The following is a 144,179-nucleotide window of genomic DNA, read 5'->3' on the forward strand; positions in this document are numbered from 1 at the left end:
TACACGTTTGCGTTTGTCTACGTGAATGTCTTATTGTGTGTTGAACTACGTGGAGCAGGCTGATGATCTAGCCTAGAAAGAAAATACAAGATTGTGTCCGTCTTGGCATATCCTGCATAATCAAGAGCAGCCCCACATTTAGGGACAATCGTAATTCGTTAACTCGATTCCCAGGAATCCCTTTCTAGTCATGGGGAGCATATGTTCATGCATCAGCCTGACCTTTGGGTCTGAGTCCCATCTGCCCACCTCCTCAGTCAAAGGTACAATGGTTACATTTCAATGGTTCCGCAGAGAAAATATGTGAATTTATTATTACAATCGGTGGTGAGATTCATATTCAATGGTTTAAGGGACTCGGTGTGTTGTGGTGTCTCCCCTCTAGGTAACCACAAGTTACATCACTACTGCTGTGTATTTATCGCAGTATCTTTAAGATGTTTGTGCAGCGACTGCTTTATCCAACAAAACTTACCTTCTGTAGATGATTCTAAATGTCCTTGTTAATTCTAAACCATAGTCCAGGAGCAGCCCGTGCAGGTAAGAGTGGTGGGGCAGGGTGGGGTGGGGAAGTGATAGATGACAAGGGAAAATAAAATAAAAAAAAAGTGAAACACTAACCTTGTGCACACCACATCGCTGAATCGGTGATACGGCAAGCCAAGGTAAGTGTTTTCCATTTTTTTCATTTAATTTTCCCTTGTCACCGTCTGTCGACTCCCTCCCCACCCCGCCCCACTGCTCTTACCTGTACGGGACGCTTCTGCCATTGTCTCATATGTGCCGGCATACTGGGATACTTGATACTTTAAATACCAAATTCCTGTTTTACTGATAAATTCTCAGTGAATGAATGTGTCAATGAGTGAGTGAGCGTGCGAGTCAGAGAGTGAATGAGTGAGTCAGTCAGTCAATGAAGCTATATATACAGCATAAATTACTACAGAGTGACCATCTCAGATCGCTCTCCCCCTGGACACTGAGTAACCACCAAGAAGACAACTAAGACATGAGTGAACGTGGAGAAAGGAGGATCCTTCAGACCATCGCTGAAGAAGAGTCGGTGGCTTTGCCTTAGTGTTCCCCTATTCACCACTGGTGTTGAGGATCTTCAGCTATCATCTTGTCGGCTCTTTGAAGATCTTCAGCTATCATCTTGTCGGCTCTTTGAAGATCTTCAGCTATCATCTTGTCGGCTCTTTGAAGATCTTCAGCTATCGTCTTGTGGGCTCTTTGAAAATCTTCAGCTATCATCTTATCGGCTCTTTGAAGATCTTCAGCTATCATCTTATCGGCTCTTTGAAGATCTTCAGCTATCGTCTTGTGGGCTCTTTGAAAATCTTCAGCTATCATCTTATCGGCTCTTTGAAGATCTTCAGCTATCATCTTGTCGGCTCTTTTAAGATCTTCAGCTATCATCTTGTCAGCTCTTTGAAGATCTTCAGCTATCATCTTATCGGCTCTTTGAAGATCTTCAGCTTTCATCTTGTCGGCTCTATTGTATAAGTAAGAAGAAGAGAGGCCCTGGCCGGAATGCACAGAGTAGGGGTTGTGGCTGGTGCTTGCTAAAAAAGGAACTCTTGGATTCTGAAGTTCAGCTGTGGCACCATTATTTTGGGATTTGCTTCTGTAATTGGACTATCAGTTTATAAAATCTCCTTTTCTCATGGGGACCATGAGGTGCTGGATTCTGCTGCTGCTGTTGTTTGTGCACATTTCAAAGCATGCATACAGAAGGTGGAGGGGCGAATGTGTTTTATTACAAAGTGAATTGTTTTCTCTAAATTAAAGTCCTGATTTAGATGCTGGCAGATGGGTTACTTTGACAGTGAAGGATATTCCGTCCGCTGAAATATAAATCCCATAGGATATAATGGAATTTATATTTCGGCGGACGGGACCGTTCTGACGGAGTAACCTGTACGCCGAGATCTAAATCAGGCCCTAAGTCATTATCACTTTGGATATTATCTGTCTTGTGTCACATTAAAAATATTTCTTGCATTTTGTTTACAGACAGATCTTCTCCTAACAGGAGGAGGTAGACAAGAATAAAGATGAGAATATTTTTTTGTTTTTCATCCATCCATTCCATATTGTTCTGGGTCAAGATGTTGCTTCATTATGGGATTTACTTTCTATGACTATTGGGGGCAACCATCACAATGTCGCCTGCCACATATCAAACACTTACCATAACAAAAAGTCGGCCTATTGGCTTTGCCAAAGATAGTTTTCACATTAGAATCAAAGTTCGGCCCTGTAGTCAGTGCGAGAAACAACACGTGCCTTTCGATTATTCCCATTTTCACCTTTGGCTTTTTGTGGCTAAACATATGAATCTCTTTTAAACGTTATTCATGTTTAATATGTGTTTTATAATCAATCATTGTGATGGTATGTTATAATCATTATTGGTAGGTTATCATCACAGTGGCTTGAACCATTGATACAGCAACAAAGTCCTCTTTTACTTTGGGCGCCTTTTTCCTATGGTTCTGGCACTGCCCCTCGTGGGTTGTGTATGGATGGTTGGTGCAGGTTTAGTATAAACCAGTTTTTTGTCTGGGTTATTAATTGTTTATGTTGGGTAATCAATGAGTTTGTGCCTACTGGAGATCTTTGTTACCTGTGATCTGTATGCTAACCAATCCTTAATTTGAAAACAAATAAGTGTCAGGCCCTCGTCAGGAGGCCACTGCAGCTTGCACCACTCATTGCCCCTACCAACGCTGCCAGTGACAGCAGAAACACACCTACTAACCATCACACTCCAATAAGTGTGACAATTCAGACTATTCCAGGCTCCTAAAGCTATGAGAATGGCCTAGGTGGCATATATTAGTATTTTTTAATGTACATTGAGTTAATAAACAAGTGTTGTTGTCCTCATCTCTAAATATGAGAAACAGCACCACCATGTGGTAGACTGTCATAAGTGCCAGTTCTGGCAATTCAGGGCTGGTGCTGAGCACCGGAAAATTCCTGCTCAAATTAAGCATTGATGTTAACAAAAATTAACAGACTGGACGTGGTCTAAGTAAAGCTGACCATGAGTATGTCTTTGCGAGTCTTTTTGAAGATACAATACCCAGCACTGTGGAATCACTGCTAAGTCTGAACATGAAACTGTGCCTTGAGAAAAGAGAGCCCTGAGAGGTGCAATGAGGTCAGAAGAATGTTTCCCAATTAAATAAAGACTTCCATCATAAGCAAGAGCGACAGCGAAGAAAGCAGCCCAGGGTTCATTCCCATGCCTCATTCTTCTTTTGAAACAGTTGTACACTGCATGCCATAGACGGATGTATCTTAGCCACGTCCAAACTAGCAGTTTGCGGTGTTGGAAGACACCCTCTGAGGGTAGATCAGAAGAGATGGAAAGTGGGTGAGTTTAAGGGCCTGATTTGGAACTGATCATATGAGGCTGAACCAAATCTGTAGTGGGAGGAGTGAACATGGGGACATGTTGAGTCACCGGCATCTGAAAGATCGCTTCAGGGCTGGGTGCATCTACTCCTGCGTTGGTGTCAATAGGTTCCAGATGAACACCAGAACACAACAGGGCGAGTAACTTTCAGAGTGAGATGAGGGAGCTCAAGGACAAAATGAGTGAGCTCTCAAGCTCAGTGAGAAAATGTCTGGCTGTGGCTTTAGCAGTTACTAGGCAGGCTCAAGATGTAGCATGAGTCAAAGGGGGTGTTGGAAGTGAAGACATTTCTATTGAATATTCACCCAAGACACTGAATTTCAATTGTGACGTCCATTCTGTTCCTCTACATGACACTCAGGGGGATATTCTCAAAAACGTCAAATAATCATTGCCAACCTAGGCTAACGCTATTTTACATAACGACGTCTATCGCGGGAAACTAACGCCGTATTCTCAACACGCTGGCAACAGGCGATAGTTCCCCGATAAAGCGTCAAATGTCCGTGTCAAAATTACCGGGACGCCGATAAAAAAGAAAACCGGAACGTGAAAAAAGTTGCGATGAGCCCAACAGTGTTAAAAATATCAATGATAAGCAGCGCCAGGCTTGCTATTCCCACTTCAGGTGGGAAAATTCACCATAAAAGCTGCAAAAAATAAATAAAACCCAAAAAACTGAGAAACACCATGGAGGAAGCTGCAGCAACTAGTTTCCCAGCACGTAACTTGCTGTAGCAATGTCCTTTTCCCTCCCTGCAAGGGAGTTTAGATTCTACACTTTGGCCTTCCATTCCGACTTTGAAAGCAGGCACAAAGTCCTTTTATTCCAACAGGAGGTGGCCCTCACTTACGCCAGAGAAACATTCAGGGAGTGCAGGTGGCTCCGACTGAGATACAGTCGCTTCTTAACACTGACCTCCCACTTCATTTTGGGCAACTAATTCACCAAATATTTAATGCATCTGATACGGCAGACCGTGCACATTTTTTTAAATGTGTGGGATCTGGCCTGGTCTCCTCCTTTCAGACTATATTCGGGGTAATACCGGCTTTTATTCACTCTACATTTTCCAGCGTTTTCGGAGGGATCCCCTTAATGTTGGCGCTGGCAGCTGGTGTCCTACTTCTCCTCATTTTGCTCCGTGATGGCTGCTCACTTTGTGGCTATGCACAGGCCGGCCCGTCTCCAGTTGTACCGCAATCGCCTGTATGAGGCTTTTGGATGCTTGCCCTTAGCAACGATTGGCATAAGTTACGACTTGACCTTTCGCTTTGCATATTATACTTGCGTGCAACCTGTGCTACATTGCAAAAGATGTCATTTCTCCTGGATGATGGAACTTTGCTTATCGAACACGTGGTGTCCAATCCCGGATTTCAGCCGGTTGATGGGTCCCTTAGAGGCGCATGAGGAGACTTGTTCTCTGGATGGTCAAATGACGCGTGCAGCTTTACTTGGAATCTTGGGTCAATGGAACATCTATGCGGCTGCGTAGACTTTCCTACAACGTAGTTTCATTGAATATCACGCAAGTTTCCCATTTCTGGTTTTGGATGCTCCTGCTTAAAAGGAACATGATTGTTCCTTCGACTTACTTAATTGGATGTCATCGCTTTTTGCTACCAATGACAAGGATGAACTGTTAGAGGTAATTGCATTTCTTTGCACACGTACCTTCATGGATTAACTGCTTAGGTCGTCACAACTCCGCTGTCTGCATTATTGACTCTTTTTTCAAAAGCTTAATGTGCCTTTAGCTTTTTCTACGTACTTTCAATTTTTTCTCCGAATTTGACTTTTATTTTTGGGGGGAAGTTCCTCACTGATATTTTGAACACTGCCTGCCTTTTGAACTCTGTTTTTGGTCATCTGTCTATGTCTTACTGACTAACCAGGGGGAGGGTGTTATATGAGGTTATGAGGCCCTTTGGATACATTGTCGACATTGCTAAGTTAGCATGAGTTTGCTTGGCCTATGCTGCTGCTTTTGCGCACGCCTCTGCTAGAGTTTGTTTTTCGCGACACTTTGCCTCTGCCCTGTACATAATAACAGATTGTTTTTCACGTTCTCAGCTTGCCCTTAAAATTCTGTCTGAACATAATGTGCAAAGTCGATCAGCAATGTCTCTTGTTCTTCTGTTCTGGTCAGTCTCTATTACCTAGACCATGGGTACTCACAAACCTTCTCTCGGGGGCCAAATTTAGAGTGTGGTTTGTGGCCGAGGGCCACACCGGTGGGGGCGGGGTCAGTGGGGGAGGGGGCGGGGCTAGAAAAAAACTGTGACCATGAACTTGAACACAGGCCCCTGCAGCGGATGCCTTCGTCCACTGAGCCACCAGACCCGGCATGCACATCCATCTCTCTCTCTCTCTCTTTCTCTCTCTCTGTCTGTCCCTGCCTCTATCTGTCCCTGCCTCTATCTGTCTGTCCCTGCCTCTATCTATCCCTGCCTCTATCTGTCTGTCCCTGTCTGTCCCTGCCTCTATCTGTCTGTCCCTGTCTGTCCCTGAACCTATCTGTCCCTGCCTCTATCTGTCTGTCCCTGTCTGTCCCTGCCTGTCCCTGCCTCTCTCTCTCTCTATCTGTGTCTCTCTGTATCTGTCTCTGCCTCTATCTGTCTGTCTCTGCCTCTATCTGTCTCTGCCTCTATCTGTCCCTGCCTCTATCTGTCCCTGCCTCTATCTGTCCCTGCCTCTCTGTCTCTATCTGTGTCTCTCTGTCTCTGCCTCTATCTGTCCCTGCCTCTCTGTCTCTATCTGTCCCTGCCTCTCTGTCTCTATCTGTCTCTGCCTCTATCTGTCTGTCTCTGCCTCTATCTGTCTCTGCCTCTATCTGTCCCTGCCTCTATCTGTCCCTGCCTCTATCTGTCCCTGCCTCTCTGTCTCTATCTGTGTCTCTCTGTCTCTGCCTCTATCTGTCCCTGCCTCTCTGTCTCTATCTGTCCCTGCCTCTCTGTCTCTATCTGTCTCTGCCTCTATCTGTCCCTGCCTCTATCTGTCCCTGCCTCTATCTGTCCCTGCCTCTATCTGTCTCTGCCTCTATCTGTCTCTGCCTCTATCTGTCTCTGCGGCTATCTGTCTCTGTCTGTCAGTCTGTCTCTCCCTCTGTCTGTCTCTATCTCTGTGCCTCGGGCAGTGCACACGTACTGTGTCTAAACGTCCCCGTCACCAGACCAGAGACAGCCCCCCACTGCCCCCGCTCCCTGTGTAATGTAAAAGCCAGCTCGTTTTCTCTCTGAATTTGCTGCTTCGCGGGGTTTGTGTCCCACCACTGGGCCTGGGGTCACATCTGTCGCTGGCTTTAATTCTGACTCTCACCCCCGAGCTGTCGGATCAAAGCCCCCTTTTGGCGCCAGTCACCCATCCGTGTAGGTATGCATGCATCAATTATATATAGAGCCAACCTGGCGGTGAGCATTTGTGCGCTGTGCTGCGAGAGCGGAGACCAGGCCTGAGCTCCCTGGCCTTGGCTCAACCGTCTGACTACAGGCTGGCGGGAAACATCACATCACAGGCTCTTAATGCACATCTCACCCGGCTCTCACTCCCTACTGCCCTCTATCACCTCACCCGGCTCTCACTCCCTACTGCCCTCTATCACCTCACCCGGCTCTCACTCCCTGCAACCCTCTGTCACCTCACCTGGCTCTCACTCCCTGGAACCCTCTGTCACCTCACCTGGCTCTCACTCCCTGGAACCCTCTGTCACCTCACCTGGCTCTCACTCCCTGCTGCCCTTGGTGCAGATTGAGGTGTACAAATTCTCCCTACTTCCACGGATAGAGTAAATTCACAGATACACGCACATGCACTCATCATACACTTGGGCCCATTTTACTAACATATACTCAATTACACTATCAACACTGAACCCATGGAAAGAAAACTCCTAAACACCCTATATCTACACTGAGGCCAATAGGATCAGTTTGATGTCATCCTGAGTCATGATCTAAACAGTAACCTAAACACCAATAATCAAAATAGAGTACTCAATAATTGACAAGAAATAACCACCAACACCGTATTTAAAATTATGGTACTTTATCTAAAATTAGTCAAAGAAAATCAATCAAAGTAAAATCATTATTCTCATAATTACCTATTCTAGCTAAATGTCATGAATAGGTCAGGACAGGTCTCTCGATAGAAGTCTCTCAAGTCGCCGTCCTCACAGCATCGATCCTCACCAACGCAGGTTTGGGAAGAAGTGGCCACCAAATTCAAAACGCAAAGACACAGACCCTCTCTAGTCTAGTATATTTATAATAAATTTAACAAAAGAAAGCAACATAAAATGTTTTAGATATCCGCTGAACCGCTGAGCAGAGCGAACAGGAAAGGATGTAGCATCGCTACATTTGGAAAAATCTCCGCTCAGAAAAAATCACAAAAATAAAAAGACGGAAGAAGGAAACTCGGATTTGCAAATGTTTCTTTTTACGTTCACATTTCCTCGGAACCAGCATTGTGATCACAAAGTTCATTGTGGCTCCTTTGTCCTCCAAGGACACTTGGATGCTCTTGGATGTTCGCCCAGAGCTGCTGTCCTCACGGAAAATTTTAAACCAGGCGAAGACTGTGGTCAGATGACTCTCGACCAGGTTCAGCAAGGCCTTCTCATCACAAATCGACTACTTAAAGGCAGGCTTTAAACGGCAGCCATTTTCTACTAGGCCAAAGCGTATCATCTTAATTAAAAGAGACAAAAACAACGTTACCACAGCATAGTGATTAAACATTGTTAACCCCACTAATACCCTTATGTGTATGTAATTATCTAGCCTTTGCAACACAAGAAAAGCATTAGTACACGACATTTTAAAAACGTTTTGTGCTTTAAAATAAACAGCACTCAGCAACATTTATTTAATAAACATGCACATTATTAGTAAGCACATGAATGCATCCCCACATATAGTTTTCTCTTATTAGTACGTATTGATTAATCAGAAAATTTACACAAAACAAATAATTAGTAATTACAAATTAATAATTTAAATTTTCTCGACAATAGACAAACCAGAGCTTTTAAAACCCAATAGATTTTCAACAGAAAACTCTGCTCCAGCACCCTCTGTCACCTCACCTGGCTCTCAGTCCCTGCTGCCCTCTGTCACCTCACCCGGCTCTCAGTCCCTGCTGCCCTCTGCCACCTCACCCGGCTCTCACACCCTACTCCCCTCTGTCACCTCACCCGTCTCTCAGTCCCTACTGCCCTCTGTCACCCTCTGTCACCTCACCTGGCTCTCAGTCCCTGCTGCCCTCTGTCACCTCACCCGGCTCTCAGTCCCTGCTGCCCTCTGCCACCTCACCCGGCTCTCACACCCTACTCCCCTCTGTCACCTCACCCGTCTCTCAGTCCCTACTGCCCTCTGTCACCCTCTGTCTCCTCATCTGGCTCTCAGTCCTTGCTGCCCTCTGTCACCTCAACCGGCTGTCACTCCCTGCTGCCCTCTGTCACCTCACTCTCACACCCTGCTGCCCTCTGTCACCTCACTCTCACACCCTGCTGCCCTCCATCACCTCACCCGGTTCTCACTCCCTGCGTCCCTCTGTCACCTCACCCGGCTGTCACTCCCTGCTGCCCTCTGTCACCTCACTCTCACACCCTGCTGTCCTCTGTCACCTCACCGCCACAACACTTGGAATAGGGCCACGACACTCGCAGCATGAGGAATCCATAGCTTGCGGAAGAAACTGATGTCGCGGAGGAACGTTGTCTCGCTACCTTTATAATTGAATTGTAGCCTAATCTTTCTATTAAGGCCTTTATTACTGTATTGGATGCGTAGTCTGTTGGTGCAGGTGGTTCCTGTTGCGCTTATTTATTAATCACTGTATTACCATACATGCCAACATTTCAGAAGAGCAAAGTGGGAGATTATTTTTAAAAAATTGGGAGAATGGGGCCTTGAATCGGGTTACTGTCATGTATGGGCTTTGCAAGTGTGCTGCTGCAGGATCGGACATTTGAAACGCAAATGCACGTTTTTTTCTTACCTTTCAGAAGCATGGAGCGCAATGGCAGGCAGAGAGAAGGTGATGCAAGTGTTGTGCACTGGCCTGGCAGGTTGCTGGCAGTGCATATATACCAACCACCCCCCTCCTGTGTGGCAGCCCAGGCACACACACAGCCGACCCCAGTACTTCACAGGTCTTTAAAAGACCATTCGCTTGTTAATGGGGCTATGTTGGTTTTTCACCCCTTCTAGAGCCCCTGCATCACCACTATTGCTGGAAGAATTAGCATGTTACACAATACCAAACCCCCTGTCTGCTGAAACCCCGAGGAATCGGGTTTTTGCTTGCAGGAATCGGGAGGCGGGAGACAAGCCTTGAAATCGGTAGTCTCCCGCCTGAATCGGGAGGGTTGGAATGTCTGCTGTATAAATTGCTCCGTACGTCATGAACATGTACACTAATGAGGAATGTAAATGAGAGATTTGGGAATTGCTAATTGTTTTGAATCCATATGGCCTGAGTGAAATGTGATACACCTTGCTGGTGCCTCGGTCATAAGAATGCTGGGCGGGGGTGTTTGTTATTTTGTAGGACAAATCTGATGTTAGGCCCTTAATAAATGTCTTCTACAAAGGTTCTAAATGTGAACATGTAATCTTTATCACTGGCACTAGAAACTGCATATGTTGCTTGAAAGAAGTAGAATCATTTCCGACCCTGCTATGACAGCCTCCCGGGCACACACACACAGCCGCCCCCGAGTACTTCACAGGTCTTTAAAAGACCATTCACTTGCTAACAAGCCTTTGTTGTATATCACCTCTTAGAGCCCCCACAGCTCCACTCTTACTATCGCTGGAATTGCCCGGCCCCCTCTCGGAGTCCGGGCTGCTGCAACGGCGGTGTTTGCTGACACTTTAAAAAAAAAGAAAAGAACACAGGTATATTGTCTGCAAGCTCCGCGGGCCGCCAAGGAAGGCTTGCCGGACCACTGGCGGCCCGCGGGCCGTACTATGAGTACCCGTGAACTAGACAAAACATGTTGACAACAGCTGCAATATGGAAGAATCGTGCTTTGATATAACGTGGTTGCATGTTTTTTAAACACACTCGATGAAAGCCGTTCCATGGAGCTGAGCTCTGCTGTTCCTATGATATAAACCTCTTTGTGTTTAGGCTTTCAGGTCGGGGTCTGCTAATAACGCCTAGAGATCTTCTGTTATGTAAATAACTTCTTACAGCCAAGGGGATGGTGATTAGGCTTAGTTATTTTGCCTTTTTCACAGTCTTTATAAAATGACGACTCCTTTTGTTTTCAATGGTATTGCGACAATGCTGATATGCATTTTGATGCTGGTCGTGGTTCACATACTGTTTTACAAATCACTATAGTCAAAATAAACATTTTGAACTTATTTAGTGATTATTCTTATTGTGGACAAGTACGAGAGAGCGAAAGATTGTCTTGTTCTGCGCTGCCTGCCCGGGGGGGCTGGTCCTGGGGTGGGGGTGGTCCTGGGGGTGGTGGCGGTGGGTGTTGTGGCCCTCTTGGGTCTCCAAGCTGCATGATTAGTAGCTCCATGGCATCTGTTGGTCTTCAGATGTGGCTCTGGGCTGGGCTCCCTTTCTACTGCAGGTTTTTGTCCTACTTAAGACCAGAAAAAAGCAGGTCTTAAGTCCCTGCTGCTAACGTGCCGTATCGCCTGTTTTTGGCCCGCATCGCCGATCGCCTGTTTTTGGCCCGCATCGCCGATCTGGCTGGTCGTAGAGAATAACGCAAAGTGGTGTTATCGTGTGTTTTTGGACGGGAACACCTACACTGCATATGATTAGCGGTAGTTGTTGCTGTCAGCCTTGGCGATGTTTTTAGAGGCAGCTATCGCAGGTTAACTGGAGATGTCGGCTGTTAGCGCAGGCTTATGAATAGGGCGATAAGTCTATCACCACTTTCGTGGCGGAAAAGTGCCGCTAAATCGGCGATGTGTCCTTGAGAACATGCCTCTCAGTGCTTCGCCTTTAAGACGTTGAATGCTAATTGGTACAGGTACCATCAACACATCCAAAAGAGATCATATTCAAAGGGTTTCTTTGGAATAAGTTTCTTGATTTCCAAGCTCAGGTTAAGAGGGCCAGAGAGTTCATCATTATTAGGACTAGAGAAGGAAATGCGTCAGAAGCAGTGGAAGCGGGCACTGGGCGAGAACTCAAAAATAGTCCTGAAAATACATGTAACCCCAGCATTCCACACCTAATCTAAAACCCTAAATGTAGCAGAGCAGACAAGTCCCCTTGGAATCCTTTCGAACTGTCTTCCTGGTCACTAATTCCGAGGAATCATGGCTTCCAGCAAGAGTCGCAGTAGCGCCTGTTCTTCGGGTCCTGCTGCACTGTTTTCTGGCTCAAGTGTTTGCCACCTCCGCCCTGCGAGGCGACTACAGCCGGACCATAGAGTGCTGTGAACAAGTGGATGTCTTGCTCTACAGTCTCTTTCAAACACCTTCTAACTTGATTGACAATATCCCTTTTAAGCATTGACAACCTCTGTGAGAAGACTGACATTGACAACCTCTGTGAGAAGACTGACATTGATGCACAGTCAGTATAATAGAACTTTCTTTCTTTTTATTTCGCTGCAGCACTGAGGGGATCTTTTCATGGCATCCTTTGCACAGCGCAATCAGTGTCCTGGAGCACGACTGTACAAAGCAGGGCTCTCAGGAAAGGGTTTACAGCATGTCAGACAAATGCATTTACATCTTCATTTTTAAAAAGTGGAATGGACGCATTGACGTTCAAAATGGCATAATGTTTATTATTATGTGAACACGTTCATAGCAGATATATTTTATTAACAGGTATCACGCTTACATATTAAAGTGCACTTTATATTGAGGGTCAGACGCATATTCTATTTCTCGTATGCCATCTGAAGAGACCTGTCTTCACAGGGAAGTGCAGAGAGTTCCAAGACAGGCGAGAGCCGGTGTGTTCATTGCCCCCTCAATGCATGTTGCTGGAAAGCACACGGTGGAAACCCCTCCATGGATTCCAGGTGCACAGTGGTGACAGCAAAGCTGTTTACTGGGTGCAGTCCATAAATTCTGCAGTGATGCTTCTGGGCTGTGGAGGGCCCTGGGCCTGGAGCAGTTCACTGACATCCTTGTACAGGTAGAACCATGCCCCTTCAAACACATGCACCCCTTGGCTGTTGCACATCGCACTGTCCACGTGTTGGTGGATTATGGTGTGCTCCTTACCCGGCACTCGAGGGGTCTGCTTCAGGTCCACCAAAGAAAGGGTATTACCTGGAAGAGAAACGTATATTACATTTATGTACAATGGATTCCAGGCTGTCACTGCACAACTAAACCGTCCGAACGGGGCCATCCACCCTCAGTCCAACACCACCCTTTCTATTGGGCTCCGTCAGCCCACCTAAAGCGATGCCAATGTCTGCATGATGATGCAATGCTAAAACAGAGGGATCGCCCACTGCTTGTAGCATGTAAGTGGCCTAACTCACCCACTGTCTCATTTCATTCAAACATGCTGACATCCTTAGAATACATGCCTGGGGTTTAAGGACCCACAAGCAATGTTTGACCCTTGATTCGGGGCGGGATCCCCACCTTCAATTGCCACAGGGATGGAAGGAATAGCAGGAGCTTTGCGGTGTGTAGGTTAACGTAGGAGATACACCTTTGCCACTGCGAAGTAGACTTTAGAATGGCAAGGGCACTATGCTTAGTGTTAACGTTTGCCCATTCGGTTAACCAATCTCTCGCCCACATACACACTCACGGGCACTTTGTACAGTTCTCCCCCTTGATATCCTTATTTAAGAATGTCTGATGTTAGGACCTGAAGAATGCTTTATCCATCTGGGTCATCGTACGCATGCGCACTCCACTCCATTGCTAAACTGCACTGCTAAGCTCATGGCACACCTTACCACTCCTTCCTTAACCGCCCGAAGGAAAGGCCATTCACAGGCGCCCCGCTTCAACCCGCTACACCTTCCCCCCTGCCAAGGGAAGGACTCCTATGATACCCGCCTACTGTTGTGTCAACCCATGTCCAAAGTCTGCTCCTTGTCTTCATGGGCTACGGGGGGCATCGGCTAGGTTGGTTTTTCTACTTGTATGTAGCATGCTCAAAGCCTGTTGTTTTGGGAATTTCTCCCGCTGCAACTGCAGTGTCATCAGATGCCCCATGACATGGGAGTGGTCTACTTTACAACCTTCGGTTAATGAGGTCAGAATATACGGCGCGACAATGTGGAGACATAGTCTTCTTAAGGACTTATCAAAGCCCCAAACAATCTTTAGTGCAGTTCTTTTTTTTCCATCATTTAACGTGTAGAAATGGCAACCGTTACTTATGAACTAAGTATATTCGCGCCGGATCGCAAAAGAATGGGACGCACGTACTACCCAGCTTTGCTGTCTAGCTCATCTTATTATATAAGGTCGAGATTTTCAAGACGTTTGTTCTACATCGGTATACCAAGAAGGATAATACATCTCTGCACCATAATTTATCTTTTAAAACAAAAACCAGATAGAGCCTTGAAAAAGTCCCAAGTATGGACGAAACACGTGTGTCGGCTCAAAACGCCTATGAAGAATCATCATCAATACATCTTTAGTTACTGTTGAATGGCTTGAGTTTTACAACAATCATTAGTATTATAGCAACAACATTGTTTGCATTTTGTGGTACTAAGAATAAGTAAAAACATAATTAACCTGAATATACGGAGCTCTGAATGTTTTTCTGCTTGAACAATAGTGTGTGCTTATGACATTGAGGTATATGAATAGTCAAATCGGTGGACTTGGAGTAAACAGTACATGTTTTATATTTAGGAGTGCTCTGCCATCTTTTGGGTAACGTGCTGGCTCACATGACAACGGGAGTGGCCAATGAGCTGCTAACACTCACCTTTTATGATGTACACATCAGACGAGTGAGGACAGGTGAAGGCGGCGTCCACCTGCTGGACTCCGAGCTCCTCTTGAAGGGGCCTGGGGTATCCCTGCACCAAGGTGTAGAGCTGGTCCGAGCGGAAGATTGTTACCTGGGATCCCTACGAAGGCAAGAGCCACAGTTAACTCAGCGAAGCCCAAGGCGACAGACCAAGGCACTACACAGGATGATGAAACAAATGAGAGCTTCAGTGTAAATTTTAATTACAATCTTTGTCATCCACTACTTCATTCTCCGGTCATCGTATGAAAAAAATAAATCTTAGACGCGGCCTCACGGGAACGGAATCTGGCACATTTTGGAGCAAAATCATATACACAAAAGCACCCCTGGATTTCCAACTGCAAGTTTTCTCTAGTAGAGTATTTTATTAAAAATAAATATGCTTACACCTTAATACAGGCCAGAGAGGCAGTCACAGTGTGCAACTTTGGATTATTTTTTTAACAAAATAAAATGTATTATTTTGCCATAAAACAACATGTTAACATGAATACAATCAGTGACCAAACAGACCAGCGAAATGCAGAACTGACACATTTCAAAGGATATATGTAGACTGGATTGTTTTGTAATTCGAAAAATACAGACTTTTCCCCAGACCTAGTAAAGATCCCTCAGTCAACAGCCTGCTAGCAAAGAAAGTTCAAAACATGACTGTCCTTCTAATGCAAATACAATCACTTAATAGCCATATGATTTTTCAGTCACTACTAAGTCTTCACCCACAATAAGATCCTTCAGGACACACAAATCCCCTATAAAATGTCTAGAATATGAGGTCCCTTCATAAGATGCCCAATTGAACTGTTGTCTTCTGATTCATCTATAGAAGAAGGCGTCTCCGTCAATGGCTGCCCGGAGGCGCCACCTTTACGATTATGGTGCATTGTGACAAAGGATTTTCTCAAGGTGTTGGGGTGTTTGGAGTGTGGAAAGAAGGATAAGGTCTGTACCTGGATGAAATACATCTTATTTTCCCAGTTGAAGGCTGCATCGACTATTCCAGTCAGCTCCTTCCAGGTGCTGATGAGTGGCCAAGCATGCCAGCCGTCGCGCTTGGAGTCTATGCGGAAGTACCAGCCACCTGTACCCAGAAGAAACCAGAAGAAGTGCGCATCTTTAGTCACTGCAGTAACCCCATATTGTACATGACAGGTAAGTTCAGAGAGTATAACTGAATATCGACCCCCAGAATATGATGGTACAAGAATATAGAGGTCAGAATATTGAGGAAAAATCATCGAAAGGTAAGTGCATATAGGGAGGTATGGATCTAATATTCCTAGCTGCACATCTGTGTATCATCAAGACGTGTGTAGGACATAAGTGCATACAAGTGCGGCTAGGTACAGGAAATCTAGACTTACTTACCTGTCGATATTTCATTTTCAATATTGTGCCCCACGGGGACTCTGGTGGTGATATTCAGGGAGCACCCCGGAAGTCCAGGATCTGAGCCCTCTAACGCCGGTCATGGGGTGTGTATTCAAGGTGTTGGGTAAACTGGCTTGAGGGGTAATCTTTCAGCTTGGCAGCCTCAAACCTACGGAAATGCCATGGACCCAGGCTCCATACAGGAACCTCCCCAGGGCCAAGACAAGGGCAGTGCACCGCGCCAGCAAAGAAAGCAAGAGGGGGTAAGTAAAATAGTCCCTCAAAACCCAGGGCAGCTCATAGATGTTTTTATCTGCCCTAAAGAAGACGGTGCTGCTTGGGGTGTCATAGCCCAGTCACACTGTGCCCCCAACACTTAGCTCTTCTTTTTCCACCCTCTTCACTTGAGTCAGCACGGTGTAGGGATCTGGCCTCCCTAGACATCAAATGGGAAGAGTTTCTTCCACCAAAGATTGTCGAAGGCAAGGACTAGTAAGGACCACTCGTGGTCTATATATTTTAGGATTTTAACCCGTTTGTGATGGGTGCACAGAATCACAGTGGCATCTCCTTTCCATACCATGCGTTACATCTGATGTAATTTTGTGCCAACTGAGCAAGACCTGTAAGCTATGGAAGTATTTTCTAAGTTATGGGAAGTTGATGATGGAAGGGGCAGTCTACCTGGCATGAGATCATCCTATTCACCTAGCCAGGTGTGATGTACTTCTTGGCATGGTGAGCAAAACAACGATGGATTTAGGCCCAGATCTCTGTACTGGGGTGAATGTATGACATTGTTCTGCATTCTGTCCATCAATTCTTCTCTTTGCGTGATGTACTGCTCCAACATGTTGGTGCCAACGCTCTACTGTCCCTGAAGAAGACAGGATGCGTCCTACAAACTTGACCTTCACTCACCCAAGCTACGCTGTCGCTTTTGAATTGTCCACTAGGGTCAGGCAGAGGGTGAGTGCTTTAGTGAGGATGTGCTACCAGGGTTAGGGGCCCGACAGCTGCACCATCTGAAGGAGGTGGCTTGTGGCATTGAGTCCACACTCGAGTATTAACCAACTTGTCCATTTCTAATGCGGAGGGGATTCTTGTTTGGGTTTTAGCAGGAAAGAGGCCAGAATCGATTCAAAGCCCCTTTTTGACTGCCAAAAAACCTGAATGTGAGAGGGTGAGGTGCCGAAGGTCTGACGTATGGAAGTAAAGACGGACCATGGAAATGAGCAGGTGGAAAGGGAACACCTTACAGAGGGGAGAGTTAAAAGGGTTCCACTGGAAGAGAGCATGGCGGGACAAAGTCATGTGCTGAAGTAAGCTGGGGAAGAGGTGATGAGCTGGTGCAAGAAAGGCAAAGTCCAAGGCTGTCAGAAGGAAAGTGAATGTCCCTAGAGAGAAAGAGAGACCCTAGTCTACACATGTCAGAGAGACATGTCAGCATGGCGGGAGGGTAAGGCTCACATATGATTCTGGTGAATCACAGCTCTGCTTGTCGACGCGCGCCTGAAATAACATATATTCTCTATTAACAAGTTACACAGTCATGTTAGGTGCTTTCTGCCTCCTATAGAAGGGACAGCAGCTCAAGCATCCACCCTGCTAGGATCTGCAGGGCAAGAAGGAGGGCTGGGTTAATGCACGGGTCCGAATGCCTCATGAGCAGCGTAACAAGGGACTAGCGTGTAGAGCCAACACGCTGTGGATATATTGAGGCCGCTGTCGGTTGCTACAGGGCTCCTGAGATGAGGCTGGTTGTTGCTAGCCTGTTTCTCCTGACACTGGAACTCATGAGAAAGGGGCAGGTGGCCCACCAGACACCACAAATGGCTGGCTTTGCCTCACCGCAAGGTGTGGCGAGAGACCGCTCTGGGCTGGAGGAGTGCTAGAGCTGGTGAAAGAGAAGTCCTTTTCATGACATGTGCGTCCTCTTACATCACACCTTCGGCTCAGGCATCAACACCCACGTGATACTGGTGTTCCACAATCTTCTATCGTCAACAGCTTAGCTTTCACTGGGTTTATTTCATTGCATGGAAACTTTTAAAGAGAAAACTTTGTGGCAAAAATTAACACAGAGGAATGTTGTAATGATGAACTAGCCTGTGGAAGGAATTAGGGTTAGAGTTACTTTTGGGCGAGAATTGTTAATAGCTTTCTTTATTATAAAGGAGTTTCTTGTAGTAGTTTCACTGCTCAGGATAGATAAAAGTAATTGTAAGGGTTTCTCAGCAGTACATTTATTTTCATTGGTGTTCCCTGCAGTGGCATAAATCCAATGTCTCCACTTCACATTCTTTCCTCTTTGTGTTACTTAACCCCAACAAAGCTCACCTTAAACCACATTCATTTATCTCCCATCTCATCTCCTTTCCTCCACACCCCCAGCCCCACCCCTATCACTTCCTCTCCCCACTTCCCCTACCCTTCTCTCCCCACTCCTCACCTTCCTTCCCCTTTTGTTTTCTCTTCCTCCACTCCTCACCTCTCCTCTACTTCTCCCCTCCTCTCCTTTCTCTTCTTTCCCTTCCTCCACTCCACCCCTCTCCACCCCACTCTTCACCTCTCCTGGTCACTTCTCTCCCTCCACTTCCTCCACTCCACTCCTCACGTCTCCAATCCTCTCCTTTCCCTTCTCTCCTTTTCCTTCCCACATTCCTCTCCTCTCCACTCCTGTTCACTCTCTCCTCCACTCCCGTCTCTTGTTCAACTTGTTCCCCTCCCCTCTGTCCTGGAACGGCGGTGCCAGAGGTGACAGAAATCCCTGGGGTTTGAGTTTTATATCTAGGCAGGTCTGCACGTCCGCCATCTTTGTTCGCAGCCGCGTGCACTTCCGGACTCACCTCTGAACCCGTAGATCCTTCCGGAGTCGTCGGAGGTGAAAGCCTCAAAGGACCTGTTGCTGCAGCGGTCCTTGATTGACATGAGGGTGGCATTTTTACGGGTTTCATGTCCGTGACCTAGGAAGCAGAAATACCTGTTACGTGTGTTTTTTAGGAAGGCAAGGAGGGCCACTAGAGAAGTAAAAAGAACAATGAATCCAAAGAGGACAGAACGAAACTGAAAATACATTGAAAGACGAATCCAGGAGAGGAAAACGAAACTGAGTATAAATTGGCCGATTAATTCAGAGTGGACACAATCTAGAATGGATAAATCAACCAATTGGTCAACAATCAAACACAAAAATAAAGTCAAAGTAAAGTAAAATGTAGGAACAAAAAAAGATTGTATAGAGCCTGCAAAGGGGGCGAGAGTAACACACAAGGATACAACCATATACTAGACGCATAAGAAAGGGTATCCTATGGAAGGGAAGGGCGTGGCTGAATGTGGACTAACGTGAACTACCATCTACTAGTTGGCGAAAGGGTTCCCTTGAGGGAGGAGGGAGTAATCAATGACCACTCGGGAGAGGCCCTTAGAAAGCACTGATTAGACCGGCTCACCTGTAACAGGGAAGGAGGTCATTCTGTGCAGGGCCGGCTTTAGCGCTGGTGGCGCCCCGTGCGACAATGTTTGTTTGCGCCCCCCCCCAAAGACCACCTCCACCACGGACTCTCTCACTAGCACCCTTTAACAGTGACCAAGTCTCAAAACCACTCGCCATCAGATGCATTAGTTATATAGCGCCACTCATATCAGTGTATGGTGTCAGTACACTTTTCATCACACACACATTGCACAGAGATAATCAATCATACGTGTGTAAATTAGTGTATAGGAAATGTTACATAAGCCAAAGGACTAAGGACCACATGCATCAAACTCAGGATTTGCAAATCCTAAATAGCGAATTTTAAGAAATCGCTATTTAGGACTTGCAAATCCCTATGCACGTAGGAATTGGAAAAAAAAATGCGATTCCTACATATTCTTTAATTGCGACTCGCAAATTGCGAGTCGTAATTAAGGAATAGCTACTCATTCATTCCTATGGGCCTAATTTCGTGCGCAATTTGTGAGTACCAAATAGGTACTCGCAAATTGCGCATGCAATTTCAAGGGTGCAAGGGTGCGAAAAGGACACCCTGTTGCACCCCTGAAATTGAGATGTTACCACATGTTGCGCACTTACATGCCCCAAGGGCACATGTGTGTGTAACATGAAACTTTGCCAAATTCACTTTAGGGCATTTTTCAAAGTTTTTGCAAATTACCATCATGTTCAAATTGATGGTAATTTGCGATCCCTAATTGAGAATTCACAATTTAGAATTGCGTCATGCATTGCATTCCCTAAATGTATTCGCAATTTAAGTAATGGAGAATTTGCATTTTTTTTTTTTTTTTTTTTTTTTTTTTTTTAAACTGTTTTTATTGAGTTTTGAAAAACAGAACAATGCAAGAATATCGGCTGTACAGATCTGTAGGCACAAGTGCGGAGATACATCATTACACTCTTCCCTCATATATAAGCAGCAGTTCGATTGTATGACAGCAGACCATAGATAGACCCCCCATCCAGAGCCCACCCCTCTCCTCCGCCCGTGCCCATCGAAGGGAAATGATTCAGTCAGGACTCCCCAACCATCTGCAGTGGGCACCCCCATGGTCGGCACATCTCCACCTATGCAGCCCGCGCAGCGTGCACTCATTCCCCCCAATTCCCCACAGGGAGGACCATCAGAGCTACCCCACCCCTGTGGGTACTATTCCAGAGCTGGCACGCGGTGGGGAAGCGCTCGGGAGGTTAGCGATATAGGTCTTGTAGGGGCCCCAGATATCCTTGGGACGCGCAACTGCAGGGAGGAGACTAGCATATATCTCGCTGTTTGTGCTGCAATAAGCCATTGACGTGAGCCACGTCTCGGCAGTGGGGGCCGACCTACCGCCCCAATGCTTTGCCACCTCCCTCTTGGCGAGCAGCAGGCCCAGGGAGGCAAGCCTGCGGACGCCCTTGGGGAAGTTCACTGTATAGCCCAGTAATGCAACCTCAGGAGTGGGAACCAGCGTGAGTTCCAACATAGCGCCAAGGATCTCGTGGACCCGCGTCCAGTATGGTTGCAGTCTGGGGCACGTCCAGGACAGGTGTGCAAAGTCAGCGTGTGGTGCAGCGCATTTCCAACATGTGTGCGGGCGCGCCGGGTCAATGGCGTGGAGCCTAGCTGGGGTCATGTAGCAGCGGCGAAGAAATTTATAATGGAGGAGCTTATGCCGACTATTTAGCGAGATCGCATTAGTGACTCTGCAGCAAGCGGTCCATTGTTCATCTGTGATCGGCCTACCCAAGTCCGCCTCCCAGGCCGCTCTCAACCGGCCATCCTCACATGGAATCAGCGCCGCGCATGCCCTGTACAGCTTAGATACCATATGGGCACCCGAGTCGTCGTCAATGAGGAGAGTCAGAGGCTCGAAGGATGTTGGCTCGAGAGGGAATCCCGCAATGTCTGAACGAGCCGCACAGTAAAGCCGGCGCAGGACAAATTTGTCCATGAACGTGGCCTCACTGAAGCGCTCCTCCTCCGAGACCGAAAATATGTGGCCCCCCGGGTAGAGGTCCCCGGTCGTAGCAAGGTGAAACTTGGTCAGTGTACGCTGAACCAGCGCCTCCCCCGTGCCAGACAGCAATCCGGGATTAGGAAGTGGAAGAGAAGAGGAGTAAAGGAGGGGCTGGGCTAGATAACGAGTAAGACGGTGCCACGCCCAACTTGTGGTGGACACCGTTTGGATATCAACTGGGTCTCTGGGGACCCCCTTCGGCAACACCGCCGCTAAACGGCCCGGGAGAACGAAATCCGCCTCGGGACGCAGGAACGGAATGCGAGCGTCAGGGTGGTACCAGGCATAGGCATGTGCACATTGCGCCACCAGATAATACAAATACAGATCCGGTACCCCGAGGCCGCCCCTATCAGGAGGGAGCATGAGGGTCTTCCAACCAATCCGGGGGTGCTTCCCGCCCCATACCAGCCTGATCAGCTGGGATCGCAACGCGGTGAAAAAGGCACGGGTGATGGGGACGGGGATATTATTGAAGAGGTATAAAAATCTAGGGAGAACTATCATTTTTATGATTGCAATTCTGGCCGACATAGACAGCGGGAGTCTCAACCATCCCTCCACCTGTGTCTCCAGCCTGTCCAAAGCGCGGCCATAGTTGAGACGAATAAGTTCGTCCGTGTTGAGATGGATCTGCACACCCAGGTACCTAACCGAGTCAGAGCACCACTCCAACGGGTACTCGCACTGCCATGGGGAGGTGCCGCTGGTCAAGGGGAAGATGACGGACTTATGCCAGTTGATGCCCAGCCCGGAGTGTGCGCCAAAGCGGAGGATCTCCCGTATCAGGGGGGCAAGGTTGACCTGCGGTTCTCTTACATACAGTATGGTGTCGTCTGCGTAGAGGGACGCTAGCAGTGGGCCCGTCCGGAACTGGAGACCCCTGTGGAGGTGGCGCTCCTGAAAATGTCGGATCAAGGGGTCCATGGCCAAAATGAACAGTAGTGGTGAGAGCGGGCAGCCCTGCCGCGTACCACGCGTTAAAGAGAAGGGACAGGACAGCGTGCCATTGATACGCAATCGGGCCGTGGGGCGGCTATACAAAAGCCTCGTAGTGGCAAGGAAGGTCTCCGGCATGCCCATACGTTGCATGACGGCGAGAAAAAAGGGCCATTCTAGAGTGTCGAAGGCCTTTTCGGTATCCAGGAGGACCGCCGCCGCCGGCGTGGCAGGGTTAATTCTATGGAGGACCGTAAAAAGCGTTCGCAGATTTAAAGACGTAGAGCGACGCGGGACAAAGCCCGATTGGACGGGCGAAATGATAAATTCCATCAATTGCGAGAGCCTGTTGGCCACAATCTTTGCCAGGATCTTGTAGTCGAAGTTTAAAAGGGAGAGGGGGCGATAGGAACTACACAACGTCGGGTCCTTGTTTGGTTTAGGAAGGAGAACTATCACCGCTTCGCTGAGGGTGGCCGGTAGGGAGCCGCGCTCCAGGGCCTCCGCATATACCTCTATCAGTTGTGGCGCCAGCTGATCAGTGAACGCCTTATAAAAATCCCCAGAGAAGCCATCTAGGCCGGGGGCCGTGGACCCGCGAAGCACCTTAATCGCCCCGCGCACCTCCGCCACAGTAATAGGCTCAGCCATGAACTCCTGCATACCCTTATCGAGAAACACAAGTGCGATTTCGGACAAGTAGGCCGCACGAGAGGCTGGGGATTCCCCCAACTTGGTCTTGTATAGGTCGGAGAAGTAGGACAGGAATTCGTCTCTGATCGCCGTGGGAGTTGTGCGGAGCGAGCCATCCACGCCCCTCACCTCAACTATCAAGGACCTACCATACGGAGGCCTCAAAGCCTGAGCCAGTGTGCGTCCCGGTCTATCTCCCTCGCCATATCTACGCGCCGTCTGGTACTTCCCAAGGTACAGAATCTCTCTGTCTGCAGCCTCCCTGAAGTCAGTCAGGAGGCGAAGACGCCTCGCGGACACGTCCCCGTCCAGCCCGCGCTGCGCCTCAGCGTCAATCAACTCAAGCTGTGCCTCCAGCTGCTTAATGGTTGCGCGTAGTGCCTTAAGGACCCCAGAGTGCTTGGCTATGCAAACCCCCCTGATGTAGGCCTTAAACCCCTCCCAGAGCGCAGCCTGTGAGTCTACAGACCCTGTGTTAATCGTGAAGTAGTCTTCTATTGCTTCGGAAATCTCGTGGACAAATAAGTCATCCAGCAGAGCTCTCCCAGGGAATCGCCACTGCCGCTCAAAACCCTCGGGGCGTGGGACATCCAAGCGGAGCAAGACCGGGGAATGGTCAGAGTACGTCCTAGGGAGAGTAAGGAGCCCACCAAACCATGGGGACAGGCCCGGGGACAGCAGCCAATAGTCAAGTCTGGTCCAAGTGTTGTGTTGCCCCGAGAAATGTGTATAGTCAGTGGTGTTTGGGTTGCGCCTGCGCCAAATGTCCACTAGGGAGAACTGTTGACAGAGGTCCGCAAGAGCGCGCCGCGCCCTGGGCTTGGAAGGAGCAGCCCCAGATGTACTATCCAAAGCTGCATCGAGCAATAAGTTAAAGTCGCCGCCAAGAAGGAGGCCCGCAGGCTCAAGCGTCGCAAGCTGGGCAGACAGTGCGTGGAAAAATTCCGGGGAATCAGTGTTGGGGGCATACACACATACCAGGATGATCGCATGACCCATCAACACCCCCCGTACTATGCAGAAGCGACCCTCAGGATCCCCCCGGAACAGTTGGCAGTGAAACGGGACTCTCCTGTGAATCAGCACCGCGGTGCCTCGGGCGTAATTGCTAAAGTTGGAGAAGTATCTGTGGGCGCCCCAGGAAGCTGCAAAGCGAGCGGGAACAGAGGTGTGTAAATGCGTTTCCTGCAGGAAGGCAATGTCGACCCTGTGCCGATTCAAATAGTGTAGCACCTGCTTGCATTTCCGTTGATTGTTCAGGCCTCCGACGTTCCATGACATGAGTGAAAGACCCTGGGGGGCTTCATGTAAGCCTATGTGTACTGTTGCCGCCATATCCCTAACAATGAGAGCAGGAAAGCAGAAGTGTCTCCGTGTATTCGCAAAGTTACAATCTGATCAGCCATGTCAAGAGTGTCCAAACTACCCATCCCATCCCCCCACCCCCCACCCAGCCACATCACGCAAACGTGAGGCAATCCCCAACCTGTGGAAGAAAAGCGAAGTTTCAAATAGCAAAACCATTGATAAACAAGTAAACAAAAAATAGGCATTGTAGGTCAAAAAATGCTCCCGGCGGTGTCAACCAAAGGGGAATGGCAACGACCCGCCGCCGACCCAGCGCCACAGAAAAAACAAAGGCATAGCAAAGTGTCTCAAACGTTCCCATTGCAAACAGGCAGAAAAAGAAGTCCAAGCTGCGTCGCGGGCACCGACTCAGCCAGGCCCAGAGCCGGAGAACAGGTCTTGGCTAAGTGCAGCACCACTGTGCGGTGGAGTGTGTCCATCCTCATCGCCCCCCGAAGGGCCCCTGCGTGGTTTATATGTTCGGCAGAACTCCTGCACCGCAGTAGGATTGTCAAAGATTCGCGGTCGGCCATCGATGTCAACCCTCAACCGGGCCGGATACAGCATACCGTACTTGAGGCCCAGATTGCGGAGCGCAGCTTTCGCCCCAACATATTTGCGCCTAGCCTCCTGTACCATGGCGGTGAAATCAGGGTAGAACGAGAGTCTCGAGCCCTGCCAGGTGATCTCGCCCTTCTCCCTGGCCAGCCTCAGGGCCGTGTCTCGGTCTCGGAAGTTCATGATCCGGGCGATCAGAGGGCGGGGAGGGAGCCCCGGGTTAGGTCGCGGCCCAAGGGAGCGGTGCGCCCTCTCAACCACAAAGCCAGGTGTGAAGGAGTCTCTCCCAAAAATGTCCGATAACAGTTGCTCAACAAAAACATCCAGCCTGCCGGTAGCCGTGGATTCAGGAAGCCCAGTGATTCGGACGTTATTGCGCCTACTGCGCGATTCCAAGTCCTCGTTCTTGATGGCCACGTCCTTTAGTATGCGCTCCAGCCGGTCTAGGCGTTTAGTGTCCTGCGCTGCGCCGTCTTCCACCGCAGATATCCGGGTCTCGGCCTCCCCCAAACGCTTATCGTGGGCCTGAACCTTCGCCCCCATCGTTTCTAGCGTTTTGTTCAGGGCATCAAAGCGCCCATCGAGGGCCCTGAATCCAGCACGCATCTCTTGAAGCCATTCAGGGGGTGGAGCGGTAGCCGCCGGGCCAGAGGACTGGCCTCCAGCAGGGTCCGACATGTCTGGGCGTTGGTCCGCAGGCTGATCGTGGAGCCTCTCAAAGGGCAAGGTCTTTTGCTTAGGGTCCTTTCGCCCCATGCCCCCACCAGGAACGACTGCCAGATGTGGGCAGGGTGCCAACAGGCGGTGCCAGGGTACTGGGACGAGGACTCGGAAGGAGAAACGGCTCCGCAACCTCTTCGGCCCGCAGCGCGGGCGACGTAGCGGTCCCCCGCCAGCACCGGCCACGCGTCCAACCGGGCCCGGGCACCAGCACAGGCCGCACCGCCACCAGGTGTCCTCTCCGCGCCAAAGACCAGGGGGCGCCTCTCAGGGGGTCCGAGACACGGACCAATCCGGGCGGCAGTAGAGTCGGCTAGGCGACTCAGGACCGGGGAGGGGGCACACGGACGGCGCAGGCCAAGAACCCCAGGGGCAGCCGAGCGAGGTCCCAGGGAAGGGGGGCAGAGGCGGCCCGGGCGCCGAGGTCCGCGCAGATCCCCTCCAACCCACCCTCACCACCAGTCAGCCGTGTCGACGCTCCCCCAGGCCCCCCAGACCGCTACCGCGCGGGGAACCCGAGCGGGGCCGGCAATGGAGGAGGCGGCCGCGGCGCCGAGCAACGGCCCAACGCCCGACCCGCCTCAGGCCAACGGCGGCGAAGGGGGTGAAGCTGGACCACACCAGACCCCGCCCCAGTGCTCAGACCCCCCCCCAGTTACCCCCCGGCCACCCGCATCACCGTCGGCCGCCACCGCCGCACTAACCTCTCCGGCCACCGAGCCAGGCCGCCATCTTGTGCATCGGGTCCGCTAGGCCCCGGCGTTCTTTGGTCGTTCCGGGCGCTGTCGGGGCCGGATCACCCCTCCGGGCTGTTGCGGGAGAGCAGGGGAGTCAGCGCTGGGTCCGGGCAGCCCTCGCCCGCATCAGGATGTCGGGAAAAACAGGTTTGGCGCCGAGTCGACCACGGAGCTTCAACACCGCGCGGCCATCTCAGCCCGCGGCTTGGCCACGCCCCCCATGGAGAATTTGCATTTGGGTTGATGCATCCCAAATGCGAAAATACTGGTCGCAAAGGGGCAGATTCTGCGAATCTGCCTGTTTGCGATCGCTATTTTCGTTGATGCATGTGCCCCTAAAACTGGTAGGCAGTATATTTTGAGAGTGCTTGGTCAGGAGAAGCACAAACTCAGAGTCGAAAAAGAAACACCACAGTTAGGAGTTTTCTCTAAAAATAAGAATCTATTTCAAGCCAAATTAACGCTTTTTGCAACATTAATCAATGTTTTAATGTATACTTCGTAGTGTGTATGAAGTTGTTAAAAGTTAATAGATCACTGTTCTTTATGAGGACTTAGGTATAAATTGCAAGTAACAAAAGGATGTCTCTTTTAAAACCAGTAACCTGCTGATCTGTTTACATTATATGGACTCTGTAATCTACTTTGTACAGGTTCTTTGCAGCAGGCATATTAACCCTCTGCACTAACTTCACATAAGTCAAAACCTCAACTGTACAAAACTCTGATCTCTCTCCCAGAAGGACATTAATCACAGAAGCTATCTTGGCAGTTTTGTGAGGCCTGGTAATTGCTGAGGAAAGGAACACTGCAGCAGGCGCTTACAAAACATAATAAACTTGCGAACACGGCGCCCCCAGGAGGCCAGCACCCGGTGCGGTGGCACCGGTCGCACCGCCCTAAAGCCGGCCCTGATTCTGTGAGTGAAGGAGTCTCGAGGAATGAGATGAAATTATTTTTCTTCTTGCAGGATGCCTCGGAGACTCTAGGAGAGCACTCCAGGTCATATGAGAGCTCTTAGTCCACGTTAAAGTACTCCAGCCAATGGAATCAGCGCCAAATATAGAAGGGGAAGACCCATGAATCCGGGTACCCCTGTTCAAGCGTGATTTCACGTGGGTTATTAGCACTCTCCAAACGGGATGGAGTGATTCAACATTAAAATTAATAGCGACATATAAAGGAGCAGCTACCTGCCCTTTTTGAAATTGTATAGGGTAATTTCCTGTTCTTTTCCCTCCAGGGGGGGACACAGCCCTGAAGAAAGTCCAGCACCAATTCCTTTTGGGCACGCAAGGACTGTAACATGTTGGCCTTAGGGTCCTAGGACCATAATATTCCATATGACCCTATTGTTCATTAATTTTAATATTCCTGCCAGAACCAAGAATAAAGGGATACTGGGGTCTAACAGTGGATTTTTAATCTTTATCCCCCTGTCCAGATACACTATCCAAGTGCTCCCTGAAATACCGGTTGTGCCCACCACGACTTATAGGGGTCATGGTGTCCCGATGATGAAGCATGACACCACTAGGGTGTGTGAGGGAAAATAAATAAAAGAAAAGCCTTTTCCTACACCACTTCAGGAGTGGTTGCTTCACTTAGGGACATCCCATCATTCTTCCCTCCGTAACTAACCATTTCTTACAATTAATATCTATGTTAAGATCAATAGTGGAGTACTTTAACGTGGGCTAATACTTTGAATCAGGAGGGTGTACTCCCTCTTTCTCCTCTTGGCCCTTCAAATATTAAGAACCTTTTGGGTCTAAATATGTAGTGTGTAATACATATGAGAGCTCACCGGTACCGTAGAGCAGAGCTGCTCACCTGAACCACAGAACTGAGCATCTCACCTGTATCGCAGAGCAGCTCACCTGTATCACAGAGCAGCTCACCTGTACCGCAGAGCAGCTCACCTGTACCGCAGAGCAGCTCACCTGTACCATAGAGCAGCTCGCCAGTACTGCAGTGCAGCTCACCTGTACCGCAGAGCAGCTCACCTGAACCACAGAGCAGAGCAGCTCACCTGTACCGCAGAGCAACTCACCTGTCCTGCAGAGAAGAGCAGTTCACGTGTACCACAGAGCAGAGCAGCTCACCAGTTCCGCAGAGCAGCTCACCTGTACCACAGAGCAGCTCACCTGTACAGCAGAGCAGCTCACCAGTACCGCAGAGCAGCTCACCTGTACCGCAGAGCAGCTCACCTGAACCACAGAGCAGAGCAGCTCACCTGTACCGCAGAGCAACTCACCTGTCCTACAGAGAAGAGCAGCTCACCTGTACCACAGAGCAGAGCAGCTCACCAGTACCACAGAGCAGCTCACCTGTACCGCAGAGCAGCTCACCTGTACCACAGAGCAGAGCAGCTCACCTGTAACACAGGGAAGAGCAGCTCATCTGTACCACAGAGAAGAGCAGCTCATCTGTATAGCAGAGCAGCTCACTTGTAACACAGAGCAGAACAGCTCACTTGTACCCCAGAGTAGCTCACCTATACCACAGAGCAGCTCACCTGTACCACAGAGCAGAGCAGCTCACCTGTAACGCAGAACAGAGCAGCTCACCTGTACCACAAAGCAGATCAGCTCATCTGTACCACAGAGCAGCTCACCTGTACCGTAGAGAAGAGCAGCTCACCTGTACCGCAGAGAAGAGCAGCTCACCTGTACCGCAGAGAAGAGCAGCTCATCTGTACCTCAGAGAAGAGCAGTTCATCTGTACCGCAGAGAAGAGCAGCTCATCTGTACCTCAGAGAAGAGCAGTTCATCTGTACCGCAGAGAAGAGCAGCTCATCTGTACTGTAGAGAAGAGCAGCTCACCTGTACCGCACAGCAGCTCACCTGTACCACAGAGCAGGTCATCTGTACCGCAGAGAAGAGCAGCTCATCTGTACCACAGGGCAGAGCAGCTCACCTGTACAGCAGAGCAGCTCACCTGTACCACAAAGTAGATCAGCTCACCTGTACAGCAGAGCAGCTCACCTGTACCACAAAGTAGATCAGCTCATCTGTACCACAGAGAAGCTCACCTGTACCGTAGAGAAGATCAGCTCATCTGTACCTCAGAGAAGAGCAGATCATCTGTACCTCAGAGAAGAGCAGTTCATCTGTACCGCAGAGAAGAGCAGCTCATCTGTACTGTAGAGAAGAGCAGCTCACCTGTACCACAGAGAAGAGCAGCTCATCTGTACTATGGAGAAGAGCAGCTCACCTGTACCGCACAGCAGCTCACCTGTACCACAGAGCAGGTCATCTGTACCGCAGAGAAGAGCAGCTCATCTGTACCGCAGAGAAGAGCAGCTCATCTGTACCATAGAGTAGAGCGGCTCACCTGTACTGCAGAGTAGCTCACATGTACCACAGAGCAGCTCACCTGTACCACAGAGCAGCTCACCTGTACCGCAGAGAAGAGCAGCTCATCTGTACCACAGAGAAGAGCAGCTCATCTGTACCACAGAGCAGAGCAGCTGACCTGTACCGCAGAGCAGCTCACCTGTACCACAGAGCAGCTCACCTGTACCACAGAGCATCTCACCTGTACCGCAGAGAAGAGCAGCTCATCTGTACTGCAGAGAAGAGCTGCTCACCTGTACCACAGAGCAGAGCAGCTCACCTGTACCGCAGAGCAGAGCAGCTCACCTGTACCGCAGAGCAGCTCACCTGTAACACAGAGAAGAGCAGCTCACCTGTACCGCAGATCAGCTCACCTGTACCACACAGCAGCTCACCTGTAACACAGAGAAGAGCGGCTCACCTGTACAGCAGAGCAGCTCACCTGTACCACAGAGCAGCTCACCTGTACCACAGAGCAGCTCACCTGTACCGCAGAGAAGAGCAGCTCATCTGTACTGCAGAGAAGAGCAGCTCACCTGTACCACAGAGCAGAGCAGCTGACCTGTAACATAGAGAAGAGCAGCTCACCTGTACCACAGAGAAGAGCAGCTCATCTGTACCACAGAGAAGAGCAGCTCATCTGTACCACAGAGAAGAGCAGCTCATCTGTACCACAGAGCAGAGCAGCTGACCTGTACCGCAGAGCAGCTCACCTGTACCACAGAGCAGCTCATCTGTACCGCAGAGAAGAGCAGCTCACCTGTACCGCAGAGCAGCTCACCTGTACCGCAGAGCAGCTCACCTGTACCGCAGAGAAGAGCAGCTCATCTGTACCACAGAGCAGAGCAGCTCACCTGTACCGCACAGCAGCTTACCTGTAACACAGAGAAGAGCAGCTCACCTGTACCGCAGATCAGCTCACCTGTACCACAGAGCAACTCACCTGTAACACAGAGAAGAGCGGCTCACCTGTACAGCAGAGCAGCTCACCTGTACCACAGAGCAGCTCACCTGTACCACAGAGCAGCGCAGCTCACCTGTACCGCAGAGCAGCTCACCTGTACCGCATAGCAGCTCACCTGTACCGCAGAGAAGAGCAGCTCATCTGTACCGCAGAGCAGAGCAGCTCACCTGTACCACATAGCAGAGCAGCTCACCTGTACCACAGAGAAGAGCAGTGCATGTGTACCACAGAGCAGCTCACCTGTACCACAGAGAAGAGCAGCTCACCTGTACCACAGAGCAGCTCATCTATACCACAGAGAAGAGCAGCTCACCTGTATCACAGAGCAGAACAGCTCACCTGTACCACAGAGCAACTCACCAGTACCACAGAGCAGAGCAGCTCACCTGTACCACAGAGAAGAGCAGCTCACCTGTACCGCAGAACAGCTCACCTGTACCACAGAGAAGAGCAGCTCACCTGTACCGCAGAGCAGCTCAACTGTACCACAGAGAAGGGCAGCTCACCTGTACCACAGAGCAGCTCACCTGACCCACAGAAGAGCTCCCCTGCACCACAGAAGAGCTCACCTAGGTCACACAGGAGAGCTCACTTGGGCTCCCGGATAGCACACAAGGCCATATGAGAGCTCACCTGTACTACACAGCAGCTCACCTGAGCCGCAGAAGACCTCACCTGGGCTGTATGAGATCTCACCCAGGTTCCCGAAGGACGAACATGGGCCACAGAAGAGATCACCCAGCCACCGAAGAGCTCACCAGGGCCACACAGAAGAGCTCACTAGGGCCCAGGAAAGCTCACCTGGTCCACATAAGCACTCATATGGGCACATGAGAGCAGGGCACGAGTCGGGGGTACACAGCATCCATTCACTGTTTTCACAGGGTAGAAGCCGTCCACCCTGCCAAAAAGTAGGGCCCCACAGTAATATGTTGAACTTGTCCCAGTGTCATTTTCAGACACCGGGACATGTTCAGCAGCTCCTGTATCTTGTCTGCTTTCATTCCCAGCAGCAACGTGCAGGCAGCGATGGGGCTTTTTTTTCACCTCCAGCTGTGCCAAAGATAAAGGCAGACATTAAGGGGCCATCCATCAGGTGTCCTTTGGATCAAGTATCCTGACTGGAGGCGGCCTGGAACCTCACACTTAAATGCAAATGCATCGGAAACAAAAGCACACAGGTTCTCTCTTCACAGGTACTTAAGAGAGGCATGCTTTTGACTTTGTTCAGCCCGTGTATATGAGACATGCATGCACTGTATGAATGTCAGATGTGTTGGTCTGTCCCAGTATTGACACAAATAACAATGAAATAGCACTATTTTATTTCCTTTGTAACATGATGTGCTTTGCAGGAGACACCTTAACCTTCTATACTACTTTGATTCGAATATGGGACTACACAAAACATAAATCTCTCCAACAAATGCGTTAACCTCCAGAGTTATCTCACCATTATTATTTCCCTAAGATTTACCGGACACCTCTGCAGCAGATGCCTTAACCCCATAAAATATTTTAAAATCCAGACTTTGCAATCAATTAAGCAAAGCAGATCTACTCCCATGCTGCTCCTTGTTACCAATTTCGTTGTGGCAGGGTTTAAAAAAATCTTAGGGGCTTATTTTCAAACCTCTTGCGCCACCGGTACATCAATTCTTCCCACATTAAAAGTAACGCACCAGTGGCACAAGGGGCTTGCAAATAAGCCCTTTGATAGGCCCAGAGTTTGCATCGGGATTGCGCCTCTTTTTTGGCACAACCCTGACGTCAAATCTCATTTGTTAAATTTCCTAATGCGCTAACTAATGATATACCTGATAAACATGTGTGAGGTCTTAATATCTGATGTCACTTCTTGTAATGTCACTTTCAGTGAGTTCACTTCCTGTGATGCCACGTGCAATGACACGAGTCGTGACGTCATGCGCTGTGATGACATGCGTCATGATGCCACTTGCATACTGCCTAACTTGGTTAGTCCCCCCAGTTCTTTTTATAGGACTTGTGCCCTGCATGAGAAGTGATCTGGGCTGCAGCAAAGCACATTGAAGACTCCTGGAGAGCAGACCCAGACTCCAAACACGCTTCAAGAGAGCGTGCCAGGCCCACATGAGGACTCTTCTTGTCTCAGGAATAGCTCACTAGGACCACAGGCAAGCTCACATAGGCCACAGAAGAGCTCACTAAGGCCTCCCGAGAGCTTACCTGGGCTTACTGAAGGAGAGGGTAAAGGCAGCCATTTTCCCTATTGTTTATGTTATCTTGGATCCTAGTAAGAAGGACTTTCTGATGTTGCTGGTTCCTAGAGACAACGAGCAAACAGCAGATCATCCCTAAATCCTGACGTCTCTTCTTTCTACCAATCTCCCACTTATGGATAGACAGCAAGGGCACAGAGAGCAGGGTCTTGGAAAGCTGCAGTCAAGTGAGCTGTGGTTTACTGAAAACCCCAGAGAACCAAGTGTGGAGCGTTCCTTGAGAAGAATCACCCATGACGTGAGTGTACAGGGAAACCAAAAGTGAAACTGAAAGCGATAAAATATCAGGTACATGAGGACCATTGCACACAGGAAAGTCAAGTAGGGGAAGAGAAAGGGGTGTGATGTGAGCTTCTGAAAGGCACCTGCAGAGAAGAACAGGGAGTGAGCCATTCTAGGCAGAGATACAATGGACATAGACATGCACACTTAGGACTTAGAAAGAGTCGTGTGATGGAGCCTGTTACGAGTCTGAGCTTGGAGACCCACGATGACGTCATCGAAGCGTGGTAGGGATTGGAAGTGTGTGCTGACAAGACAAAGTCAAGGAATGGTGGAAGGTAGACACCACATATGTAGAAATGACCATTTATGACAAACAGGTCACAGACCTGAGCAGCTGGAAGACCCCAGACAACGATAGCCTTCACAGACGAAAGGGACAGACAAACCACAGGACAGGAGACCACAGCAGGACAGGACATCCCAGCAGGACAGGAGACCACAGCAGGACAGGAGACCACAGAACGACAGGAGACCACAGCAGGACAGGAGACCACAGAACGACAGGAGACCACAGCAGGACAGGAGACCACAGCAGGACAGGAGACCACAGCAGGACAGGAGACCACAGAACGACAGGAGACCACAGAACGACAGGAGACCACAGAACGATATGAGACCACAGCAGGACAGGAGATCACAGCAGGACAGGAGACCACAGCAGGACAGGAGACCACAGAAGGACAGGAGACCACAGAACGATAGGAGACCACAGCAGGACAGGAGATCACAGCAGGACAGGAGACCACAGAAGGACAGGAGACCACAGCAGGACAGGAGACCACAGCAGGACAGGAGACCACAGCAGGACAGGAAACCACAGCAGGACAGGGGACCACAGCAGGACAGGGGACCACAGCAGGACAAGAGACCACAGCAGGACAAGAGACAACAGCAGGACAAGAGACGACAGCAGGACAAGAGACGACAGCAGGACATCAGTCCTGAAAGGGCATCTTACCTCTGCCAGGGCAGCTGATGAAGTAGTCCCGTGAGTCCAGCGGGTACCCTCGGTGCACATCGCCCGTCACGGGGTTGAAGCGGGTGAAGTTCACTCCCTGGAAGCAGTAGTGCTTCTCCAGCCAGTGCACAGCAGCTGTGCAGTTCTGGACAGACGGCCAGTATCGCACCTTGAGGGCGGAGGGCTGGCCCAAGTCATAGGTGTAAACAGCGTCTCCTACACAGAAGAACATGAGAGAGTTCTAGCTCACAAGACACAGCACTATGATTGACAAACACCCTCATCACCCTCATCCAGGTTCAGAAGACACAGACCCATGATTGACAGTTAATCACCTTGATCTAAGTTCACAAGACACAGCGCTATGAGTAACAATCACCCTGATCCTGGTTCACAAGACACAGCGCTACGATTGACAATCAATCACCCTGATCCTAGCTCACAAGACACAGCGCTATGATTGACGTCACCTTGATCCTAGCTCACAAGACACAGCGCTATGATTGACATCACCCTCATCACCCTGATCCTGGTTCACAAGACACAGGGCTGTGATTGATGTCACCCTGATCCTGGTTCACAAGACACAGCACTGTGATTGACGTCACCCTCATCACCCTGATCCTAGTTCCTAAGGCACAGCACTGTGATTGACAATCAATCACCCTGATCCTGGTTCACAAGACACAGCGCTATGATTGACAATCAATCACCCTGATCCTGGTTCACAAGACACTGCACTGTGATTGACGTCACCCTCATCACCCTGATCCTAGTTCCTAAGGCACAGCGCTGTGATTGACAATCAATCACCCTGATCCTGGTTCACAAGACACAGCGCTGTGATTGACAATCAATCACCCTGATCCTGGTTCACAAGACAGAGCGCTCTGACTGACAAACACCATGATCACTATGATCCTGGTTCAGAAGACATAGACCCATGAGGCCAACAGATTAGTAGCGTTTGGGCACATTAGGAAGGGCACTTCTCCAAGACTGGCATCGCTGCACCACCAGCTCTACTCCAGCCATGGTCCAAGTCAACTGGCAGTGTCCACATCCTATGGCCATCAGAACTCTCGTCGCTGGTGCTCGGGCTGTCTCGGCAAGCCATGTCCAGTAATATTTAGAGTGCAAAGCACTGAGGTGAACATAGTTTGCAGGGCAAAGAGACCACGTTTGAAATGAAAGAACTGCTATTGTAGAGTCTTCTGGGGTTCTCGGAGCCTGCCCTGCCCTGGGGGACACCTGTGAGGGCTGACATTAGACACACGTTGTGAGAAAGTGGCTCTGTATATACTGTTCCCAAATAGGTACAGTGTGTACAGAGTCCACAGTCCCCAGAGGTTTGGCAGAGATTAAAGTTAGATATAACCTTACTCTCTAAAGTGGTAGCTTGGTCGAGCAGTAAGACAGTATCAGAGGACAGTGTAAAGCATTTGTTGTACACACTCAGTCAGCAAATGGTCTCACACACTCAAGAACTGAACTCTAGGCCAATGGTTTATATAAAAAATATATGGTTGTTTTATTTTAGAACCCACAATAGGTATAAAAATATACTTTCTCATAATGAGATGCTTTAGTTATATACTTTTGCAATATGCAATTGACTTTTGCAGGTAATAGTTACAGGTTGTTGCAATAGGCAACACAATTTCAAACACAATAGTACATTGAGCTCAATGGGGGTTTTAAGTTATTTGCAATAGATTACTTTCAGGATTACTTTTCTAACTCCAGGACTGGATCCTAGATTCAGTCCTGGGACAGTTCTTGGAAACAAGTGAGTAAAGCCGACTTAGTTAATTCTGTGATTTTTAGGCAATATTTAGCTATTTTAAAAGATGACACTTAGAAGACATTTCATAGAAAATAGTCAATGATTCCCTATGGGAGAAAATTCAAGTTACAGGTATAGTATGTTCTTGTTACTTTTGTAATCCAGTACTGGGCACATAGGCTCAGTACACGGACCTCTATCTAAAACAGGTAAGCAATTAAGTTTTCACAGTTGGTACGATTTTTAAAGAATATTTGTATACATTGCAAAAATCGACAGAAGAAATTTCACAGAAAAACAGTCAATGATTTCCTATGGAAGAAAATTGGGTTAATGGTAAGTACGGTTGTGAGTACTTTTCAGGGTCAGTGCTGGGCACCAAGATCCAGCACTGGGATCTCTCCTAATAGCAGGTGAGTATTTTCGTTTTCGTTACTCGGTTGATTTTAGGTGAATATTTTAAGTTTTAGAAACTCCACACAGAAGAAATTTAAGAGAAAATCAGTCAATGTTACCCAATGGAAGAAAAGTGAGTTATCGGCTTTTGGGTAAGTACTCGACTGGCAGAGTTAAGGTTCTGGGCATAGACTCAGGGGTCTCCCAGGGTCAGGTAGGTATAGTTGGTACACCCTAAGCGGCACAGGGGCAGCCGGGTGCAGAGGTAGTTTGGCCCAATGTTATCCTATGGGAGGCAGGGGGGCCTTGGTTGGTGGCTGCTGACTAGAAGGCCACGCGGCTGTGGGAGCTGGGCTCCTGGTCACTTGCTCAGGTCAAATGGGGAAGTAGGTAGGAGTAGAAGTTACACTGCCAGGGCCACTCGGGCGGCTGGGTGGAGGGTGCTTTTGAGCCTTCGGGCGCTCAATGGTTTTCAATGGGAAAGCTCCAGGATGAACAAAGGCTGCAAACTCGGGGACGAAGATTCTTCAGGTGCCACCACCACTTCGAGAGGTAAGTTGGGTAGTTGGAGGATAGGTAGGTACCCAGGAGTTGGGCACAGGGGGCCGCAGGGTGCCAGGGTGCCTTTTGATGTCGGGAAATCTTACCCTCTGTTGATCGCAGTTTGGGGGGTACCTGGTTCTGAGGCTGCAGGTGTCGTCAGGAGCGTTGAGGTGAGTCCTTGGGTGCGGAATTTGGGGTCACAGTCACCGGGGGGACGTCCTCAGGGTCTTTGTTCACTCCAGCACAGGCCAGGCTTGGCGGGTGCAGAGTTCGCGGTTCCGGGCTGATGCCAGGGGTTAGAACTTGCTTTGAGCAGAGCCACTTCTCATGGGAGTCCCAGATGCTCAGAGTCACAAGGTAGCCAGGTCCTCCGGGGTTTGTGAGGTTGTTGGCCACAAGAGGTGCCGGGATGTAGCAGGAGCAGGTTCGAGGGTGTCTTCCTCTTCTCAGCAGCTGCACGGCAGGTCTTCTTTCTTCTTGCTCTTCTTTGCTTTTTCGGAATCTGGAATCTGGGCCAGAAGGTTCAGGGTGCCTCTAAATACTAGATTTAGGGGTGTTACAGGTAGGTAAAGGGCAGGGACCAATGGGTCCCTGCCCTGGGGTGGGTACACCCCCTATCCTGCCACTCTCCTGTGGGAGGGGGGCAGTAGCCTAGTCCTGATTGGACAGGGCCTCCCATCTTCAAGATGGCAAGCGCCCTGAGATGTGCTTCACCTCACCTCCCCCACCTGAGGGGTGGGGTTGGCAGGCTGACTCATCCCCTGTCCTTATTTGGGGTTTCCGGCCAGTCTTCCCGCCAGAGTGGGGGTTAGAACCGGTGGGGGCCAGTTTGCTGGGTACCGCAAGTGGCCTGGAGAAGCTTCCCCCTGCCCATCCTGGGGGAGGAGGCCTAGCACCTCGCCCAGGATGTGCATTGTTGCAGGCCCAGGAGAGCGGGGGCTCTCCACCCAGAGGTCCAGCAACATGTCTGCTGTGTGGCAGCCTAGGCAGCCTCTCAGACAAGACGTGGATTGTAGGTTTAGGTTTCAGGGGGCATCTCTAAGATGCCCTCTGTAGTGCATTTTACATTAAATCCCACACTGGCATCAGTGTGGGCTTAATGTGCTGAGAAGTTTGATATCAAACTTGTCAGCCTTCAGTGTAGCCATTATGGTGCTGTGGAGATCGTAATGACAACCTCCCAGCACCATATACTCTTAATAGCATCACTGCACTTACAGTGCACAGGAATGGCCCTGGGTACTGTAGGGGCACAGGGCTCATGCACCTGTGTCCTCACCACTGGCATAGGGCACCCAGCTAGAGGGGTGGCTGATGTGTGCCGGGGCAGTGGGTTTGTGGGCATGGCACACAGGGATGTGTGCCATGTCGACTCTGTGTTTAGTTCTGCACCAGGACACTCAGCCTGCAAAGGCAGTGAGTGTGTGTCAGGGTACAGGGCCCCTAAGGGTTGCACAATAAGTCCTGCAGCCCTTAGGGGTCTTCTCTGGTCACAATGCCCTGGGTACCTAGGGTACCATTTACCAGGGGCTGACATGTGGCCAGAGATGCCAATTGGGTTTAGGCTTTAGTACAGTTTTTAGGGAAGGAACACAGGCCCTGGGTACCTGATTGGTAGGGACCAGGGGCACACCAAGGAAAAGTGCATTAGGTATCAGGCAAAAAGTGTGGGGGTGACTGCAACAGAAACCCACTTCCTTACACACGTGGACAGTATTTGAAGAGCGAAGGCACAGAACCCCTCGTGCAAACCTAGTATTTGTAAAAGTCACTCTTGCAATCTTCTTCTGAACGCTTTGATTGGATCCATTGCGATGGCCTTTGCGCGGTGAGGGACCAGGGTCTTCCACTTCACTTTCCTTCAGAGACGTCCAGAATCTTCTGCAGCAACTACAGCGGACACTCTGAGATGCTCACTGGGTGGGCTGATCTTCAATGAAGCGCTACGCCCCGACCATCAGAGATCCCTCGATACAGCCATAGATGCTGCCGCTTCTCCAGGCCTAGGGTATGGCGCAGAGTGGTGGACTTCCACGGTGTCAGGGAACCATGCTGGAATCCAGAGTCCGGCCCATCTCATCTCTTCTGTCCCTTCCTTGGGCCGCTATTGAATACCAATCACTGGAATACTGACTTCAGATCAGCCAATCAGGTTGCTCAGAATGCAGATGTGTTTTGTTTGTATAGGCTTTTTTTACCACAAAGTGAGCTCTTGCCCTTCAGGGCGCACGCCTGCATGTTTGAGGCTTCTAAGTAAAACAAGGGCTGATAACCAGCGTTATTGGCTGGCTCTGTGGTCACTAATGCTGCTGGAAGCCTACACTTGGAAAGTCATCCCCAGGTCGCCGAAAGCATTGAAATAATAAGGGATGCAACTGGCATACTGGGCCCTAAAGAAATAATAATTAGCATTAACCATCACTTCACCTGGCTCCCTCTTCTTCTGTGGAGCTGCTCATCTGTTGTGCCTCAGAGAGGGGGCTGAGGGTCTGTGTGAAAGCACAGACCGAGAAAAGGCAGAGTAAAAAAAGTCAGACTCAAACATCTCAGCTCAGGGACATCTTAAGGATTTTGGGTGCCCTGAGCCAAACGCATTTTGGGGGCCCCTGTTTGGAACAGCTTTGAATTTATGGTCCAATTTCATCTCTTTTATGTTCTCTTTGGCCAGGTCACTGACAGTGCACAGGCACACTGGCCCAAATTCTAAATGTGTTTACATGTAATATTCAGGGATAGTGTTGTGTGTTTTCGATATTGTAACACAGCAGCAGCTCACTAATATCATTGCAAATAACCTCTGTGACCCCCTTTCCATTACTCATATGTGAGGCCCTGTTTTGATCTGAAAGAATCTTTTTTGTGGATGTTGCAAGAAACTTAATTCCCCTGCACATCAGGTACACTTCTTGTTGGCAGCATTTTTATCAACCTATGAGTATATATAAATGATGGAATTTATATAAAATGACTTAGTACTCATCATACAACATTGCCCTGGTGTTACTTTCTTTGTGAGTTCCGTATCATTTGAATTGCCCTAAGATTGAAAGCTGTGAATACTTAACCTTTCAAGAATTGTAATTTGTAAATAACTTATCAGGATAAGAAATAGTTGTTCGCACCCGACAGAACCATTGTTTTGTTTATATTTAACTTAATGAAAGGCGAGGCCTATTGCATTTTTAGGTCTCGCCTGAGCAAGCGCTTTAGCGCTGCTCAGGCGAGAGCTTTAGTAAACGGGGGATTTGGAAGTGCAAACTATTGCTTTTCAAGCCTCCAAATACAGTGCATGTGCGCCGGGCGCGCGCACCATTTGTCAGCCTGCCGATTCACTTTCGCGGCCGCTTTGATGTTCTCAGTGAGCCGCGCGGCCACTGAGAACATCAATGCGGCCGCGAAAGTGCTCACCATTTGCCACCCCCTCCCTTGGCGGCTTAGTAACAAACCAAACAAGCATTGGCATAGCCAATAGGTCTCGCCTTTGGGACCTTATAAGTGTTTAGCCATGCAACAGTTGCATAACTAAACACTGATAAGGTCCCAAAAGCGAGACCTATTGGCTATGCCAATGCTTGTTATTAATGCGTGTTGTTCCTCCGGTGGCAATGGCGGAAAGGTTACTCTGCGCCTCATCCCAGCGTCCTCTGAAAACGGCTTCTCGCAGAGCTCGGCTCAGTGAGTGTTCAGTCCCTCAGGCGCATGCGCTGCTCTTCAGCAGTCGGGAGCACAACTTATGCTGAACGGAGCTAGCAGCGGCCTTTCATGTCAGCAAAGATCAGTAGATGCAACACAGGGAGGGGGTCTTCTGGGTTAAGAGGTCTGTGGATCGTATGTCAGTCACTCTGTGCTGCCGAGGAGGTCTCGTGGCCCAACCCGACCAGGAGAGGAGAGCTTTGCAATCCACCGGTGCGATGTGAAGGAACTGTTTACTCTGGGCTTCCCCTCTGAACTTCGCAGGGCACTGCAAACCCTGGCGTAGAAGTGAGCGAGGACAGTCAGTGAAAGCAGGATGCTTTAGTCTTCAAGTCTGTAAGGCGCCACAGCCAAACGTCTGAACATGAATAGCGCTACAAAGTGTCCCCATGACAAGTCAGCGCCTTACAACATAAATAAGGAAAATGCTAGTGGTCAGGAGAAGTGCAGCCGGGCCCCCTTTCCGCGGCCCCTCCCTACCCAACACAACACTCGCTGAAACGTAATAAAAAAATATAGTGCTCGCGGTCCCGAAAATGAAAGCGGACCGCGCATGTAACTTACCAAAAATAACAAATATAGTGCTTACTTTAAAAAAATAACAAATATAGTGCTCGCGGTCCCGAAAATGAAAGCGGACCGCGCATGTGACTTCCAAAAAATAACAAATATAGTGCTTACCGAGTAATTGAAGGAGGCCGTGTCCCTCTGCAAGTAAGAGATCCAATCCCGGTGGGCATGGCCTAAAGCGGACAGGGTGGTAACCAGGTGGGAATAAAAACCCTCTATTGCAATCACCGAAGTATGTTTAGCATAATTAATGACGAGAAACTACGCACACCAATGAAACTTGCAGGCGGAGCGGACACACGACTTCGGGAACCGTATTGATTCCAAGAAGCCCTCGCATGGCGAGGGCAGCGCATGTGCGCTGCTAACGCTAAGCGAGACCTAAAAATGTGAAGCCCCTTTGAATGCAGCCTGGCTCCCCTCCACCTCTGTCAGAACCGGGTTTATTCACGTTCCCATCTCCAGTGCTGGCGTATCTGAGAACAAGCGCTTGGAAGTTTCTGAAGGCGCACGCTTATTTAGTGAAACATTCATCCTTAATAAATATTCTGGCAGTCGATGTCCTTAAGTGCACACTTCTGCAACCTATAGCCTGTTTTGAGGTGCTGGTGTGTGAACACGAATCCATCACTTTGTGGTGCACCAGATGTGCATAGTAACATAACACATCGGTAGGGACGCACCGCACCATGAACGTGTCAGCCTCGTGCTCAATGTGACTCTCCTCCCCTTGAGCCCACAGTCTCTGGACTGAAGTGGGGTACCCCAGCATAGCCACTGGAATGAAGCCTAGGTCTGCTCTGTGCTGACCTTGAGGTGACTGACCTGTGGTTAGCGTCTCCCTCCTGACCCCCCTCCCACACCAGCCCAAGCCCCCCCCTACCTTTGAAGAAGAGGACACTGTCAGCTTTGCACTCTCCGGCGGGGCACTCCACCACCGAGTCCAGGTGGGTGGGCACCCCCGGGAACTCTTCACTGATGGGCTTCGGGTAGCCGGGCACCAGCTGGTTGTCACGATAGGCCCAAGTCTTGTCACCCTGGAAGTGCATTAAAGAAGGATTAAACACATGAACCTAGGATTAAACATGGCTACTACAGTTCTTTCCTGCTTAAAAAACGCCCCCCTACCTCCCCGATGAGGCCCTGGTGTGGGAAGATGTTCTTGCTGTTACCACTATTTTTTGTTTGTTGACAAAAAGGCGAATGACCGCTAGAGGATGGTTAATGTGGCCCGAGAGCACACTGAGTGTCAGGGGTGAGCAGGGAAACAAGGGGTTTGAGCTGTTTTTCTTTGGATTACTTGGGTTGTCAGACAGAATGCCTCTGTTTCAGCCTCTTGCTAGATGCAGATGAACACGGAGTTCACCCTGAGCTGTCCTGCAGTAGGAAGGATCTTGGCGCCTGTGGTGAGAAGCGCGCAGAGGGTGTAATATATGGCGCATCCAACGCTTTAAATGGTCCGGTACTGTCCGGTACGGAGTACCGGCACTTTTTTATGTTTTTTATTTTGGGAGGGAGAGTACCGGCACTTCGCGAGAGAAATGTAATATTTTTAATTGGAGAGGACCGGCACTTCTCAGTAACAAGTAGGTACTCTTGTGCAGAGTACCTGCACTTCTATTTTTCAATTTCAAGCACTGGGCACATCATGTCACTGGTCTGCCACGTACCTTGAACAGGAACATTCTCTCGTGCGCCTCCGGCTTGTTCTTGTGGTGAATTCGGAAAGCGGCGTCGATGGGGGCCTCGATTTCAGGCCACGTGTTGTTGATGAGCTCCGCGGGGCCCCTGTATCCCTTCCACACAAACTCATCTGTAAGAGAACGGAAGTCAGAGGAACGCCGGAGGATATAGGTACCCAATGAACACAGGTGAGCGAGACCACCGGGTAATGCGCGGAGGCACCCCCCGAACTCAGATGTCTAGATCACAACAACCTCAGTACGATGTACCAAGCACCCCTGATGATTGTCAAATGAGATTTATTCGAGAATTATTCCGCTTTTCTATCAAAGAGTTGTAACACACACCGACAGCTTCATTCTGAGTACTGTGATATCAAGTGTAGCCTCTTTCATTAAAATTACAAGTACTCACTGTGCCGTGAGGTTAGTCTATGTCACAGAATCTTACTTTGGCAGTCATAAGCGGGGCATAATGTTCCAAAATGTTTTTGTGACCATTGTCATACACTCTGTTACACCCAGCACACTATTCTGCCCACACACATTCCCACAGGTAGGGGCCGGAGAAAGGGTTTTCCTGCAAAAACTGGGAATTAGCATTAGCAGCAACCTCCTGAGGCGGAAAGCCGGGAGTTTTATCTAGAATCATTTTAAAAATTGTTTGTTTGTTTCGAGCTTGCCTGAACCTCTCTCCCCCTCTGGGCCTACCTGCAGTTCCCGCACAGCGTCTCCATCGCTGCCTCGGGTCTGCATTCGCTCCTGACATCACTTCCTGGAACTCCCCGGGAACTCCCCAGGACACACCCACGAGCGCTGGGCACGCCCTCTCCCTTCCTCCTTCTGCCTATAAACAATGTGCCTCCAGCGGACGCGCAGCGGACGAGCGCAGCGGGCGCGCCGATGGCGCGCCAAAGGCGCGCCTAAGGCAAGCCCGTCTGCGCCCGTCCGCGTCCGACTGGGGCTCGGGGCTAGTCACTCTGCCCTTCCTATCCTTGCAACTCAATATTCCTCTGCGGATATTCTCAAACTGCACGCCGCCTGGCCGCTGGCCCCCGCTACATGTTCACAGCTCAACCTCTTGGGGTTAGCTTGTACTCGTCGCTCCTTTCCCGAGTTAGCTGCTCGTTCACACGCCATCGTCCCTTCTATCTCTCCTCACCCTCCCTCCCGGCGTCCGCTTCGTAATCTGGAACTCAAAGTATGTTACCTCAATACTCGCTCATTAGCAAAGCATCAGATTGAAATTTTCCACCTTCTCGACACCGACAGCCCCGACATTTTATTTCTCACCGAAACCTGGTTGCATGACGGCTCCTCCCCTGACGTTCTGGCCGCCATCCCTCTTGGCTACTATATCATTCAAAGCAATCGGGCCTCCGGCAAACCTGGAGGTGGCGTAGCTGCCATCATTAAACATCCTCTCAGGTTTTCTGTCATTACCACCTCTTGCATCCCCCAGGTTGACTGTCTTGTCGTTAGACTAGATTCTTCTGCACCCCCCCTCATTTGCGTCTTAGTTTACCGTCCCCCACAACCTATGCCAGACTTTCCATCCCTGTTTGGAGATCTTCTCTCCCAGATAACTATTAATAACTCCAAAATTCTTGTCCTCGGGGACTTCAACTATTGGCCCCTGGACGAGAAGGAAAGCGCCTGTTCGGCAGCCTTCTCTGAGCTATTGCACAGCCTTAATTGCTGCCAACATGTTAATGCTGCCACTCATACCAGTGGACATATCCTTGACCAGGTCTGGTCCTCCAATCTTGTGATATCGGCCCTTCTCATCTCGCCATGTGCCTGGTCCGACCATTTCTCTATTGTTTTTTCCCTCAAAATCCTTTCTCCCCCTAGTAATTCCCTTGATTCTAACCACTCAGCCCGTAACTGGAACAAAGCGGACATCGACCACTTCTTTCATTTACTTAGGACCTCCATCCCCTTGGAATCCGACTCTGTGGACACCCATGCTCAGAACCTAAACCTCTGGCTCGAGTCGGCCAGTGACGTGGTCGCTCCCCTCAAACGGATCAAACTTAGACGTCTCCACGACGCACAAAAATGGTTCTCTGAGGACCTAAAAGCCCTAAAACTCGGCCTTAGGCAAGCCGAGCGCCAGTGGCGTAAAAATTACTCCCCCGTAGCAAGGGCAGAGTTCTTGTCCCTTCTTAAAGGCTATAAAGCCGCCATTGCGTCCGCAAAAACTTCACACTTCTCCAATAAAATCATGGAGTCAGCCAATAAAGCTAAAAACATCTTTGCGATCGTCGAGGAACTATCCCATCCTGACAGAGTGTCCATTAAACCCTTCCCTTCCCAGACGCTCTGCGATTCCCTCAACCACTTCTTCATTGAGAAGGTTGCAAAAATTAAAAACGGTATCCAGGCACCGCCCATCCCGTTCCCCTGCCTGTCTCCAGCTCCCCCCTGTGTAGACCCCTCTCTTTCTCCGCACCTTTCACGGATCCCTGTCATCACGGAATTGGAGTTTCCTGCCCTCCTCAGCAAAGTCTCCTCTGGATCCCCCACTGACTGCTGCCCCCCCAAGATCTTATGCAAGGCCTTCTTGGCCTGCCCCGCTCCCCCTTTGGCTCTCCTGAATTCCTCCCTCACCTCTGGCCAAGTTCCCTGCATCTTCAAGACAGCAGAAGTGGTACCTATTTTGAAAAAACCGACTGCGGACCCAACAGTTATGAGTAATTTTCGCCCCATCTCCCTCCTCCCCTATCTTGGAAAGGTTCTCGAGACCCACGTCACTAACATTCTGAGCTCCCATGTCGAGCGTTCCCATTTTCTTGACCCCCAACAAGCCGGATTTAGGCCTGCTCACTCCACCGAGATGGTCATACTCTCCGTTATGGAAGAACTACGAAGAGGAGCCGACTCTAACATCTGCCAGGCCCTGGTTCTCCTGGACTTGTCGGCCGCCTTTGACACGGTCGACCATGCGATCTTGGTCGACCGTGTCAGACAGGCCGGGATCGAGGGTACTGCCCTTGATTGGGTTCGCTCGTTTCTCTCCCGCCGCCAACAAGCGGTTCGTCTGTCACAGTTCTCCGCAGACAAGGTCGATTTGACCTGTGGTGTGCCTCAGGGATCCTCCTTGTCCCCTCTACTTTTCAATCTTTACCTCACTCCCCTGATCAGCTCTCTCCGAGACAAAAATGTATCTGCATTTAATTATGCAGACGACATTCAATTAGTTTTCAATATCGACTCCTCGGACCAGTCAATTACCGATTTTCAAACCACCCTCTGTCACATCAGAAACTGGATGGGGGCTAACCATTTGAAACTGAATCCCGACAAGACCGAACTGGTTCTTGTCGGAGGCCCTTCCAATCCTTGGAACTCTAACTTCTGGCCCATCAGTCTGGGTTCGCCTCCCCGTCCTTCCACCTCGGCAAAAAGTCTGGGAGTCATCATCAGTAATGACCTCTCAATGAAACCTCAGATTAACGCCACTGTCTCTGCCTGTTTTTTTCAGCTGCGTAAAATCCGCAAAATTGCTCGCTTTCTTACTACGGAAGCCCTCACTCTGGCCCTCTTAGCTCTAGTGATTTCCAGAATCGACTACGCCAATTCCCTATATGTAGGCATCCCTGACTATCAGCAAAAGCGCTTGCAACTCGTCCAGAATCAGGCAGCCCGCCTCATTTTCCATCAACCTAGGCACTGTCACACTCGCCCTTTGTTAAAATCCTTGCATTGGCTCCCTGTCTCAGAACGTTGCAAATTCAAGCTGGGGTGCCTCATCTTCAAATCCTTGGCTGGTCTCAGCCCTGTGTTTATTTCTTCTCTCATCCACCCCTATGTTCCTACTCGCAATCTGCGCTCGGCCCATCTGGCCCTCCTCAAAGTTCCCAGAATTAAGCGCAAGAAATGGGGCGGTCTTAGATTTTCGTTTCTCGCCCCGTCTTTTTGGAACATTCTCCCCTTGGATATAAGATTGGCCCCATCTTATCCCCACTTTAGATCTCTTCTCAAGACTCACTTCTTCCGTTTCGCTTATAACTAACTTCTCCCCCTTCTTTTTCTCCCACCCCTTCCTCCCCAGGTAGCTGCTTACCCTAGCGCCAAGAAACCGCATGGTGAACGTCGCGCTTTACAAGTTTCTTTTACATTACATTACATTACATTACATTACAATTAACATTATTTGAGCTACTCACATAATGTGGCAAAATAAACACCGGGTGTCACCAGTGCTTTATTTGTGCCCGTGTTAGCCAGTGCTTAGCACTGGCACTTGTTTTTAACCAGCAGCACTTCTGAAAGTACACCAAAAGGTGGTGCTCTCTGTCTATTTTGAGCAGGACCCTTCAGAGTGTTTAACTATTCCATAAACTAAAAAAACATAAACAGAGCTAGTACTCCCAGGCCTTCCCTAAAGCTTTAGGTGACGTGGAATGGTCCATAACTTCCCACTTTTTTTTAAGTGTGATGATTGGCATGTAAACTTGGCACTGGCATTTGGCAGCAGTAGCAAGAACCATGGGTGGTGCCAGTGAAGTGCAAAATCTTGGGCCTGGCACTTACATTTCTACAAATTAGGCACCAGGTGCCACTGGTTTTCGCCTCCCAGTTTTCACTTTGTACTTGTCTAAGATGAGGTCCCTGGTACCTCCCAGCTGCCCGAGCGCTTCAAGTGCAGACCCTTTCACCCCCCTGACTTCTCTGTGATGCACAGAGGAGTCTGGAGCGTGACCCCACGCTTACCTCGGAAGAAATACATGACACCCTTGTCGTCCAAGGTGATGGCATCGAACCCTCTGTCGGCGCAGCGTTCTGCTATCCCTGGAAAGGAACAAGAGACTCAGGTTAAGAGACACTTTAATACACAAGATGGAGACCCTCTGTCGGAGCAGCGTTCTCTACGTGACATCCAACCCCGTTGAGTGTCCCAGCACAAGATGGCCTCCCATGGTGTGCATGACATCCAACCCCGTTGAGTGTCCGTGCACAAGATGGCCTCCCATGGTGTGCATGACATCCAAACCCGCTGAGTGTCCCAGCACAAGGTGGCCTCCCATAGCTGTGTATGACATCCAACCCCGTTGAGTGTACCTGTGAGAAGTTGGCCTGGTATATGCTGTCCACTAGTTATAGTGGACACCTTGCATCAGTCCAAACAACCCTTATTGATGATAGGTTAAAGACAACCTTTATTAAAAGCTATCCTAGTGGTAGCCATGGAGAGCAGCTTTCAGGCTAAGTCTTGAAGGAATGTAAAGCAGCTTGTTTTACCAGTCTATAATCTTTTGAGTGCCTAAATGAAAGGAAACCACACCAGGTATCTATATAAAATATTTGTATTTATTACTAAACACACCCCTCTAGTCTCTTAATGAGGCTAGAGGCAAAAGCACACAAGTTACACTTCAAATAAACAGTAAAGTAGTACGAAATACACGTTAGGCCTTAGGGGCGAGCCAAACCATATACTAAAATAGTGGTATAAGAACCACGACTTAACTAGACACAAAGCCTAGAGCCTGTAGAATCGCTGGGACCCCAAGTAACCACCCAAGGTAGTGACACAGGGGACCCACGGGGGCCGTGTGCAGTGTGAGAACACAGCCGCGAGCTCCCGTTAGCTTCTATGGGGAAAGACGCGGTTAGATTTTTAAAGATAAAGGACACTTAGAGATGGACTAGGACCAAACCCTCTTGGACTTAGACAGTTCTAGGGTCAACACCCACGGGAGCACTGGAGTACTCGAGTTACCTCACCCAGGGAAGCCGGGTGCATAGGTGTCAAATGGTGTTGAGTTGCTTCGTCATTTTGAATGGAAGCTGGCAAAGAAGTGCTGCTGCCGGGAAGATGCGAAGTGTCTGAAGAGAACCAAGCCTGGATCGGAGATGTGAAGAACCTGAAAGCAGAGGACCAGGGGCACGATAGACGAATGCCCACCGATGTCGGGTGTTTCAGGTGAAGAAGGTGAAGCTTGACTCTTCAGCCACGAGGACCAGGAGGCATCGAGGACAACCAGGAGCTGGATTTGAGCTGTGCCACAAAGGATGTTGAGTGCTGCAGCATTGGTGCCCGGATTAGACACAACAAGCCTTGGCAACAGCAACCCACGCAGAAAGGGGAAACATGCTTCGGTACGGACCAGCAAGGTCCGAGGGACTCCCCCAGCAAGGAGGAGTGAAGGCACATCTGGAGCAACCAGGAAAGCCCAAAGGAAGTCAGAGTTACCTTCACAGGGACCCACCAGTCGACAAACCAGGGATTGCAAAGGGACCTCGAGAGGAATCACAAAATGGCGGTCCACGGGTCACTCGGGGTGACTAGGCTGACAATCTTCGGGGGATTCTTGGCTCGGGGTCCGGGCTACAAGTAACACGATGCACAGCCTCAGGAGACGTTGAGAAGCTGAAGCCCTTGCAAATGTGCACGGTGTCCAGGGGTTCTGGTTCCATGGTACCCACAAGGGCTGCGGGTCTCAGCTTTGCTGGGGACTCGGTTCAGCCTCTGGGAAGTCCGGAAATCCACCTTTGGTGTTGCAAAGTCTTCGACATCTGGCGGGAGCTTTGGAGTTGCAGACCGGACAGATGCTTCTTTGGTGCATGCCAAGCAGGGGAGTAACTCCTTTACTCCAAGGGAGATTCTTCAGTCATTTGGCATTGAACGGATCATCGAAGGTCCAGGATTCAGTTGCAGAGTTTCGTCCAGGAATATGAAACATTCTGGTTACAGAGGTTCCTTCTTTATACCCAAGGAAGGGGTTGGACTAACTCAGGGGACCCACCTATGGGAGGGTTTGGAAAGAGGTGTGGCTACACCCATTTCCTTTGTCCAGTTTTGCGCCAGAGCAGGGGCTGGTAGCCCCTGGGACCGGTTTGAACTGGACTATGCACAGGGACACCAAATGTGCCCCCTGTGCAGACTTCAAAGCATACTTGGAGTGTTCCCACCCAGCCCCAATACACTAAAGCCTGTCTGGGAGGTGGTTACACCTCCCTGTGACAGGAAACCTATTGTCCAGGCCTCCCCTGCTGGAGTTCCGGTCAGCAGCAGGAGGCCAGACTCTTGTCTGTGGCTGCAGCATCCATTTTGTGATGCCAGGGCTCTGTTAAGCTGCTACCGGGTATACCGGGGGGAACAACCTTTACAACGCAACTTTTACAACGCACTACCTTTACAACGCATTTTTTACAACGCATAATCCATTACAACGCATGACATTACAACGCATGACACTACAACGCATTTTTAAAAACTACCTTTACAACGCATTCCATTACAACGCATACTACCATTACAACGCATACCATTACAACGCATAATATTACACTACACTATCCAACACTTACCCTACTGTTGCACCCCCTGGAGTTAGAATAGTAATTTTTACCCCTATACTATCCAACACTTACCCTACTGTTGCACCCCCTGGAGTTAGAATAGTAATTTTTACCCCTATACTATCCAACACTTACCCTACTGATGCACCCCCTGGAGTTAGAATAGTAATTTTTACCCCTATACTATCCAACACTTACCCTACTGATGCACCCCCTGGAGTTAGAATAGTAATTTTTACCCCTATACTATCCAACACTTACCCTACTGTTGCACCCCCTGGAGTTAGAATAGTAATTTTTACCCCTATACTATCCAACACTTACCCTACTGTTGCACCCCCTGGAGTTAGAATAGTAATTTTTACCCCTATACTATCCAACACTTACCCTACTGATGCACCCCCTGGAGTTAGAATAGTAATTTTTACCCCTATACTATCCAACACTTACCCTACTGTTGCACCCCCTGGAGTTAGAATAGTAATTTTTACCCCTATACTATCCAACACTTACCCTACTGTTGCACCCCCTGGAGTTAGAATAGTAATTTTTACCCCTATACTATCCAACACTTACCCTACTGTTGCACCCCCTGGAGTTAGAATAGTAATTTTTACCCCTATACTATCCAACACTTACCCTACTGTTGCACCCCCTGGAGTTAGAATAGTAATTTTTACCCCTATTCTATCCAACACTTACCCTACTGTTGCACCCCCCGGAGTTAGAATAGTAATTTTTACCCCTATACTATCCAACACTTACCCCACTGTTGCACCCCCTGGAGTTAGAATAGTAATTTTTACCCCTATACTATCCAACACTTACCCTACTGTTGCACCCCCTGGAGTTAGAAAAGTAACTTTTACCCCTATTCTATCTAATACTTACCTTAAATGTAATTTAATATTATGCGTTGTAATGGTATGCGTTGTAAAGGTAGTATGCGTTGTAATGGAAATGCGTTGTAAAGGTATTTTTTAAAAATGCGTTGTAGTGTCATGCGTTGTAATGTCATGCGTTGTAATGGATTATGCGTTGTAAAAAATGCGTTGTAAGTGCATGCGTTGTAAAAGTGTGCGTTGTAACGTCATACATCCGTATACCGGTGCTGTCATGTCTCTCCCTCTAGAAGGGTGGGATTATACTCCCACACCAGTTACTGGTGTGGGGGTATGATTCCAAGGTGTTTGACACTAAACACGACATGTTTCCGTGCAGCCAGTCCAAAGTTAGCATTTACCGTTGGCTTATAATGCACTTAAGAGTATTTGGTCAGGCTGCACCACTGACAACCTAGGAGGATAGATTTCGAAGGCTGCAGAGGGGCTCAGCTCATGCCTGGGCACCCTCTCACATCTAACCAAGCACCCTGCCTTCAGGATTGATAAGGCCTGCCATAGGGGTGACTGATACGTTTCTATGTGCAGTGATAGGTGAGATATAGTGAACCTATATCTCTGTAAGGGGTGCATGCACCACCTTACCCAGGCTGCAGTAGCAGACCTGTAGTGTCATTTTGGAGGGCTTCCCAGGGGGGCATAATACATGCTTCAGCCCCTGGTAGGCCTCAGGCGTACCTATGCCCTGGATACATAGTATACCATATACTAGGGACTTATAAGGGCACCCCAGAATCCAATCTGTGGTGTACCTAATGTACTAGGAATCAATTTTAGAGAGGAAGCAGCTAGGCTAAAGTAGAAAAACAGTGTTACAGCAGAAACAAGTGGGGGTAAGCATAAGAAGCAGATCCTACTCTCCTACACAACCCCCCCCCCCCAAACGCATGGACAGTAAACTAACCTGGACCAGTTGAGTCTTCATGTTCTAAGTGGAAATATCTGGAGAGTCGATCGCATTGGCATGGTTACTCCCAGGTCTATGTTCCACTGTATAGTCCATCCCCTGTAGGGAAATGGACCACCTTAAAAGTTTGGGGTTTTCACCCTTCATCTGTTTTAGCCATAAGAGGGGCTTATGGTCTGTCTGAACAATGAAGTGAGTACCAAACAAGTATGGCCTCAACTTCTTCAGAGCCCAAACCACAGCAAAGGCCACCCTCTCAATGGCTGACCAACTTTTCTCTCTGGGGGTCAGCCTTCTGCTTATGAAAGCTACAGGCTGATCCTGACCTTCATCATTCAACTGTGACAGTACAGCCCCAACCCCCAACTCAGATTCATCTGTTTGCCAAATGAATTTTTTAGAGTAATCAGGACTTTGCAGAATGGGAGCAGTGCACATGGCCTGCTTCAGGACATCAAATGCCTTTTGACAGCTAACTGTCCACTGAACCATTGTGGGCATTTTCTTGGAAGTAAGATCATTCAATGGGGTCACAATGGATCCATAACCCTTTACAAATCTTCTGTAATACCCAGTCAGGCCTAAGAAGGCTCTCACCTGAGTCTGGGTATTGGGAGCAGCCCAGTCCAGTATGGTCTGGATTTTTCTCTGTAGTGGTTGAACCTGGCCTCCACCTACATGGTGGCCAAGGTACACAACCTGACTCTGCCCTATCTGGCACTTAGAAGCTTTGATAATGAGGCCTGCTTTTTACAGGACCTCCAAAACATTCCTCAGGTGGACAAGGTGATCCTCCCAGGTGGAGCTAAAGACAGCAATATCATCAAGGTATGCTGCACAATAGTCTTCCAGACCTGTAAGGACTTAATTCATGAACCTTTGGAAAGTGGCAGGTGCATTCTTCAAACCAAAGGGCATTACCACAAATTGATAGTGCCCACTAGGGGTAGAAAATGCTGTCTTTGGCTTTGCATCATCAGCTAGTCTGATCTGCCAGTAGCCAGCTGTCAAGTCAAATGTGCTTAGAAACTTGGCTGAGGCCAGAGTATCTATCAGCTCATCTGCCCTTGGGATGGGATGGGCATCAGTCCTAGTGACTGCATTGAGACCCCTGTAGTCCACACAAAACCTCATCTCTCTCGTGCCATCTTTGGTGTGAGGTTTAGGCACAAGGACTACTGGACTAGCCCAGGGGCTATCTGAGGGTTCAATGACTCCCAAATCCAACATCTTTTGGACTTCTGTCCTTATACAGTCCCTGACATGACCAGGTTGCCTGTAGATCTTATTCTTCACAGGCAGACTGTCCCCAGTGTCCACTTCATGAGTGCACCAGGTCGTCTGACTTGGAGTCAGAGAAAACATATGTCTGAACTGGCTGAGAAGTTTTCTGCAGTCAGTTTGCTGCTGGGCAGTGAGGCTACCTGCCAAGGCTACACCATCAACTGACCCATCATCAGGGTTCTGTGAGAGGAGGTCAGGGAGTGGGTCACTCTCTTCCTCCTGTCCCTCATCAGTAGCCATGAGCAAGCCCATGTCTGCCTTGTCGACATATGGTTTTAGTCTGTTGACATGAAGTACCCTATGGGGACTCCTAGGGATTCCAAGGTCTACCAAGTAGGTGACCTCCCCTTTCTGTTCAACAATGGTATGGAGGCCACTCCATTTGTCCTGGAGGGCTGCTGGGGCCACAGGCTCCAACACCCACACGTTCTGCACTGGCTGATAAACAGTCAGCACAGCCTTTTGATCATGCCAGGCCTTTTGTATTCCTGGCTAGCCTCAAGGTTTTTAGTTGCCGTTTTCATATACTCAGCCATCCTGGAGCGGAGACCAAGTACATAGTCCACTATGTCCTGTTTAAGGGGTTTGAGAGGTAACTCCCATCCCTCCTTCACCAGATACAAAGGACCCTTAACAGGATGGCCAAACAAAAGTTCAAAAGGGCTATAACCAACCCCCTTTTGAGGCACCTCCCTGTAGGCAAATAAAAGGCAGGGCAAAGCTTTTCTGGGAGACCTTTGATCATGCCCTTTAAGGTTTTGTTGAATCTTTCAACCAAACCATTGCATTGTGGGTGATAGGGTGTGGTGAATTTGTAATTCACTTCACACTCCTTCCACATTGCAGTCAAGTAACTGGACATGAAGTGTGCATCCCTGTCAGATACTACCTCCTTAGGGAAGCCCACTCTGGAGAATATCCCCAAGAGGGCCCTGGTCGCCACAGGTGCTGTAGTGGTCCTAAGGGGAATGGCTTCTGGGTACCTAGTGGCATGGTCCACCACCATCAGGATAAATCTGTGCCCAGATGCTGTTTGAGGATCCATGGGACCAACAATGTCAATCCCCACCCTCTCAAAGGGAACCCCCACCACAGGTAGTGGTTTCAGGGGGGCCTTTGTGGTTCCACCTGCCTTCCCACTGGCTTGACAGGTTACACAGGAGCGACAAAACTCCTTAGTGTCTTCAGACATGTGGGGCCAATTAAAGTAAGGAACAATTCTGTCCCAAGTCTTGTTTTGGCCCAGGTGTCCTGCTAAGGGAATATCATGGGCTAGTGTCAGTAGGAAAACCCTAAACTTCAAAGGTATTACCAACCTCCTGGAAGCACCAGGCTTGGGGTCTCTACACACCTGAATGAAGGAGTCCATCATCCCAATAAATTGTATGGGTGCCACTAGCATTCCCAGCAGCCTCATCAGCAGCTTGCTTTCTGAGGGGTTCAAGAGAGGGGCAGGTTTTTTGCTCCTGGCTCAGATCTGCCCTGGAAGGGCCCCCTTTCCCCAAGAACTCAACCTGGTCAGGTTCGAGCTCCTCTGGGACAGTTCCTTCTTCAGGTCCAAGATCATCTCCCTCAGGAGGCTGATCTGTATTCTGAGTCGGAGGGGAAGGCACTGCCTTAACCCTACAGCTCCTCCTCTTGGGAGGCACCTGGTCCATTCTTCCAGAATCCAGGGCCTGTTCAATTTTAGACATTTTGACCTGTGACCTAGTCACAGCAAATACATTTGCAGGGATCCCTAGCATTTCGGCATGTATCCTGGGCTCCACTTCAGCCCAAGCTGAAGTTTCCAGATCATTGCCAAGCAAACATTCAACAGGTAGGTCTGCACTTACCACAACCTTCTTAAGGCCAGTTACCCCTCCCCAGGAGAAGTTAACAACTGCCAGAGAATGGTCTGTTCTGACATTGCTAGCATTGGTCACATGGTACATTTCACTAAGTATAATCTGCCCAGGATCCACAAGATCTTTAGTAACCATTGTGACACTTGCCCCTGTGTCCCTGAATGCCAAAGCCTCTGTTCCATTAATCAAAGGCTGATGTCTGTATTTGCCCAAGTTACTGGGACTCACAAAGGAGGACATATCCATGCCTCCATCAAAGATCAGGCCAGAGTCCACCTCAGAACCCAGGGTTAACCCTACTACACCCTTATTCTGAGTATTACCACCACCAATTGTAGCTGCACTAGGGGGAACAGTTGCCTTAGGGGCAATGGTGGCTGGATTAGAGTCTTTGGGCTTGGTGCAATCACTAGTCCAGTGAGTTTTCTGCTTACATATGTTGCATCATGGTTTCTTTTGGCCTTTTCCCTTGTTAGATTGGGATTCACCCCTGAAGAAGATTTTTGGGGACCTTGTGAAGACTTCTGGTCTTTACCCTTCTCCCCACCCTTATCAGAGTTCTTGGAATCTTGCTTCTTTGGGTCACCACCTTGGTTCTGTACCTTCTGCCTCACCCTGGTTCTGACCCATTTGTCTGCCTTCTTTCCCAATTCTTGGGGAGAGGTCAGATCAGAGTCCACCAGGTACTGATGTATCAACTGATTTTGACAGTGTTAGAAACGGGGTAGCCTGGTGCAGAGCGGGTGGGCCAAACTCCGGAGGAAATGTGTAAAGCATCCACGCAGCAAACACAGGCGACACGAGGCACACTACAAAAAGAGACCACACCAGTTTAGGTGAAAAACAGTATGTGTATTGTAAAATAAACACATCAGAAGGGAATCACATGTGCAGATAAACTGTGGCAGCCGGGACTGGGTAATAATTCACAGGGGGACTATATACAGGGCCGCTGCCAGAACCAACACAAAGGATACAGAATAGTATATGTGGAGTCCATCAATGAACATGTAACCGCCAGTCGCTGCTGGCAAACCCCTGCACATAGCATAAATCGCTTTAGGCCTATGTCAAATTGGCATTAGGTATGGAACGAAAACATCTCTGTGAACTCGGTAGGCATAAAACATATTGGGGTATGAGGCATTAACCATGAGCCTAGAATGAAAACATCAGGTCAGCATATAAACACATTATGCGCAAGCCTGGAAGGAAAACATCATGGCATGAATACGTTACGCATACATTGCAATCAGCATAAAAGTATTAGGCATAACATATTTGCATACATTACTTTAGGCATATACTAAGTAGGCCTTGGGCCTAGAACCTGACGCAGGGCATCAGTAAACAGGAAAACATTAGCATGGGTGCACCTGACACAAACCCCACTCAGGCCCGGGATCAGCAGCGCCAACCTTTGGGAAAAAGATATTAGGCAGGATCACAGCACCTCCTAGGGCGCGAAAACACAACGGACAGACCTTCAGCATGGGACCTACACATGAGGTCTAGAAGGAAAACATCCCTGCATCATCATATCAACATCAAAGTATGAAAGCACTAGGCCTAACTCTTGGATATAGAACACAGTATGCCTTCTATCCGCATACGTCACAGTGTGCATGAACACCTGAGCATGGGGCATAAACCTGTGGGCCCAGGGCACCCTCCTTAGCCTCAAAGCCTGAGAAACACATTAGGCAGTAAATCATCAGCATAGATGCATAAGACGCAACAATAGGCATCGGAGCATGAAGTGTAAGACATTTTAGGTGTAACCTCAGCACCTTATGTAACTGCTCCTGGGCATGAAAGCAACAACCTTAGGGTAACAACACGTTATGCATACATCATAGCATTAGGCGTCCTCAACTACTCTATGCACCAATCCTGGGGTATAAACCCCTTAGGCATGAATCTTTGCAGGTACATTATGCATCATTAGGGCATTTCTCGTTAGCATAAAAGCATGAACATCATGGCAGGATTACACTGCGCGTAGAAATGCATTAGGCCTCAAGTCAGAAGGGTGAACCTCATACATGCACATACGTTGCAAAGATTGCCACCACTTCCTGGAAGTATCTGTCTCTCAGGTGGGCAGTATTGGGGCGCACAAAAGTAGTTCTCAGCTGTGCAAGATTAGGCTCTGCTGGCAGAACAGTTCCTTACATGCAGAACAAGCCATAGCAACATTAGGGGAAAGCTGTGCGCATTGTGAACGCCACCAACATTGCAGATGAGCCTTTGGAGCCCCACTCCGGGACTCTAAAGCGACCAGATGCCCACGTTGCAGCGCTAAGTCCAGAAATGCAGGACTTAGAGTCCTGGGGGGCGGAAAACAGTTGTAGCACTTCACGAGGCGCTGGACAGCTGGCAGAGCACAGTCACTGCGAATATAGCGCTGTGGCAGCACAGCGCTGCAGGACCCACGCACCTTCTTCTCCTGGGCTGGTGCTGGAGGCAGCACTCACGAGGCGCTAGACAGCTCACAGTCCCAGGGTCCCACCCGTGGGAGTAGCGCCCACACTCCTCACCTCCTGGGAATACAGGCAGTCCAAGTATAGCGCTCACGAGGCGCTAGGGCAGCCGAGCAGGCAGGCCAGGCTGGGCAAGATCAGCAGACAGTGGGCACTCATCAGTACAGGAAAGCAGCTCCTAGAAGCAGTCATCTCTCATAAAGTGGCACTCCTCCTGACATAGCAGTCTTCACTCCAGCAAGGGGGCTCTCACTAGCCCTGTGGACAGCAGAGGGGTACAGTTGGGCACAGGGGCCAGCACAAAGGCCCATGCAGCGGTACCTCCTGGCAGTGTCCCCTCTCATTCAGGTCCACGCTCAGTCTGAGCACATGGAGGCAGAGCTCCTCTACATATCCACCCCTCCTTCCATCTACCAGCAAGGGCTAGAACTTTCCAGAAGGCTCCTGGCAGTTCCCAACTGTCACTGTAGGGGAAGTGTGGAGCACCTTGTCACTTCAGACACTAGACCGCCAACCCACCGCAGGCAGGCGGCACAAAGCACACAGCAATGGCGTCCATTTTAAAAGTGACATTTCTGCAATGGTGAAAATAAAGGTGCATACGCCATTGCACAGCATTTATTATTTTCCTCTCACACCACACATGGCATATACATTTCCTACCATGGGGGAAATATGCCCTAGTAGTCAGTAGAAAGGCTAGGGGAAAAGCGAAAAAATTCAGGGAACAAGGGCCAAGTCCAACAGACAGTTATTAAGAATCTGCTCCCTCATGATTAAATTATACAATCCTTTGAAGTCACACACCTTACTGCCAAGTGACCAGCCTTCCAGAGCCTTAGTAGCACAATCTACAAAGTCCACCCAGACTTGATTCTGTGCCTTTTGGGTATCTCTGAACTTCAATCTGTATTGTTCAGTGGTTAGGTCAAACCCTTCAATTTATGCACTTTTCAAGTAATCATCAGCATCCTCTTCTCTGACAGTGAGGAGCTTATCTCTACCTTTGTCTGCAAAGGAGAGCCACAAGATTGCTGCCCACTGTTCCTGGGGGACCCTCTGTACTTTACAGGCCCTCTCCTGTGCAGTAATGAATTTGTGGATGTCATACCCACTCTGGTAGGGAGGGACAATCTTGCTTAGGTTTCTATGGTCATAAGACCTTTCCCTAGCACTAGGGATCTTGCTGCCACCATGGGACTCTAGTCCCAATCTTTTTCGTGATTTCTGAATCTCTAGGGCCCCCTTATCTATAGCCAACTGCTCTTTTCTGATCCTAAGTTGAGCTTCCTCATACTTGTGCAGTCTCTCTCTCCTCTCATGAGAGAATTCCCTCCTATGAGCAGAGATAGAGGTCCCTATGGATGTAACAGAATGGTTAGACTCCACTGAGGGAGATCTGGAACTTCTAGGCACACCACCAACTCTCCCAGGAGGGACAAAGAGAGGACCATTGTGGCCCTCTTCCTCATCTTCCAGGGGAGCTGGGTTTTCCAGGTCAAGATCATTGTCATCTTCCTGGTCAGCATCAGAGGTCTGGTCATGGGGAATTTTGCCCCTAGGCCCTTCCTCATCTGCTGCCCCACCCGCTCTGCCTACCCCTTTAGGCCCTACAGGTCTTCTGAGATCATCCAACAGAAGTACCTCTAGGAGGCGTTGGCTGTTTGCACTTTTGCCTGTCTTCAGTCTTCTAGTACTGCATAATGCTCTCAATTCCAAGAATGGAAGATTATCATACTTGGTTGGAAGACGCCCATTGGCTTCTGGCAGGGACCCTAATGAGGTGTGGTGTATGCACTACATACTCTAGTGTGGCCTACTAAATTCTCTTGAGTTGTAGAAAGGGTGTGCTAAGCACTTGACACACAACTCTAAGTTCAGTAGAACTTACTGTTATTCTAAGCTTGTATTATATGTACCTCAGGTACCTTTAGTGGTTTTCAGTTAGTCAATTCAATTGAGATTATCTGGTAAAACAAAAGCAAACTGGAATCCCACACGCTGCACACAAATGTGAGAAGTTGGCCTGGTATATGCTGTCCACTAGTTATAGTGGGCACCTTGCACCAGCCTAAACAAACCCTTATTGATGATAGGTTAAAGACAACCTTTATTGAAAGCTATCCTAGTGGTAGCTATGGAGAGCAGCCTTCAGGCTAAGTCTTGAAGGAATGTAAAGCAGCTTGTTTTACCAGTCTATAATCTCTTGAATGGCTAAATGAAAGGAAACCACACCAGGTATATATATAAAATATATGTATTTATTACTAAACACACCCCTCTAGTCTCTTTATGAGGCTAGAGGCAAAAGCACATAAGTTACACTTCAAATAAACAGTAAAGTAGCACGAAATACACGTTAGGCCTTAGGGGCGAGCCAAACTGTTACAATGTGTATTTTCACTCTTATTGGTGATATGCTACTTCTAGTTTGTAAGTAATATGTATGGTATGTTCCTCCATGCTCACCCCTGTTTTCCCCTCTATGGTACACTCCTTTGTTCCCCTGGAGGCTACCGTAGAATGTTCAGTGAGGCAGTTGCTGAATGCTGGTGGAGAGAGGAGTCGGAAAATAAAGAGATGATCTTACCTGAAGATGCTTCAGTCTTTTTATCACAAACCATATACTAAAACAGTGGTATAAGAACCACGACTTAACTAGACCCAAGGCCTAGAGCCTGTAGAATCGCTGAGACCCCAAGGAACCACCCAAGGTAGTGACACAGGGGCCGTGTGCAGTGTGAGAACACAGCCGCAAGCTCCCGTTAGCTTCTATGGGGAAAGCCGCGGTTAGATTTTTAAAGATAAAGGACACTTAGAGATGGACTAGGACCAAACCCTCTTGGACTTAGACAGTTCTAGGGTCAACACCCACGGGAGCACTGGAGTCCTCGAGTTACCTCACCCAGGGAAGCCGGATGCATAGGTGTCAAATGGTGTCGAGTTGCGTTGCCGTTTTCAATGGAAGTTGGCGAAGAAGTGCTGCCGTCGGGAAGATGCGAAGTGTCCGAAGAGAACCAAGCCTGGATCGGAGATGTGAAGAACATGAAAGCAGAGGGGACAGAGTCTGGGTCACTTGCCAGTGACCGGGGGCACGATAGTCGAATGCCCACCAATGTCGGGTGTTTCAGGTGAAGAAGGTGAAGCTTGACTCTTCAGCCACGAGGACCAGGAGGTGTCGAGGATGACCAGGAGCTGGATTCGAGCTGTCCCACGAAGGATGTCGAGTGCTGCAGCATTGGTGCCCGGAATGGACACAACAAGCTTTGGCAACAGCAACCCACGCAGAAAGGAGAAAGATGCTTCAGTGCAGACCAGCAAGGTCCGAGGGACTCTCCCAGCAAAGAGGAGTGAGGGCACATCTGGAGCAACCAGGGAAGCCCAAAGGAAGTCAGACTTACCTTCACAGGGACTCACCAATTGACGGACCAGGGATCACGAAGGGACCTCAAGAGGAATCACAAAATGGCAGCCCATGGGTCACTCGGGGTGACTAGGCTGCCAATCTTCGGTGGATTGTCTGCCCGGGGTCTGGGCTACAAGTAACCCGATGCACAGCCTCATGAGACGTCAAGAAGCTGATGCACTTGCAAATGTGCATGGTGTCCAGGCGTTCCGGTTCCACGGTACCCACGAGGGCTACGGGTCTCAGCTTTGCTGGGGACTCGGTTCGGCGTCTGGGAAGTCTGGAAATCCACTTTTAGTGTTGCAATGTCTTCGGCGTCCGGCGGGAGCTTCGGAGTTGCAGACCGGACAGATGCTTCTTTGGTGCATGCCAAGCAGGGGAGTAACTCCTTTACTCCAAGGGAGATTTTTCAGTCATCTGGCGTTGAACAGATCGTCGAAGGTCCAGGATTCAGTTGCAGAGTTTCGTCCAGGAATATCTAAAATTCTGGTTACAGAGGTTCCTTCTTTATACCCAAGGAAGGGATTGGACTAACTCAGGGGACCCACCTATGGGAGGGTTTGGAAAGAGGGGTGGCTACACCCATTTCCTTTTTCCAGTTTTACACCAGAGCAGGGGCTGGTAGCCCCTGGGACCGGTTTGAACTGGACTATGCACAGGGACACCAACTGTGCCCCCAGTGCAGACTTCAAAGCACTCTTGGAGTGCTCCCACCCAGCCCCAATACACTAAAGCCTGTCTGGGAGGTGGTTACACCTCCCTGTGACAGGAAACCTATTGTCCAGGCCTCCCTTGCCGGAGTTTTGGTCAGCAGCAGGAGGCCAGACTCGTGTCTGTGGCTGCAGCATGCATTTTGTGATGCCAGGGCTCTGTTAAGCTGGTACCGGGTATACTGGTGCTCTAATGTCTCTCCCTCTAGAAGGGTGGGGTCATACTCCCACACCAGTTACCGGTGTGGGGGTATGATTCCAAGGTGTTTGACACCAAACACAACAGGTTTCCATGCAGCCAGTGGGTTGCACTGCATTGTCTGCACTGGGTGCATCATATTATCTGCACTGGGTTGCACTGCATTATCTGCACTGGGTGCATAATATTATCTGCACTGGGTTGCACTGCATTATCTGCACTGGGTGCATCATATTATCTGCACTGAGGAGCATCATATTATCTGCACCGGGAGCATCATATTATCTGCACTGGGAGCATCATATTATCTGCACTGGGTTGCACTGCATTATCTGCACTGGGTGCATCATATTATCTGCACTGAGGAGCATCATATTATCTGCACTGGGTTGAACTGCATTATCTGCACTGGGTGCATCATATTATCTGCTCTGGGTGTATCATATTATCTGCACTGGGTTGCACTGCATTATCTACACTGGGTGCATCATATTATCTGCACTGGGTGCATCATGTTATCTGCACTGGGTTACACTGCATTATCTGCACTGGGTGCATCATATTATCTGCACTGGGTTGCACTGCATTATCTGCACTGGGTGCATCATATTATCTGCACTGAGGATCATCATATTATCTGCACCGGGAGCATCATATTATCTGCACTGGGAGCATCATATTATCTGCAATGGGTTGCACTGCATTATCTGCACTGGGTGCATCATATTATCTGCACTGAGGAGCATCATATCGTCTGCACTGGGTTGAACTGCATTATCTGCACTGGGTGCATCATATTATCTGCACTGGGTGCATCATATTATCTGCACTGGGTTGCACTGCATTATCTGCACTGGGTGCATCATATTATCTGCACTGGGTGCATCATATCATCTGCACTGGGTTGCACTGTGTTGGACCTGTCAGCCCTAGGGTGGTCTCCCCATCTATTTTTGATCGTGCCTCATTTTTTCCACCCTCATTTTTATGTTGGACCTAGGTCTCCGGGCGCCTTTTCATTGCCAAGCAGTGTTAAGGTGCAGGTGCTCCCTTCTCCCAAGATGGCTGCCACAGGCCCCTGCTACTGCAGAGTGGTCTTCATTAGTAGCACCCTAGCTGCCAGGAGCTGGCTGGAACCCCACAACAATGTTGCAACACCAGCCCGCCTTTTTTGTCCCATAGGTAGAATGGGGAAGCTCCTGGAATGTGCTGGAACCTTCTAGAAGGGAGGTGTGGTTTTACTTTTGCCGCCTTGGCTAGAGGTCACCTGACCTAGGGCTACTTAAGTGAGGGAGGGAACTTTTTCTAGTTAGTTGGCCAGTGGGGTAAAGCAGAGCTGGAGAATCCACCCAGGAGTTTTAGGCGGTAGGGCCTAGCCAGAGACTTATGCCTCTGAGAGTGACAGGATTTAGGTGCTGCCTCTTAAGTGAGTGAGGGATCCTATAAACCCCACTGATCTTGCCCAGCAGTAGGAGGACCCAGAGAACCTCTGCCCAGCCTGACTAGGAAGGACCTAGTCGCCAACTCAATCCCTATCCCCCAGGAACAGAACCCCCCAAGGGCGCCAGAGACATCTGCGCCATCAAGAATTCAGGTAGCAACTGAATGCAGAAACTGAATGCAGAAACTGAATGCTGAAACCTCATGTCACGACATGCTGAAACTGAATGCTGAGACTGCATGCCAGAACTGACAACTGAAACTTATTGCCAAAGCCGATTGTGGAATTGCTGGGGATCGACCAGGTATTAGCGCTGTGACCCCTGCGCTCCCTGACCTGGCCTGGGATCCCCTGCAGCCAGCCCCGTCGAGCGCGGAACTCCCCACTTAATTTGACCCCCCCCCCCCCTTTTTGGAGTGCGGGGACCAGAGCGCGCTCACCGCGGCGGCCCGGAAGCCTGAAGTGTGCATCATCACCCCTCATTGTGTCGAGGCCCGCGGAGAAGCCCGGGGCCCCATCGCTGCCGTCGCAGCTGCTGGTGAAGGTGTGTGGGGCCGTGGCCTGCCCCCGCCGCGGAAGGACCGACGGCGGAGTTCGGAGCTGGTGGGGACGCCTCAAGACGTCGAGATCAAGGTAAGCCCGGGAGGCTTGGGCCGGAACCGGTGCGCCCCCTACAGGCCGGGAGCAGCACCGCACCCTGAGACCCTGGTTCCCCTCCGTGGGTCCCCCCCGTCCCCTCAAGACTTTTGACACCCCGCCGAGGGATTGCCCCTCGTCTCCGAGACTGTCAAGCAGCGTTGTGCCCCACGAACTGCACCGAAGTACTTGAAGCTCGATTAATGCGAGTAGCGCTATGTTCGCAGGCTGGGCTCGGAAGCGTTCCATGCTTAATTATTACGAGTAACGCTGTGTTTGCAGGCTTTGCTCTGAAGTGCCCGATGCTCCATTATTGCGATTAACGCTATGTTTGCAGGCTTTGCTCTAAAGTGTTCAATGCTCCGTTATTACGAGTACCGCTGTGTTGGTAGGCTTTACTCTAAAGCGGTCAAGGCTCCAGTATCCCGAGTAACGCTGTGTTCGCAGGCTCTGCTCTGGAGGGTTCGAAGCTCACTTAGTACGGGTAACGCTGTGTCCGCAGGCTCTGCTCGCCATGATCCACGGCGCAATTATCACGAGTAGCGCTGGGTTCTAGAGCGCTGTTCCAGATAGTATCAGGTACTCCCTACAGCCCTGTTATGGTTGATGGGTGCAACATATGCTAATCGCTAATGAACTGCATTGACATCTAATGAATTGCATTTACCGTTGATGAACTGCATTTACATCTGATGAATTGCATTTACATATACTGAACTGTCTTTATGCCTATCTGCTTGGATAAACTTGAGTTATTGCATAAACCCTACATTGTGGCGTCCCTTATTGTGTGCGTTCCCTGCTTCAGACGGGGTGTGTGTTGTATGGTCGCTTTACACAAAAGCCTTTGGGTGCCCAGCCGCTCGAGTCACGTTACCCCCTTAGGGCTTGGTGACCCCAGGTCTTACATACTGCATTATCTGCACTGGGAGCATCATATTATCTGCACTGGGTTGCACTGCATTATCTGCACTGGGTGCATCATATTATCTGCACTGAGGAGCATCATATTATCTGCACTGGGTTGAACTGCATTGTCTGCACTGGGTGCATCATATTATCTGCACTGGGTTGCACTGCATTATCTGCACTGGGTGCATAATATTATCTGCACTGGGTTGCCCTGCATTATCTGCACTGGGTGCATCATATTATCTGCACTGAGGATCATCATATTATCTGCACCGGGAGCATCATATTATCTGCACTGGGAGCATCATATTATCTGCACTGGGTTGCACTGCATTATCTGCACTGGGTGCATCATATTATCTGCACTGAGGAGCATCATATTATCTGCATTGGGCTGAACTGCATTATCTGCACTTGGTGCATCATATTATCTGCACTGGGTGCATCATATTATATGCACTGGGTTGCACTGCATTATCTGCACTGGGTGCATCATATTATCTGCGCTGGGTGCATCATATTATCTGCACTGAGGAGCATCATATTATCTGCATTGGGTTGAACTGCATTATCTGCACTTGGTGCATCATATTATCTGCACTGGGTGCATCATATTATATGCACTGGGTTGCATTGCATTATCTGCACTGGGTGCATCATATCATCTGCACTGGGTGCATCATATTATCTGCACTGGGTTGCACTGCATTATCTGCACTGGGTGCATCATATTATCTGCACTGGGTTGCACTGCATTATCTGCACTGGGTGCATAATATTATCTGCACTGGGTTGCACTGCATTATCTGCACTGGGTGCATCATATTATCTGCACTGAGGAGCATCATATTATCTGCACTAGGTTGAACTGCATTATCTGCACTGGGTGCATCATATTATCTGCACTGGGTGCATCATATTATCTGCACTGGGTTGCACTGCATTATCTGCACCGGGAGCATCATATTATCTGCACCGGGAGCATCATTTTATCTGCACTGGGTTTCACTGCATTATCTGCACTGGGTGCATCATATTATCTGCACTGAGGAGCATCATATTATCTGCACTGGGTTGAACTGCATTATCTGCACTGGGTGCATCATATTATCTGCACTTGGTGCATCATATTATCTGCACTGGGTGCATCATATTATATGCACTGGGTTGCACTGCATTATCTGCACTGGGTGCATCATATTATCTGCACTGGGTGCATCATATTATCTGCACTGGGTTGCACTGCATTATCTGCACTGGGTGCATCATATTATCTGCACTGGGTTGCACTGCATTATCTGCACTGGGTGCATAATAGTATCTGCACTGGGTTGCACTGCATTATCTGCACTGGGTGCATCATATTATCTGCACTGGGTGCATCATATTATCTGCACTGGGTGCATCATATTATCTGCACTGAGGAGCATCATATTATCTGCACTGAGGAGCATCACATTATCTGCACTGAGGAGCATCATATTATCTGCACTGAGGAGCATCATATTATCTGCACTGAGGAGCATCACATTATCTGCACTGGGTGCATCATATTATATGCACTGGGTTGCACTGCATTATCTGCACTGGGTGCATCATATTATCTGCACTGGGTGCATCATATTATCTGCACTGGGTTGCACTGCATTATCTGCACTGGGTGCATCATATTATCTGCACTGGGTTGCACTGCATTATCTGCACTGGGTGCATAATAGTATCTGCACTGGGTTGCACTGCATTATCTGCACTGGGTGCATCATATTATCTGCACTGGGTGCATCATATTATCTGCACTGGGTGCATCATATCTGCACTGAGGAGCATCATATTATCTGCACTAAGGAGCTTCAGATTGGAACATCCTCAAGTGCCGGAGCGGTGTCTGTTCGTCCAGTGTTGCCAATCTCAGTATTTAAATTGAGCCTCTGGTTTCGCTCGGCACCGCCAGCACGCACCGAATTCTCAACACTGGCACTAACGATAGTCCACCACATGGCGGCGCTGCCTGCCTACTTTTGAGAGAAAACAACAACAATGTTTATTAATTGAATAGACATTAAAATTGAATAATAACTGGGTCCAAGCCATTCTTACAGCTTTGGGGCCTGGAGCAGTCTGAATCCTCACACTCCTATGAGTGTGATGGTCAGTAGTTGTGTAGTTCATTGCCAGTGCTGCTAGTGGCAATGTGCGGTGCAAGCTGCAGCTGCCTCCTGATGGTGGCCCTGGCACGTCATTTATTTTTACAAATTAAGCACTGGATTCAAAGCTGCTTCTGCAAGTGATAGGTCCCTTTGTAGGGTCTGGTGCCACCTCACCCCAAATAAGATCCATCCAGTGCAGATGAAGGTGGCTTAGGGGACCCCTCGAGCCCCTCCCCCACGGATCAGACAAGCACGTCCCTCACTCACCTGTGTTGTGATGAGGGTCTTGGAAGAAGTTGGAGCCAGTGTCATTGGGGCGGGACTTTATCCTGGAGAGAACAAACATAAGTTACTGTTTATTATTATTGAACCACATTTAATAGTGCCCCGTGGGTTTATCATCGTCAAACCTGCAATCCGTGATGACGTGAGCAGGGTCTTTGCTTGCCACACCCCCGCCTCCTTGATAGAGAACAGAACCGCCACACTCCTATTTTACAACCTCAGCAGCACCCCCTTGAGGAACATCCCAAGATTAGGTGAAAGAAGAAAGCACTGGGGCGCAGTAGAATGCCTAGCGTGACATGTTGGGTGGGGAGGGAGGGGCGTGACGTGGTGGGAGGGGAGGGCCCTCCCCCTGTCCTTCAGAGACCGTGTAGAGGCATCTCTGAAGCATGTACGTCATTTAGGGGTCCTACGGCACAGAGCGGGGACCAGAGTAGGTATGATGTATGGGCGTTCCTTTTGATGAATGCGTGACTGAAAAGGACCCCACCTCCTCTGTGACCATGATGCTGGTACCCCCTATAATATAGGGTTGCAGGTTTCAACTTAATTACTAACAGGTGGGATAGTGTGGTAGGACCTAAGTTAGGAATCCTCCTTGAACAACCTAATTAGTCCGAACTGAGATTATTTAGGAATATTTCACCCATCGGGATCCACACACTCTGACGAATGCCCCAAACCTTATAGGCTATTAATGATGGGCCGAAACATGTTGGCAGAGTTGCGTGTGAGTCATTGTACAACACTACCCAACCCACTCCTGATTTTTAACCATACCTAGTGTTCCACTAAATAAAGGTATTTCACCTGGACACACTAAGGTATTTTTAAATATTTATCTGGATCCCCTGTCATATGTTGTTTTCCAGTAAGATTTTTGTAAGAACTCCCTCCTATCTAGTCAGTCTTCGAGGAGGTTGAGTCATTGTACAACACTACCCAACCCACTCCTGATTTTTAACCATACCTAGTGTTCCACTAAATAAAGGTATTTCACCTGGACACACTAAGGTATTTTTAAATATTTATCTGGATCCCCTGTCATATGTTGTTTTCCAGTAAGATTTTTGTAAGAACTCCCTCCTATCTAGTCTGTCTTCGAGGAGGTTGAGTCCGCCTGGGTGGTATTGTCCTACCAGGGTGGGGAGAGGGCTCCCATGATGAAGCATGGCACAAAAAGTGTGTGAGGTTTCCTCTTCCATTAAGGATGACTTCCAAAGACAGTAATCTAAGGTTCAAGTTGCTCAGTCTATATTTGTGTCAGAGCCAATAATTTTGAAGCACTAAGCTCATGGTTTGTTTAACCACTGCCACCATACACTTTTTGTTGTGTTAGACGTCATTTAGGGGTCGCCAGCTGTGACCCCTGGTTTGCCCCATGCAACCCCTAACATTGCCTTTGCGACCACAGGTGGCAAAAATCAGTGCCAGGAACACAGTGGCAGCTCGGCCTCTTTGTTTCCTGTCAATTTGTTCACTACACGAATAGTGAAAAATACCTTATTTTTTTGTGCGCAGTTTTATATCGCGTGTACTCGACCCAAAGGTATCGGAGCGCTTTACATAGCACCAGTTACAATACAGATGGACACATTCATTTCCAGGCACGGGAGGTAAAGTGCCCAGAATCACAGGATGTTTGAGCCAGACACAAAGCCGGTCCCAGCTTCAAAGTCAGCCCTCTAGCTGTTAAGCCACAGTGAAATACAACATGGCGCACAATTATCTGGAATAAGACTTTTCCTGATGATGAGTCCATCCAGCCTGTCAGACTCCTCAGGGTTTACAACACTGAGCGTCCACTCTGAATGCCCTTTGTGCCCTACCCTCTCCCCCGCCTCTTTCAATCACCTTTTCTCCTGTCTCTCATCCACCCTTCCTTTCTTTCTGTTCCCTTTCTCTCATAGCGCTCCTCGTGTATGCCTCCCTCACTGTCTGCACCGACTCTATGCTCCTCCCACCTCTTATTTTTATAATCCCCCCTCTAACCAATGAGCCTGTACACGTCTCAGTGTCTGTATAATTGCTCCATTTCATGCTTAGGAATGTCCCTGAAATGGTGGGTTTTGAAACATGATTGTATGTTTTAGTGGGGCTGCACACAGCACAGACCTACATGTATGTTAACATGATTCTGTTGTGTGCATTACAATTAATAAGAAGGTCTATTTTCCAGGCCGGTGTCCACGTGAGCTTGCTGACACAATGTAGATTTGCAAAGCTTTAGGTGTTGTGGAGCTGACATCCCCTCTCTTCTAAGGTGCAGATGCCAAGAGACAGTCAAGCAGACAACCAAGAAATGTACCCTTTCTTTAAATTACACACACAGCGCCACCTTGTGGCCGACTGCCAAAAGCACCAGGGCCGGCAATTAAGTGCCGGTGCCGAGCACAGGATATCACCGGCTCAAATTAAGCACTGCACACAGGGCAATAGACACCCACAAACATGCTCCGGCAGACACACCGGACAATGGACACCCACACACATGCTTTGGCAGACACACCAGTCACGGAACACCCACAAACATGCCCTGGCAAGCACACCGGGCAATGCACACACATGCTCTGGGAGATACACAGGGCAGTACACCCCCCACACATGCCCTGGCAGACACACCAGGCAAAGCACACACATGCTCTGGAAGATACACCGTGCAGTCAACACCCACAAAATATGCTGAGAGTTCAGGAACACAAACCAACACTAGATGTCAAGGTTACGGCCGGAGCTGCTGGATTTAGGAACTGGGAAACCAGGTGACCTTATGTAGTGTAACTGGTGCTCATACAAAGCACTACAAAACCTTCAGGACGAGATGGTGCTATATAAAAAAGACTTCTCCCTCCACCCCCAAACAAGCATTGGCACTACATGCTCAGGCAGGCAGACAATGCACTGTGTGCTGACACTACCTGCTGAGACGGACAAAGCACTAGATGTCAGTGCCACGTGCTCAGGCAGGCAGAGCAAGCACTGAAGACTGACAAAACCTGGCGAGGTTAACCAAAGACTAGACCTCAACACAACCTGCTCAGGCAGCCAGAGCAAGCACCAGGCTCACATATCTGACACTAAAGTTCACTTACGCACCTCACATTTGAATGGGTGTTTGATAGTGCTGCACTAGGGACTCGTCCTGAAGAAAGCCCAGGATCCCTTCTGGTCTACAGTGGCTGAAACATGTTGACTGAATCCGCGGAGCTGGAGTTTTAGTCTTGAGTCTGTTTTTAACGCTGCCATCTTGAAGACATTAATGCAATTCTTGTGTCTGTTGGGGGGGGGGGGGGTTAATAGTGACAGCTGCCAGGGACACTATTGCCCTAAGCAGAGGCCTCCTTCCACACCTTATGAGGCACCAGCAAGAGTTCTCACCCTGACCCCACCCTGGTGAAAGGCCTAAGGAAGCGGTGTCCCGATGATGTCACCTCGGTGGGTGGGGGCTCAACACCCTTAAGCACCTTAATGTAAATACTCTGCCAGAATCGCCATCTTGATGCATTACAAAGAGTGTGACTGCACAATTCCAACACAGCCTATTGTTTGCTGTTACCACAACCTATTGTACAGGCAGAAGACAACACGCCCAGCCCAGGCAGCAGCACAGAGACCAGGTGTCAACATTATACCCTGGGACGCAGAGACCAAGCACCGGCCAATGACGCGCACATACAACACGCACGTGGACGACTGACCTAACAACTGACTTGACGCTCCACGTCGAGCGTGGGACAAGGAGCAGACGTGACACAGCACGCCCGGGGGCCTGAACAATAGTGCAACAAGGGAGCTGTACTCACAGGGGGTATCCGGAGCCCAGGGCCAGGGCGCCGCACAGGCACCAGGCGGCCAGAAGTCCTCTCATGGTGGGCGCTGAGCAGGTCGGTGGTGGGTGGAGGCAGTCGGATGTACCCTCGGGGCAGAGTGAGGTCTCTGTGTGCACTTACTTCACTGCACCCGCCAGGGGCTTTATATGCAGCCCCCGGCCCCGCTGGGAGGGCTCAGCACGAACATTCCAGAAAGCGTTGCACAATCACCCTCTTCCCTCACTCTGCCAAGAGCACCTTTCACAAGAGAGAACAAGACAAACAGTGACCTGTCCGCTGGGCACCACCTCCACCCCGCTCGCCTGGCACTCAGCCAGACTCTGGGTTTTGGGCAACCACAGGCACCTGCCGGGATTATCACTCAGAGAAGAGTTCAGAGGCTATCTATCACACGAAGCACGTGCAGCAAGGGCGTGACGACATCGAGGAAATGGGGAAGTGACGCCACACAGTGCCGGACTCCTGGTAACGTCATTGCTAGGGTATGTTTTGTGTAATTATATTTATATTCATTGACGAAAACATAGGTTAAAGTGACTTTCTAGTTAAGTATGGTAATCATTTTTTACTTTACATAAAAAAAAAAACTTTCGAAATTAACTACAAAATCAATGGGTTAAACTGCTGTGATGTTGTTTTCTCGGCTGTTCCCTCGGCCCAGCTAGTCAGAATGTTCTTTTGCGCTCGTGGTCCAGCGGGAGTCCTGCGGGAGTCCATCTGCAACAGATCCCTATACATGCTGAACCTTACCTTCTCTAACCCAGCTGAACAGAATTACACCCCCTACCTCCCCGTGAAAAATGTTTTGGGACCCCCCCACCCCTTGTGTCTCAGACCCTGCTTCACAGACCACCCTTAAACCTACCAGGAAGAAGCTCCTATTAGTGAAACACAAGCGCTCTTCCTATGGAAAGTCTGGCCTAACTATAACGACACAGAGGTGACCGCACATCTGCCACTGGTATGGCCTTGTACACCAGTCGGGGCCCGTACCTTCTCACCCACGTTTCAATGACTCCATCACAGACCAGAGTTTGGTGTTATTTGTGAGTTTTGATGAGAAACAGGAAGTTTGAAGCAATCTAATGCTACATTTTAAGGATTTTGAGACTGCAGATCTGGTTATACCGCATCGGGCATCTTGATACCTTGGGGTATTCATTTCTGGGAGCGATATTGCTGCACATTTATTAGATTGCTTCTCAGGAATGGGGGGGTTACTTTTGAAAGTGGTGTTTCTACACAGATTTCATCCTATTTTCTTGCATTTGCACAATGTTCCCTCTAATTCTGTTCCTCTGTGTGCGTCAAAGAAGGATGTTTGTGCACCACAGGTAACGCTATGTGCGCCGACATGTAAAAAAATGTCTACGCAAGAAAATGTTGTCTATAATCTAGCAAGTGCTTAATGTGTGCTTTAATTCCAATCACCCTCTCAGTCGTCATAGGGAGGCGAACACATTTAAAGTCATCTGTAGGCTGGACTGTCACCTCTAGGTGTCTCTGGACGTAAATAATGGAATATTTAGGATCCACCAGTGTGGAATCCATTGAAGAAATGACTTGACTCCACTACTTGTTCAATTTCAGAAGATCTCAAGGTCTGGTCAACCCTCCTGGAACGAGTCAGGATAATCAACAATTGTCAAGATCACCAAAAGCAAAGAACTAACCGCTCCCTAGAAAATGACCCGTCAGGTGCAGGTGCCAGGATGGAACAGGAGCTGTAGGAAACCCATGTGCTATTTCCCACTCACATTCACGTCCATGCATAAATGCTCCTACAGACTGACTGCATCTCAATGGAGCACACCTTCAACCTCACTCATGACGCCAAACATACTGCATTTAGGTCAGTGCAAACAAACACTTATACCGCACTACAACAACATTTCTTACTCAAACACCCAGAAAACTCTTTGGGGCCTCCTGAGGGTTATCGAATGCTGGACAAATGCTACAGTGCAATCATATATGATGAAACACGTGTATCAATGCAATCAATTTACCGAGATCACTTGAAAATTAAGGTGCATTTCTGTGGAAGAAATTGGGGTTAAGGAATTAAACATCCATGAGTGCTTAGAATAATTAAGGAGACACCGAGTCAGGCTGTAAATATGGGTGCAAACCTTGACTGGGAGAGAGATGGATATCTGTACAGGCTGAGACGTGGTCCAGCTTCATCAAGTCCTCGGCTGATGTTCTGTCCTCCGTGAAGACCGAGCTGTACAAAACAAACAACGGGTATTTCTTTGGAAGGAGTGTCTTGTGCCCTCAGAGATGAACAATAAGCAACAGTATCAACCACAGACTCTGCGACTAACCACTGACAGATTTGGTGTCCAAATCTCAATGTCCAGTCATCATTCCCCTGTCTCTTTGTCTTGGCTCAATTTGGGTACCAAACGCTGTAAAACAAACCTTCACAGGAGCCTTGAAACGTCTAGCAGCACAGGGTTGAGAGTATACTCAAATAAATTCACTGAAACTCAGTGCTGTAAACTTCAGTCGGTGGCTGAGCAAAAATCCTACCCGTGTGGAGGGAGAGTAATTAGAGGCATTTTCAGGGTGTTTTGATACTGTTCCTCTTTCCCTACTTTAGATATGGAAGCCTCAGAAGAAGGTTATGGGGACCCCTTGGATAGTATCCCATGGGATGACGACTTCTACGGTGCGGTAGATGCTTCCATTTACCGCGCAGTAGTTGAAGCAATAGCCCCCATGGAAGAGCGCTTGGCTCAGCTAATAGCACGGGAGTGTGCAAAAAGAAGCCAGCCAACCGCTAGCACAGGTAACCCAGCGCCAACCCCAGCAGAGCCAGTTCCCTCTGATATTACCCCAGCTAAAGGCCCTAGAGAGGAAGGAGTGGATGTGGACGCTTTTGAGCACCTAAGGCAAGCCTTTATGGCGAACCTAACTGCAGCTCCTTCTTGACAACAGCCCTGTGAATAAACGCTGTCCTGCTAAAATGTCCTGTTTTAGAAAACCTTAAGCGTGATGGAGCTGTGAAGTACTGCTCTGTCACTTTTAAGGTTTTCTAAAAACAGGACATTTGTGCTCTATACCAAGCAGATGTTGCAGAAGGCAAACCTGGCAAAAAGCCCCTCTGTGCCGCTCACACCCTCAGGCTAATAGTAAAAAAAAATAGGCCGTGTAAGTTAAATATGCCTGCTCGGTCACTCTGTAGCCCCCCCTCCCCCTCTTGTGTGCTCTGCCCGCCCAGGCTGTTGTGCAGCTTTCTACCACCACAGGGATCCGACACCTCCGATCCCCTTCCCAGCGGGTTAGCTTTATCTTTCTCAGCATCAAGAGAGACACTGCCCTTCACACTGATCGTCCTTCTAAAAGACGGTCTGCTAATAATAGGTAGGCTTTCTCCTTCCTAATGCCTTGAGTGATCTGAGCGCTTTCAGATTAGCTCTGAGCACTTGGTGAAGGCAGTGTGCGCGCGCGCAGGCACGCACCTTGGAGGGAACATAGATTCTGCACCACTTTCTGCACAAATATTCCACGAGCTTTATCTGGCAAAATGAGTCCTTGGACAACTACAAGGGTAAAGTATTAGCTCACATCTCAGGATCTCAGTTCGACAGCAACTTCAGTTAATGTAGTCCTAGATGTTCTGTAGACAGATATTTAGATGAATTATCAGATTGTTATATGTGGCTTAAACTTTAGCCAAGCTACTTACATTCTAACCGACCTACTTGCCTGAGGGCATTGCTGAAGAGTTATATCCGTGTGAATTAACTGGTAGCACTGGGTGGTGGTGCAGAGCCCTGATGTCCATCTCCGGGCTTCTCTGGACTGTATAAGGTGGGTATTAATATATCTGTTTAGAGCTGTAGAATTGCACAATGGTGCATGTTATTTCCTTGGGCCAAAGATGTTTTATCTGTGAGGGTCACCAATGTATTTACTGCTGTCCTGAGGCCATTGATGCTCATTGCAGCCTGGGGCCATTGATGCACATTGCGGACCTGGGCCATTGATTGTCATTGCAGACTGGGGCCATTGATGCTCATTGCAGCCTGGGGCCATTGATGCTAATTTCTTTTACAACTATTGATGTTGTAGCTGAATTTTACAATTGGTGCATAATAATACCTGGGGTCCTAGAGGTACATTTCCGTCTGGTGCTATGTATGTATATGCATTTTCTGTGGTATTAGAGCCATGACTGCCTGGGGCTATTAATGCATGTGTGCAGCCATTGATGCATATAATTCCGGGGCACTGAGGTATATTACAATCAGAGGTCACTGATCGATATTAATGTCTAGGATTATTGATGACTATTACTGTCTAAGGTAATGTGTGCATGTAATATTTGAATCCATTAATAAATACTGTTGCCTCTGGCCATTAATGCATATTACGGTCTGTGGCCATTGATACCCTAAACAACCACCCGCCAGTGATGCATATAATGTATATGGTCTTTGATTCATGTGTTGCCAAGTCCACTGATGCCTCTTAAGCCAGGGGCCACTAACACATATGCAGCTGCCATTAACTGATATATTGATAAAGGCATTTGATACATATATTTGTGGAAACCATCATTAATCATCTTAAATCAAGGGTGTTTTTGAGCTGTTGGGAGGTGATGTAACATAAGCAAAGATATGTATTTTACCATTAGTTACATTTTAGGTATGGGATCCTTTTAGAATGGTTATATTGGTATTTTAATGTTATGTTATGTTATGGAGTTTGTAAAGCGCATCTGTTACCCGTAGGTGTCCTGGCGCTACGGAGTCATCCTCTTTCGGCAGAGTCGGTTGTCGTAGATACCTACTTGGATGCAAATAAGCAGGTTTTTAGGGCTCTCCTGAAACCGAAATGGTTAGAGATTTCTCTAAGGTGACGTGGCAACGTGTTCCAGGGTTTTGTTGCTCCAACCAGAAAACTCCGGCCACCCCAATTCGTTTTTTTTACTGGGGCAACAATGGCCAATTTGGCCTCAGCCGAGCGTAATGCTCTTCTGGGTGTATACCAACGGATGTGCTTGGTCAGGTGAGAGGGTCCCTCACCATAAAGTGACCTATGCACAATCCACATGGCTTTAAACAAGATAATAATAATTGTATTGCTTTCATTGATACACTCCTATACATGACCCTTGTTTCTGTGATGTCACTGATTATGCAAATTACTCCTCACCACTAAAACCATTGAAAATGTACGAGCTCTGACCTACGCCACAGAGAGAACTGCTCTCGGGATGTATTAAGAGACCTTAGGTTATCTTATGTCAAGTGTGAGTTGTTAAAAATGGTCCTTTTTCTCTGAATTCTGTTTTTTTAAGTTTTACTAATCACAGTATAAACACAAATCTCAGGTGCTGCAATTCAAGGACTGAAACACATCTTTTGTTCAACTGCTTTCTACAAACCGAAACTCAAATTGTAAGACTTGAAGCACATAAATATCTCACGCTGGCAAAATTAGAACTTGGGACTGACACACATACCGCGATGAAAAACTTTCAACTACGCTAGCGGGCCCAACTCAGCGCTGCTGCTTATCCGCATAACCTGTGAAGGAAATATATAAATGCATCTGCTTATATATTGCTTGCAGATGAATAGTAAACTTGATGGCCATGGCACCTGTCACTTTTAATGATTATACCAATAAACAATAACCCCAAGAATATCATAGGACAAGAATATCAAAGAGAGAGAACAAAATATGGTACAGTGAGTGCATAGAGGCGAGCATAGATTTGCTGTTCCCAACTCCACACCTACATACCTTGAAGATATATGACTTTTATACCTATTCATTTTTTTTCAATATTTTGTCTGGGATATTGTGCCCCATCAATATTTTGGCGTTGATATTCAGGGTGCATACCCTTTTAGGGTTGATGGAAAGTATCTCTACTTACTACACAGATGTCTCTCTTCTACTTACATTCACACCCTACACATTGTATGCAATCCCCTCCACACTATTTATGCAGTACTGGGTGCTAAGTACATGGCTCCATAGCTCGCTGGACTATATCTGTGCTCTAAACATGATACATAATATGGAATCTATCACAAGGTGGGCTGCATACAGTGTAGGTCTTCCTGTGGACTGTGGGACAGAGGGACCCGGCTATCCTGGCTCAGTACCGGCTCCTAGGATACATCACAGCCATGATAAGGGACTGCCTTTTAAGGTTTCGGGGTGTTTCCCTTCGCCCTGAGAACGGGGAAGGGTCCTGCTTTTGCCCCCAGTATATGGGACCCGTAAGCGGGACAGCCAGGGACGAGATCAAGGAAACGTGTGGGAACCACCAAGATAAAAACAAATGGCCTGATTCAGATCTTGGCGGACGGGCTACTCCATCACAACAGTGAAAGATATCCCCTTAGTCAAAATATATTTCTTATTATATCCTATGGAATTTATATTTCGGCGGACGGGATATCCATGACCATTGGGATGGAGTAACCCGTCCGCCAAGAGCTCAATCATGTCCAAAGTCTGGCAAAAGCAGCAACAATGACATCTTTCCATTAACGACCCCTTGAGTGAGGATATCGATGGTTAGTAGGGGGAGCTATGGGTAGCAACTGAGACTAATGGTTTACCCTTAGAATCCCATGGCGGTGCCTTTGCTACCTCTAATCTCAAGGCCGTGAATGCAGTGGCAGGAACAGGAAGTGGTCAAGACTCTAAGAACTCTCACCCTGTCTTCACTGCATGACCTACTACTATCCTATGATGTTACTAAGGGGGTTGTGTAGGATAAAGAGTGTGTGACGTCACAAACACTACCCCTGCTATTCTCATGAACTAATGCCTATGAGTGAGTGACATAAGAGCAGGAAAATGTAAAAAAAGAGCAGAATTTCAATATTTTGGTCTATAGCCTGCTTCCTAATTAGGGGGCGTTGACCTGGGTGCAGAAGGGCGCAGAGCCATCAATCTGTGTCACACTCCATGACAGCAAGATTTGCCAACAGTACTGGTACCAAGCCCTGACCAGCAGGGCAGCCCGTCAGCCAGCATGTCTTTGGCTGCCAGCTCTTCTGGGAAGTGGCTCAGTCTAGAGAGGCCACTGGGCAACGCTCTGGCCCTCTGCCACCTGCTGCGAAGGCCTGCAGAAGGGTAATCTCCGCGGCTGCTGACGTGTGCGCCAGCAGTGTGTCCAGCACCCCCTCCCTGGGGAGGGGAACAATGGAGGCATTGATCCACCTTCATGGCTTGCACAAAAGGCCTCTGATGGCTGGGTGGCACCAGTTCCCGGGGAGGGCTCTGTCCGGGCTGCCCCGCAGGCAAGATTACAGTTCTGGCTTCGGGCCGCGGCTGGATATTTGCAATGGCTTCCATTGTTAATTACACGCTGGAAGTCACTGACAGCTTCCTGTAACCACAGCCTGACGCAGGCACAAATGCTCAGGGCCTCATTTATGAGGAATTGGCTTAGGGCAGCGCCGCAAGTCTTCTTGCTGTGCTGCATTATGCCGATGTGAAAGGCAGTGGCGGCTGGTGATCTTTGAAAGTGGTGAGTGTGATACTTGCCCTGAAGGCCAGAGAGCGAGCCAGTGAGCCTCACCTCTTCAAGGATGGCTTGAGCAGGGGATGATAGGGCTTTTCCCTGAGAACATATCAACAAAAAAGGGGTCGAATAGGGGATTTCAAAACATGCTTTTCACATAAACTTGCTAAAAAGCCAGGGGACAATTATGAAACTTTCCTTTACTTACCACAAGATGACCCTATGTATTTCTAAATTTGCTATGGGTCAGCGCCCCCCATGTAGCCATGAATTATCCCCAGTTGACGATTTCAAGCGTTTGTATGGTTGCCACGAATATGTCATGGGTTCCACTTTTGCCTAGAATTATATGCAACATGCCAGGTACCAGAATTCTGCCAGTGATGCTGCCTTATGCCCTGGGGGATCCATATGTAAAATAATAACCTTCAGTATGTCAGGGCCATCATTTTCTCATAGTTTGCGCCCCCGCAATATGCTCCTGGAGCTCGAGAATCGCCTTCAGTGTGCCAGCACCACCATTTTGCCAGAGGTTAAGAGGAGCATGGGATCTGCCTCGGCCACAATTGAATAATATTCCAATTAATGCACAAATAAGCAAATATAAAACAAAAAGGCAGTAGGAATCCTTTGCTTAGCAAAATGTTACATCTTTGTCTTTGTTCATCTACTTGCCTTTGGATGCACAAGCACTTGAGGAGAGGATGTGGCGTAACCACCCGAGCTGCCTGCTTTGGAATTGGAGAACCGGTTTGAGTCTCAGCGTTGGCTCAACATCCTGTTATTCTGGGAAAATCACCTAATCCCACTGTGTCTACAAAAAATGAATGTGTCCTTGTGCACTGGACATACCTGCCAACTTGAAGAACAATCTCACCGTGTGAGGAGGGGGCGGGGCCTTGAAGGTGGCGGGCGTCTTGCCTAGAAGTAGCTAGGAGGCCCTTTTGAACCTCATACCACCCAGCCCGAGCCCTCTCCTGAGCAGGGTTCTCAGTCCACAGCCCCGCTCTCCCCACCGGCCCCCATCCAGTCCCGAGGCCTTTACTTTGAGTAGTGAGTCTGTGACTCATGGGCAATGCCCATCTTATTTTTCTTCTTGAAATGGAAATCATTGAAGTATGTGGATGAATCCCTTCCAGCGTTTTGATTCTATTCCTGAGCAGGGGTCGCCCTTTGCTAGAGGCAGGATGAGTGCTGGGGTGTGTGATGGTGATGCTAGATTGAGAGGCAGCTGGAGAGGGAGAGGGAAACAGTGAAAGGGAAAGGCAGATCCACCAGTTGGGTAGAGACATCAGAGCTGCACTACGTGCTGTGATGAAGAGACCAAGGCAGGACTCTTACATTTCTTAATCTTAGAAGAGCGATTACCAATGGGAATCATCTCCATTATCCTGCAAATGTTCTATATGTAGCTGGGATGTTATGTCGTGAGCAATACCATTGCACTGGTGCAGCACATGCCCCTCGGCCAGTCCTACAATGGTTCACTAAACTTGGCCAAGTACAACCCCTTCCGCGCTTGACTCTCAGACGTTGCAGTAGCGAGCAGTCACAGCTTCCTGAAGGAGATAGTGCAGGGGTGTGCAATCTCAGCAGATAGCGAGCAGTCACAGCTTCCCCAGGGACATTGTGCTGAGGTGCCTGATGTTGGCAAATAGCAAGCAACCCGAAACCGGTCCCAGGATGCTTGTTTCCAGTCCAGGGAAGACATGGCTTGGCAGTTCGGGCTGGACTGTTCCCATGAGGCACAGGGTCAGACTGATTTGCATATGGCCATGTCTGAACTGGGGTGGTGGAGTGAGCTAAAGAATGATGATGGATTAAACCCAGATCAGTTGACTGGGGGTGAGTGTTTGATTTGCTCAAGCGCTCCGTCCATCATCCCCTTTGGTATCGCTTTGTTCGCCCTAAGTTGGCAGGGTATGCCCAGACGTGGGTCCCTTGCTCACTTTGCCACTGGGTTCAAGATAGCCTGACTGATGAGGGTTATGAACAACTTTATCACAATTTTTTTTGGAGCACACAATTACATCTATAATTAAATCACAAATCGTAAAAAACAAAATCACTAATAATCAGTTGGGCTCTTGTTCTTCTTTTATTGTTCATAAACTCCTCCAATCCCATATGCCAACGCGTTTCGCCGTGGTAGGATTAACCTACGGCTTCATCAGGGCTGGAAGTAATACAAAGTGCGCACTTGTAACAATAATCTATGGTGTATTACATTTATACCATAGAGCCCACATTTGTGACAGCCTTATGCAAAAGAACTATTCAAACAATTCGTCATGTGCAACATATTACTGCATAAGCAACCACAGATATAAATTAATATTTGTTTTAATACATATCTCGTGAAGATCATATTAAGCGCATAGTATTAGCTAATATTAATCTTCTATTTCCTATACATTCAGTTCTCTAGTGAAATTGTGACCAAACTCTTAGTTCCCTTCACTGCAACCAAAGTGTATTTATATCTATAAAACCCGTGTGAGAAGTATAAAACCACATCTTTCAACGCGAGTACCTCAAAGCTCCTCAAAATGTGTTCCTGTCAAATTGAATGAAACATAAAGTCTCTTATTATTCTAGATTTTATGAGGCAAAAGGTCCATTTGTTCAAATCATTTGATCATTAGTAACAATATTATTATTTTCATTAATGAATCATACCTTATTGCAGACTGCTTTCCGTATTATGTCTATATCTTCCTTCCTTATAATTCCTGTAGGTGTCACGATGTTAATAAATTCCAAATCTAAATCAAAAATGACGTCATGTTACACTCCGTTTAGTGCGCCACGAAAAGTATAATTTATAAGTCTGTCATGCCGTTCTGAAAATGTTCTATAACTTAAAGCTGAGTCTGCTATAACAATTTAACTTTAAACAACACTCAATCAATGCCCCCAACGGCTTGTAAATACTATTTGAATCCTTAAAGGGAAAACCATACACAAAATTATATTTCAAAAAACTCTCGCCGCTTGAGAAGTATTAGAAATGCCACAACGAACACAGCGGGAGTATTCTTACCAATTATTTCCAACTCCACGTGTATTTTGAAGTACCTCAAACCGCCGCCTGCCACCATAAAATTAAAGTTTTTTCAAGTCCTGGCGGGAAGAATCAATAATAAAGAAAACGGGTTAACCCCTCTTCTCCACTTCGTATATTATCGTGTCTCGTTAGAGAGCAAATTATCTGAGCTTAGTCCTACCTTCAACTCCGGAATCTACACACCCGAGTACAGGTGATGAACCGCTAGTTTCCGGGTTTCCGGCACAAATAAAGGTTGTCCGAAATAGAAAAGGGACTCTTGCGTTCCCCCGTATAAACAGCGCCATCTTGACATGGCATATCTTTGCCGTTTAACTATCTGTGAATAATTAATTTACTACTGCAACAAGACAAAAATTTCTTACAAACAGGATTATTAATGTTTTAGGCATGTAACTCCTCCATAGTAATCATTATATACCCCAACCGAATAGTTAGGGCAATGTCATTCTGCTTCCATGTTTATAATGAATAATTCTCTAGCGGCGCAATCGCAATGTCCTAATATACGAGATCATAGGTTATGGTTTCACCTCTTATACTATCTGCAAGTCTCCTTCATATACCCATATGAAAATTAAATGGTATCTACTGTACAGACCATGCCTCAATGATACCGAGCAACCATACTCCATACCTCCCTTGGGCTTGTGGAGTTGTGATGCCTGTTTGCTTATCACTCTATTTAGGAACCCCTACTTTTACCATGGTTGTGGTTATTCCATATATTGTTTAACCTCGAGGGTGAATTATAGTAACCATAAAATCAAAGTAAGTACATAACAGAGTCGATCGACTAAGTCGACCTGTGAAGATTCATTGTCTTTAAAGATTCAGTCACCCAAAAAATATTGTAGCTCATGATCAAAATTCAAGCCGTCCTCTACGGCCCTCAAGCGCATAATCCACTTTGCCTCATGCCTCCTCAGCTTAAATTCTCTGTTGCCACCACGTGGATCTGTTTTAATATGCTCAATCCCAAAGAATGTAAAGCTTTTACTGTATTCCTGGGATGCGCAGTAGTGTACGTGTTCTGCAATAGGATACCTTATGTCATTATTTTTGATTGCTCTTAAATGTTCACTGATACGTTCCGTTAACATTCGTATTGTGCTACCTACATATATTTTGGTACCTTTGCATTCAATTTTGTAGACAACATATTTAGTACTACAAGTTATATTCGTTAGTATATCGTATATTTGACCATTATTGATTTGAAATTGCTTGGTTTTATCTTTGGCACATCTGCACATCCCACAATGCCCACATTTGAAAAAACCTTTTGAATACTGGTCCAACCAGATCTCTGGTTGCTTCCTTAGTGGGTAACTCGGACTTAACAATGTTCCTAGGGTTCTACCCCTACGGCATGTAATTTGCGGTAGCGCACCAATATGGTTCTCTAGAGTTTTATCCATCTTTAAGATGTGCCAATGCTTATTCATGCTTTTTCGCAAAATATTCCCAATCGGTGTATAATCAGTAATAATTCTGACAGGTTATTCAATATGTGTATTATTTATGGCTGGTTTCAGAGTGGATATGTGTTTAGTTCTCCGAGCCCTATCCTTTGCTATGTGTATATCCCGTTTACCGTAACCTCTTTGTATGAATCTCTTTTCCATATCATTAATACATTCCTCAAATTGTGAGTCTTCACTGCAGTTTCTTCTTGCCCTGATCATTTCTCCAAAAGGAATCGCTTTAACCTGATGTCGTGGGTGGGCACTTTTCGCATGCAAAATTGCATTGCATGAAGTGGGTTTACGATACATCTTGCTTTGGATGCCATTGTCTTTCACGTGTAGTTCCACATCTCAAAATATTACTTTCATGGAACTATGATTGGTGGTAAATCTAATATTCATGTTGTTATCATTAAGATAATCGTAAAATTCCGTCAATAAGGGTGCTGGTCCTGTCCAAATCATGAGGCAGTCGTCGATGAACCTTCCCCAGTACAGGATGTATTCATTCCAACGATTTGCCCCTGGGCCCCAGACAAACACCTCCTCCAGCTGGTGAAAATCTGGAGCCCATCGCTACACCCTGGGTCTGTTTAAACCACTCTTCTTTAAATAGAAAGAAGTTATTTGACAATATTAGTTCCGTCATTGCTAATAGCATTCGTGTGTGTTCCTAGTGACTTGCTGGTCTTTTGGACAAAAAATGATTAAGTGCCTTCAGACCTAAATCATTCTTAATGCTTGTGTACAACGAGACTACGTCAAGAGTCACGAGTATCATCCCTGTGTCCCAGCTGATGTCTCCCAAAATGTTCAGTACATGGCAAGTATCTTTTATATTTGAGGGCAAGTTGATCATTATAGGTTGCAAAAATACATCCACAAATTGTGACAAATGTTCCGTTGGTCCCCCAATGCCTGACACAATCGGCCTCCCTGGTGGAAAAGGGAGGTTTTTATGAATTTTCGGCAGTTTGTACAGACAAGGATATCTTGGACGATTAACTTTCAAAAACATATACTCATCATCATTTAAAAGACCATTCTCTTGCCATAGTTTTAAACATCCATTGATAGTATTAGTTAATGTGAACATAGGATTTTGAGCCACTTTTTCATAACACAATACATCACTCAATTGAGAGTAAATCTCTTGTTCATAGTCCTCTCTGTTCATCAGCACTATGTTCCCTCCTTTGTCCGCTTTCCGGATAATCAAGTCTGTATTTTCCATTAGTGCCTTTAAGGCACCTCTCTCGTTTGTTGTCAAATTGTCTTTCACATAGCCTCCCATGAGGTATCCTCTTGGTACTATCATCTAGATCTGAAATAACTAGTCGATGAAATATTTCTATATTATTACCACCAGTCAAGTTTGGAGGCCATCTGGACTTACTCTTGAGTCCACTTGATACTGTTAAGTCAGGTCTAATATCCAGGTCTTCCAAAACTCTTGCCACAGTTACAGGGCCTTCTTCTAACTCAGTAATTGAAAAAAGAGTGACCGTATCCTGGATATCCCTTATAGATAATGAATTAGGCATTATACCACACATTTGCTTTTAGTCTCTTTATTCTGCTCGGGGTTTTGTGCAAATTATTTTTTTTGTTTCAGTCGTCTAATATACTTAAATAAATCAATCTTAGTATCACATATTTTGGGAGACATCAGCTGGGACACAGGGATGATACTCGTGACTCTTGACGTAGTCTCGTTGTACACAAGCATTAAGAATGATTTAGGTCTGAAGGCACTTAATCATTTTTTGTCCAAAAGACCAGCAAGTCACTAGGAACACACACGAATGCTATTAGCAATGACGGAACTAATATTGTCAAATAACTTCTTTCTATTTAAAGAAGAGTGGTTTAAACAGACCCAGGGTGTAGCGATGGGCTCCAGATTTTCACCAGCTGGAGGAGGTGTTTGTCTGGGGCCCAGGGGCAAATCGTTGGAATGAACACATCCTGTACTGGGGAAGGTTCATCGACGACTGCCTTATGATTTGGACAGGACCAGCACCCTTATTGAGGCAATTTTACGATTATCTTAATGATAACAACATGAATATTAGATTTACCACCAATCATAGTTCCACGAAAGTAATATTTTGAGATGTGGAACTATACGTGAAAGACAATGGCATCCAAAGCAAGATGTATCGTAAACCCACGTCATGCAATGCAATTTTGCATGCGAAAAGTGCCCACCCACGACATCAGGTTAAAGCGATTCCTTTTGAAGAAATGATCAGGGCAAGAAGAAACTGCAGTGAAGACTCACAATTTGAGGAATGTATTAATGATATGTAAAAGAGATTCATACAAAGAGGTTACGGTAAACGGGATATACACATAGCAAAGGATAGGGCTCGGAGAACTAAACGCATATCCACTCTGAAACCAGCCATAAATAATACACATATTGAATAACCTGTCAGAATTATTACTGATTATACACCGATTGGGAATATTTTGCGAAAAAGCATGAATAAGCATTGGCACATCTTAAAGATGGATAAAACTCTAGAGAACCATATTGGTGCGCTACCGCAAATTACATGCCGTAGGGGTAGAACCCTAGGAACATTGTTAAGTCCGAGTTACCCACTAAGGAAGCAACCAGAGATCTGGTTGGACCAGTATTCAAAAGGTTTTTTCAAATGTGGGCATTGTGGGATGTGCAGATGTGCCAAAGATAAAACCAAGCAATTTCAAATCAATAATGGTCAAATATACGATATACTAACGAATATAACTTGTAGTACTAAATATGTTGTCTAGATAATTGAATGCAAATGTACCAAAATATATGTAGGTAGCACAATACGAATGTTAAAGGAACGTATCTGTCACCATTTAAGAGCAATCAAAAATAATGACATAAGGTATCCTATTGCAGAACACGTACACAACTGCGCATCCCAGGAATACAGTAAAAGCTTTAAATTCTTTGGGATTGAGCATATTAAAACAGATCCACGTGGTGGCAACAGAGAACTTAAGCTGAGGAGGCATGAGGCAAAGTGGATTATGCGTTTGAGTGCCGTAGAGGACGGCTTGAATTTTGATCATGAGCTACAATATTTTTTGGGTGACTGAATCTTTAAAGACAATGAATCTTCACAGGTCGACTTAGTCGATCGACTCTGTTATGTACTTACTTTGATTTTATGGTTACTATAATTCACCCTCGAGGTTAAACAATATATGGAATAACCACAACCATGGTAAAAGTAGGGGTTCCTAAATAGAGTGATAAGCAAACAGGCATCACAACTCCACAAGCCCAAGGGAGGTATGGAGTATGGTTGCTCGGTATCATTGAGGCATGGTCTGTACAGTAGATACCATTTAATTTTCATATGGGTATATGAAGGAGACTTGGAGATAGTATAAGAGGTGAAACCATAACCTATGATCTCGTATATTAGGACATTGCGATTGCGCCGCTAGAGAATTATTCATTATAAATATGGAAGCAGAATGACATTGCCCTTACTATTCGGTTGGGGTATATAATGATTACTATGGAGGAGTTACATGCCTAAAACATTAATAATCCTGTTTGTAAGAAATTTTTGTCTTGTTGCAGTAGTGAATTAATTATTCACAGATAGTTAAACGGAAAAGATATGCCATGTCAAGATGGCGCTGTTTATACGGGGAACGCAAGAGTCCCTTTCCTATTTCGGACAACCTTTATTTGTGCCGGAAACCCGGAAGCTAGCGGTTCATCACCTGTACTCGGATGTGTAGATTCCGGAGTTGAAGGTAGGACTAGGCTCAGATAATTTGCTCTCTAACGAGACACGATAATATACGAAGTGGAGAAGAGGGGTTAACCCGTTTTCTTTATTATTGATTCGTCCCGCCAGGACTTGAAATTTTTTTAATTTTATGGTGGCAGGCGGCTGTTTGAGGTACTTCAAAATACACGTGGAGTTGGAAATAATCGGTAAGAATACTCCCGCTGTGTTCGTTGTGGCATTTCTAATACTTCTCAAGCGGCGAGAGTATTTTGAAATATAATTTTGTGTATGGTTTTCACCTTGAGGATTCAAATAGCCGTTGGGGGCATTGATTGAGTGTTGTTTAAAGCTATATTGTTATAGCAGACTTAGCTTTAAGTTATAGAACATTTTCAGAGCAGCATGACAGACTTATAAATTATACTTTTCGTGGTGCTTGGTTGTGGTGCACTAAACGGAGTGTAACATGACGTCATTTTTGATTTAGATTTGGAATTTATTAACATCATGACACCTACAGGAATTATAAGGAAGGAAGATATAGACATAATACGGAAAGCTGTCTGCAATAAGGTATGATTCATTAATGAAAATAATAATATTGTTACTAATGATCAAATGATTTGAACAAATGGACCTTTTGCCTCATAAAATCTAGAATAATAAGAGACTATGTTTCATTCAATTTGACAGGAACATATTTTGAGGAGCTTTGAGGTACTCGCGTTGAAAGACGTAGTTTTATACTTCTCACACGGGTTTTATAGATATAAATACACTTTGGTTGCAGTGAAGGGAACTAAGAGTTTGGTCACAATTTCACTAGAGAACTGGATGTATAGGAAATAGAAGATTAATATTAGCTAATGCTATGCGCTTAATATGATCTTCACGAGATATGTATTAAAACAAATACTAATTTGTATCTGTGGTTGCTTATGCAGTAATATGTTGCACATGACGAATGGTTTGAATAGTTCTTTTGCATAAGGCTGTCACAAATGTGGGCTCTATGATATAAATGTAATACACCATAGATTATTGTTACAAGTGCGCACTTTGTATTCATTCCAGCCCTGATGAAGCCATAGGTTAATCCTACCATGGCGAAACGCGTTGGCATATGGGATTGGAGGAGTTGATGAAGAATAAAAGAAGAACAAAAGCTCAACTGATTATTAGTGATTTCGTTTTTTTACGATTTGTGATTTAATTATAGATGTAATTGTGAGCTCAAAAAAAATTGTGATAAAGTTGTTCAATCTCTTGATTGAGTTTAGGGAAGTAGGGTGTTCTCTTTCCTCATCTTTTGGATGCACCTTAGATTTAGTTCTTTGAAGCCAATTTACTGTGATTACTATATGAGCGCCAGCATATCCTGTACACCCAACAGTAATGATGAGGGTTATGAACCCGAAACCGGTCCCAGGATGCTTGTTTCCGGTCCAGGGAAGACATGGCTTGGCAGTTCGGGCTGGACTATGCCCATGAGGCACAGGGTCAGACTGATTTGCATATGGCCATGTCTGAACTGGGGTGGTGGAGTGAGCTAAAGAATGATGATGGATTAAACCCAGATCAGTTGACTGGGGGTGAGTGTTTGATTTGCTCAAGCGCTCCGTCCATCATCCCCTTTGGTATAGCAAACAGTCACAGCTTCTCAGAGCTTTAAGTGGGAGGAAAAAACTGGGGGGGGTCACTCAAAGGGATGTGGTCAATATAATTAAGGGCGTGGCTTAAAACATGTAAGCTAAAAATCTGTGTTTAGCACAATGTGCCGCCCGACTTGTATTTTGCTGTCTCTGTCATTGCATCACTGTGGGGCCCGGCCTTGTGGCGTGGGCCTCCATGACCATTAGCACCCCAACCCAACCCATACACCACCCCTGGTCCCTGGTTATAGCTGCCCGGCCTCCCCACCCCGTAGCCACCGAAGACCCCTGGCCACCATCTCCCGATGTCCCGATGGCTGGTCCGGGGCCCCAGCGAAACCTAGACCCTAAACGGGCCATTCCCGGCCGAGGGAGAGGGAACCCCCCCCAAGCAAGACAGGGAGGAGTAGTCTCTGTCACACCTCTGACCTCCTCTCAATAGAGGGTTTCGATCGCCCTCCGGGACCCCAGGGACCTGGCTCCCCGCATGCTGGGTGTCTGGAGTCCCTCCCGGCCCAACTTGAAAGGATCAAAGAGCCGAGCGGCAGGAAATCCCGACACACCGCCCCCAGACGCCAAGACCCTCTATTGTGAGAACGCCGGACTTCAAAGAGAAGAAGGCGTATAACAGGGGGTGCTGAGGGGACTGGGGGAGAGAAGACCTGGAACTAAGAGAGCCCTGCGGACCTGGTCGCGGCTCGATGAAACTGAAAGGAAGGACGCTACTTGATCCTTGGAAACCATCTGAGCCCTGCTGACGTCGTCGCGGCTCCCGAGAACACTAAGAACACCGGGGCCCTGCTGAGAGACTCGCGGCTCCCTCCAACCCTAAGACCACCGGAGCGCTGCTGAGAGACTCGCGGCTCCCCCCAACCCTGAGACCGGCTGAGCCTGCCGAGTGAATCGCGGCTCCCCGAAGATCACCCGATCAACAGTTCCTTCCCGCCGGAGCCCTGCGGACGTGGTCGCGGCTCGAGAATACACTGGTCCGGCTGGACCCAAGACTGTACCGTGTCCCCCGGCTCGAGGATTGAGAGCTGTGCGAAGAATACTCAGCATTGACTTTGAACCTAGAACTGTTCGCTACCCCAACCCCCTTGTCAAGGAATTACCAAGCTTGTTGTATTGACCAAAGACTACCTTGCGGATCATAAAGATCCAAAGAATCTTAGATAAAGATCTCTGTCTACTGAAACCTACTGTGTGGTGTCCCTTTGTCAAGTAGTGCAAGCTCAGCGAGTGCGATCCTAAAGTATGAGACCCCTTCCTGAAAGGGCCTCCCCGCCGGTACTCGGCCTGGTTCTGGGAGAGGTGGGTCACGGGGTGGTCAGGAACGTATTCTGTAACCCCCCTGAGATCGCCCCTTCCAACAATCACGATATGTGATACAAGAAGTCAGGACTATTGGCTTTGTCAATGGTTGTTAGTTGCATAAGATAAATCAGCAGCAACTAAGGCTTGTATATAATATTGAAAAAACTTCCACTTAAAGCCCTGCTGACACCACGTCGATGTTGCTGCTCCTGAGTTTCAAAAAGAGAAGGGAAATCCAGAGAGAAAATGACTCTCTTTAAAGGATTTCCCTTCCTCTACAACGCTCACCATGCGCACATGATGTGCCTTCAGTCCGGGAAAAAAATTGACTGCTTGTGCCAGTGCACAAAACAGACCCCGATAGAGACCCGTTTCAGGACCCCCTTCAAAAAAACTGCTGGTGCTCAGACCCGGTGAGACCTGGCCTACTTAAAGCCCTGCAGCTTCCTCAGGGAGATAGTGTGGGGGTGTCTGATGTTGGTAGATAGCAAGCAGTCACAGCTTCCTCAGGTAGATAGTGCAGGTGTGCCTGATGTCGGCAGGTAGCGAGCAGTCACAGCTTCCTCAGGGAGATAGTGTGGGGGTGCCTGATGTTGGTAGATAGCGAGCAGTCACAGCTTCCTCAGGTAGATAGTGCAGGGGTGCCTGATGTCGGCAGATAGCGAGCAGTCACAGATTCCTCAAGGAGATAGTGCGGGGATGCTCAATGTTGGCACATAGTGGGTAGTCACAGCTGCGTCAGGGAGATAGTGTTGGGTGCCTAATATCGGCAGATAGTGAGCAATCAAGGCTTCCTCAGGGAGATAGTGTAGGGGTGCTCAATGTCGGCAGACAGCGAGCAGTCACAGCTTCCTCAGGGTTATAGTGTGGGGGTGCCTGATGTTGGCAGATAGCAAGTAGTCACAGCTTCCTCAGGGAGATAATGCGGGGGTGCTTGATGTTGGCAGATAGCGAGCAGTCACAGCATCCGAGATAGTGCTGAGGTGCCTGATGTCAGCAGATAGCGAACAGTCACAGCTTCTTCAAGGAGATAGATTAGGGGTGCCTGATGTTGGCAGATAGCGAGCAGTAACAGCTTCCTCATGCAGATAGTGCAGGGGTGTTGGGTGTTGGCAGATAGCGAGCAGTCACAGCTTCCTCATGCAGATAGTGCAGGGGTGTTGGATGTTGGCAGATAGCGAGCAGTCACAGCTTCCTCAGGGAGATAGTACCGGGGTGCTCGATGTCGGCAGATAGCAAGCAGTCACATCTTTCTCATGGAGATAGTGCGAGGGTGCTTGATGTTGGCAGATAGCGAGCAGTCACAGCTTCCTCAGGGAGATAGTTCTGAGGTGCCTGATGTCAGCAGATAGCAAGCAGTCACACCGTTCTCTTGGAGATAGTGCGAGGGTGCTTGATGTCGGTAGATAGCGAGCAGTCACAGCTTCCTCAGCGAGATAGTACGGGGGTGCTCGATGTCGGCAGATAGCGAGCCGTCACATCTTTCTCATGGAGATAGAGCGAGGGTGCTCGATGTCGGCAGATAGTGAGCAGTCACAGCTTCCTCAGGGAAATAGTGGGGGGTGCTTGATGTTGGCAGATAGGGAGCCGTCACAGCTTCCTCGGGGAGATAGTGCGGGAGTGCTGATGTAGGCAGATAGCGAGCAGCCACAGCTTCCTCAGGGAGATAGTTCTTAGGTGCCTGATGTCAGCAGATAGCGAGCCATCACAGCTTTCTCATGGAGATAGTGCGAGGGTGCTTGATGTCGACAGATAGCGAGCAGTCACAGCTTTCTCATGGAGATAGTGCAAGGGTGCTTGATGTCGACAGATAGCGAGCAGTCACAGCTTCCTCAGGAAGATAGTGCAGGGGTGCTCGATGTTGGCAGGTAGCGAGCAGTCACAGCTTCCTCAGGGAGATAGTGGGGGGTGCTTAATGTTGGCAGATAGCGAGCAGTCACAGCTTCCTCAGGGAGATAGCGGGGGTGCTCAAAGTTGGCAGATAGCGAGCAGTCACAGCTTCCTCAGGGAGATATTGGGGGGTGCTCGATGTTGGTATTCATCAAACACACAGCGTAATCATTGATTGTTCACCTCAGGACTTTACTTTCAAGAAGAAAAGTTATTTGATACACATTAGCTCTAAATACCACATGTATAACATGAATGAGATACAGCTTAGTGTCCAGGGCTTTTGAGGATATCTGTACTGTTTCCTGCATTTGCCCCGTACCCTCCTGTGGTCTAGACGGTTCCCTCCCAGTGTCAATGTCAGGAATGTTAAGGCTCAGGTGTTGATTATCCCCATACTCTCTTGATGCTCAAGTCTCTCTCATAGTTCGCTTTATCTCACAGAGTGAGGTTTCTTAGTCCATGTACAGGTCGGCACACTGGCTAGCCTAGCCGGCTCCTACTCCACTCACCCATTCTCCCACTTTTGACATAGTGCAAGTTAGAGGTTTTGCCAGGACCTCTTTGGTCAATCACGTCTGTGTTGAGGCAGCTGCTCCATGTCCTCACATGTCGTTCTTGGGTGGCTCCTCTTAGGGAGGGACAGCAACAGGTGTTCTGGCAGACTCTAGATCACACACGGGCTGGGTAAGTAGGTGCTCAAAGATTGATGCAGTCACACCTTGGCCGTTCTGGTCTGGGATGGTGGAGGTATGTGCAGGCCAGACTCTGGATCGGAGGGCCACACACAGGGCGATGCCCATACAGTACAAGGACCAGCACAAGCCTCAGTCTCTGCAAAATGTGGCTCAGGTCACACCACAGTTTTGTCTTTGAGCACAGTGTCGTAAGTCGTGCTGCGACTTCTTTGTTGGCACAGCAGCTTAGTGGAAGCCGCAACTTCTCTTCTGGTGCAGCGGCTGGGGCCATGCTGGAATTTCTTTTCTTTAGAAAAGGTACAAAATGAATTATCTTTAAGACCCAATTGGTGGCTTAATACAAACAAATTTCAAAAATGAATTATTTAATTATACTACAAATCAAACGCAAAACTGTGCAACATTCAGCAGGAAAAAACAGTTCTACACTGGTGTATATATACTTCACAAAGTCAAAATGTATATAAAAAATTGTGTTTTATAAAAGGGTACAAAATACAATTCACATAAAAGCAAAAGTGACTGAGATGCACATTCTTTCATATAGATCTTTCTATCATGAATACGTTTGCCGTAACCCATTTCACATATTACATAACAGGAGCAACATCATTAGCTATACAATGAACATTTCCTGAAAAACTGATGACAAAGAAAATGAGTCAGATTGCCAACGTTTCAGTCTTTATTGTGAAGGCATCTATAAGACCATCTTCAGGATGTAAGTTCTTATGTGTACTGATGACCCCTCCAAGAATGGAATAATCCAGAGAATCGTACATCAATAAAAGATATTGAAGAACGAAGAAGTGATACACCCGGCATGTAAAAAGAGAAAGTGATAGCCTAGAAAACAAAAATCACTGACCCTTCACTGACTCAATATTAAAGGTAAATCACTGAAAAAAACCTACTGAAAAGTTCCAGATTATACTAGACAGAGACCAAAGTTTATGGCACACCAAGAATCCATAGTGAAAATGAAAGAATTATTAACTCAAAGGCTCTTCGTTGCTCAAAGAAAAATGACTTGAATTGAGTCACAGCTATATATTTATTTATTTGTATATATGAATATATTTGGAAGGTGAGAAGTGCTTCTCGCATGAAAATTGCTGATCAAAGATTACACACTTCTCTAAAAAATAAGAGAGAGTTAAATCGTTATCTATTGAGGCATTGGATTATTAGTCAACCTTGTCTTTGGTGTAGTGAACCCCCAGATAAAGTTCTCACAATGCTGAAGGACAGACAAGCAGCCGCATATTTGACTAATTTAAATTAGGGAATCGTATGGCTAAAAGAACAATGTGATTAAAAGGACATTCTTTTACAACCGCCCAACTCATAAAGAGAGATCAGTATAGGGACGTATATTCTTGTTTTTAAGGTGCTTATATTTATAGTTACATCAGTGATGAATGTACATTGGTCTACTTACCAAAATTAAATTGGTAATGGCCGAAGTGGGGCAAACGCTCACCACGAAGTTCTATTTTCCTTGGGTAGAGACAAGGAGGGCTTGGGGGGAGTGGCCAACCACAGGGAGGTCCCCCACCCCCCGGGCAGGTTGGAAGGGGCGGGGGGGAGGCAGGCCTCAAGCCAGGCCATTTTCTTTTGGGACTTCATATTTTTGAAGCCCAAATGGAGCCCAACCATAAATTGGTTGGGCTCCTGCTCCCAGCCACCATTTTAGGTTTGGTGACCTGGTGGCTGTTAACTTAGTCGTTTTTTGGTTTTTTGGAATAGTTGTGGTAAAGTAGGAGTTTGCGTCCGGTTCTTGCAGCAGTTATTCGGTGGAGTTTATGTTGGCGAAGTTTTCGGAGGATTACCGTGCTTTGGAGGCCCTCCGGCTCTTGAGCGAGGCGGGACGGATGGACCTGGTCATCGGGGAGGTGGCGGGGCCGGCGCGGCCTGCGCGACAGGCCTCAGCAGGTGTAATAGCGGCAGTGGCCGCCTGCACGTCGCCCAAACACCCCCGGACGTCACCGGTAAGTGAGTGGGGCCGCCCGCAAGCTAAAAAGGCGGCCCCAGCATCTACATTACAGGCAGGGGGGGGAAATGTCTGGGGAGGCGGGCGGTTCTGGGCGCGAGGTGTGAGCACCGCGGCGGGCGGGGCAGCCTTTCAGATCCCATGTTTACTTTCCCAGCGCCGGAGAAGCAGAGGAGGGATGCGTCAGCCCCCGTGGTGAAGGGGAAACGAGGAGGAGGGCGGGGTGGTAAGCATCGCTTCCCCTCATTATCCTTCGTGCCCGATGCCAAGGCGCGGGCGAGGTGGGGGGGGTTTTCTCATGCTAAGGGGGTGACGGGCGTGTGCAGCTGGGCAACGGGTGGGGAAGGTATATTGCCCTCCGCACACGCACACGCACGCTCATTGTCAGAGAAAGTCGGCGGCACGGAGGGGGAGGGCGATTTGCAGGTGTTGGGCTCGGCCTCAGGGGCGAGGGAGTCCGCATTTTTTCAAACATCGGGGCGCTCGGGCAGGGATGACCCCAACGCATTTGGGGGGAGAGACAACCCTGGGGGGCAGATTTCCAGCCCGCGGCTGTTCTCTCTGCCCGGGTCCATTATGGGCGAGGCGCTGTCGGTGGGTAGAGCTCTTTGGGTGAGGGTGAATGGGCACAAGTGGGGGGGAGGGAGCATGCATTGCTTGTTTCCCAGTAGGGACCTTGGGGCGGACAGGGTAGCCCCTCATTTCAGCGGGGGGGGGGGGGTCTGGGGTCCCCAAGGTGGGATTTGGCGGGGGACTGGAAGACGAGGTCGTTTTCTGGGGATGGTGCAGCAGATTTGGATCCGGCTGGGGGAGGCCCGGCGTGGAAGGGTTTGGATATATTTCCCTCTTGGACAGAAGGGGTCCGGGGTTTCGGGGGGGTAATCGGCTGAAGGGCCTCCGCCCCCGGGGGCGCGGGTCACGCATGCGTGTGTTCGGTTGGACAGCTGAGAGGGAGGGGGCCGAGGGGGGGGCCCAGGTGGGTTTCAGGGGCGTCATGGGGGCGGAGTGCGGGCCAGGGCTTGGGCCCCGCTTCTGCGCTGGTACAGGCAATGTTGGAATGGAGTGGGAACGAGGAAGTACAGTCGGGTCAGGGCAGGACAGGGGCAGGCGAGCCTGGGGGTGCTCGCTGGGTGCGCATGGAGTAGGGGTTAATGGGCAGAGGCAAGGGACCCAGCACATCAGTCCAAACTTTTTCTTTGCAGGTCAGTGAGCGTTGCAGGGCTGCGGACTCGGTAGGGCGTGGTGCGGCCCAAGTACACCGAGGAGATGGAGGGTAGAGCCCTGCACAGTGCAATCCGTACTGGCGGGGGATCCCGTCGCGGTCAGTGCACGAAGGTCCAGCATGACCTCGCTGGCCCCAACGACAAGCGGAACACGGTGGTCGTCAATTTCAGCAGGGATGGATTTTCACAGAGGTCAAGGCTTGGGGGAGTATCGGCGAGTACAGTCGGCTCCCCCGCAAGGAGGACATACTGGGGCTGTTAAGGCCAGCATAGGGCAGGTTGGGCACGGTAAGGCCTGTGGCGTGAATTTTGCTACTAAGGTGCTCCAAGAAGAGCCTATTGTGCTTGATTACGGCGAGGATAGCCCAGAGGAAGGGGAACTGAGGGATGAGGAGGAGGGGTGGCCCTCTCATGTGTGCCATAGTGTTTTACAGGCACTGGCAGTGGCGCAGAACAGAAAGCCAGCGCCGTCTGGAACCAGGAGAGAGCACGGCCCCTTGGTGATGGCTCCTCGGACAGTGGATTACGCGGAGTCAGTGGTGCGGCGGTCGGTGCCGGTCCGGGCACCCTCCTTAGAGCCAGGTGAGATTAGTACACCACAGGCCAAACCAAAAATGGTCTCTGTGGGAACAGGGGCTGAGGGGGGTGGGGGGGTGAGTGAGGGGAGATTACACAGAGGAAAATATGTTAAGGACACGGGGTGGGCACAGAAGTTGGGGATGCAGCGCAGGGTGCCAAGGTGGAGAGCAGGACGAACACGGAGGCGGCTGGGGGGGGGCTAGGAGTCTTTGCAGAGCAAGGTGTTAAAGATTGAGAAACTGCCATATATGGGGGTGACAAAACCTCTGGGGGCTCGCTTAATGCTGGCAACCAAGGAGCGTATTTGGAAAGGGGAATACGTGGTACTACTGAAGCTATTACACAGGGAGGTAAGGTCTAAAGAGGGATCTAAGGAAGAGGAATATGAGCCAAAAGGCCTAAGGTGCCGGTGACAATAGAGAATTGGACGGCAGCGTTTTTAATTTACACCAGTGTGTGGTGTGAATAGTTTCCCGAGGGTTGTGTAGCACTGTTAAAGTACATGGACGTCATTAGAGAGGCACAGATCACGGGGTTGATATGCTTGGGCTCAGTATGATGAGGAGTTTTGGGCTGGTATGGCGTGGGACCCGGAGGGAAAATGGGGGGAGCTAGACATGGATCTCTGGCAGCACACCATGGGGGTCTGCGACTGGCGGTAGGACCGTGTTTACGGCCAGCGGTTTGCCACTGGTGTACTGCCCCTTTCAGGGTAAGCCCACCCGGGGAAGGGTGGGTAGCGCAGCCACAACACAGTCAGGGACGGGAGCATGCTGGGACTTTAATAAAGGCCTATGCACGAGGGAATACTGCAAGTTTCGGCACAAGTGTTCGAAGTGTGGAAAGCACCACTCCCTCTTTAACTGTTGGGGCATCAAAACGCAGGGAAACCAGCAATGGCAGCAGTCAGGTAACAGCGCCCCTGTCCACGCACAGCAATTCCGGAGAAATAGGGGGGGAAAGGTCTGCAGGGTACTGGGCCCAAAGGCTCCTACACCAGTTAGATTAGCTAAACTGGTGGAGGGCCTGCAGGGGTATGGGTATCTGGGAGCAAAAAAGATGCTGATTGAAGGGTTTCAGTGGGGGTTTCATTTGGGCTACCAGGGGCCACGGCAGAGATGGTGGGCAGATAACTTGAAATCAGTGGCAGAACACAGGTTGGTGGTGCAGGAGAAATTGTATGAGGAGGTGAGAGAAGGGAGAATGGCAGGCCCCTTTGCTGATTGGCCAACAGAGAACCGGATAATATCATCCATTGGGGTTGTGCCCAAAAAGGAAGGAGGGCAATACAGGTTGATTTAGCACCTTTCATGGCCTGAGGAGTCTTCAGTTAACGATTTCATCGATGAGGAGGCGGCCTCTGTTTCATATTCCTCAGTTGATGTGGCCATGTCACTAGTTGTGACCGCGGGCACGACTGCAGAGATGGCAAAGTGTGACAAAAAGTCAGCTTTTCGGTTGCTTCCAGTTCATCCAGATGATTGGGTTCTTCTGGGCATCCATTTCGGGGGAAAATGGTATGTGGAGAAAGCTTTACCGATGGGTTGTTCTATGTCATGTGCTTTGTTCGAATGCTTTAGCACTTTTTTGCAGTGGTACTTCACGCGGCACACAGGTCACACATTAGTGACGCATTACTTGGACGATTTCTTCTTTGTAGGTTCACCGGGCTCCATGGAGTGCCAGACAGCCCTGGACACCTTCCATGAGCTCATGGGTGAACTAGGGGTGCCATTGGCAACCGAGAAAACGATGGGTTCATGTACGGCTATGGCTTTCTTAGGGATTGAAATTGATTCTGTGGCAATGCGGGCTCGCTTGCCGGATGACAAGAAAGTTAAATGGTATGCTGTCCAAGCAGAAAGTGACAGTGAAAGACATACAGGTGCTCCTCGGTCATCTTAACTTTGCATGCAGGATGGTCAGAGCAGGGAGGACCTTTTGCAGGCGGCTAGGGCAGGCGTTGGCAGGAAATCATTTACCTCACCACCACGTGCGCTTATCGGCAGGGGTGAAGGAGGACGTGCGCATGTGGGCAGTTTTTCTGCAGTCCTTTAATGGTGTGCCATTGGCCAGGGAGGAGGATGTACAGTGGGATGTGCAGATCTTTTCCGATGCAGCAGGCGGGGAAGGATTCGGCCTTTATTGGCAGGGCAGGTGGTGTGCTGAGCAGTGGCTACAGCAGTGGAAGGATGGTGGGAGGAGCATAGCTTTCCTGGAGCTTTTCCCCTTACTGGTGGCATTAACGCTGTGGGGCGAAGAGTTGGCACATAAGAAAGTGTTGTTTCGGGTAGACAACATGGCAGTGCTGGAGGTCATTAACAGACAGTCCACAAGAGATGAGCAGATTTTGAAGTTGCTGCGGGTTTTCGTGCTTGGCTGCCTCAGGCATGACATTGTTTTTAGGGCATTGCATATACCAGGTGTGGACAATGAAATAGCTGATGCTTTGGCTCGTTCGCAGTGGGGGAGATTCCGTGGGCTGGCCAAGGTGGCGGACAGGACACCGACCCCAATGCCGGATCACCTTTGGTATGTAGGCAACGTAGGGTGCTTCAACTGGTGGTAGGCTCTCTGTCGGCTTCTACATGGGCAGCATATAATCTGGCCTGGAGGGATTTCTTGGCATCTGGGGCATGTAAGCGATCTGAGGTCTGGCGTCTGTTGGAGGATGTGATTCAGTTTATTATGGTACTCATTGAAAAGGGCCTCTCGAAAGTTACCGTTGCAGGAAAGTTGGCAGGCATTGCCTTCATGGGGAAACTTCTATGGGGATACACTCTGACAGTGGGGGAAGTGGGAAGGAGGATGTTGGAAGGTTGGGCTAGGGAGAGGGGGGGGAGCATGGCGCGTAGCTCCCTTTCCTGGCAGAAGCTAGCTCGAATATTGGAGGCGTTACCGGCAGTCTGCAGGGATGATGTTGAGTCCTGTATATTCTCAACCCTTATGGTATGGATGTTTTTTGGGGCATTCAGGGTGTCAGAGCTTCTGGGCAACAAGGTCAAAAAGGGTGTTCGGTGGGGAGATGCATCCATCGGGGACGAAGGAATGCACATATGGTTGGCCAGTTCCAAAACAGACCAGAGGGGTTGGGTAAAGGGGTTAGGTTGAAAGCGGTAGTGCCAGCCTCGACGTGCCCCCTTAACTGGGCACGCAGATGGCGTGCTTTGTCGAGAGGCTCGGGGCAAGAGGCAGTTTTTCAGCATGCTAATGGAAGGAGGGTAACAGATTGCCAGCTGCGTATGGTGTTGCAGAAGGCTTTGCGCAGAATTGGGGTGGATGGGGCAGAATATGGTACTCATCTTTCAGGATTGGAGCTGCAACTGAAGCGCATAACAGGGGCTGAACGCGGGGGGACATAATGAGGCTGGGGCACTGGTTATCAGACTGTTATCATCGTTACGTAAGGCAGAATGCAGAGGAGGCGCACGCGTCATCCTCTTTAGTTTGAGTTTCACTCTATTTTTCTCGTTACAGGTTCTGTGGCTGGGTCCCATTCGAAGGAACTGACCATTTGGATTGTGGGGCATTCTTTTATCAAATGGGCACAGGCCCAGGCATGTCGTTGTTACTTTGGTGCTATGTTGAGCTTTAATGAACGACTGTTTAAAATTGTTTGGAAGGGTAAAGGTGGGATGCTGTGGAAAGAGCTGATACCGTGCCTTAATAAATGGATGGTTCAGGGTCAGTGCCCGGACGTGTTGCTTATTCACCTGGGTGAGAACGACTTGTGCAGTGTAAAGGGTGTTGTATTGATGAGGGCCATGAAGAAGGACTTGTCAAGGTTAAAGGAGCAGTGGGCTGGGTGCCACGTTTTGTGGACAGAGTTGGTTCCGCGCAGAGTGTGAAGGGGGGCTTTGAACCCGAGGGCCATTGACAGGGCACGGAGGAAGGTGATTTCTGAAATGTCTCTGTTTTCTCGGCATCTTGGTTTTGGAGAGTTACACATAAGGAGCTACGTTTTGAAGCAGTTTAATTTTACAGAGGTGACGGGGTACATTTATCTAGGCTCGGCATAGACCTCTATCTACTGGAGATTAGGAAGGTGTTGGCAAGATGTTTTGAGGCTCAGGTGCATTCCAATCAGAAGGACAGCAGCTAGCCTAGTTGGGGGGGCAGAAAGGCGGGGTAGTTTCCCTTCCCCCTGCTTTCTGGGTGGCGGGGGTTATAGGAAGTTTGCCAGGGTTGATAGAGGTTTTTTGGTTATTGTTGGATTTGGGTTATCGACATGGAAAGGGTAGGCAAATTAAGGTATAGTTAGGTTACGCAGGTTCGGGGTTTGACGGTGGTAAAGAAGCAGGCAGGGGAAGATTTTTAACGGTTGGGTTGAATTTAAGGGGTTATATTTTGATGTATTGATGTGTATTGTTGGAATGTTGGAATGTACGAGTGGGGGCGGGTTCAAGGAAATTTTAGGGACGGGGCGTGGCCAAGGGTCAGGTACATGGTTGTTTAGTGAGGTTTAGTTTTGTAAGGCGTTTGCTGAGGAATTTTTAATGTTATGCGCACCTGTTTCAATAAAGCGGCCCTTTTACACACAGCACTGGGTTTGTGGTCTGCTCCATCCCCCCACCCCTCCCTCCCAAGGGGGGCTTGGGGGAAGTGGCCGACCGCAGGGAGGTCCCCCCCGGGTGGTTTGGGAGGGGCGGGGGGGGAGGCAGGCCGCAAGCCGCAAGCCGGCCATTTTCTTTTGGGCTTCATATTTTTGTAGCCCAAATGGAGACCAACCGTAAATTGGTTGGGCTCCTGCTCCCAGCCACCATTTTAGGTTTGGTGACCTGGTGGCTGGGAGCTTAGTCATTTTTGGTTTTTTCCCTCCCTCCCTCCCTGTTTCTTATCCTTTTTTGGGTTTTCTTTTTTCTTTTTAAAGCGTTAGGCGGCTTTGTTTGGGACAGGTGTGCAGGGGTATGGCTATGTATTGTCGCTTGGAACAGGTGCCGTGCGGGGGTTATTGGAAGTTTGCCAGGGTTGACAGAGGTTTTTTGGTTATTGTTGGATTTGGGTTATCGACATGGAAAGGGTAGGCAAGTTAAGTTATAGTTAGGTTACGCAGGTTCGGGGTTTGATGGTTGTAAAGAAGCAGGCAGGAGAAGTTGATTAACGGTTGGGTTGAATTTAAGGGGTTATATTTTGATGTATTGATGTGTATTGTTGGAATGTTGGAATGTACGGGTGGGGGCGGGTTCAAGGAAATTTCAGGGGCGGGGCCAAGGGTCAGGTACATGGTTGTTTAGTGAAGTTTAGTTTTGTAAGGCGTTTGCTGAGGAATTTTTAATGTTCTGCACACCTTTTTCAATAAAGCAGCCTTTTACACACAGCACTGGGTTTGTGGTCTTCTCCCACCCCCCCACCCCTCCCTCCCAATCGTAGTTGTAGAAGTATCATCTCTCATACTGCAGTGCAAGATTGACAACAATCGAGTTAGACTGCATACCCGTATTGTCAAAAACAAGACGTATAGTGCGTGGCAAAACTGATAGCATAAGCACTTACTTGAGTCAACTGTGTCTTCCTCATCGTCCTGACTTTCCGATCTAGTAGAAGAGAACGGCCTATGATGGAAGTGTATTAATACTTTCAGGTTACTCTGATGTAAAGGGTAAAGAGGCCCGGTATCTAAATGAAAATAAGCAGCCATCTTAGCCTAGTTTTACCACTACCAGATCAGACCTTAAAAAAAAATGGCCAACAAAAGATGGGGCCCTGCAAACCTGTCAGAGTAGTGTAATAATGGAAGGAAAACTGAATATTAAGATGAGATCAAGACTCAAACTAAAACTGTATTATCCTAACCCTGACCAATTGATAATTAAAAGGGGGCGTCGGCCATCTCTGAGGACATATTGAAGGAAAAAGCTTTATTGAGCAACTGTTCTAACAGGAACTATGCAACCTTGTGACTACAGATTAAAAAGCCAATTCGAAAGCCAGAATATAGCACCACAAAATATAACAGAGAGTCTACAAAGAAATACAGTAGTAAAGAGTTATTCTACTAAAGGTTTCAAGTTAAAGGTAACAATCTGTGTGGAGAAAAATGGACCCTCAAGGGCATTTCTTGTATTTTTGCTAATCAGACAGATATTGATACTGATTTTTTCAAAAAAAGAGCAAAATGAGTATGCTGATTATACTGGGATATTCAGAATTACAACATTTGGATATTAAAGCGAGTGTTACAATATACATTGCTTTCAGTGGTCCAACTAGATTACTTGAATGAATAATATCGCTGAAATAAAGTGGTTAAACCCTAAATAATACAGAAATTCATTGGTAGATGTAGGACTGCATGCTGTTGTGTGTACGGTAATACATCTTTCCTATTTGACATTATCACATTAAAATTACAAAAAAATAAATCAAGATGTATAGACATCATTCATCATTCATTAACAGAACAAGGAATAACATTAATATGATATATCCATCAGATTGCAGAGATACTTATTTTAATCTCAACAGAGAAAGAAAGACTGATACATGGCACGGGCTTGGAAAGCTACAGTCAGATACAGGTTGGTACATTAAGGTTGTCAATGTATGCCACTCTACTGCTAAATTCAGATCTTTGTTTACATTGTCAGTACGGCAAATCCAGCAGTTCTCTTTAATCGTCAAAACATGGTCTGCATTAGGTTTTCTTATACATGGTTTCACTACCTCAATTACCCTCCATGTCATGTCTTTTTCAGAATTCTTAGACCTAGTTTAGTGCTCCACCAAGGGGGCATTCTCAACTTTGCAACGAATTCTGGGTTGGCGTTGCAGGATTCGTCTTTTTACCTGTTCAGTAGTTTTACCTGTATAGAATAGTCCACAAGGGCATGTAATGCAATACACTACATTACTAGTGTTGCAGTTGGAGAATTGCCTGAGTGTGACCTGTTGGCCATTGATCTGGAATGTCTTGATCGTTTTCGCGGTCTTGCATGCTGCACACATGTTGCATCTATTATGCCCAACCACAGGTGACAGTTGGAACATGTTGTTGACAGTGGCTAAATGGGGAGCTTTATAGGCATGAACTAGATGGTCTCTGAGGTTTGACCCTCTTTTGAATGCAAACAAGGGTTTTTGCTTAAATTGGGGTAAACTTTTGAGAGGTGTCCAGTGTTTTTAAAAAATCTTCTTCATTTTGTTGGAATGAGTTCCAAAAGTAGAGACACATACTAGTTGTTGTTGCCTCAACCATGTCCTCACTTCTAGGAGACCCTCTCAGTTGTTGTACCAGGTTCATTTAAACAATCGTTTAAAAAGCCTTGCTGGGTAGCCACAGGCTTTAAGTTTCTCTTTTTGTTTTTTAGCTTCAGTGAAGTAATCGTTTTCTTTTTTGGGGCAGTTTCTGCGTAAACACAGAAACTGTCCAAAAGGTAACTCGTCTTTCAATGCCTGTGGGTGGTTGCACAGTTTTGCGTTTGATCCGTTGTATATTTAAATAATTCATTTTTGACATTTGTTTGTATTAAGCCACCAATTGGGACTTAAAGATAATTAATTTTGTACATTTTCTAAAGACTTTGATAGCAAAAAGAATCCCTTGAAGGCAATATCACCTGATCGCACAGATTACCCAAGCCTCCACGGGTATATTGGGTTGCCCGTTTTTTGTCTTTGAATTTCTTTTCTGGTACAGTGGCACTTGTTATGGCACTGAAGACCACAACCCTGACTGGGCTCTGGTGATCTTCTGTAGTACTGGATGGTTTCTACCTAGAACCATCATCACGCCATCACATTAGCGCGTTTCGACATCGCAGGTTCAGCGAATTCATGAATAGGAGTGCATTCTATGTTGTTATGTCAGCAGAAAGGTCAATTTCTTATGCTTGATGATGCTGTTTTACAAGGCAGGGACTAATGCTGCTAAATAGAAGAAAGGGAAAAATTACTGAAGGGTAAATGCAAAAACAACAATTGATGGACAGAATGCAGAACAATGTCATACATTCACCCCAGTACAGAGATCTGGGCCTAAATCCATCGTTTTTTTGCTCACCATGCTGTTCCAGTTTGAACCCAGCCATATGCAAATCAGTCTTGACCCTGTGCCTCATGGGAACAGTCCAGCTCAAACTGCCAAGCCAGGGCCTCCCTGGACTGGAAACAAGCATCCTAGGACCGGTTTCGGGGTTTCACCCCTCTTCAGCCAGGATAGCTTGATTCCAGTGCCATGGAGAGCAAGGGACCCACGTCTGGGCATACCCTTCCCACTCGGGGTGACAAATGCAAAAACAACAATTGATGGACAGAATGCAGAACAATGTCATAAATTCACCCCAGTACAGAGATCTGGGCCTAAATCCATCTTTTTTTGCTCACCATGCCGTTCCAGTTTGAACCCAGCCATATGCAAATCAGTCTTGACCCTGTGCCTCATGGGAACAGTCCAGCCCGAACTGCCAAGCCAGGTCCTCCCTGGACTGGAAACAAGCATCCTAGGACCGGTTTCGGGGTTTCACCCCTCTTCAGCCAGGATAGCTTGATTCCAGTGGCATGGAGAGCAAGGGACCCACGTCTGGGCATACCCTTACCACTCGGGGTGACAAATGCAAAAACAACAATTGATGGACAGAATGCAGAACAATGTCATACATTCACCCCAGTACAGAGATCTGGGCCTAATCCATCTTTTTTTGCTCACCATGCCGTTCCAGTTTGAACCCAGCCATATGCAAATCAGTCTTGACCCTGTGCCTCATGGGAACAGTCCAGCCCGAACTGCCAAGCCAGGTCCTCCCTGGACTGGAAACAAGCATCCTAGGACCGGTTTCGGGGTTTCACCCCTCTTCAGGCAGGATAGCTTGATTCCAGTGGCATGGAGAGCAAGGGACCCACGTCTGGGCATACCCTTCCCACTCGGGGTGACAAATGCAAAAACAACAATTGATGGACAGAATGCAGAACAATGTCATACATTCACCCCAGTACAGAGATCTGGGCCTAAATCCATCGTTTTTTTGCTCACCATGCCGTTCCAGTTTGAACCCAGCCATATGCAAATCAGTCTTGATCCTGTGCCTCATGGGAACAGTCCAGCCCGAACTGCCAAGCCAGGTCCTCACTGGACTGGAAACAAGCATCCTAGTACCGGTTTCGGGGTTTCACCCCTCTTCAGCCAGGATAGCTTGATTCCAGTGGCATGGAGAGCAAGGGACCCACGTCTGGGCATACCCTTCCCACTCGGGGTGACAAATGCAAAAACAACAATTGATGGACAGAATGTAGAACAAATGCACCCAGTTCTAAGGCAGAAGGAATGCGGTATCATCGCAGTTGTGTCTGATTTACAGATGACAATATACTACGGTAATTAATTTGTTGGGACCAAAAGTAATGTCAAATCTTTTGCAACAAGAAGAAGGGAACTTACTTGGAATTGGTCCAATATGTGGATGTTGAATATCGTGCCATTTGTACTGATATACAGTTGTTAACTAACAAAGCAATAGTCAGATATTGATTCATGTAGTTACGCATGGCATCTAAAGGGAACCCTTTTGTGAAATGAGGAACAGAACTTTCTGAGGAATGTACCCCCTATATGAATTATATGAAAGTTGAATAGTCAGCCTTTTACATTATTATGTTGTTCATAAAAAACATGCTTCTGACAATAATACCAATTTTGTGTTGTGTAGTTACACCACTACTAGAGTTTCAATAGTTAATAAATTCACATCCCATATGATAATAGAAAAATAGCAATGTCAGGTTCAGTCTATGGGACAGACTTGTAACCAGAGTCCCATTGAGTGAGTTAGGAGAGTCCACGTATTATATGCACTAAGTAAATCCCAAAACACATAATCAAGTCTGGTAAAAAGGCTGTGAGGTCCAATGTTCTACTGTTAGACCTGGCACCATTGGCGTGGGTCTCCCTTCCATTTTTCGCTGTTGTATCCTCTGTTTTTGCTGGTGTTAGATGCTCTTGGCGCTGTGCCACTGCCATTCAGTGCCACAGGGCAAATGCTCCCTGTGTAAATATGATATGTGAATTGGTATATCCATGATTGGCTTATTTGGTTTGCCTGTTAGTCCCTAGTAGCGTGGCCTGTGTGTGCCCAGGGCTGGTAAACCAAATGCTGCTGGTGGGCCTGCAGCACTGGTTTGTGCCACCCACAGAAGCAGCTTGTAAAGTGTGTCTCAGACCTGCCACTGCACAGTCTGCGTGCAGTCCAGAACTGCCATCTTGGCTGTGAAGTGCACCCACTTCCCAGCCCCTGAACCTTCCCTTGGCATCATGTAAGCCACCCCTATGGTAGGGTGCGTTGTATGTGTAAGGTAGGACCTGCTCTGATATGTGTTGCATGTCCTGGTAGTGAATTACACCCAATTTAGTTTTTCACTACTGTAAGGCTACCTGTTCTCCATTGGCCAGAATGGGCAGTTTGACTATTACACTCTATAGTCCTAACTGACCCAAAGAACATGGTAGAAAAACGAATTTAGTATTGCTCCTGGACAACAAGAAGAACCTCTGTCCGTGTAACTGAAGGAATCTGCAGGAGAGGACTGTCCTTGTGCTTGTGTGCTGTTTCTTGGATTGGCCTGCAGTGGTTACTACTGGACTTGGAAGAAGAGGAAAAGGACTTAGAAGGAACTTTTATTTTATCTTGCTACAGCAATCACCCAAGGGCTAGAAGAGAGCTAGCCTGGAGTCTCAGGCACATCAGACTCCACCACCAGCCTCCTGTTTCCGCCCAGCGAGTATTTCTATCTGCAGGTGAGGCTCCTGTGAGTTCCAGGGCCTCTAGTTCTACTACAGAGAAGAGAGTGCTGAAAATCGTCGCTAATGCCCGTTTGGGAGCCGCCGCAGCTGAAGCGCGTATGAAAAATCATCGCGCTGCTGCCGCTGAGTGATCGCTACCGGAAATCATCGCATCGCACGTTTGTGGGCTGCCAAAGGCTCTCTAACCCGAAGATCATCGCATCACACGTTTGCGGGCCTCCAAGTGATCGCTAACCAAAGGTCATCGCATCGAGTTCATCGCTTCATGATATCGCAGCGTGGACGCCGGGCGTCTGCCATTTTCATCGCATCAGGATCTTTTCTCCCTCGCGGAGCGCCATTTCTTTTCATCGCAACAAGATTGCACATGCAACAGGCTCGGCGCATCATCCTCCCTCGCGGCAAGGATTTCAACGCATCGCCGGCTTAGCGTGGAGAAGTTTGTCGCTTTGTCCCGCACGCTTCTGCAAATCAGCGCATCATCCTCCCTTGCGGCAAGGATTCAACGCTTCACTGGTCTCGCATGAGGAAAAGCATCGCTACAGCTCCCTTGTGACATTTTGGTTGTTTTGCTATCAAATCCAGGTACTTTGTAAGTAAAAGGGTCGCAGAGACCACTGCTTTGAACTGAACTCCTCTATGCACACTTTGAACTATTTTTGCAGCATTTCAAAAATAATCCTATTTTTACAGTATTGTGGCTCTTTACCGTTATTGGCCTTGTGTTAAGTCTATATATAAAGATACTTATTTTTCTATAATTACTTGTGTGGTGTCCCTTTGTAGTGTTTTTCACTGTGTTACAGTATATGGTCATAAATGCTTCACACACTGCCTCTGAGATAAGCCTTGCTGCTCGTGCTACGTTACCACAGGGTTGAGCAGGGGTTATCAAAGGGTGTAGCCCGCCTACTCTGACTTAGGAAGAAGGGTCCATACTTGGACAGTGGCCAGCCATTGCCAACTAGTGACCCCCATTTCTAACATCTACTGATTAAACTTAGACCATGGCATTTCATCATTGAATCCAACTTTGGGAATCTGCAACCTGAAAACCCTTCTTTGTTCTTTTTCTTACAGCACTTTGTTGAAGCCAGATGTGGGGCGCGGGTGTGGTTTCGAGGATCAGTTATTTATCGATGTGTTAAATTTCACCATGAGGCTTGACAGCGAGAGTCACTGTGGCTCCCCCGCCCATGAGAGCCTTTTAGATGCTATCTAGAGTAAACTTTCTGAACAATCTATTTACGTCACCACCACTGATTTTTCTCTCACTTGTGCAGTGGCATGGCTGAGTGTGTTTTGAGCACTTGCATGGTTGCTATTTCAAAGGAGACTTTAACTTAAGTTTAGATAAAAAAAATTAGGTCTGTCAATAGAGAAGATATATGAAAAGTTGTTAGCTGCTAATTTTCCAGCTCTCATCGAATGCCAAAATGACTGTTCAGAATGACATTATTTACACAATCACTTCAATACACAGAGCTAACTTTCTTGTTTAGTGGAAGGCGTTAAGGTTCAGATAGGGGCTCTCTTTCTGGTCCTGAGGAATGCACCTGACACTTATGGGCAAGTGGTGTCAGAGACATATTGACCACATGATAGAACTATATGCAAAACAGTGGCCATTAATGTCTATTTCACATTTTAGGTCTCACCTACTAGACAACGCAAACTCTCTGTTTGCGAAAAAAACTTTTATTAGCTTACAGTGGGCTTAGAGCTCACCCATTGTTTCCCATTGGTTGGCTGTACTGTTCCTCTCATTTTCTTTTTATTCATGAGATTGCTTGGTCTTTCCTTCCTCTTCTTGTGTTTTTCCCTTCCCTGAAGAATTACCTCATTACTTGTGTCCTACTTCAGCTTAATTCTCCGGAACTGCTTCTTTCTTTTTGGTTGAGCAACCCATGAAAGTGCCTGGGGCATATTTACAAGGATTTAATGCCACCAGAATGTCACTTTTATCGACATTTGTGTGATGATAGGGGCTTCGCCTTATTTACAAGATGGCATTAAGCCACTTAACTTGGCTTAACGCTGCCTTGTAAATAAAGCACCCTTTCATGCTATACTTAGTGTGAAAGGGGTGGGCAATGGGTAGTGAAGTGGGCTTTCCATCGCAACACCCATTGCTTTTTGATGCTGCCCCATATATTTACAAGGCTGCGGCCTCGTCAAAAACTAAGGCCAGGTAAAATCTGTTCTTAGGATGGCAATACAAGGAGAAATCATTAATTTCTAGGTAGCTGTGCACCGAATTGTTGTAAATACAGTACATCCCTACGTTTAATTTTTTTTGGAGCATAACGTTACCAATTTTGGAGTAACACCACGCTGCGACATTTTATTGTAAATATCTTACCCTGTGTTTTCCAGCTATCTCACTCGTGTACTTCTCTCCGCCTGTGTAATCGATTCTGCTCTCTTGCCCATGTGCTTCTCTCTTCTGCCCGCCGTGTACCACTCACTCTCATATGCTTCTCAAACCAGCGTTGCTTTCTCATACGTGTGCTTCTTCCAGCTAGTGGCATTTTCCTCTCTCATAGCCCATGTGCGTCTCTTCCCCATGCTCGATGTTCCTCTCTCTCGCCAATGTCATGTACTTCTCGTCCACCCTCCATGTTGCTTCTGTCTTCCATCCTCCAAGTTGCTTCCCCACCTGCACCCTCCATTTTGCATCTAGTCTCCTGTCCTCTGCTTTGCTTGAGTCCTCTGCCCTCTGTGTTGCTTCTGCCCTCTGTGTTGCTTCTACACCTGCGCCGTCCATGTTGCTTCACCCCATCTACTTGAAAAAAATGCCTTTGTGCTGCTTTTTAAAAACATTTTTACCAATCCAACTCAGATTGATCAAAGGAAAAAAATGTGCCTGCACCATTTTGTAGGCGTGCACATGTGTGATGCATGGTCCTACAAAATGACGGGGTCTGCTGTGTCACAAGCTTTTAATTCTCTCCTGTTTAGCCATGCTGCATAGGAACGATGTACAGCAACACTAAAAATGATTGGCAACACTAATAGGTCCCAAAGGCAATATCTATTGACTTTGCCAATGCTTGTTATTCTGCTCCTAGGAAACATTAGTAAATAGACTTGCTGTTCACATTCAGGTAACTGTATCATTCCACAAAAATACTCATTTGCAGCACATTTTCCCAAAAATCTTGGTAACGTCCTTCAGCAAAAAAGATTCCCATCAAGTGCTCCCACCTATGCAAGTCAGTTGGGAATAGCAGACTCTATGGTCTACCCATCGAGGAAGAGAACCCGAAGATGAAGCACGCCACAAAAGCAGGCGAGGGTTCTTGTGTCCTAAAAATAGCATTCAGTGATACCTGGAAGACAAATATTCTCTTTATCTCTCTGTGGAACATCATACTAGTTCAAGTCTTTTTCTGTTTACCTCACACCTCCTCTGCCCTCAATCAGTCACCACTGAAATAGGACTATCTTGCCATTTAGGCCCACGGACAGAGAAACAGGACTACTCAGGCTTTACCATAGATCCCCCACAATCTCATGGACAGTGAAATAGGACTACACGGATGCTCCCACAGGTAATGGAAACAGAAAATGGACCACATAACCAAAACAGATAAAGGTCTTCTCCCAGAGTCTATTGAGCTACAATAGAAAAAGGACTACATCTCTTGCTCTGCTCTAGACAGCTAACTACTTAGCCATCTTGGACTTCACTAATCAACACTGAAAAAGATACGCCACCATGAGAATCCTTAGCCTGAGCTATAACAAAGGACTTCATCTCTAGCCTTTGTCCGTTATAACCTCTCCGCTCTAACTTCTCATCCACTCCTCTTCTACCTCAACCCCTATTCCTTCATCGCATTTAGTGCAGCTCTCTCCCAGCCTCGGTAACGCCCCACGTTAAGACTACTTCCCTCACCCCGGGACACCCTTAGATCTATCGCACGTCTAACCCCCGAATATCCCCCCCTTAGGACACACACTATGGAACGCTCTGGGAAATGCACCCACTCCATCACCTACCCTCCAAACCTCTCAAAAAAAGCAGCCAAAGGCTTTAAACACAACCTATTAAAATCCCACCCTGAAACCACCATCTCTGACCCCTACTACTATATGAACAATGGGCTCATTAAGAAAGATATCATATTCTACACGAAAAGGAGAGCTCAATGGAGGAAAGCCTTTATCGCCCTTTTTAAGGTCTCTAACTTAAAGAAAACAGCTCACGGCATCACCCTCTCTATCCTTCCCTCTCTATTCTTTAACGCTGCTGCCACCGTCACTATCTATCATAATGGTATCATCCTAATCCAATCCTCCAACCACAACCTTAATCTGATTGATCATATCTTTCCGCTCATTAAGGACACAGTCACTCTTGCCCTCCCCCCCCGCAAATCTCCTGGTCCCCTACAACTCTCATCCTTCATCTGATATAAACCCGAACTCCCAGATGACCCTTCCCACCACAACTTCATCGTCAGACCACGAAGACAACCCACCTAACGACACTTACCACCTCAACGCCACACCACTTCTTAACCGCGCCAATTCACTCCCCATACCCCCTCACCCTGCACTTTCACACCCCCCCTGCCCCCTCATCACTACCCCCAACACCTCCCCTCATTGCAACAACCCCAACACTACCCCCACTCCCTTGGTCCCCCCATCCATTAACGAACCCCTCTTGCCTGATATGAGACTTGACCTGATATTATCAACCCTTCAACAAGTCCTACACTAACCTAAATCCACTAGTACTAAACAAAAATACAGCCCGTCCCCACACCCTACGACCTTCTACCACAGCCAACATTCCCATGCAAACTCCCAAACACATGAATCTCCACGCTGGAGCACAGTCCCACTCCCAAACGCCTCATCCCGCCCGGTCAGGGGGTTAAACCCCCTATCTGACTTAGACATAACGGCCCTCCTCCAATCCTACGATCTAGCTCACCCCTCTCTCGACACGGGACCTCCAGCTAGCCCGCAACCCAACTCCCTTATTCATGCCATCCCGATCAACACACACAGAGCCCCGAGACTCTACTCCAGAGGCATTGATGAAAATAACCTCACTAGAATCCCCATCACAGTTGAACCTACCACTGTAAGCACCCAGCCACGTCTAAGATGCATACTCCTCAACTGCAGGTCCGCCTCCAGACACGCAGCTGATATTGCCGACTTACTCATCACGAACGAACCTGACATTTTGATCTTAACAGAAACATGGCTAAATGAAACTTCTACTCCCATACTGGACATATTGTTACCTCCTAAATATGACATCTCCAGACTCGACAGAACGGATAGGCCAGGCGGTGGGATAGCCTGCATACACCAGACCAACCTAACTGTGACCAACTCCTTTGCCCCCGCTACACCATCCTGCGAATACCTATGCTTAAACATCGCCAACAACAACAAACAAATCTGTTCTCTCCACACCTTCTACCATCCCCCGGGAGATAACCTCAATTTCATTGAACACTTCATGGACATCCTAGCCTCGAATGACAATAAACAGGTCAAACAAATTTTCTTAGGGGACTTTAACCTTCACTGGGACGACCAGAACGACCCTGCGGTTAACAGTCTCAAAGCCTTCCTCACAGACCTCAATCTCACTCAAATTTGCAACAGCCCTACACACGACAAAGGTGCAACGCTCGACCTAATTATCTCCAAAGCTGACTCCACTCAGCTAGACTCGATACTCCCATGCGACTGGTCTGACCATCATATCATTACCTTCCAAATCCTTGAATCCTTTAAACGACTCCCGACACAACCCCTAAGAACTAAGATCTGGAAGAGAAACCTGAAAAACATTGAATCTGACCTCTCATCCTTAGATAACGCAAACCCCCTCCGTCCCCCGGAAGACATGAATGATGTACAGGGACTGACAAATCACTACTTTCACTCCATGAACGCCCTGCTCGACAAAATGGCCCCATTACAATTGAAAAGAACCTCCTCAAAAGATTCTAAACCATGGTACGATGGGAGGCTAAATGACGACAGACGCTCGCTTAGATTAATTGAACGCCGATGGAGAGATACTCCCACAACGGACCTCCTCCAAACTCTGGGAACAGCCAGAAACGCCTATTTTAAAAAGATCAAAAAATCAAAAAACGATTTCTTCAGGTCTCAATTAGACCTGGCCAAGAACCGCCCCAAAAAGCTATTCGACCTGATCAAAACCCAAACTAAAAGCCTACCTAATGGCCTCAACACCAGCCCACTCTCTCCACCCAATTGTGAGGAGTTTGCCTCCTTCTTCACATCCAATACAGAATCTATTAAATCGGACTTACTCAAGCACCTTAGATCCTTAACAGATCTGACTAAGAGCCCCCCAACCCCCCTGGATGGTGATTTAACTAGTATCCACCCATTATTTAAACTCAAAAACAATGCAAACTGGTTCCATTTTGACACTTACTCTGAAGACTCCATCCTAAAAACACTCAACACTCTGAAGCCCTCCAATCACTTCACGGACCCGCTCCCTGCGAATAACCTTAAAGACTTCATCCCTCTCTTACTACCCAGTTGGACTAAGATCATTAACACTTCCCTCCTTCAAGGCTCCATCCCCGACATCCTGAAAATTGGTCAGGTCTCACCTATCCTTAAGAAAACCACGGCGGACCCCTCGGACCCCAACAACTATCGCCCGATATCTAACATACCTATGTTAGCCAAACTCCTGGAAAAATGTGTTAACGTACAGCTGAACAGTCACATTGATCGATACAACTTGCTGAACCAATTTCAATCAGGCTTCAGAGCAGGTCACAGCACCGAATCAGCCATGGCGCATGTTGTAGACGACGCGATCAAAATCCTAGACCAGAATGAAGCCTGTCTTCTAATCCTACTCGACCTGTCATCAGCTTTTGACACCGTCAAACACGACAACCTACTTGACCTCCTAAAACACAGAATGGGTATCTCTGGAAAGGTTCTGAACTGGTTCACCTCCTTCCTCCAAAATAAAACCCCAAGATTCAAGATCAACCAATCCCTGTCCAACCCTACGCCAGTCACATTAGGAGTACCTCAAGGCTCCTCTCTCTCACCCACCTTGTTCAACCTCTTCATGGAACCTCTCACAGATCTTCGCCTCACCAAGATTCACTTCCACATGTACGCAGATGACACACAAATTTACATCAAGATACACTCACTAGAGGACATCAAATCGCTCAACACCACACTTCAAAAAACCCAAACATGGCTGGCAGAAAACCATCTGAAACTTAATTCTCTCAAAACGGAATTCCTTTTAATCGCCCCCCCTAACAAAACCCACACTATCCTGGACTGGATGAAACACTTAACAACTCTAAATGGTCACACGCACATAGTCGACTCAGCAAAATCTTTGTGAATAACGCTCGACAGCAACTTAAAGATGCAGAAACACATTAGCACCGCAACTAAAGGAGCCAACTTCCAACTAAAGACCCTAAGAAAACTGAAACCCTTTCTGCCTGCACATGATTTCAAACAAGCAGTTCAAGCCCTAGTAATTCCCCGAGTGGAATATGGAGCAGTTACGCTATGCGGCCTCCCAAGATCCTCAACAGTACCGTTAAGAGCCACGATCAATGCAGCAGCGAGACTCATCACAGGCTCAAAAAAAAACGCTCACATCTCCCCCGACTTGAGAGCCCTCGACGCTTCCATTTGAAGCCAGAATTCAACTAAAAATTGCCTGCATGACACACAAGGCCCTCCACCACAAAACCCCACAATACCTTGCACAGAAACTGGTTCTCTCGGCGGGCAACAGAGCCTCTAGGATTTCTCCTTCAACCTCAACGCTTTGCCAGGAAAAAAACCTATAACCGTACCTTCTCAGGTATGGCTCCGAAGATATGGAACGCTTTACCCAGTGAAACAAGAATGAACCCTTCCACTTCTTCCTTCAAAAGAGAAGCGAAAGCGATCCTCATGGCTAAATTCACTTGAACTCTATATCTATTCACTGTGATTTTCTCTTATTGTCTGTTGTCTATGTATATTGTACTTTGCTTCCTTCCTTCCTGTAAAGCGCTCTGATACTCGCAAGAGTCTTGTTCGCGCTATATAAAACTTTCAAAATAAATAAATAAATAAATAGTGTCCGGGCACAGCCTTTGTGTAGAGTGATGCTTTGCACATCAGGGTAGTCTCCAGCCTGGATCGTCCAGAGCAGAGGCACAAAGAGGAGGGAGCTCTCTGCACGTGGCGGTCATCAGCCACACTGAAGTGTGACCAGGGAAAAGCAGAAGGGGGGCCTCACCTACGGGGTCACTTTCACTTTAACAATAGAGACTGCAGTCCCATCACTTGCCCCCACCCTTTACCAAATGACTGTTCCCAGGACTACTGATCAGCCGCTCTTCTCAGCAAGAGGCCTAAATGAATTGCAAAAGCTGCCTTTTCTGCCCTCCCTTCAGTGTCTGCACCCCCCTCTCCAGCAGCAGGAATATCAGCAATGCCCGTCCACCGCCCGGGAAAACAACCTCGCTCTCCTCTTGTGCAGCAAAGCAGGCTTGGGGTCACCCAGCATGAACCCCACAGGCCTCCATTGCTCTGGCCAACTAACACACTATGCATGCACCACACAGGCCACATATATATACAAGCACCCGTCCACGTGGGATGTTAGCGCTAGGATGTTGGCGCGCACATAGAAGTAGAACATTACACAAGTGGGCCCCGAGGCCTCCACCCTAGGGACACAGATAGAAAGGTCTGGTCACAGTTATGAATTCACAAAACACATCTGCTGTCAACGCCACTCGAGGTTTCGAAACCCATGACGGGGACAGTAGTCCACTGCTGGTTCGATAAGGGGATGCTTGGTAGTCCCTTCAGGTCACAGGACATATCCGGGATGTCACTCGTGTCACGTGACAGGCCTAGGCCTCTGTGGACACACTAGATTAGTGTGAGGCTAGAGCTAAAATCAGCAACCCAGACACCAGATAACAAGCGATCAGGCACTCGAAGCAACTAACACGATTGTACACTAGGAGTGGGCGGAATTTGCGAAATTCACTTTCGCAAATTATCGTGAAAATGTTAAAAATCTCCGCAAACACGCGGAAATATCACGAAGATGCAGAAGTTTTTTTCCCGCCCATTCGCGGTATTTTCTGCGTGGTCGCGGCTCGCCAACGTACCCATGTGGTTGCTCGCGGGCGCGGCCATCTTGTTTTCACTTGTCTCGCGGTGCATGATCGCGAAAAGAAAGACGTGATCGCGCGACGAATGACGTTACTGCGGGCGCGAACTGTCGCGAGACAGCGCAAATGGCTACCAACAATCCAACATCTCGTGGAGAACGCGACCGGATCGGGAAAACTTGTTGGCGAACGCGGGGATTCAGGTAAGGCGATCGCGCGCACGCGAGAATATATTATTTTACAGCGCGAGCAAGCAAAAAATTTCCGGTAAAATGCGGATTGCGGAAATTTTGACATTTTCGCGCTCTCCGCAGAACGTGAAAATGTCAAATTATCGCAATTTCCGCAAGCGGAATGGAATTTTAGCCCAGGCCTATTGTACACCATGCAGGGGACTTTTCCGTCCCAACAACATCAAAGACAAAATCATGGAGAAAAGCAGGAGGGCAAAGGGGGAGAAGCGGTGCACTCATGGTGCCCCCTCCTTTCAGTCGCTTGGATATTGGTCCTGTTAAGAGCACATATACGAAGAGGCGGTTAAGCTGAACATTGTGCAGAGATAAGATAGAGGCACATTGTTGACCGATCATGCTAGTAAATGTGCAGTGCAAATGTGTTGTTTTGGTTTCTTTCTAGGCAGGGGCATAGCTTCAGGGGGGTGTTACATGCCCCTAATAAATGTATTTTATGATACATAGTTGGGTAAATGTGCTTTCAGTCGGATATTGTGAGATGCCACTCGGATTTAACCAGGGATGTTTACATACACAGAGACAAACACACACACTCTCCCTTTCTGTTTTGAAAGTCCGGAAAATAATAGTTATATTACAAGATATTGTGTTTTCTCTCTTTGTACCCCTACCAATCTGATTCCTCTCACTTTCCACTGCCCCTTAGGCCCTCTTATGCACCCTGCTTGTCGTATAATGTATTGAAACATTCTATGCCAACCTGATTGTCAGAAAATCTGAAGCTCACCCCCCCCACCCCAACCTGTCTTACTGACCAAGCCACGCCCCAATTTCTAGGAGCCTTCTGTACCAATGAGATCTAAATACGTAGGGTGAGACTTCTAGGTTGGTGGAATTAGGGTCATTGGCACTTGCTGGTGGGAGACGTTTGGCCCTAAGTAATTCAAGTGTCTGCTTAGAGAAAATATCTTGTGTGCCCTCAGAGTCCGCCATTACCGTATGGTGGTAGACTGGAGCCCTACTGGTTGGATTTATAACCACATACCCGGTGAAAAGAGAAACTTCAACTACCAGAATGCAACAAGCTTTTGGCTTAAAAGCTAGGAAAAAGAGAAGGAGTCAGAGGGAACAAGGGACCAGTTATGGTGTTGCTGATCTGGCCCCAGGTGGTCCAACTGACCTTTCATTCCCACCAGTGTCCCTGGCACAGATCACGCCGTCCCTGTCCAAAGGGCATGATGTTAGACCTTAGACTCTGTTACAACCACTGCTGGTAAATGTCAGTCCCTGTGCTGTGCTGTTGACACAACCTGCTTCGCACCAGTGGGACAGAACCAACAGGGCACAGGGGAAAGTACCTCCTGCCTGCCATGAATAGGGGGGGGGGGGCACCTGAGCCCTGGCTGCCAGTAACTCTCTACCCTGCCCCCTCCCAGCACTTCATGGGGTTTCCCCTCCTGGTTCCCATATCCGCCTTGTGAAGCAATAGGAGAATTTCCCAGTCAGTGAGGGCTGCCAGTAACCAGAGGTGGGACAAGCCAGAGGTGGGAGACAGCTGGAAGCATCACACCTGGCTGCACAGAGCAGGCAGGCGGAGAGGGCATGCAGCTAGAGGGGGCATGCAGCTAGAGGGGGCATGCAGCTAGAGAGGGCATGCAGCTAGAGAGGGCAGGCAGCTAGAGGGGGCATACAGCTAGAGAGGGCAGGCAGCTAGAGGGGGCATACAGCTAGAGAGGGCAGGCAGCTAGAGGGGGCATGCAGCTAGAGAGGGCAGGCAGCTAGAGAGGGCATGCAGCTAGAGAGGGCATGCAGCTAGAGAGGGCATGCAGCTAGAGAGGGCATGCAGCTAGAGGGGGCATGCAGCTAGAGGGGGCATGCAGCTAGAGAGGGCAGGCAGCTAGAGGGGGCATGCAGCTAGAGAGGGCATGCAGCTAGAGAGGGCATGCAGCTAGAGGGGGCAGGCAGCCAGAGGGGGCATGCAGCTAGAGAGGGCATGCAGCTACAGAGGGCATGCAGCTAGAGAGGGCAGGCAGCTAGAGGGGGCATGCAGCTAGAGAGGGCAGGCAGCTAGAGGGGGCATGCAGCTAGAGAGGGCAGGCAGCTAGAGAGGGCATGCAGCTAGAGAGGGCATGCAGCTAGAGAGGGCATGCAGCTAGAGAGGGCAGGCAGCTAGAGGGGGCATGCAGCTAGAGGGGGCATGCAGCTAGAGAGGGCAGGCAGCTAGAGGGGGCATGCAGCTAGAGAGGGCAGGCAGCTAGAGGGGGCATGCAGCAAGAGAGGGCATGCAGCTAGAGAGGGCATGCAGCTAGAGGGGGCAGGCAGCCAGAGGGGGCATGCAGCTAGAGAGGGCATGCAGCTAGAGGGGGCAGGCAGCTAGAGGGGGCATGCAGCTAGAGAGGGCATGCAGCGAGAGAGGGCATGCAGCTAGAGGGGGCATGCAGCGAGAGAGGGCATGCAGCTAGAGGGGGCATGCAGCGAGAGAGGGCAGGCAGCTAGAGGGGGCATGCAGCTAGAGAGGGCATGCAGCTAGATAGGGCAGGCAGCTAGAGGGGGCATGCAGCTAGAGAGGGCATGCAGCGAGAGAGGGCAGGCAGCTAGAGGGGGCATGTAGCTAGAGAGGGCATGCAGCTAGATAGGGCATGCAGCTAGAGAGGGCAGGCAGCTAGAGAGGGCATGCAGCTAGAGGGGGCATGCAGCTAGAGGGGGCATGCAGCTAGAGGGGGCATGCAGCTAGAGAGGGCAGGCAGCTAGAGAGGGCATGCAGCTAGAGAGGGCATGCAGCTAGAGGGGGCAGGCAGCCAGAGGGGGCATGCAGCTAGAGAGGGCATGCAGCTACAGAGGGCATGCAGCTAGAGAGGGCAGGCAGCTAGAGGGGGCATGCAGCTAGAGAGGGCAGGCAGCTAGAGAGGGCATGCAGCTAGAGAGGGCATGCAGCTAGAGAGGGCATGCAGCTAGAGAGGGCAGGCAGCTAGAGGGGGCATGCAGCTAGAGGGGGCATGCAGCTAGAGAGGGCAGGCAGCTAGAGGGGGCATGCAGCTAGAGAGGGCAGGCAGCTAGAGGGGGCATGCAGCAAGAGAGGGCATGCAGCTAGAGAGGGCATGCAGCTAGAGGGGGCAGGCAGCCAGAGGGGGCATGCAGCTAGAGAGGGCATGCAGCTAGAGGGGGCAGGCAGCTAGAGGGGGCATGCAGCTAGAGAGGGCATGCAGCGAGAGAGGGCATGCAGCTAGAGGGGGCATGCAGCGAGAGAGGGCATGCAGCTAGAGGGGGCATGCAGCGAGAGAGGGCAGGCAGCTAGAGGGGGCATGCAGCTAGAGAGGGCATGCAGCTAGATAGGGCAGGCAGCTAGAGGGGGCATGCAGCTAGAGAGGGCATGCAGCGAGAGAGGGCAGGCAGCTAGAGGGGGCATGTAGCTAGAGAGGGCATGCAGCTAGATAGGGCATGCAGCTAGAGAGGGCAGGCAGCTAGAGAGGGCATGCAGCTAGAGGGGGCATGCAGCTAGAGGGGGCATGCAGCTAGAGGGGGCATGCAGCTAGAGGGGGCATGCAGCTAGAGGGGGCATGCAGCTAGAGGGGGCATGCAGCTAGAGAGGGCATGCAGCTAGAGGGGGCATGCAGCTAGAGGGGGCATGCAGCTAGAGAGGGCATGCAGCTAGAGAGGGCCTGCAGCTAGAGGGGGCATGCAGCTAGAGGGGCATGCAGCTAGAGAGGGCCTGCAGCTAGAGGGGGCATGCAGCGAGAGAGGGCATGAAGCGAGAGAGGGCATGCAGCTAGAGAGGGCATGCAGCTAGAGAGAGGGCATGCAGCTAGAGAGGGCAGGCAGCTAGAGGGGGCATGCTGCACGGAAAGGACCCGAATACATGAAAAGTGAACACACCTGGGGAACAGATTGTGTATTTTTAAAAAGCATTGAGACACAGGTCAGAAGCCTGCAGGATTGCACAGGGTGAGCACTCTTGGAGCTTGCACGTAGATGTCTCTGTGCGGTGGAGCACACATAGGATAGCAAGTTCTTTCTTTACATTTGTATTCTGTTGTATATAAAGTTTGCTTACATATCTCTTAAAATTAAGTAAACATATCATACAAACATTACAGTTCTGGATGCTGTTCTTTTTTTAAAATTACAATTCGAGGTATAAAGTGGGAAGAGGCAAAGTGGGGACGAGGCACGAGCTTTGCATGGCGTCACTTCGACAGTTTAATGGAACACACGCATAATTAAGCAAAAGTCCTGATCCGAAGATGCAGAAGAAACCTTGCCTTTTAAAAGAGTACGGAAAGTATGTGAGGGCAACTGGAAATAAGGCAGGGAGGGAGAAGAGAAAGTGCAGCGAAACTAGTGCGGATGCTTCTCAAATGCGCACGAATTCACTTTTTTTACACACGTATTAACCTTCACAAAGTAAGAAAATTTGCACTGTGGAAAAATTGAAAAATAATGGGAACAGATCATGAATTTTCCGAAGAATACTGTAAAAGCGTTGGCAATGCTTGCGAAAGCTGCTGAGTTCCACTCTGCTGTTCAATGTCACATTCAGTGATCCATTTTTCTTAATGTCGTAAAAGATATTTTTAGTTTTCTTCGACCCATTGGTGGTCGTCATATGTGTGGTTCTGACACACCCACACCACACCCCTCTGGAGAGGCTCGGCAGCCAGGGCAGCGTAAGATGGAACTTGGTGTGCTGGGCACCAGTTCGAACTCGAGACCACAGTGAATTTGTGCCCATTTCAGGCTGGCGAGCAGTGGATCTGCCCTGTCCAGTGAAGGCTCTGCCAGGAGGCGGCCAGCAGCTTCGAACACAGCACTATGAGAACTGTTTCACATGTCTCAAGCAGTATTTCAGTGGTCGGCACGGGCGGTGAGCTCTGCTCCATTCGCGGAGATTGCAGGATTTTTCATATTCCACCGAGCTTGCGAAGTTCTGGAAAACTCCACTCCACGTAGCGGAGTCTTTTCCCCACTCGCGCGCGCCAATGGTAAGATGGTGAGTGCAAGCGAGGAAAATCCAATGCTAGACTTCTTCCCGGCAAGATTTATCAATGCGGGCAGTCGCGGAGGATCGCTACCGCTCACGTTGAGAGACCTTCTGTTTGTGTTGAGAAGCTGCCGCTCCAGTAGAACATCTACTCAAGTTGCAGAAAGAAGTAGCGCCCTCTTGCGCTGGGCATGATGCCGTTTGCACTGATTTTATAGTGCAGGACAAACACCCAGTGCTAAAAATCAGTGGAAACAGCACAAGGTAATGTACACCGCCGCTCGTGGAATTTTGCGTAGCTTGGCGGGGTTGGAGATTGGAACTCCGCGAACTCCGCCCAGGCTTATTCATTTGTAAAAAACATAGGTGCCAGGACCCTCGCCAGGAGGCCACTGCAGCTTTCACCACCTATTGCCCCTGCCATTGCTGCCAGTGCCAGTACCAACACAACTACTAACCATCACACTCCTACAAGTGATACAATTCAGACTATTTCAGCCTCCAACTCTATAAGAATGGCTTAGCCGGCATTTATTAGTCATTTTAAATGTACATAGAATTAATAAACAACCGTTGTTGTGCTCATCTTTAAATTTGACAAACAGCGCCACCCTGTGGCAGACTGTCATAAGTGCAAGTTTTGACAATTAAGTGCCAGTGCAGAGCACTGTAAACCACCAGTTAAAATTAAGCACTGGTCCCATGGCAGATGGGGGTACATGGGGTCTGATTGTGTCAATCAGAACCCTTTGTCACTGGTGTCCTGGGCTTAACCTTACTATTGAACCCCAAACTAAGCACATAGTACACCCCTTTAGACACTCACCCTCAGGGTAAGGAAGTCGAGCAGTCCAAGGTTTACTCAGTTCTCAACAAACCAACTAACACAGATTAATAACGGATTCTCCAGGCAGTGCCTAGTCTTTTCATAAGAAAAAGTAATTGAATTCAATTTCACATGACGTGATATGTATCCTATTGAGTATTAACACTGCTGTTCTGCGTTCACTGTAAGAGGTAGCCTAGACAACATCTGTGGGACACCCTTATAAGGTACTCTTTGTGCCCCAATCTTTCATTATTTAGTCTGCGGGGTTCCCACAGGTGAGGTGTATAGGGTTTTAGGAATTCCTTAAAAGGGCTTTCAGCTGTGGGGAAAGATGGTACAGAGTGCAGGTCCCTTTAAGTGTAAAATGTCACATTAATCTGTGAGTCTCGCCTGATATGGTCGTGCTAGATACTTGGGTACTGTGCAATGCCAGGTATCCTCAACACTCCCATTGTTTAAATATATATCTTGATGAACACATTAAAAAAGTCTTCCACCTGTGCCAGAGCTCGGTGTCAGCTCTCCCCATTCCGGCTGTTCAGATCTTGCGCACCCCCAGTTCGTGTTCCCCTGTAGCGCACAGTGCTTTCCGCGTCATCTGTCACCTTGCCTGCATTGCTTGGGTATCTGCCCTCAACAGTGCTGCTTATGAGGGGCTCGACGCATGGCCCCAGCATACATCGAACATCAGATTTGCTTTGTCTCACCCATTTTGTGTGGAGTCGCTGTCTGTACCATCACACAGGTGTGAGGTCTGTTAAGGACGCACCAGTACCAGTTGTAGAGCTGTCAATGAAGTTGCAGTACTTGCTCCTGGTGGATTTTGTGCCTTCAGAATCTTTCTTGTTGTCACCTAACTAACAAGGTGCCCACCTCTGGTGAGTACTTAGTTCCTGATGTTGAGCTCTGTCACTGTGGGTCGTCTCCAGCACTTTGAGTTGTCTCCTGTGTTGACCGCAGACTGTGATCTGGTTTCTTGTGGCACCTTATGGCCTTGTGGAGGATCAGTGGATTTCTTTCAGTACCTTGTGGCTTCGAGGCACATCAAAGTTGTAGGAAAACTTGAACAAACCAAAGTTGCCAGGCACCCTCCGTGCACGAGTGTACACAGTAATGCTCTGGTGGCACCTCGGGGTATCCTGCGTCTTGCCCTTTCAGAGCGGTGCAGATCCTTCCTTGTTGCACAGCAGCCACCCTCACATGTCCCACCTTGACCCATTCATGCCCCTACTTCTTCTGAGCTCTGTGTCTCCTGGGCAAGGGTACTTACCCAGCAGACACTCAGCTCTCTCCTACAAAGCAGAGTCCAGGTAGCCCCTACTGACAGTCTTAAGCGAAGTTCCCAGGATGCTGTCCCTAAACTTGACAAAGGCCAATGGATGTGCATTCCCCAACTGTGGAGCACAGAGAGATTTCACTTTTATTTTATTTATTTAATTATTGGGCTTATTGGGCGCGACAGCTACCCAAAAAGGGTTTCCCGGCGCTAGAAGATACTGAACCATAAAGGCAAGAGAAAGTCTCAGGAAGAGACCGGAGCAGGTTACTGGTTGAGGGAGTTCCAGAGCTTGGGGCCTAGAAGGGAGAAGGATCTTCCTCCCATCCTCGCTCGGCGTGTTTTGGGGACACAGAAAAGGCCTTGAGTGGAGGACCTCAGGCATCGAGCAGGCGTGTAAGTGTGCACGAGGGTTTGGAGGTATCCGGGGGCATTGCCCCATTTTATTCTATGCATGAGGCTAAGAGTTTTAAATTTGACCCTATTTTCGATTCTTAACCAGTGGAGCGCTTTAAGGTGACCGGACACGCGTTCCCTCCTATTGCATTTGCATAGCAGTCTGGCTGCAGCGTTTTGTACCAGTTGGAGGCGTCACATGACTGCCTGTGATGCCCCTAAATAGAGGACATTACCGTAATCTAAACGGAAGGTGATTAGTGCGTTGACCACAGTCTTTTGTGTATCGTCCGGGAGCATCCAAATGATTTTTCTGAGCCATCTCAGAATTGTAAAACAGATAGCTGTGAGGTTGTTGACCTGGGGCTCCATAGTTAGGCCATTATCAATGGTAATGCCACTGCTGTGGATAGAAATCTTGGCACACTGACTGCTAAAGATTTCTGCTCCATCTTTATACTAAAATTGCGAATCGTAGTTGCGCACCTCAACAATCAGCTCTGAGACCGGCTCTGCCTTTTCCACTCAGATCGGTCCAGCCAAGCTCCTTGTCACAATATGTGAGCAGAAGGTGGGATGAGTTGGGGGTCTCCAGACAAGAAACACCTCAAACTAGGGCACAAAGACAAGAGCCGCTGCCCCATTTACCTATATGTTGAACTTTGGGAGGTAGCCATCCATTGAACAGTAGGTCAGGAAAGGGCATGGAAAACTCCCTAGCTTCAGAGGGCCTCTCAAAGCACTCCTCTATCTGAGCCAAAACAAAGGTTTGCCCTGCAATTCACATCTGCTGCCTGAGCTCTCCCTCCAGACCTCCATCTTAGATATCACTTGAATGCAGTAAATGCAAAATGGATCCAAGTGTGGCCACCTGTATCATGCACACTCCATAAAAACATCCTTCACACACCCTAGACGGTACTCACGCATGGGATCCATTCCCTATGTAGATGCGTAAAGAACCTGGTTTCAGAGGATTGGCAGAAGAATTTAAAAAGAGCCAGTATGTGGCTCACCATGGCAGGGTCAGGTAAAAAGTTCTGCCTTGCCACTATAAGTGGTATCGCTGCCACCACTGTCATTCCCACTCGGTAAACAGGGCACACATGGTGTGGCACCTCGAGACCACAGAGTCCTGTTCTGGGTCTCGGTCAATGCCACTAAAGAAATTCAAGCACACATGCATGATCGTTGTGTATGCTGAGACAGGGGCAGAGAAGCCACAGCTTGCCATAGAGAACTCCAGGCAAGGGCACATGATTTCTAGGGCAATGCACGGGACCTTTCTCCATCACACAGATGTGAGTGCCAAAATCGAATCAGTACTGAGCATGTACACATCAGATGGTGGAGTAAAATCTGGAAGGAGACACAGCTGCATTAAGGTCACTATCCTACATTATCACCTGCACTCACCAATTATTATTATGATTAGCAACTTGCATTATTATTAGCAACTTGTATTATTGTTAGCAACTTGTATTATTATTAGCGACTTGTATTATCATTAGCAACTTGTATTATTATTAGCCACTTGTATTATTATTAGCCACTTGTATTCTTATTAGCGACTTGTATTCTTATTAGCGACTTGTATTCTTATTAGCGACTTGTATTATTATTAGCAACTTGTATTATTATTAGCGACTTGTATTATTATTAGCGACTTGTATTATTATTAGCAACTTGTATTATTATTAGCGACTTGCATTATTATTAGCGACTTGTATTATTATTAGCAACTTGTATTATTATTTACGACTTGTATTATTATTAGCGACTTGTATTATTATTAGCGACTTGCATTATTATTAGCGACTTGTATTATTATTAGCGACTTGTATTATTATTAGCGACTTGTATTATTATTAGCAACTTGTATTATTATTAGCAACTTGTATTATTGTTAGCAACTTGTATTATTGTTAGCACCTTGTATTATTATTAGCAACTTGTATTATTATTAGCCACTGGTATTATTATTAGCGACTTGTATTATTATTAGCGACTTGCATTATTATTAGCGACTTGTATTATTATTAGCAACTTGTATTATTATTAGCGACTTGTATTATTATTAGCAACTTGTATTATTGTTAGCAACTTGTATTATTGTTAGCAACTTGTATTATTATTAGCAACTTGTATTATTATTAGCCACTTGTATTATTATTAGCGACTTTTATTATTATTAGCGACTTGTATTATTATTAGCAACTTGTATTCTTATTAGCGACTTGTATTATTATTAGCAACTTGTATTATTATTAGCAACTTGTATTATTATCAGCAACTTGTATTATTATCAGCGACTTGTATTATTATCAGTGACTTGTATTATTAGTAGCAACTTGTATTCTTATTATCGACTTGTATTATTATTAGCGACTTGCATTATTATTAGCGACTTGTATTTTTAATAGCAACTTGTATTATTAGTAGCGACTTGTATTATTAGTAGCGACTTGTATTATTATTAGCGACTTTTATTATTATTAGCAACTTGCATTATTATTAGCGACTTGTATTATTATTAGCGACTTGTATTATTAGTAGCGACTTGTATTATTAGTAGCGACTTGTATTATTAGTAGCAACTTGTATTATTATTAGCGACTTGTATTATTATTAGCAACTTGCATTGCGCACAGCTATCCTGAAGGGTTTCTGGGTGCAAGGCGGTCGCACATCTGTTATCCCACAAAGCAGATTCAGAATAGCCAAGTTTTCAGCATCTTGCGGAAAGTGACAAATGATGTACAGTTCCTTAGGTCATCCGGTAAAGAGTTCCAGAGCTTGGGACCCAGATATGCAAAGCAATGGCCCTTCATATAGGTTAAACGAAACATGGGGACACCGAACAGGGCCTGGGTCGAACATCTTAATAGCCGAGTGGGCTGATGAAGAGATACTAGTTCCTGAATGTAGCGTGGCCCCAGGCCATTTTTGACCATAAACATATAGCACAATGCTTTGAATTCAATGTGCTTGGCCACCGTAAGCCAATGCAGTTCTTTAAGCAAATAAGAAACGGACACATATCTGGGTAAGTGATAAAGCAGCCTGGCAGCGGCATTCTGAACAAATTGCAGGTGCTGTAAAGATACTTTGTCTGTGCCTAAATACAGCACATTGCCATAGTCCAGACGGTAGATGACTAGTGCCTGAATACCGGTCCTCTGAGCCACAAAAGCAATAAGCCAATGACCACCATTCCCACATAGAAAGTGTAGACGAGAAGGCTCAACAATATCTGCCAAAAATCAAGTGAAAGTAATCAGTGTGGTAAAATGATATCTACTTCACTATTCAGAGAAAGAAATATAAACCTATTTGAGAATCAGTCAGGTACTGGCAATGACTAGTGTAACAAGGCGGTACCAGTGCTTGAAACTCACTTTAGTTCCCTAATCCACCCAGGCTAGAGCTTTTCATACTTAGGCCACCCCCAGAGGCTGGGGGAAGTGCTAGATAGTGTCCACATTTAACAAGGAGACATGGCCCTTTTCTGAAGATCATAACAAACATGTTTGAGCACACATAATGTAAGATTGTGTTTGAGTGAAGTCCTCAAACAATTCATGCATGCGAGCCACATATGAGTTTAGAAAGCAAATTGACATTGGGTTGATCACATGAGATCTCTCGTGATTTAGCCACCAAAAAGGGGCCCACCTGGCCCACTGGACCATCTAAAGCCAGCTCACACCGGTTAGGTAACGGGTTAGAGATTCCTCACGACTAAGAGAAAACCTCATCAAAACAGTCAGGAGGGCCAAGAAGAGGGCAATGCATGAAAAGTGGCAATGAAGATATCTTGGTGGGACCTGCCCAGCACCTGGGAAGGTGAGCTTGTCTTGGGCGAATGGGACAATCCAGGAGTGCATGTTGTGCGACAGGTGTTGGCCAGGTACACAAAGAGCCACACCTCTGTCCATGAAGGTCAGAGTGGTAACATGTGCTAATGAAGATAGGCCGTGCACTCCCTTCAACCCAACAAGGTCCTATAATGCAAACCCATAGAAGTAGAGATAGTCTTAATATCGCTAGTTAATTGCAGCCACAACACATCCAGTTCACAGCCCAAAAGCAGTCTCTGAGAAGGGTCTGGACATAATAAGTTACATGAATGAAAGTAATGGATCAGGCATAATTTGCACAGTTAAAAATCACAATCACTGCCATTACCCTGAACCTTTGAAACTCTGGTGCAGCACATAGATGAGCAGTTGATGACAACATTCCTTATGGGGCAGGGGTGTCGGGCACTGGCACCCAGACTATCTCCAAACAGTTAAAGAACTGGAGCTGACACATTCAGAAACAAATGTCAGGGCCTGTGAAGTAGAGGACATACTCACAGACTAGAAATGCTTGTTCTCAGCCTAGAAAATATATGCACATCAGGGTATCATTCAATATCGAAAATCAAGTTGAGGCAGAATGCAAAGCTACATCTTAGGGCACCAAACTGTAGACCTGTATACCCTTAGCATGCAGCATTTGAAGCCTCTAAGGATGAGTGAGCTGGTGGTGGACCATGTGGGTCAGGATCCTCAAAGAATGGGCCTCAGTGGCATTCATTGGCAGAGCTCTCAACCACACTGAATCCTGGCACTCCCAGATCGAGCAAGAAGGAAGGGCTTTCAGCACTACCTGCCACACCCTGATGTCCACTGTTTTTGTGTAGTAACTGACCACAAACCCCTCATCCTGCTATTTCAAGGGACAGCACCTTGCTCACCACTTCAAATCTAAAAATGCCCCCCCAACTGCAACTATATTAGTCTAAAGTACTGCACCAGCTGTCGTGAACAACCCCATGGGCTATTTATAATTCACATCCATCCCCTACGCCTGAGCACCGGCAAGTGTAGAGCAGCGAGGAACACATACACCATGTGGCCAAAGTTACATGTCTGAAACTACCGACACTCACAGCATTGTGAATGCAACTCCGGGAGGTAAGTGCCTCTGAGCTGTGTTGTAACAGCTAGGAGCAGCTTGCGGAAGTCATTTATCCAGAGACTGCGGAGAGCCAAAGATCCACCGCCCTGAGGTTGTTGTGCAAAGTGTGACCACATAAGGCGCTGAGCGTAGAGGTGACACACTAGTCTTCCTCACTGCCTTGTTAATCTACACAGTGAAGTTCGGCCACGAGGCACAATCAGGACCAAAGCCAGACGAGTGTAGAAAGGGGGCAACACAGACCTAGATACCTCTTTGAAGCAGTGACCAATAACTGCCATTTGTACCAGGCCACCAGCCAAGGTGATGTATAATGCATACCATAGAGCAAAGGCAGCATTAACTTCTGGACCTTCCCAGCTAAGCGATACCTGATGGTAGGGAGAGCCGCTGTAGCCGGTATCCCATGATGGAAATCAGAGCCTCAATATCTTTAGGCATTTTATCATGAACGATTGAAAATGCTTGCGCCGAGCATGGGTGACCTGGAGATGTACAACCAGATACAGGCCCACATTTCAAGGGAAAGGGCTCTTCTAATAGCAGGACAGTCTCAGCATTCAGCACCAAAACATCACTCCTTGGTGGCAACGGGCCTGCGGCGGAGTTGAGAGGTTCATAAAAACCTTAAAGAAAATAATGCAAATTGTACTAGAACAACATCAGGATCAAGAGTGGTTAATCCATCCCATCTTCAAAATGTACAGAAAGCTCGCCACATTATGTCCCATGATGCAAGTCAGCACACAGGTTGTGTGGCTGGCCTGTGAGATGTCCTGCCCATCATCCAGAAAAGGATCCAGGTCTCATCATCGACTGTAGTCATGGAGAAGACAAGAAGATAAGAGTGAACTCATTGGCTCTTGATGGGGCAGTAGATTGAGTGACACCCTCCAGTGACTCCGAGGAGTAAAGGTCCAAACGCCTTTCGAAAGCTCTCCTGGGTCAGACATTCATTGGAAGGACAGCAAGATGATCCAAGGGTGTAGCCAGACATTCTCAACTGGCTCCGCTCTGAGGTTCATCTGTGAAATTTTTGTGGAAACCTGAGGGCATTTTAGAGAGAATGGGCCAGCATTGGTGGATAAAAGGGGATGTGATTCGAAGACAATTGTGTGGGGTATTTTGGACATTATGCCAAAATGTTTCAGGAATTATTTTAAGCACACTTCAAAACTGCATCAAAAGATGTGCTTGGAAGCACATTGGATCTGAAACACTGATCAAAGAGGAATAGGACTTAAAGGGGCATATTCTCAAGGATCTATCGCAGAGTTATCGGCACTTTATCACAGCCAAAGTCGCGATAAATTTACCGCCCCATTCACAAGCTGGTGCAAACAGCTGATACAACCAGTTTACCTGCGATAGCAGCAGCAAAATACATCGCCACGGATTACCCTGGCAACTATCGCTAATGAGATGCAGAGTAGGCGTTCCCGAGCAAAAAGCCGCGACAACACCACACCTCAACATTCTCAAAGACCAGCCAGATCGGTGATGAGAACACAAAACATGCGATAAGGTGCGTTAGCCGCAGGAAATTAACACCTGCCCTGACGTGGTGCAAAGTCTGACTACAACCTGTACCAGAAAAGGGAGCCCAGCCCAGAGTCACACCTGAAGAACAACAGATGCCATGGAGCCAACGATCATGCAGCTCGGTCACCCAAGAGGTCCACAACACCCTCTGCTACCCACTCCCATACCAGCCCGTCCCCCGGGCACCCCCCACCTCCCTCGGACCAAGAGATTGCACATCAATGTCACGAAATCATGAACAAAATCATTTGCCTGATGCCGCAGAATCACAACAACTAACAGTCATGTGAGTACAGAAAAAGCAGAATCAATCATTCACCATTGAGAGTCCAAACAAAATATCACAATCAAATTTCACACCAAACAACTATTTGGAAGAGTCATGGCAGGTCATCCATTGACAATCTGTAAGTGACAGCCTGTAAGGCAATATCCCAGATAAGAAGGTGTGTCAGGCACTCATCAAAGGACAGAGAGAGAGAGAAAGTGAGAGAGAGAGAGAGAGAGAGAGAGAGAGAGAGACTGAACAAGGAGCGCAAGGACAATTGGGCCCTTGGCACATGCATGCCATCTGTTGTGTGTGTCTCGCAATTGGTGCACCCAAAATCTAAGGCCTGGCAACAATTTCAGCGCAAAGACCACATCACATTTCAGAAATGCAAGCATTTGCCAAACTAAAATTAGGCATGAAAGCTCCTTTGTTTCAATACACAAGGCAGAAGGACATCCGAACCTCCGACCTTGGTCTCTAATGCGCCCGGCACCCCCTGAGTGAGATACCATAACAGACTTTGGCGACTCCCACACCACGAACTGTGCTAATGAAAGAGCAATGTGTCCACACCCCACAAACACTTGTCCCTGCTCGAGCTACACCTGCATGGCATGCCCCAACACATCAGTAAAAAAGACAACCCATACGTCCAAACTTTGAACACACAAACAACTCATTACTCCGAGCTGTGGCATATCATCCACAGAAATGCCGCCAGTCTGAGGAGTGCCAGTGGTATGAGACCAACAAACGCAATGGCAGGCAATCCCAGGCACATGCACAAGCCCAGTCATGTGGAACTGTACCGCGCACAAATGCTGCATCTGTTGGGAGCTCTGTTAATGGCAGTTTTGCAAATCAGTTACCGTCTGAGTTTCCAGCTTGCGTACGTCACATGTGTCCAGCCATGGTTCCACTGTCGATCATGGACATTCAAGTGGCCCATGGAGGTCTGCCTATCCAACACAACGGTAGCTGAACTGGATTACGACTTGTATGTGCGCCCCCTGTTTGCCCACGAACAGGAGTGCAGCCGGGATACCCGGGCATGGGATGCCTTGCTATGTGGTGTCTGTGCGGGCAGCAGTGGAGGGGAGATTGTGTGCAGTGACCACATCAAGGCGCTTCCCTATTGGGCTGTGTTGAGGATTGGTGAAACTGCGTGGTCGTAGCACATCTGTCTGGACCAGTTAATTGATTGGCTTTTCCTCGTGTTCCTTCAATTCGAGAACGACGTACTTCTTGAACTGATTGCCAATGTAGCAGCGCTCGCATTCATAGATGAGTAACTACCTTCCTGCAGCCACAACTGATTGACACCCAGAGCACAAGTCCCAACACCGTGTTGCATCGTGGAGGAATGGTCCCATAAGCCAGTACAACAGTGGACATGTCTCAATTCGCTTGGACTCAGAAAGCATGTGCGTGCACATACACGTGTTGTCACACACCTGTGCAAGGTGCTGCTGCCCCATGGGTGGAGCTGCACAGCGTCGTTTGGCAAAGTTCCAAATCTGACATACTGCTGGAGGGAGACTACACACATGATAATGTACCACAACATGTGATCTTGTTGGTCCCTTTCACCTGCTCACTGTCAGCAGAGCACACAGTCGGCGCAGTCTGGTGGTACAGCTCCATGCAGATCTCATGGGCTGTGAGTCGTGTCCCCTGACACGGGGCAATGAGCAGACGCCAAACATCACATGAATCGACCAGCAAGGGAAGGTGGGCTGAGACCGTTGCCAACCGTAAGAATATGTGTTCATTTTTGGAACCCCATTTCTTGCACCTCAACACTTTCCCATTCTGCCTGTAAGTGTCTTAAGCATTTATCTGCCTGTTTTGACCCATCACTTGCCCGTACTGACACGCACATGCTCATAAAGTCTGCACAACTTCACCAGTGTACAACTGTGATGAGTGTTGATTAGTATGACAAATTGTGTGCCTCAATGAGCATTGTCCGTACACAGGGAGGGACAGACTGCCCCTTGTACATAGGTGTTGAATCCCTATTGGCATCTCCACCTCTGTGAGCCAGACATGGTGTTTGGGATAGTTGCTGCTAGACCTCTGCTCTTACGTGTCTTCAGCAATGTGAGTATGGTGTCCAATTTCTTGCCATGTGGATCAATATGATCCATTAAAACAGACTGGGTCCACACTGATGTGTGTGAGTACATCATGTGGAGGGATGTTCTGTAGCCACATGCGATGGGGGACACTACTTCAGGCGGGCTACCGATTCTGACATTTACACACACAGCCCTATATGATACATGGACTTGGGACTACGTTTGGGGATGCAAGATGGTTAATCATGTGCAATGAGGCCACAGCTAGTTCACACCTTCACATTCATCTAATTGGCCATGTGGTTCAGGCTCAAACATGCGCATTGATGACATTTACCAGGGTGTACCTTTTAGTGTAATCAATGTCCCTACATTCATCCATACTTGTACACGTGAGTGAACATAGACATGACACATCTGTGTGATTTGGAATGTTTTATTCACATTCTGAGGAGTGTCGGAGCTGGAGCAGTACATGGCCATTTCAAGCCCACATAAGATGGTTGCCCAGTGGTGAGCCAACCAGAGTCCTTGGGGGAATGCAAAGTTAATCTGAAGAGGAAGAGTTCAGTCCTCAGCTGGATTGCTGAGTCATTGGTACAAGAGCAGATACGGCAGTCCTTGTCGGGGTCCAGGTGAATGTCACAGAGTGTTCCGGGGGACAGTGGGAGGTGTTGTTCCAGGGCATAATGCATAGGGCTGAACCATGCAGGGACAGGCCATGTGGCGAGAACGGATGCTACTGCCTCTTTCCTCACACAGTCATTACCCTCCACATCATACTCCTCTGAGACGTCTTCTGTGTCCGGAGTGTCAGGTGTGTGTGGTGGTGTTATGGCTGCATCACTGTGTGTCACAGGCACATCAGGGTGCGAAGGGGATATGGCTGCATCACTGTGTGCCACTGACACATCAGGGTGCGTAGGTGATAAGGCTGCATCACTTTGTGACAATGACACATCAGGGGCGGAGATGTGTTGAAGTTCCCGCAGCAGTTATCTGGGACAGGCTCTGCATGAAAATGTACATTGTGACTGTTTTGGAGGAGCTGGCTACTTGATGGGAGACAGTGGACATTTCGACTACATGACGGATGTGAGGTTGTACTCGTACATTATCATCTCACAGTGTCATGCAATGGCAGATGTGATTGGACAGTTTCTACACACGAGCGGCACCAGTTGTGCCCTCTGTCCTGTGGTGTAAGTGTTGCACTTTGTACCACATTGTCGTCAATGTTGATGAGCTGTGATTGCTATGTGTCTGTGCTGCATTGTTGGCGAGTCGGCCCTGCAGCTCTGATTTGGCGGCCCCTCATCCCTTTGAGTCGGTGTGCCTTTGACTTGTGTGCTTTTCGGGTGCGGTGATGTTTGCGACTTGGGTCAGTTGTGCTCTTGGACATATTTTGTACTCTTGTGCATTGTTTGTGTGCAGATGGGTTTTTGACGTCATGGGCTGTATGTGCACATGGATGTGTCAGAGTGTGACCTGTTCCTTTACGGATGTGGTCCACACTCAGCCAACTCAAAGTCGTCTTGTGCACCATGTCATGTATTGTGACTGCAGCCATGCTATCTGTCATGCAGTGTCACTTGCATAGTCCGTGTGGCTCACAGAGCCGCTGCTTTTCTGGATTCAACACATGTGCATGGGTAGGTTGTGGCATCGGTGATATGGGGGGGGCTCATTTGGGCACATTGTGGACGGGGGCCTACTTGGTGTTTCTATGCGTGCTGTAGTGTGCCAAGGGTATCAGGGACATGTTACAATGAAAAACAGGTAAAGATGGGGTCTGAGGGAAAGCTAAAGGGCCACATGGACAAGTCTCCCTACTCAATCTATGCAAACATATGAGTTCACGGGTCCAAAAAGGAGAAAGAACAAAGTGAAAAGGCTATGAAAAACTGTTTGGAAGAACACTAAGACTACTGTCTAAATGTAAAAGTCCTCATATAGAGGACCTAATCCCATCACCCACCGAAGTGGCATGATTCATCATATGGGATCTCCTCTCAACCGCAACCTAGTGCGATTGAGGAGCTGCAACTCCCTGCCTTTGTCAAATGGAGGAGCTCACGGATGTTTTAACTATACTATGAGGACTAGATCTCCTAAAGATCGATGAAGCCAACCAATGGTGTGGTAAAAAATTAAGTGTTGCAGTGTAAGATGAAAGTGATATTAAAATTGACTACGAGGAGAAAAATGTGTTTGGTGAGAAACTCCAAGTGCCAATGTTAAAACAACAGTAAAGCGGTACAAAAGGGGTTGGTGATGGACGGAGCATCAGAACCAATCAAACACTCACACCCAGTCAACAGATCTGGGTTTGATCCATCACCGTTCTTTAGCCCACTCTGCCACCCCAGTTCAGACATGGCCATATGCAAATCAGTCTGACCCTGTGCCTCATGGGAACAGTCTAGCCCGAACTGCCAAGCCATGTCTTCCCTGGACCGGAAACAAGCTTCCTAGGACCGGTTTCTGGCATTTCAGCCGTCTTCAGCCAGGCTTGCTTGAATCCAGTGGCAAAGTGAGCAAGGGACTAACGTCTGAGCATACCCTGCCAACTTATGGCGGAAAAAGCAGTACAAAAGGGGGTGGTGATGGACGGAGCATCAGAACCAATCAAACACTCACACCCAGTCAACAGATCTGGGTTTGATCCATCACCGTTCTTTAGCCCACTCTGCCACCCCAGTTCAGACATGGCCATATGCAAATCAGTCTGACCCTGTGCCTCATGGGAACAGTCCAGCCCGAACTGCCAAGCCATGTCTTCCCTGGACCGGAAACAAGCTTCCTAGGACCGGTTTCTGGCATTTCAGCCGTCTTCAGCCAGGCTTGCTTGAATCCAGTGGCAAAGTGAGCAAGGGACTCACGTCTGAGCATACCCTGCCAACTTATGGCGAACAAAGCGGTACAAAAAGGGTTGGTGATGGACGGAGCATCAGAACCAATCAAACACTCACACCCAGTCAACAGATCCGGGTTTGATCCATCACCGTTCTTTAGCCCACTCTGCCACCCCAGTTCAGACATGGCCATATGCAAATCAGTCTGACCCTGTGCCTCATGGGAACAGTCCAGCCCGAACTGCCAAGCCATGTCATCCCTGGACCGGAAACAAGCTTCCTAGGACCGGTTTCTGGCATTTCAGCCGTCTTCAGCCAGGCTTGCTTGAATCCAGAGGCAAAGTGAGCAAGGGACTCACGTCTGAGCATACCCTGCCAACTTATGGCGAACAAAGCGGTACAAAAGGGGTTGGTGATGGACGGAGCATCAGAACCAATCAAACACTCACACCCAGTCAACAGATCTGGGTTTGATCCATCACCGTTCTTTAGCCCACTCTGCCACCCCAGTTCAGACATGGCCATATGCAAATCAGTCTGACCCTGTGTCTCATGGGAACAGTCCAGCCCGAACTGCCAAGCCATGTCTTTCCTGGACCGGAAACAAGCTTCCTAGGACCGGTTTCTGGCATTTCAGCCGTCTTCAGCCAGGCTTGTTTGAATCCAGTGGCAAAGTGAGCAAGGGACTCACGTCTGAGCATACCCTGCCAACTTATGGCGAACAAAGCGGTACAAAAGGGGTTGGTGATGGACGGAGCATCAGAACCAATCAAACACTCACACCCAGTCAACAGATCTGGGTTTGATCCATCACCGTTCTTTAGCCCACTCTGCCACCCCAGTTCAAGACTGATTTGCATATGGCTGGGTTCAAACTGGAATGGCATGGTGAGCAAAAAAACGATGGATTTAGGCCTAGATCTCTGTACTGGGGTGAATGTATGACATTGTTCTGCACTCTGTCCATCAATTGTTGTTTTTGCATTTGTCACCCCGAGTGGGACGGGTATGCTCAGACGTGAGTCCCGTGCTCTCCATGCCACTGGAATTAAGCTATCCTGGCTGAAGAGGGGTGAAACCCCGAAACCGGTCCTAGGATGCTTGTTTCCAGTCCAGGGAGGACCTGGCTTGGCAGTTCGGGCTGGACTGTTCCCATGAGGCACAGGGTCAAGACTGATTTGCATATGGCTGGGTTCAAACTGGAATGGCATGGTGAGCAAAAAAACGATGGATTTAGGCCCAGATCTCTGTACTGGGGTGAATGTATGACATTGTTCTGCACTCTGTCCATCAATTGTTGTTTTTGCATTTGTCACCCCGAGTGGGACGGGTATGCTCAGACGTGAGTCCCGTGCTCTCCATGCCACTGGAATCAAGCTATCCTGGCTGAAGAGGGGTGAAACCCCGAAACCGGTCCTAGGATGCTTGTTTCCAGTCCAGGGAGGACCTGGCTTGGCAGTTCGGGCTGGACTGTTCCCATGAGGCACAGGGTCAAGACTGATTTGCATATGGCTGGGTTCAAACTGGAATGGCATGGTGAGCAAAAAAACGATGGATTTAGGCCCAGATCTCTGTACTGGGGTGAATGTATGACATTGTTCTGAACTCTGTCCATCAATTGTTGTTTTTGCATTTGTCACCCCGAGTGGGACGGATATGCTCAGACGTGAGTCCCGTGCTCTCCATGCCACTGGAATCAAGCTATCCTGGCTGAAGAGGGGTGAAACCCCGAAACCTGTCCTAGGATGCTTGTTTCCAGTCCAGGGAGGACCTGGCTTGGCAGTTCGGGCTGGACTGTTCCCATGAGGCACAGGGTCAAGACTGATTTGCATATGTCTGGGTTCAAACTGGAATGGCATGGTGAGCAAAAAAACGATGGATTTAGGCCCAGATCTCTGTACTGGGGTGAATGTATGACATTGTTCTGCACTCTGTCCATCAATTGTTGTTTTTGCATTTGTCACCCCGAGTGGGACGGGTATGCTCAGACGTGAGTCCCGTGCTCTCCATGCCACTGGAATCAAGCTATCCTGGCTGAAGAGGGGTGAAACCCCGAAACCGGTCCTAGGATGCTTGTTTCCAGTCCAGGGAGGACCTGGCTTGGCAGTTCGGGCTGGACTGTTCCCATGAGGCACAGGGTCAAGACTGATTTGCATATGGCTGGGTTCAAACTGGAATGGCATGGTGAGCAAAAAAACAATGGATTTAGGCCCAGATCTCTGTACTGGGGTGAATGTATGACATTGTTCTGCACTCTGTCCATCAATTGTTGTTTTTGCATTTGGCACCCCGAGTGGGACGGGTATGCTCAGAGGTGAGTCCCGTGCTCTCCATGCCACTGGAATCAAGCTATCCTGGCTGAAGAGGGGTGAAACCCCGAAACCGGTCCTAGGATGCTTGTTTCCAGTCCAGGGAGGACCTGGCTTGGCAGTTCGGACTGGACTGTTCCCATGAGGCACAGGGTCAAGACTGATTTGCATATGGCTGGGTTCAAACTGGAATGGCATGGTGAGCAAAAAAACGATGGATTTAGGCCCAGATCTCTGTACTGGGGTGAATGTATGACATTGTTCTGCACTCTGTCCATCAATTGTTGTTTTTGCATTTGTCACCCCGAGTGGGACGGGTATGCTCAGACGTGAGTCCCGTGCTCTCCATGCCACTGGAATCAAGCTATCCTGGCTGAAGAGGGGTGAAACCCCGAAACCGGTCCTAGGATGCTTGTTTCCAGTCCAGGGAGGACCTGGCTTGGCAGTTCGGGCTGGACTGTTCCCATGAGGCACAGGGTCAAGACTGATTTGCATATGGCTGGGTTCAAACTGGAATGGCATGGTGAGCAAAAAAACGATGGATTTAGGCCCAGATCTCTGTACTGGGGTGAATGTACGACATTGTTCTGCACTCTGTCCATCAATTGTTGTTTTTGCATTTGTCACCCCGAGTGGGACGGGTATGCTCAGACGTGAGTCCCGTGCTCTCCATGCCACTGGAATCAAGCTATCCTGGCTGAAGAGGGGTGAAACCCCGAAACCGGTCCTAGGATGCTTGTTTCCAGTCCAGGGAGGACCTGGCTTGGCAGTTCGGGCTGGACTGTTCCCATGAGGCACAGGGTCAAGACTGATTTGCATATGGCTGGGTTCAAACTGGAATGGCATGGTGAGCAAAAAAACGATGGATTTAGGCCCAGATCTCTGTACTGGGGTGAATGTACGACATTGTTCTGCACTCTGTCCATCAATTGTTGTTTTTGCATTTGTCACCCCGAGTGGGACGGGTATGCTCAGACGTGAGTCCCGTGCTCTCCATGCCACTGGAATCAAGCTATCCTGGCTGAAGAGGGGTGAAACCCCGAAACCGGTCCTAGGATGCTTGTTTCCAGTCCAGGGAGGACCTGGCTTGGCAGTTCGGGCTGGACTGTTCCCATGAGGCATAGGGTCAAGACTGATTTGCATATGGCTGGGTTCAAACTGGAATGGCATGGTGAGCAAAAAAACAATGGATTTAGGCCCAGATCTCTGTACTGGGGTGAATGTATGACATTGTTCTGCACTCTGTCCATCAATTTTTGTTTTTGCATTTGTCACGCCGAGTGGGACGGGTATGCTCAGACGTGAGTCCCGTGCTCTTCATGCCACTGGAATCAAGCTATCCTGGCTGAAGAGGGATGAAACCCCGAAACCGGTCCTAGGATGCTTGTTTCCAGTCCAGGGAGGACCTGGCTTGGCAGTTCGGGCTGGACTGTTCCCATGAGGCACAGGGTCAAGATTGATTTACATATGGCTGGGTTCAAACTGGAATGGCATGGTGAGCAAAAAAACGATGGATTTAGGCCCAGATCTCTGTACTGGGGTGAATGTATGACATTGTTCTGCACTCTGTCCATCAATTGTTGTTTTTGCAAAACAACAGTAAAGGCGCGGTCCTTAACAAATTAACGAACGCGCGTCTAATGAATTATCAAACGGTCTACATGTTTCAGCCAACAACGATCTAAAACTGCGATCATGGCTTTCTTCAGGACCAGTTTTGGAAAACACACGGGGCCCCTGAATCAAAGGATAACCCTATCAGGGAATTAAACTAATTTGGAAAAAGAGTGGGTGCACCGGGTAAAGTGCCGTTTTACAATGACATGGAAATGACGCAGCTCTAGACTCACATCTATATAGTATAACACACAACGTAAATTGATTATAATCTTTTTTTATTTCTTATTTTTTTTTAAAAGTTATTTTTTTCTCCCCCCTTTTTTTTTATATGTTAAACTTTTTATACTTTCATCACCCTTTATGTTCATCTATAAACAATTGAATATGTGTGCAAATTCAATTCAAAACAGTCTTTTTTCAATACATAGATAAATCGGCATTACAATTTGTGTTACATTAATTTTATCACAATATAATGTAGAGAAAACAATTCTAGCAGCACATTATGTTTTTCACATAAATTGTAATCAGCCACTATTTACAATAAAAAACAAACTAATATGAGTAAAACACTGGCAGTGATTTGAGGAATACCACCAACGCGTTTCGGCAAATGCCTTCTTCAGGATTTTCTTTTACCAGTGAGTATTCTAAAATGAAAATTCAAAAATTATATACAAATAACGTTTATCAACCAGAGCTATAGTTGCGCCAAAACTAAATACTTTTGACATGTCTATACATCGAAACAATCCAATGATGCTTCTGAAAGTGAGGTCTAGGACAATTAAAATCAAACAACACCGTGCTCAGTCCCCGCGATCCACAAGATAAATCATTCTTCCTTAGAGCGATGTCTAGTATTGTGCATTCATTTATTGCACCTTTTATCTCCTAGTACGAAGGGCCAGTCAGAGAGGTAAAAGTGAATAGTTAGCTATATTCTTATATTAAATCATCCCAATTTTATTTAGAGTTTTTTTTACCAGACGAATCTCTAAATATTTTCTACAATCTCACAATTCTTTTTACTTTTAGTACATAAAACATATCACCTTTGTGTTATCTGTATAGCGTTATGCTCTAATGCTATTTACTATGTTGAGCTTTGAATCTCTGTATTTTATTATAATCACATATGGTGAGGTACCTTTTACTAAAAGGAGATATTTCTTCAATGATTCCACTGATATTCAGGATACGTGAAGGAGTCCAACGTAGTTATTTATCTGAAAAGCACAGAATACAATGTGTAGATCTGCTATTTTGTCTAGCAATCATATTCTCCCACTATTTCTGAGTGCTGTCATTGTCTTACTTTTTTACTTACTTTAGCGTGCTTTATGTGCCTTCTTAATGAATTGTCTTATCCAATTGTAGATATCACTAACATGTAGTTTCTGAATATATGTTTTTCCTGAAATATTAACACATAAGTGAATTATTTACTCATTTTTAATTTTATGATTTATTATAATAATACTTATGGATATTAAACTGATTCAATCGTACCCACTTTACTTATACAGGACCGTATTGCTTATACTGTGATTGTTCTTGTTATATCCCCCAAAGGTATCAATCCGTTTGGCAAAGATTGTAGAGTCCTAAATGTATAGATAAAAGAGCATATATAGAGACCTGTATTCACACCTAGATATTATTACATATAACTCAACATAGCTTTCATTGCAAAGAATTTATACTAAATGAGTGATATGTATTTACCTAAAATTTCCTATGTAGCCATTTGTTTGTCTTCTTCAGGTATTTGCTTATTGATTTTTAATCAGCATATTCTTGTTCCATAACTCTGATTCTGTATTTCTTTCAAGGTCACTGTAAGCACAATATTATACAAGAGAAGTAAGACAGGGGGGGAATTAACTTCAATTTACTTTATTTATATCCGATATTATTTCCAACTGCGCATAGTTTTAAACTTAAATACTTTTGAGATGTGTCTCCTACTAGTCATATTGCTATAACTGAAACTTCTTCTGTTATTGTTGCTCTACTTTACCAAATATGTAGAGTCAGTTAAACTATAAATGCTACCGTGCAACTATTATCACTTCTGTTCTCGCATACTACTATTTGTTAAGAAATGCCCTTTCTCTTCATTCATTACATGTGTCGAATACCTAGACGCATGCTTTTCTTGGTAGAAATGGAATGATTTTATTTTATACTGTGATATAAGCTCACCTAAGATACGCTATTCTTTTCAGCTACCTGCAATCTCCTCTTATGCCAACTAAGGCTTGCTGTTTGCGTTACTTATTTAAATAGTCTCTTTACGTGCTGCTCTCGCGTTATGACGCTATGCCGTCACGTATTCAACTATCATTTTATGGTTGCCATATTGGAGTGTATATTATCCTCTTCTTTTGATTTATAATTATGGCAGATATGTGAAAATAAGCTTACTAACCGCGTGACAATGTCTGTTGCACATCACTACTATGGCAGACATATTTATTGTGCTAACAACTCGGTTTTTAATACTACATATTCACGTTAACTGACCGCATTGAAGTATCCGCAGCGCACCACTATTTATGTTGGACTAATCGCTGTGGTATAAGTTCACCTTGGAAGTGGTGTTTTTCATCCAACTACCTACAGCCTCCTTTTTTAACCAAACAAAGCTTGCTGTTCTCATTACTTGTTTAAATATTCTATATACGTGCTAATATTGAGTCACGTGTTCAACTATCACTTTTGGCTACAATATTGGAGTGTATATTATCCTCCTCTTAAAAATGTGTTATTATTACAAATACATTGAACTAAACTCGCTAACTGCGTTGCGATGTCTGTTTACACAGCGCTATTTTTGCAGACATATTTACTGTGCTGTCAACTCACCTGAAATACGGCGTACCTTACAGCTACCTGCAATCTGCTTAGTCGTCAGACCAGGCTTATTATTGTCTCTTCCTGTTTAAATATTTTTTCAACGGGCTCCTATCGCGTGATTACGTGCTGCAGTCTCGCACTATAGCTGTTGTCTATGGCTGCCATATTGAAATGTGTGCTGTCCTCCACTCTAAGATTGTTATTATTACAACTACGTTAGGGTGGATCGCGTATATTGATGTATATTGTGACACAATTACTAAATCCTTTTATAATAATATTACAATCACTATTTGCGGTAATTTATTTTCTCAACCGTTGTTTATCCAATCTACTGTATTACTTGAGCCCATATTCACTCAACATCACCTTATATTCAAAATCTTGCGTTTTATTTGTTCCACACTCGATGTTTACTTACCTATCTGTGGTGTAAAATAACGTGAAGGTTCCCTTACACCCTTAATTCTCCTCCCCAGTTAAGTATAAGTCTTCAGGACCAGTACAGATAACTACTGCAGCTATTTAATGTGACGAAATCACAAAGATATAAGAATAACCAGCATCCAGGAAATAAAAGTAACAGTGGAACGATACAACCAACTGTCTACCTTAATGTCGTCTTGTTGACATCTGAAACACTACTGAAGTAGTGAACAAATTCCCGTATCAAATCGGGGATAAAGCCTACCACTCCTTGTCACAACTCGGGGCGTGAGGCAACGCTCTGTCCGTCATTACCCCGGGCTTCCATCCTGGTTGCTCCGAGCGGTGCAACCAGGATGGAAGCCTGGGGTAACGACGGACAATAGCTGCAGAAGTTATCTGTACTGGTCCTGAAGAAAGCCATGATCGCAGTTTTAGATCGCTGTTGGCTGAAACATGTAGACCGTTTCATAATTCATTAGACGCGCGTTCGTTAATTTGTTAAGGACCGCGCCTTTACTGTTGTTTTAACATTGGCACTTGGAGTTTCTCACTAAACACATTTTTCTCCTCGTAGTCAATTTTAATATCACTTTCATCTTACACTGCAACACTTACTTTTTCACCACACCATTGGTTGGCTTCATCGATCTTTAGGAGATCTAGTCCTCATAGTATAGTTAAAACATCCGTGAGCTCCTCCATTTGATTAAGGCATGGAGTTGCAGCTCCTCAATCGCACTAGGTTGCGGTTGAGAGGAGATCCCATATGATGAAGCATGCCACTTCGGTGGGTGATGGGATTAGGTCCTCTATATGAGGACTTTTGCATTTAGACAGTAGTCTTAGGGTTTGTCCACACAGTTTTCCATAGCCTTTTCACTTTGTTCTTTCTCCTTTTTTGACCCGTGGACTCATATGTTTGCATGTCAGGGACATGTTCCACACTCATTGTGGGTGTGCAGTGTGCTGCGCATGTGTGCCATTGTGCCCATCTCTCTCCGTCCCCACAGGCCCTGGTCGGTACTCACCCTGTTGCTGTTGGGTCAGGTCATATCGAGCTGTGTCCAGACCACCAACTCCTTGCACCATCTCCGCACTGATGACTGTGGCCACCATTTCCTCCAGCTCATCCAGCTCATCCAGCTGCTCCTGTGGCGCAGGAGGCCCACCTCCAGTCGCCTTTGCTGCCTTCCTGTTGGCAGCGAGTTTCTTCTTGGTTAGGCTGTGCACTTCATGGCAACACCTCTTGACCTCCTCCATTGCCCCCCTCGACACTCCAACTGCATTCACGTTGTTGACGATGGACTGCCATATTTCAGTTTGTGTTGCCAGTGACGTAGTGGAGGTGATGAACAGTTGTTGGTAGTGTTCTATCACCTCTGTGACGATGATGTGGTCTTTCTGCGGACTGAACCCCATCTTCCTCTTCTCCTTGCCCTTCCCCGATCCCGGGGTTCCTGGCTGGTCCTCCGTGG

General features: G+C 47.9%; 1 protein-coding gene across 2 annotated transcripts; it reads right to left on the reverse strand.

Annotated features, from left to right (window-relative positions):
* Positions 1 to 12,180: 12,180 nt before the first annotated feature.
* On the reverse strand, positions 12,181 to 71,153 carry HPX (hemopexin). 2 transcript variants are annotated; one of them, XM_085623529.1, is made up of 10 exons: positions 71,013 to 71,153; positions 67,192 to 67,253; positions 47,459 to 47,536; positions 42,728 to 42,870; positions 41,941 to 42,094; positions 34,070 to 34,285; positions 18,611 to 18,727; positions 15,341 to 15,471; positions 14,340 to 14,484; positions 12,181 to 12,700 (listed from the first exon to the last, which is right to left on the reverse strand). In XM_085623529.1, exons 1-10 carry the CDS (start codon positions 71,075 to 71,077, stop codon positions 12,474 to 12,476), a joined length of 1,338 nt encoding a protein of 445 aa, XP_085479655.1. In that variant the 5' UTR covers positions 71,078 to 71,153; the 3' UTR covers positions 12,181 to 12,473. The 2 variants fall into 2 exon arrangements, with proteins under 2 accessions (XP_085479655.1, XP_085479656.1); XM_085623530.1 differs by lacking the exon at positions 67,192 to 67,253.
* Positions 71,154 to 144,179: the final 73,026 nt, after the last annotated feature.

Source organism: Triturus cristatus, chromosome 8 (assembly GCF_964204655.1).
Source record: "Triturus cristatus chromosome 8, aTriCri1.1, whole genome shotgun sequence".
Classification (NCBI taxonomy): domain Eukaryota; kingdom Metazoa; phylum Chordata; class Amphibia; order Caudata; family Salamandridae; genus Triturus; species Triturus cristatus.

Bases quoted from the DNA above. Each gene is read 5' to 3' on its own strand.
- HPX (XM_085623529.1), bottom strand. From the start codon at position 71,077: ATGAGAGGACTTCTGGCCGCCTGGTGCCTGTGCGGCGCCCTGGCCCTG. The intron at 42,871-47,458 runs GTAAGCGTGGGG...GTTCTCTTACAG, and splicing joins TGTCATGTATTTCTTCCGAG to ATGAGTTTGTGTGGAAGGGA. The intron at 12,701-14,339 runs GTGAGTGTTAGC...TTTCTCTTCCAG, and splicing joins TGATGTGTACATCATAAAAG to GTAATACCCTTTCTTTGGTG.